At 28.3% G+C, this 128800-nt stretch overlaps 19 protein-coding genes across 19 annotated transcripts; 10 read left to right on the top strand and 9 right to left on the bottom strand.

Moving 5' to 3' along the window:
- Positions 1-4703: 4703 nt before the first annotated feature.
- On the top strand, positions 4704-6074 carry OCT59_023055 (uncharacterized protein; the record flags this gene model as incomplete). The annotated part of the gene is made up of 1 exon (XM_066150525.1): positions 4704-6074. One exon carries the CDS (start codon positions 4704-4706, stop codon positions 6072-6074), a length of 1371 nt encoding a protein of 456 aa, XP_066006548.1.
- Positions 6075-12289: 6215 nt separating this feature from the next.
- On the bottom strand, positions 12290-12892 carry OCT59_023054 (uncharacterized protein; the record flags this gene model as incomplete). The annotated part of the gene is made up of 2 exons (XM_066150524.1): positions 12290-12645; positions 12733-12892. The coding sequence occupies 2 exons, from the start codon at positions 12890-12892 to the stop codon at positions 12290-12292; spliced, it is 516 nt and encodes a 171-aa protein (XP_066006547.1).
- Positions 12893-15784: 2892 nt separating this feature from the next.
- OCT59_023053 (uncharacterized protein) lies at positions 15785-21908 on the bottom strand (the record flags this gene model as incomplete). The annotated part of the gene is made up of 6 exons (XM_025328238.2): positions 15785-15952; positions 16034-20727; positions 20811-21225; positions 21355-21527; positions 21605-21668; positions 21747-21908. 6 exons carry the CDS (start codon positions 21906-21908, stop codon positions 15785-15787), a joined length of 5676 nt encoding a protein of 1891 aa, XP_025167455.2.
- A 484-nt stretch (positions 21909-22392) lies between these two features.
- Positions 22393-24789, bottom strand: OCT59_023052 (uncharacterized protein; the record flags this gene model as incomplete). Its single annotated transcript, XM_025321980.2, has 1 exon — positions 22393-24789. One exon carries the CDS (start codon positions 24787-24789, stop codon positions 22393-22395), a length of 2397 nt encoding a protein of 798 aa, XP_025167456.2.
- Positions 24790-25050: 261 nt separating this feature from the next.
- Positions 25051-31022, top strand: OCT59_023051 (uncharacterized protein; the record flags this gene model as incomplete). Its single annotated transcript, XM_025330857.2, has 13 exons — positions 25051-25130; positions 25220-25266; positions 25612-25790; positions 25862-25917; positions 26002-26149; positions 26220-26264; positions 26352-27974; positions 28050-28317; positions 28394-28931; positions 29013-29400; positions 29486-30296; positions 30389-30738; positions 30818-31022. 13 exons carry the CDS (start codon positions 25051-25053, stop codon positions 30902-30904), a joined length of 4620 nt encoding a protein of 1539 aa, XP_025167457.1. The 3' UTR covers positions 30905-31022.
- Positions 31023-33798: 2776 nt separating this feature from the next.
- Positions 33799-34653, bottom strand: OCT59_023050 (uncharacterized protein; the record flags this gene model as incomplete). The annotated part of the gene is made up of 3 exons (XM_066150522.1): positions 33799-33949; positions 34325-34484; positions 34611-34653. The coding sequence occupies 3 exons, from the start codon at positions 34651-34653 to the stop codon at positions 33799-33801; spliced, it is 354 nt and encodes a 117-aa protein (XP_066006546.1).
- Positions 34654-36037: 1384 nt separating this feature from the next.
- Positions 36038-36526, top strand: OCT59_023049 (uncharacterized protein; the record flags this gene model as incomplete). Its single annotated transcript, XM_066150521.1, has 1 exon — positions 36038-36526. One exon carries the CDS (start codon positions 36038-36040, stop codon positions 36524-36526), a length of 489 nt encoding a protein of 162 aa, XP_066006545.1.
- A 215-nt stretch (positions 36527-36741) lies between these two features.
- OCT59_023048 (uncharacterized protein) lies at positions 36742-37211 on the top strand (the record flags this gene model as incomplete). The annotated part of the gene is made up of 2 exons (XM_066150520.1): positions 36742-36923; positions 37010-37211. 2 exons carry the CDS (start codon positions 36742-36744, stop codon positions 37209-37211), a joined length of 384 nt encoding a protein of 127 aa, XP_066006544.1.
- A 1244-nt stretch (positions 37212-38455) lies between these two features.
- OCT59_023047 (uncharacterized protein) lies at positions 38456-38810 on the bottom strand (the record flags this gene model as incomplete). Its single annotated transcript, XM_066150519.1, has 2 exons — positions 38456-38464; positions 38523-38810. 2 exons carry the CDS (start codon positions 38808-38810, stop codon positions 38456-38458), a joined length of 297 nt encoding a protein of 98 aa, XP_066006543.1.
- Positions 38811-50541: 11731 nt separating this feature from the next.
- Positions 50542-51111, top strand: OCT59_023046 (uncharacterized protein; the record flags this gene model as incomplete). Its single annotated transcript, XM_066150518.1, has 2 exons — positions 50542-50673; positions 50725-51111. 2 exons carry the CDS (start codon positions 50542-50544, stop codon positions 51109-51111), a joined length of 519 nt encoding a protein of 172 aa, XP_066006542.1.
- Positions 51112-55355: 4244 nt separating this feature from the next.
- OCT59_023045 (uncharacterized protein) lies at positions 55356-61050 on the top strand (the record flags this gene model as incomplete). The annotated part of the gene is made up of 22 exons (XM_025321981.2): positions 55356-55397; positions 55480-55649; positions 55729-55844; positions 55921-56018; positions 56089-56266; positions 56329-56458; positions 56525-56633; positions 56713-56903; positions 56975-57271; positions 57355-58185; positions 58261-58603; positions 58682-58777; positions 58854-58921; positions 59001-59199; positions 59266-59330; positions 59414-59528; positions 59607-59753; positions 59845-59961; positions 60030-60101; positions 60169-60340; positions 60408-60554; positions 60628-61050. 22 exons carry the CDS (start codon positions 55356-55358, stop codon positions 60765-60767), a joined length of 3843 nt encoding a protein of 1280 aa, XP_025167458.1. The 3' UTR covers positions 60768-61050.
- On the bottom strand, positions 60983-62010 carry OCT59_023044 (uncharacterized protein). The gene is made up of 2 exons (XM_025321982.2): positions 61363-62010; positions 60983-61289 (listed from the first exon to the last, which is right to left on the bottom strand). The coding sequence occupies exons 1-2, from the start codon at positions 61842-61844 to the stop codon at positions 61163-61165; spliced, it is 609 nt and encodes a 202-aa protein (XP_025167459.2). The 5' UTR covers positions 61845-62010; the 3' UTR covers positions 60983-61162.
- A 5146-nt stretch (positions 62011-67156) lies between these two features.
- Positions 67157-69056, top strand: OCT59_023043 (uncharacterized protein; the record flags this gene model as incomplete). The annotated part of the gene is made up of 7 exons (XM_025328239.2): positions 67157-67172; positions 67392-67514; positions 67587-67781; positions 67845-68038; positions 68099-68269; positions 68346-68585; positions 68799-69056. 7 exons carry the CDS (start codon positions 67157-67159, stop codon positions 69054-69056), a joined length of 1197 nt encoding a protein of 398 aa, XP_025167461.1.
- Positions 69057-84437: 15381 nt separating this feature from the next.
- Positions 84438-84935, bottom strand: OCT59_023042 (uncharacterized protein; the record flags this gene model as incomplete). Its single annotated transcript, XM_066150517.1, has 1 exon — positions 84438-84935. One exon carries the CDS (start codon positions 84933-84935, stop codon positions 84438-84440), a length of 498 nt encoding a protein of 165 aa, XP_066006541.1.
- Positions 84936-92143: 7208 nt separating this feature from the next.
- Positions 92144-93264, bottom strand: OCT59_023041 (uncharacterized protein; the record flags this gene model as incomplete). The annotated part of the gene is made up of 5 exons (XM_066150516.1): positions 92144-92436; positions 92563-92622; positions 92753-92859; positions 92965-93128; positions 93190-93264. 5 exons carry the CDS (start codon positions 93262-93264, stop codon positions 92144-92146), a joined length of 699 nt encoding a protein of 232 aa, XP_066006540.1.
- A 6776-nt stretch (positions 93265-100040) lies between these two features.
- OCT59_023040 (uncharacterized protein) lies at positions 100041-100286 on the top strand (the record flags this gene model as incomplete). The annotated part of the gene is made up of 1 exon (XM_066150515.1): positions 100041-100286. The coding sequence occupies one exon, from the start codon at positions 100041-100043 to the stop codon at positions 100284-100286; it is 246 nt and encodes an 81-aa protein (XP_066006539.1).
- Positions 100287-100762: 476 nt separating this feature from the next.
- On the top strand, positions 100763-101113 carry OCT59_023039 (uncharacterized protein; the record flags this gene model as incomplete). Its single annotated transcript, XM_066150514.1, has 1 exon — positions 100763-101113. The coding sequence occupies one exon, from the start codon at positions 100763-100765 to the stop codon at positions 101111-101113; it is 351 nt and encodes a 116-aa protein (XP_066006538.1).
- A 4688-nt stretch (positions 101114-105801) lies between these two features.
- OCT59_023038 (uncharacterized protein) lies at positions 105802-106071 on the bottom strand (the record flags this gene model as incomplete). Its single annotated transcript, XM_066150513.1, has 2 exons — positions 105802-105834; positions 105901-106071. 2 exons carry the CDS (start codon positions 106069-106071, stop codon positions 105802-105804), a joined length of 204 nt encoding a protein of 67 aa, XP_066006537.1.
- An 18716-nt stretch (positions 106072-124787) lies between these two features.
- On the top strand, positions 124788-126490 carry OCT59_023037 (uncharacterized protein). Its single transcript, XM_025331186.2, has one exon. It carries the CDS (start codon positions 124962-124964, stop codon positions 126390-126392), a length of 1431 nt encoding a protein of 476 aa, XP_025172151.1. The 5' UTR covers positions 124788-124961; the 3' UTR covers positions 126393-126490.
- The last annotated feature ends 2310 nt before the right edge of the window (positions 126491-128800 follow it).

Raw genomic sequence — 128800 nt, 5'->3', positions numbered from 1 at the left:
TCGTACTCTCCTGAATTAACTAAACTTATTGCTATTAACAAGTTTTTAGATCGATTTTTATATCGGCTTACTACTCGTCGTTCTAATCGCCCTACTCAGATTGCGCAAATGATTGCCGCTTTGCCCTCCCATCTTGAAAATCTTGCATCCTTACTCCCTGATTACTCAGTTCCTACTTATTCTACAACCCCTGCATCCGTATTTAAATCATTTTTACGATCACAAAAGAATTTAGTTTCTGCCTTTTTATCTACTAAATTCGCCCATCACCTTACGGACTCAGTGGAATATTATACTGCACTACGTGACGAACACTTTTCGAACTCGCTTGGCACCTTTATAGATTCTGCCTTATCAGTAGAAAAACGCTCGATTGTTCTTGATCGTGTCCTGGTCGTACTGGACTCAACTCCTACTTTATTAACGGATCCTTCGGACATTAAACAAGCTGCTATCTCTCATTTTCAATCAATTGTTTCTCTTCCGTTGGTCCGCTATTCTTCCATCACTTCATTTCCCGCCCGATGGCAACAAGCTTACACTCCTCTTACAAATGTGTCTGCTTCATTATATGATCCTGTTTTGGCGCCTATTTTCCTACAAGAATGGTCTGCTGCGATTTCCTCCATGCCAAATAACAAAGCTTCCGGCCCTTCAAAATTTCTTATGAGATGATTAAACATCTGTCCGGTGAAGCCTTGGATTTCTCTCTTTTACTGGCCAATACCTGCCTTTCCCGCGATGATATTCCTGCTGACTGGCGTGAAGCTGTGGTTTATCCTATTCCTAAACCTCACGATTTTGATGCTCAACTTAAGAACACTCGACCTATTACTCTTCTGGAAACAGTTCGAAAATGTGTAGTTAAGGTCGTCACGAATCGTCTCTCCAACATTCTTGCTGATAATAAAGTTCTCCAAGGTGGTAACTTTGCTGGCTTACCCGGTGGTTCTACTGATGTCCCTATCAAAATGCTTGATGCGATTATCCATCAACATAAACATGACTCTACTGATGATCAGGAACTATGGATCGTTTCTCAAGATATCTCTAAAGCTTTTGATTCTATGGATTTAAATATGCTTAAATTAGCTTTAGATAGGTTACATATCCCTGCACTTTTAGTGCGATTTATTTTAAATCTTTTTACACGACAAAATAATAAGATAATTACTTGTCATGGCGATACAGCTGCTTATAGAGTACGTGTTGGTATCGATCAAGGAGAAATCATTTCCCCTCTTCTTTGGGTTATTTATTTGGATCCCTTACTCACTGTTTTGAATCAAAAAGCACGAGATCCTTTTATTTTAAAATCTTCAGCTCTTTTAAATTATTCTCCACTCGAATTTGAACAACATTCTTTACCAATTTCACATTTAACGTTTATGGATGATTCTACACTTATTGCTTCTTCAAAATCTGGAATAGAAGACCGTCTTTCTATTACTGCTGAATTTTATACTTTAAACAATGTTCAAGCTAATTCAGCCAAATATGTTCTTCTTTCATCCTCTTCCCCTTCTTCGAAGATTATTTTTGATCTTACACCTTCTTTTTTAGTCTCTGATTTGTCTCTTTCCCTTTCCTCCTTATCTTTGCATGCTTCCTTTCGCTTTTTAGGCGTTTGGTTTTCTTTATCCGCCTCTTCTGATTTTGTTCTCAAACAAGCGCGCTCCATGGTTAAAGATATGGCAGCTCTCCTGGGACCGAAGAAATTATTAGCACAACATGTGGCCTATCTCTATAATGCTGTCCTTCTTCCGCGATTGGAATTTCGTCTTCAAACTACCCTTTTCTCTAAAAGTACTATTCAATCAATTGTCAAGCCTCTGTTTTCAGTACTTCGAAGAAAAGCTGGTCTTGCTACGACTACTCCGTTGCCCTTGTTATTTCTCAAACTTCCCTTTTCGATTCAAAATGCTTTCTATCGCTTTCTTTCTTCCCATATCGCATCTTGGCAAAAAATTTTCATTCACCCTGATTTCAAAGATTTTGCTCTTTATGCTATCTCCTATCTTCAAGGATATTTGGGTGCTGAAAGTTGCCCGACTACTATTAACTTAGAACCATGGTCGCAGATCGTTTCTTTGAGAACGCACACTTTGTTTAATTCGTTATTGTTTTCTTCGCGTTTGAACATCACGTGGTCTCTTTCCTTCCGGCCTCCGAGGCATGATCTGCAACCTGCTCTGCCACTCCGATCTATTCTACCTCATTCCATTTTTCAATCGAGTTGGAAACTTTGGAAAAACTTGAATATATTTGTGCTTGCTCAGTTGGTTTCTCCTTGTGGACGTTATCTTATGAATTGGCCTGACCTTCATTATCTTGGCATCGTTGGTCGTAAAGGACGGATCCCTAATTGGTTTACTTTTATCAATAATAATTTTCTCTCTTCTTCTTCTTCTACTTTACTTTTATCTTCATATTTTATTAATTCTTCTTTCACTTTAGCTTTTCCTTGTTTATTAGATCATACTGTTAAAGATTATTCCTTTTATCCTCAATGGGCTATTACTCTTGACTCTGCTACTCAAACTTTATCTGTTGGTCGTGTGTGTATCACTTATAAGAAACAAAACTCGGCTATTATGTCTCATTGGCTTCCTGTATCTACCTCGGCTGATGAACGATCCTATGACCCTTGTCCCGGTTGTGCTCTTAACATTCCCGCCTTATCCATGAAATCTGCCATCAGACAACGCTGTAATAGCGAGAAATGCTTTTTTAATGTAACTCTATCGGATACTGTGGGCTATCCTACCAGAAATGCCAAAGTTTTCGCGGCTTATCTTCCCATTACTCTATCTACTTCATGGAGTTATGCGACTTCCTTGGCTCTTGTTCAATTTTTGAACGCGTCTCCTGCTCTTTCTCCTTTCTTTAAGGATAGAATCGATAAAATTGAAGACACTATTTTGCCACTTTCGGTGCAATCTTTGTACACAGATGATTCGTTCCATCCTGCCAATGATTCTTCGCCTTCTTCTATGACTTCTGCTTGGATTGCTCTTGATGATGATGGACTTGTTCTGGAATCTTCTTCCATGCATCTCCCTTCTTACTTTCCTTCCGCTTTGCGTTCTGAAATTTCTGCTGTTCTATTAGGATTGAATGCCCTTTTCCGTGATTCATCAATCTCTATTTATACTGATTGTAGTCAGTTAATTTCACTATGGACACGGTTTGTTGATGCTCCTTTCTCACCGAAGTTGCTCCGAGAACCTAATCATCTTCTTTGGCTTTCTATTCGACAACTTATCATGGATCGTAATCTTAATGTCGAATTGATTAAAGTCCCTGCTCATGGCGATGATATCTACAATATACAAGCGGATTCTTTGGCAAAAGATGCTCATTCGTCTTCACAACCCACTACTCTACCTTCAACATTTTGTTATGCTCCATGCTTGTTGACTTTTAATTTCTTGCCTATTGACGTGAATATTCGACATTTTCTCCGCTCTATTGCAGATGCTCGTGCTCTTTTATCTTTTTGTTCACTAGCGCGTTTTACTGCTCTTGGTTCTCCTTCACTTTTTGATTGGGCTGGTATATATTTTTGCCTTTCACAAATTAAAGGTTTCGCTTCACATAGGAATGGTCGTCCTGAATTTTGGATCTTCCGCATTAAACTTCTTTTGGATATGTTGCCTACCTTAACTACTCTTCAACAACGCAAACCTTACTTATATTCTCCTGACTGGCTCTGTCCGCAGTGTAATTCTGCTCCTGAAGATTTGAATCATCTTTGGACTTGTCCTTATATTTTACCGGAATTAAATCCTTGTTTAACACACCGGTCTGAAGTCATTAAATTTAGAGATTCTTGTTTATCTTCCTTCCTATCCTTGAAATCTTTGGATATTTCTTTTCAAACCGAATTTTTTGCTTTGGAATGTTGGAACTATGAAGCTCCTTCTTCATCCTGTCTTTGGCTTACTCGAGGATTGTTGCCTGCACATTTAACGGCATTTTTGAATCAACACTTCTCTCTCTCTGTTATATACAAGACTATTTCTCCCTCTTAATGACTTCCAAGTCAAATTATATGGTGAAATTTGGCTATGTCAGAATGTTCTTTTTCATGCAAGGAAGAAATCCGCAGGTGATCTCGGCTGCTTCCAAATTACGTGGCCCTTCTATAACTACCACCTCTACTATTTCTCCTCATCATCACAACTCCTCTTTGGCGACAGTTTCTCAGGATTCCTGGATTTCTTGGATATCCTCTTCTATAATTCGGGGTGGATCATGGATCTCGAACCTGGATTTTCTGCGCCGCTTAACAGTTCAACCTCTTAGGGTCTCTTTCTGGTAACGGACTGGATTTTTGGATGTTGGATAGTTGACTCACACTGGCCTTCGGGTAAAGTTGGGGTATGCGATTCTGTAATAGTTCAGTTTTTCTTTGCTTTAATTTTATTTTAGTTTAGATTTCTTTACTTGTATGAGTCGTGAAGCTACTCTTTTTATTTTTTATTAGTTTATTTTCTTATTTTTGTAATATTGTTCGATTATTTTTCGAAGTCCAAAGTATAAATAAAAGATAAAGTCATAAGACTGTTTGCACAGGAAAAGGATAAAACTAAAAAAAACTCTCTCCCGTTGCCCTCACGACAATTTTTACATAAAAATAAAATAATTTTTTTCAAAGTTTTTTATTAATTTTTCTTTTATTTTTATCCTTCCTCTGGCCTATGGCCTCTTCTCATGACTTCTCAACTTTGAGTTGGGATGAAGTTCTTTCTAAACTTCGCGAAGTTGAGGACCTTTGCGCTAAGTGCGCCCTTAAACAAGAAACTCTTTTTGCTCGTTACAACTCTCTTCCTGACAACTCTTCCGCCAAGTCACGTGCTTACCTCGCTTTTGGCCCCCTTCGCCTACTAGACGACTCTCTTTCTGAACAAAAACGCCTTTTACACTTGCGCTTAGACTCTCTTTCGTCTACTGCGGATTCAAAAAAGGATTTCGCTATCCCCCCTGTTGACGATCATCCATCACATGATGATCCAATGAATGATGATCTACCTCCTCTTCCATTAGCTATTTGGGCTTCTAAACACGAGGCTGATTCTAATATCATCTTAGATTTATGTACCCCTTCTACACGATGCACCAATCGTTTACGCCCTTCACGGCGTACTCCTAAATTTCTTTGTAAACGCGTATCCTCTATGATTTCCCCTGCATCCTTTAAGCGCGCACAGAAAATTAAAACTAAATTGTCTTTTGCGCGTTTGGTTTTATCCCCTTCTACAATACGTTTATTGGTTCCACCTTTACCACGTCCTTCCGAGCCTAAGAATTCTTTTCAAAACAATTTTCCGGATTCCTCTCTTATTACTTCCCAAATTTCAGCTTTAGTAGATACCGCTGATTATGACAATATCGTTCCTCCTCTAGCTTCTCCGGTCCTTTCTTTAAATAGTATTCCTGCGGAAATTTTTCCTGCGACTTCTGCTTCAGCCTTTCCTCATGATCACACACAGTGTTCACCTTACACTTTCACAATACGTACCATCCTGGATGGACGGATACGTCCTACTCGAAATGTTGGCTCTAACCGTTTATATTCTATTCGACGAGGCAACTGTTACTTCCTTTTGGACCCCACTCCTGATTCGGATAATTGTTATTCAATTCATACCAATTCTCCTCTTCTTTCAACTACTGATCCCTTTCAATTTACATCTGATCGTCCTTCTCCTAACTTAAAATTTATTTTATCAAAATTTTTAACCTTTTTCTTTTACCGACAAAACCGTATTCCCTCTCATGCTCGACGTAAATATTTTAATAGATTACGCCAGCTTTTATTAACACAACGTGTTACCTCTCTTGCTCGTTGGTCATCTTCTCATCGTAATAATAGACGTACTCGTACTTTTATTCAATTTCGATATCATCAATCTTGCTTTTACCTTGGCCTTTATTTTGGTTGTCCGTTTTGCAAGACTCCTGCTGCCTATGTTATGTCTCAATTTCGTCATGCTTGTCATATTCATGACAAAAAACTTGTTCACACTCCTCCCCCTCCTTCTTCCCCTCCTTTCAGTTTACCTTGCTGAACCGTGTGTCTAAAAGACATGCTGATGGTTTTTATAAAGACGTAACTTCCCGACGCCTAGGAATTTCCTACCGCAAATCTTATGCTTTTCACCATGTTCTTGAGGACGACAATGGTTCACTTTCTGCACGAACTCTTATCTCATATTCTGCTCACCAATCCATCTCCCACCCTACGAAGAAACAACTTGCCCGTCAAGTACGCCATAAAGACCTTTTATCAGACCGGAGTAAATTTTCACGACATGTTGTTCACCCCGATCTTCTTGACTCTTCTATGTGGATGGCTACTAAGGATCCTGCTATAGTCATTCCTCCTACCTCCTATAATTTGACTATGTCTACTACTGATTACTCAATTGTTCAGAATATACGTAATCTTGTATCCTCGCGTCCTGATGTTTCCTTCTATTTGAAAGAACGTTCACATCAATCTTCAGTTGCATTCATTTCTTCTAAGTTTACGGGTTCTATCCAAAAAGTGATTTTGAATCCCTCTTCTGTAGTTGCAAGTCATTTTATTACTAACAAACCCACCTCTGGTCCTTTTGTTGGTCCAAACTGCCCTGTTATTGATTATCAAGATTTCAAAACTCTTGGCTTTAGTCGTTCCATTATTGATATGGTCCGAAGGATACTCTCGAATAGTGCTTCCATTTATGTACCTTCTCACAATTTCCTCTGGTTATTAATTTCCAAGCACAATACTTCTTCGGTATCAAAGAAGTATCTTCGCGATGCCATCCAATCTGTTATCACCAAATCGGCCTCCTCTTCAACATTTTCACAATTTTGGAACAGTGATACACGGTTTTCTTTCAAACTAGGTCGTGTTAAACCTTGTGATATCTTATCATTATTGGATGTTTGTGCACCTTGGTTTGATTCACATCCTTACCCCTGCTCCTTCTGATTTTCGATCACAATGGGTTTTACCCGCTGATTTTGTTCATCCTACTTTCTTAATGCGCTAATTGCGCTAGTTCCCTTTTAATTAATTACTTTCTTTTACTTTCTTTTAATCATCTTCCCTTTTTCACTTCTTTTATGCTTATTTTAAGCTTTCCTATTTCCCTTCTCTTTATGAATACAAATTTTATCATTCTGTATCGGAAATTTATATACAGCGCTTTAGCGATTGATGAATTTACTTTATTGAATTACAAATTTTTACAACATTTTATGTCAGCCAGAATTTACACATAAAACTTCGGTTAAAGATTAATTCGACTAGCTTGCTAGTGAAAAAGCCCATCTACAAATTCTTTCCCTAATACTACTTCTCCACAACAACACAACTCTTCTTTGGCGTCAGTTTCTCAGGATTCCTGGATTTCTTGGATATCCTCTTCTATAATTCGGGGTGGATCTTGGATCTCGCACTTGGATTTTCTGCGCCGCTTAACAGTTCAACCTCTTAGGATCTCTTTCTGATAACGGACTGGATTTTTGGATGTTGGATAGTTGACTCACACTGGCCTTCGGGTAAAGTTGGGATATGTGATTCTGTAATAGTTCAGTTTTTCTTTGCTTTAATTTTATTTTAGTTTAGATTTCTTTACTTGTATGAGTCGTGAAGCTACTCTTTTTATTTTTTATTAGTTTATTTTCTTATTTTTGTAATATTGTTCGATTACTTTTCGAAGTCCAAAGTATAAATAAAAGATAAAGTCATAAGACTGTTTGCACAGGAAAAGGATAAAACTACTACCATTCGATTCGTCTCAGTGAGACGATTCTAACAAGCTATGATACATCTTTGTACGATTATTAGATGCCAAGTTATTTAATATCTTCTTTATATAACTGTGATTATAAATGGTTCTTTTTAATATAAGATTTTTGAGGATAGGTGTGATAGTGACTATAGATAGATTGTGACTATATAGGATAGATTTTAATAATAAAGTGTTTTGAACATTCAACTGGTGTGACTATATAGTAGAATGTGACTATAACAGGAGTGACTATAGAGGGAGTTGACTGTATTTATGTCATCTTGTTGTATGATAATGTTTAATTTCTGGGCTATAATAATATTATGTAGACTTAGGTTAGACTTTGCTTCTTGATGTCCTAAAAATAATGATCCTGATTCATGTTCAAAAATATTGTCATGTATGGCCAATCGCAACTGTGCAGCCCTACATCTTATCATTATAGATCTAGATGCCAGTTAGCCAGTGAATTACTATTTATTAGATATAAAAAAACAGTAATCTGATTTGCACATATTTGATCTCATAGATTATTAATTTCTAGTATCGATGATATATTGCTGATGTTGGATAACTTCTAGGCAACCCACATATCTGCTTAACTAATTTGATCACTGGAGTAAATAAAAGATTCCATTCATTTTCTAATAATGTCATTAATTGGACTACATATACCACCCTTAGGATAAGAACGTGATTAATCAGATATGCAATATGTTCCACTGTAATGCGTTTTCTTCTAATAGGATTTAAAAATCTTTCAATTATATCCTTGATTCTTTTGATTGATCTTTTCCTTAAATTGGAAGAAGAAAAATAGCATCCTAAATATCGTATCTCTTTATTTGTGACTTGGACCTTTAAGTTATTATGTCTAATAGTGATATATAATTCATTTCTAGGCACTTTAGGATTTATTACCATCAATTCAGATTTTTTCCCATTTATATCTACATCATGGAAATGATAGAATTGTGTGACTATATTAATTGATTCCTGAATTTTATCCCCTGAACTATCCAAATAACTCATATCATCCATATAGGCTATAACTGATACCCTTAATTTATATTGTTGCTATGTTGATCGATTCTAAATATCCAATGGCCACGTGTTTACCATTTCATATCCTTGTTGTTGATTGCACGTTTGTTAAATAGCTACAAGTAAAGGATCGTAAAAAATTCTCTATAGTAGAGATGAAATCACATCATCCTGGTCAATGCCGTCTCCCCCTATGAAGGTTGAACTAGGCCGAATGCTGTTATTATGCTCATTTGTCTATCTTTAAATAATTCTGTAATTCATAAAATAAATTTTTCTGGTATGTCTAGCCTTTTTAGTACATGTTGTAAACTCTCTAGACTAACTAAATCATATGCTTCCATTATATCTTGGGTTACCACTTAGAGTTCTTTTCTATTTTCTCTTGCATCTTCAATTATATTATTCATTAAATGTAACGGTATTGCTATGTCTTCCCCTTAAGACCGCAAAAATTTAATCTGCGTAAAACTTTATTATATGTCAAAATTGTACTTAATTGGTTTATCAATAATTTGGTGACAGATTTTCTGATATTATCTAGCAATGCTATGAGACGCGTGTTGGCCAAAATATAATCAAATTTCTGTGGTTTTAAAATCAGATGAATAAGCGACTGTTTCCACTGGTCTGGCACAACTCCTATTTTCAGGGACAAATTAATGATCTTAAATATAATGAAGCTGGATTTGTCTGAAATGTGTTTAATTATAGCATATCCAATACCTAAAGGACCTGGCGCTGAGTTTGTGTTTACCTGTTCAAGTGTTTGCTGCTATTCTTCTAATGTTATCTCATCCATCAAATTAGCTATACACTCAGTAAATTCACCTTTTTGCTTATATATATTGTTCCAGAAAACGTCTTACTCTATTGATTTGATATTACATTTTTGTAAAATTTCTGCGAAAGTATCTTTTATATGGGTTCTAATTGTATTAGGATCAAACGCTAGTCTAACACTTTCATTTTTGTTGGATATTACTGCTCGATCAATAATAATGTGTTCCTTAACAACATCCTGTGTGGAAAATAGCCACTTAGGAATATCCGAGTATATAATGTTGCATCATTTTTCTATGCTATCTTAGATCTTGCTTAGACGTTGTGCTTGTAAATAATTTTTGTTTACTTTAACTCTTTTTTTAACTACATCTTTAACAATATTAATCTATGTGTAACTAAATAGGCTGTGTGTAGGAATAATAAGTTCCTCATACTTATCTATGAATTTACCGTATTTTTTCCTTTTATAATCATCATTATATTTATTAAATCTGTTCAGCCAATAATCTATCCAATGGGTATCTTTGATGGCAATAAAGTCCTGATCTTTACAGATTTTCCTAATTAAACTTCTCAATTTAGTAGTATGTCGCATAGTTTATCTGCAAATAATAACTTATGTCTTGTATTGTGACTTTCTGGATATTTAACTAATTCGTGGGAAGTTCTATATTCATCGCTATAGATATAACACTCATAATATTATCCCAAATTTTATTAAATCTGCATTTTATTTCTTTTCCATCAGTGTTCTTTTCATCCCCTAAGGGTAATGACATATATTAGCCAATATTTTAGGGGTGTGGGGGAGTAAAAGAAAATCTTAGGTTACACATAATATAAACCATGTGAAATGGTTGTGATTGGTCATAAAATCTTACCTGGGATGGGAAAGTAAACGTTACTATTAAAATAATATTAGCTAATATATGTCATTGCCCTAATTGTATTTCATAATTAAATTCCTCTATTAGTTGTTGGAAGTCCCATGCTTTTATTTTTCTATTAAGTATTTTGGTAAAATTTTCTCATTGCGCATTAGTTATTTTACCAGAACTTGGACATCTCTAAAACAAGTCATAACTGACTTTTAGCCAAAAATACTACTTTTCGCTAAAACTCAAAAAATCGTATTTTATAAATATCTCAGCATCTAGTGATTCAATTTTGAAGAATTTTTTTATTTTGTAGCTCTCATTTAGCTCTACAATTTAAAAAAAGTTCATTAAAATCAGACTACTGGATGCTGAGATATTTACAAAAAATGATTTTTTGAGCTCTCAAAAAATGGGTCAATTTGCTAAAAGTGTGCGACTTTAAACTCATTTTTGTAGATCTTTAGTCAAAAATTTTGCAGTATGCCTCCCAAAGGTAGCAAAAAAACTAGCAACAATCCTAACGGAAGCCCTGTTAAGCTAAAGTTGCTTGTCTAAACCTCTTCAAAATCCTATGATTAGTTTTATCAAAATTTTACTATAGATTTATTATAATTTCGGCAGAGTTTCAGCAGTTTCAGCATTTATAATAAGTTTCGGCAGTTTCGCCTTTCTCCAAAGTTTTGCCAGTTTTTTAATATAACTTTAATATAGTTTCGGCAGAATTTCGCTTTTTGGCAAAACGCCATCTTGCCTAAACCCCTAGGTTTCAGCAAGCAACCTTATGTTAAGCGACAAAAAAAATGGAACAAAACTAAAGATTCTGGTTCTGATGTTTTAAACTCTGACAACGAATAACCCAATGATAAAAATAACCCTTCCAAATACACTCGCACATTCCCAGAAAACCCCATAGAAGAAAACTACGTCACTGACTCTGGAGATAGCAATACCATTCCTTCTTAACAAAATAATACTGATAATTTCTCATCTTTTTCTCTCAAAGACTTTGCTGTGTCAACTGCGCCAGGTTCTGTCGCGTCTGGTGCTGACACGTTTATACATATCCCAAAAGACAAAGAAAACTTCCCCTAGACACGTCTCCTAATAAGGATATTATGGAAACTAATGATACCAATCCGCCTACCATTACTATTCTTAAGCATAATTTTTAGGCCGCTATGGCGTCTAATGCTTCATTGAATTTGTTAAAAAATACCCTACCAATAGAGCAATGATTGATACTGTCAACAATCTCTTTTTGGAAACTTATCACTCCTATACTGGCCATACTCGCATCTCTGATTCTGGTGATCAAAAAAGATTGGTTATCCACTTCAACTCGTCTAAGGAACGCAATGCATGCCTTACCAATCAACATGGTAATCTTGCTGATTTCTAACTTGGATGTACCCCTACTGCCTGCCTATTGAATAATTTTCAAGGTCGTTCACATACCCGAAATCTGGTCGCTCATCTTAAAGAATGGTTTAATATAGGCCAACTACTTAAACAAACTTCAACTAATCACAATAGACAACGCTTCCATTTCCAGTCTAGAGATCATTCTAATTCTTACTAGCATACCCATTCTGCCAATAAACCTGGTCATAATGCTAATTCTCTCCTTCCCAATAATTATCAACCCTCAGGGCAAAATGATTCCACCCAACAAGCTAAATCAAAAGAGTCACTAGACCCATATTTCTCTTTGTACGAATAAGAATTTAGCTACTATAATATATGGGAATATGCGCACTACTGAGTAATAATGTTTCATCCATCTGTTATGGATTACAAGTGCCATTCCTGATCCTTTAGTTTTTGATCATGTTCACTGAAAATTATCGAATAGACTTCTGACTTAATGTCCTGGTTTATAAAATATTCCTGTCGATAGTCTATATTAGTTTCTGATATAGCCATAATATTGATGCCATTTTCTTTAATAAATTCCAATAAATTATGAAGTTTCTGTATAAACGGAATACTAGCAATCCCATCTATATTGTATGCTACAATGTTCAACTCTAAAAACATTGAGTTTTTCGTCTCCTGTTTATTCAAATTCTCTTTAACAAATCTTAGCCTTTGTCTTGCTAAAAATACATTAATACTTTCTTCACTTGTCAATGATTCAACTACTTCTTCTATGTTATCTTGAATCTTTCAAAAATCCCCCTTTTCAAATGTTAGTTCATTTGTTTCTGGGTGTATATTTTCTTTTTCTGCTTTACCACCCGCTTTGTATCTTTTTTGTTGTTGTTGTGACCGTTCATCACTCGTGTGCTGTGTTAAGGACGTGTTATTGTCCTGATTACTCTTGTAAAAATTGTCCAGAGCTTGGCATTTTTCCCTCCCTTCCATTATTACTACGTGTGTAACTTCATTTATCATTTTGTATAACCTTCGCTTTTGTTTTTTACTTAGACTGGCTCAAAGAACTAATATATAAAAATAATAAAAAGTTGATGTTAAAGAATATTAAAAAAAGTTATTTATTATCTGATAAATTAACTGATAAACAAAAAAATAATTAGGTGATATCATCTACATTATTATTCATATCGGCGGATTTGTTCACTTTTGCATAATGCTGAATTTTGAATGATTTTCATAATATCCGTCACCTAAAACCGGTTTGTAATATCATGAAATCACCTGATTAAATATCACTTGACTAAATAATAAGTCGAGTGAAAATCTACATTTGCGAAACTTAAATTATTTAATGTAAAATAGACACAAAAAAATTTATTTCGTTAACAAAAAACCCATTTCTCACCTGCATAATATTTTTAATGTGTATTATTAGAAAGTAAGTATGTTTTAATAAAACAAAAAGTAAAATAAAAATTTATATAGACACAATAGCTATGAATATTTATAAAAGTATTCTAAGACTCATTTAATATTTAAAAAATTTTTTTTTTTTATAATAACTTTCATAAAATTGTCCATTTTTTACATTTTTCAAAACATATTATTAATTTTTATTCATCTTGCTGTAGACAAAATAGGAACTTTTATATTCAAACAAATTGTAAGCATATGTATTATTGATTTTTACACAAAAAAGATTTAGAAGCTATTGTATAAAGTGAGATTTCACAACAGATATTATCAGTATTGCTAAGAATAATATTTATTGTATTTTGGTTTAAAAGAACTATTTATCAAATTTATCAAATTATTGTATTAATAAAACTAAATAAAACTTTTTTTAATGTTCGTCCCAGGTCCTACTGCGCCATATGTAATAATTTGTATAACAAAAGTACCTTAAAATAAACATGTTAATTAAAGGGTGAACAAATCCGCCGATATGTATTATAAATAATAAATTTAATAGATGATATCATCTAAGTGATTTCATTTTAAGTAAAATTAGTTATATAAATCATTAAATAATGTTATTTTAAATTAAGTATACTAAGTATTTTTACTATTCTAATTTAAAGTATTTTGATTTAAATAAAATGAAATTTACTTCTATCTAATACTTTTAAAAATTATAATTAAATAAATAATAAATTTTTCTTTTATTAATAAAATATAATATGAAAATATTAAAACTTTGCATTATTTATTTCTATACTGGTTATTTTTTGGATTTTTTATTTTTAGAAAGAGATCCTTTCACTAGTATTTTGAAAATTCAAGATCTCAAAACAAATCTAAAAATTAACTAAAAAAATATATTGATATTATTGTTTAAAATTATATAATAAAAAATTCAGCTTTAGTAATAATAACATCATCAATTTTGGGATTATATTTGTAAAAAAATAAAATATGATAATGAATTTGCTTTTTCATTAGAATTATTTCCCTTATTGTAAAATAAACCTAAGTTATGAATACTATTTGAAAAAGCTAAATAAATAAGAGTATTAAAACATTATGATATAACTTGAGACTTTGCAATTTTCTTAGTAATACTGATTTTAAATTGATTTTTTATTATAAATCTTAGTTTCTATTGATTTGCTTTTTACAATCTCAATATTAAAAAATAGTTATATTTTTATCTACTCTTATCATCAGCTTTTATTGACTATCATATCAACTTCTTAACAAATTATTTTTTAAACTATACCTTGCTTAATTTTCTAATTAGATATTTTTTTGAATATCTAAAAAAGAAAAGATATCTAAGATAAAATATGCTGATTTAATTAAATTACAGAAGTTCTGCTTTACAATGATTAATCAAAGATAAGTCCTGAATTTGATTTTTAGATTATATCTCAATTTTGGCTTTTTTTTTTTATTTAAGAAAGTATTTATCTCTTTATTTTTTAATTTGACATTAAATGTGCTGGTCAATTGCAGAGTTAGGTATATATCAACAGTTTCTTTAAAAGTATATTTTAATTTTATAACTTTGGTCTTAAGTTCAATATATTTAATAGTATATCTGTTCTATTTGCTTTTACTCTTTTACAACTTGTCCTAAGTTTATATTCTCAGTTTTAACCTTGACATTCTTTGCCTTAAGTTAAACAATACATTTGTTTTAATAAATATTGCATTTTAATAACTTTTATATAGGTTTAATAGTAAATTATAATTTTTTTAAAATGATGAAAATTACCACATATAAGGTTGTCTGCCTAAACCTCTCCAAAATTCTATGATTAGTTTCTCTAAGATTTTACTATAGTTTTATTATAGTTTTGGCAAAGTTTCAGCAGTTTCGGCATTTATAATAAGTTTCGTCAGGTTTCGTCTTTCTCCAGAGTTTTGCCAACTTTTAATAAGACTTTCATATAGTTTCGGCAAAGTTTCGCTATTTCGGCATTTCGCCAACTTGCCAAAATCCCTTAGTTTCTCCAGCAACCTTAACCACATAACATTCTAACTATAGTTAAATACTAAAAGTATATAACTAAAAATTTTATAATTTAGCTCTGATATACAGAATTTTTTTTATGAAGTTAAATGGCATTTTTATACTAAAATATACCAATTATCAATATTCTAGATAAAAAACTGATTAATAATTTAATATCAGAAAAATAAGTTAATAGTTAATAACATTAATCTTAGTAAAATTTATATAAACTTCTGAAATTCTTAAAATTTGAATATATTGGTTTTTAAATTTTTAAGTTACTTTCTTATAAATGTATAGTCATGACCAAAATATTAGTCATGTAATATCCTATAGAAATAAAATTTTTTGCCTATACTTTCCATTTTTTCATGTATATTTAAAGTCAAAATACTGTATATAGATTTTTTACAGTATTATGCATTGTTATATTACAAGTAAATTGTTCAGATTTAAAAACATGACTTACACCATTTACTATAATATTTATATATATAATTTTCATTACATTTATCACAAATCATATTTTGAAAAACTATAATATAATTTTTTGTATTTGGATTCTGAGATATTCCAAATATTTTGGAAATACTATTATTATTAATTGATGATATTTTAACCTGTTAAAATAAATAATAATAAATAAATATATTATTATATTGAAAAAAAAAATCATAAATTAAACTTATAAAATTTTATACCTCATTTAAAAATTCATTTGTAATATTTTGTAAATTATGAAAACATTTTAAAAATACCTTTTCATCTGGTTTTCTTATATAATCTTTACTATTAAAATAATTATAATATAATGGTCCATCCTTCCATATTGCCAAATATTCTGTAATAAAATCACTTTTACTTATTTCTTTAATATTATAAAATTGATTATATGATATCCATTCAAATATACTATCATTATAAAAACTAATTTTTAAATGCATTTCTTCAATTAAATCATCAATTTTTTTATTTCCACTCATTTGTATTTTAATAATATATTTATTTTTTATAGCTTTTTGATACCAATAAAAAGCTTTTTCTATATTCTTTTTTATTCCTTTACTTTTTTCATAAAAATAACCAAGATTATATTGTGCCTTATTATATTCATTTTCTGCTGCTTTTTGATACCAATAAAAGGCTTTTTCTAAATCCTTTTTAACTCCTTTACCTTTTTCATATAAATGACCAAGATTATATTGTGCATATTTATTATTTTTTTTAGCTGCTTTTTGATACCAATAAAAAGATTTTTCAAAATCTTTTTTTATTCCTTCACCTTTTTCATATAAATAACCAAGATTATTTTGTGCTTCAATATGTTCTTTCTCAGCTGCTTTTTGATACCAATAAAAGGCTTTTTCCATATTTTTTTCTGTTCCTTCACCTCTTTTGTATAAATAACCAAGTTTATTTTGTGCTTCAATATATTCTTTTTTAGCTGCTTTTTGATACCAATAAAAGGCTTTATCCATATTTTTTTCTGTTCCTTTACCTTTTTCATATAAATAACCAAGATTATTTTGTGCTTCAATAATACGTTCACTTTCAGCTGCTTTTTGATACCAATAAAAGGCTTTTTCCATATTTTTTTCTGTTCCTATTCCATTTGAATAATAAATTGCAATTTTAAATATGGCATCTAAATGTTCTTTTTTAGCCGCCTTATTATAAAATTTAAATGCTTTACTTTTATTTAATTCAATTCCTATTCCATTTTCATAACATCTACCCAAATTGTAATATGCAATATTATATTGATTATTAGCAGATTTTTTATACCAATAAAATGCTTTAATTAATTTTTTTTCTGTTCCTTTACCATTTTCATATAGCACTCCAAGTTTATTTTGTGCAATATTATGTCCTTTTATAGCAGCTTTCTTATAAAATTCAAATGCTTCTTTATCATTAATTTCAATTCCTATTCCTTTTGAATAAAAATATCCAAGTTTAAATAATGCATCTAAATGGTCATATTCTGCTGCCATTTTATAAAATTCAAATGCACTACTTTTAATACCTTTTTTAAATTCATAACATAAACCTAAATTATAGTACCCATCTTTGTATCCATTTTCTGCAGATTTTTTATACCAATAAATAGCTTGTTTCAAATTTTTTTCTGTACCATCACCATTTTCATATAATATTCCAAGATTATTTTGTGCAATTTTGTGTTCTTTATTTGCAGCTCTTTCATAATATTTAAATGCTTCATTTTTATTAATAACAATTCCTATTCCATTATAATAACAATTTCCAACTTTAAATATTGCTTCTAAAAATTCATTATCAGCTGCTTGTTTGTAAAGTTCAAATGCTTTATCTTTATTCACTTTACCACCTACTCCATACTCATAATATTTACCTAGATTGTAAATTGCTTCCTTATCTCCTTTTTCCACTTCTTTTTTAACATGAAGAAATGAATTTTTGTCATCTTTTTCCACATTCCTACTATATGTATATAATGTATTAAGTATATCTTTTCCATCAATACTTTCTTTTGCTGATCTTTTAATCCAAAAAATTGCCTTATTTAAATCCTTTTCTATTCCAATACCACTTTTATATAATAAACCAAGCTGATTTTGTGCATAAATGTTTCCTTTATTAGCTGCCTTTTCATAAAATTCAAGTACCTTTTTCTTATTAATTTCAGTTCCTATACCATTAATATAACAGTATCCTAACATTACCATTCCATTAACATAATTTTCTTCAGCTTCTTTAAACAATTGTTCAAAATATTTAAAAGCTTTGACATTACTTTTTTCTATTCCCATTCCATTTAAGTAACAAATGCCAGTATAATACTTTGCTAAAAGATTTGCATTTTTATAGTGAATCACGTTTTTATTGTTGGTCGTACTGTAAAGTAAGTCAAATGCTTTTTTATAAACATCACTTGTTTTAATTACAAAACAATAAAAATAACCAAGTAAAAATATATTATTTGAATTATTTTGATTATTTAATAACCAATCAAGCATGTTCTTTAAATTCATATTTTTACCGGTAATATAATTTTCAATCATTACTTGAACTCGTTTGCTTTCATCAAATGTAAAATTTTTCTCATTTAAAAGAAAATCCATTATTTGATCAACGATAATATTGAAATCACTATCATTAACATCATCTCCATTAATATCATCCTCACTAATATCTTCAATAAAGGTTTCTTTTGTTAAAATATTTCCAATTAAATCCAAAGGATATCCATTTTCTTCGTTGTTAATATTATCAATATTTAATTTTTTAAAATTAGATAAGATACAAATATGTAATTCTATTGAAAAATTCTCTAATAAAATATCGCCTTCATGATCAATATCAACATTATTTTCACTCACATTTAAAGCTTCTAAAATTGAATTGGAACGAAAAATGATAGAATTATGTGACCATTTAATGAATTCAATTAGATCTGCAGGCTCATCATTTATCGGTGGATGATACGTGTTAATAGAAATCATGTGTCCTTGAGATAGTTGAAAAGGAGTTTTAATTTCGTAGTAAGATTTATCTGGTTGCAATAAAATCGATTCATTAATACAGATGATTTGAAATTCTCGATTTTTTGAACTAAATACCGATAATTTTAAAGGCTTTCCAACGATTATCCATAAAATACGGCATTCCGTAATTTTAAAATGCTGAGTTTCTGGATTTTTTAGATTACTTATATTTCTTATAATCGCGGTAAATCCGTTAGAATCATAAAATCTAAATTTTACGGAAAATTCTTTTATTCTTTTTGATGTCGAATTATTCGATATTACTGAACCAAAAACTTCATAATTTTGATCTCTCAACGATGAGTGAATATTTATACGTTTATAATGTTCACTATCTTCATCATTTAAATTTTTCAAATCATCTATTCCAGCCATTATAACCTTGTAATCATCCTCAAAAATGATGTCAATTTGTTTTTGTTGTTCCTGTTGAAGCATATCGTACAAATTAACGATATTATCATATTCAATAATCTCCAAATTTTCATGTTCTTGAATAAAATTGGACAATTTATTAATTTCAATATCTTCATTTTGAGTTGATAAATATGGAATTTCAAAATCTCTTAAATGCAATTCTAAAGATTCAATCGTCATTATTTTTGAATATATTTGATCAAACTTTGTAGAAAATTCTGTTGAAATATATTTAAAAGATTTTCCTAATATAATTTTTTGTGGAAATAGATAACCATAATCGTTAAATACATCTTGTAAAATTTTATATGGGTTTATATGCTTAATTGCTTTTTCTATATCTTGTTTAAATCTTTCTGAAAGTGTAACGTGATCCTGAGGTAAAGAAATTTCATATTGCTCATAATTAATTATAAAATGTGAATCATTCTCATAATTTTTCAATTTTTCATCATTCATATTAATTTTACTATGGAATATACTATTAAGTATATGTGAATTTGAGGAAATCTCTGATTTATTTGATTTATTCGTTGACTTCTTAAATTTTAAACAAAAATTATCTTTTGATTCTAAATAAGGATATTTGATTAAATCAACGACGACTTTTTTGGCATTTTCTATTTTGAAATTTTTATTGACTATTAAACCCTGAAAGAGATTGAAATTATTGATCCATTCGGGTAGTTTGACATACATCGAATCTTTTATCCATTCATTAAAATTCAATCTATTTTTATAATTAGCAACTTTGATCACTTTTTCATCAAAATCTTCAAAGTTATCTTCTACAAGTTGTGTAATATCCTTTAATTTAACAACAGAAATGGGATACAAATAAGAAATTACATCAATCATGTTCTCTTGATAAATTCTTTTCATCCAATTGAGCAACTCTTTGGTAGTTGTTATTTCTTTTCCGTCTGAAGTTTCTATTTTAATTTCAAGTTGCATGTTAATATTGCATAATTGATTTTGATTTTTTACGTATTTTGCCGAATTGTATGCCCAGTTTAAATGCATCTTTAAATGATGAATTTGTATTGAAGTTGCCTTATTAAGATCTTTAATAAATAATTGACCACCAACTAAAACTTTTTCCGAAAAAAAATGACCGTAAAATTCATTTAATTTTCCATCCGTATCCTTATAGTTCAAAAACTTATCCGATAAATTTCCTTCAAAAGTGATTTCAGCAAATGGAAAATTAATGCATACATCGTAAGGTTGAAAGGAAGTTTTGAAATCCGTATCAAAAGAATTGATACTAGTATATACTAAAGGTTGTTCATCATATAAACTCATATCTAATTCACCATCATCATCATAAATCGCTTGTTCACTAGGTTTTATGATATAATCATTCAAGAACAATCCATGATTTAACTTTAATTTTTGAATTATTTCTTGATCTGTTAATTCTCTTTTCTCTTCTACGGTGATCTCATCATCTGTGAATGGATAAATATTTTTTAAATATTTTCAACAAGTGCAAATTAAAAAAATTGTAAATTATTTATTTTTAAGACATTACCTATATTATCAATTTTTAGTTGATTTAAAACTTTGAAAACCTCAAAAATATTTGATCTTTGATCAGGATTTTCATCCCAACATTTTTGATAAAGTTGTTGATATTTTATAGGAGTATTTTCAACAGATTCCTCTCTCAAACCGTTAATAATATCATGTCTTAATTGATTAGAAGGTTTTTGAACCTCTGAATAAGGAGGATATTCACTTGATAATTCCCATAAGAGAATACTTAAGCTATAAATATCAGATTTCATATTAAGTTTATAATTTATTGGATCAAAAAGGTATTTTGGATCGGTATATTCAACTACCGTATGCGTTTTTGTCATTGATGAATCCTCAAATAATTGTGCAGAATGTGCAAGGTCTGCGATCTTTAATATACCATCATTAACTAATATGTTATTTGCGTGCTATTAAAATAACAAATGATACATGGTTAATAGTTAATATAATATATTTAATAACGTAATGATAAAATAAAAATAAAATAATAATAATAATAAAATTACATCATAATGATATGATTAAATCTTTCTTACCAGATTTCTATGAACTATATTCTTAGAGTGTAAGCACATCAATCCTTGAGTAACGTCTAACGCCATGTCAATCTTTTTACTCCAATTTAACTTGGCAAATTGATTTTTTAAATAATCTCTCAAATTTCCTTCATTTGCATACTCCAATACCAAAATATCATTCCCAAATGTATCTATTTTGAAATAAATAATAATAAACATTAAAAATTGTGTTGAATATTTTTAAGTAATTAACATATTATAAACAAACCTTTTGTCGTTCCAAGAAGATGATTGATATTTGGATGATTATTCACTTTACAAATTTGCTTTATCTAAATTAAATACAGTATATTGTTACTAACAATTACATAATAAAATTTATATACAATTTAGCAAAATAAATATTTTACCTCTTGAATAAGCTCTTTAGGATTTAAACTTTTTAAAGCAACTCTAATATTATGTTTAGCATAATCCGCTTTACATACGATGCTAATCTCCCCTTTACTAATTTCGATTATGTTTTGAAATTCATCATAATCGAGATCATTTGTATAGTTTGAACTTGTCATTGAAACAGACGTTTTGAAACCGTGTTTTTTTAGACTTAACGGTAAAAGTTTTCGTCACGATGTGCCGAGATGGATAAAAAAAAAAGTATTACTTACGTTGTACATATTTGGTGATACTTTCCTTTGCATTATCTGATGATTTACGTGATAATCATATTGTTTATTTTTTAAAATTGCATGCGTTTGTCACCGGAGTGACGGTGTCACATCACTCTGCATAGTATTCTGCATAGATATTTTTGGGAATTTTTTCGCGGTAGAAACAAATGATTTTGATTTAAATAAATATATTTGGCTACATAGTGTTATCTACAGTACATGGCTTCGAATTTTTTGTGATAAGTCTTTGTGTCTGGGCTTCTCGTTAAATTAACGAAAAAGTAAAAATTACAAATAATAAAAATATAATAATAATAAAAATAATAATTAGTAATAACTACAACTAACAACAACAACAATAATAATAAAATTTTAATACTGTATGTTAAAATTTAGATAAATCAAGATAAAAAAAGTCAAAATTTTCTTTTTGAAATGATGAACTATTCGAACTATTCTTGCAGAAATCGCATTTTTTCCCACATTTACAAGTAACTTCTTCTAATTTAATTTTGCTTGTAGTATATTTTAAAAAAATTGGACTGGAAATATCTTTTGAATATAAATTAAAATATTTTGGACATTTTTGAATTTGTTCACGAAATTCTTGTTTATCCTTACAATAATTAAATTCTGTAACTTGGTTAGAAATATTAGAAATTTTAAGCGTGTGAAATCTAAAAGGTAAATTAACGTACTTATTCTGCTCTAAATTATAAGAAAATGTAAATACTCCAACATTACTATCTTTTTTTGTATAAAAATAATGTCCAATGATATAATTTCTTTGATTTAAATCGTTTAAAACAGGAACTCCAATAAAATGGTCAGATGGTGATCTTTCAAATAGTTTTGTATTAAAATTACTATAATAATCTTCTTTTGTAACTTTCAATTGAATATCGGAATCTAATTCATTATAATTAATAGAATTAAAATCCCTATAATTTCCGACAATCATGTATTCAATTTCTAAGTTACATTCATATAGTTTAGGTCTAGCTTGTTTACGATGGATAATATATTTTGGCTTTTGACCCTGAGCACAAACGATTTGACAATTAAAGAAATCAACTGTTGTATCAAAAAAACCATAATTTTTCTTATCAAAAATTACTGCAAAAATACTAATATCAGATTTCTCATCCCGAATCATCTTTAAAGTATTTTCTGACATCTTTTCCATTTTGAATTCTCCAATAAATGGTTTTTTACCATTGAATGTACAATTACATGTTTCAATACCTGAATAAAGTATTCTTTCTCCAATAACTGAAAATATTTTTTCACGCAAATATTCATATTTTGGAATGTCAGTTAAAAGTTGAAAGATATTAATACAATTGTTATATTCTATGCATTCCCAATCTTGATGCGATTCTTCCGTATGTTGTGAAGTACTATTTTTTGAATCATTTAAAGAAATCCCCATCCCCACTACCGTGGCGTTAATATCTCCCGAATAACCTTTAGATAAGTTTGTTGTTTTTCCATCTCCTTTTTTATAAATTTTTTCGCCCATAATGATCTCTGTTGGAATAACTTGTCCAAAATCTTCAATGATTTCTTTAAGTTTTTTAGAATTTTTTGGATTTATTGTATCTACAGCACTTTTCACTACTTCTATAAAATCTTTAGTTGGTTCCAAAAATTTTCTAAATTCTAAAGTTTTTTTATAATTATAAGTGGTTTCGTCTGATGAATTTGTCTCAATTCCATCACTTTTATTTCCTGCTATCCTAAATGAAATTGGTATAGTACTAACTATACTACTAGGATCTACGTTAAAAGATAAATCTTTTCCCACTGTTTGATCATCTTTACTTTCATTTTTTACATATAGGTATTTTACATTTGGTTCAGAAACATGACAATCTTTCATTACAAATGCTCTCACGTTCACTCTCTTTAAAATCTTATTAATTCCATAATCTAATTTATTTCTTTTATTCAAAATTTTCCATAAATTTTCTTTTAAAATTAGAACATATGAATTCTCTGAATTTTCGTTTTTACTAACAATATCTTTTAATTTGAAATTGTCTTCTTTTTGGAGTGTTATAGTACCTTTCTTTTCATTATGAAATAGTTTTTCATCCATTTTAATTTCACTCACTTCTGTAAGTTTTTCACGAATTTTTGTTAATTTATCATCCAGTCTCAAATCATTAAACAATATTTTATCTTCTGGTGTTAAATGAACCGATACATTCAATTTCTCTTCATTTTGGCTAAAATTAGATGGTTTTGATTTAAGATATATTTCAAATTTATTTTCCTTTGAATCGTTTCTTTTTTTAACAATATCTTTTAAATAGAATTGATATTCAACTTCTTCCAATATTGTAATATCGTTTTCTTTATCTTCAAATAATTTTTCATCCATTTTAATTACACTTTTTTTTGCAACTTCTTTCCGAATTTTTGTTAATTTATCATCAAGTTTTAATTTAAACGAATATGAATTCTCTGATGATAAATGAACAAATACGTCAACTTCATTTTGGATAAGATAAATTTCAAATTGATTTGAACCATCACTTTTTTTAGCAATACCATTTAATTCAAACTGATCTTCTTCTTCTTCCAATATTATAATACCTTTTTTATCTTCAAATAATTTTTCATTCATTTTAAAAGACTTGGAAGACTTGGCAAGTTCTTTCCGAATTTCTTTCAAATTATCATCAAGCCTCAATTTAAATAGATATTTACCCTCTGATGAATAATGAACTAAGACCTTTGATTTTACTTTATTTGGGTTTAATTTAATAGTAGCCATTTCAAATTGATTTTTTTTTTTTGAAGAAAAAAAATTTACGAATCATATTTATTTATTTATTTATTATGTATGTGTTACAATGACATTGAATACATATTGCATATTTTTTTGTATTACATCAATCAGTTCCTTTATACGGACATATGTTTTTTTTATGTAACAGTAAATAACTGTGCCGAATTGGACAAAAAGATCTAATTATAATATATATATATATATATCTTTCTTAAAAAAAAAAAAATTTTTTAATCTTTTTTCTCAATGTCTTTTACCCTTTCAAGATCAAATAAGGAAGAAGTTAAAGTCAATCAAAGATGTTTGGTCGACAAAATTTTGGCTCGGTAGTTTTTAATCTCTTAATTGTTAAAAATAGAAAATAATCCTAATCTTCATAATCCTAATCTTAATTTTTTTTAACTTACATCTATAGTTATTCTAGTGAATTCGTGATATATCGAGAATTATTACAAAATTCCGGTAAATTTAATTGTCATTTTCCAGCAGCGAATATCACGTGACGGTGGCGCAGTAACTATTTTTAGATTTACCTCTGCGTACCCTTCAAAAATGTCACGAAAATTCACGTGACTGTTTTTTGTCACATGCGCCACACCCTTCCTTGTTTCCATTTTCTATAAGTATCTGAGGGACTAGTTTTTTTCGAGTAAGTAAAAACTTATTCGTCACTCCTCATTCGTCACATAGTTAATTTCTTAATTTATTAATGCCGGCCGTTTCGTGACATTTTTGAAGGGTACGCTGGGGTAATCCTATTTTTTATAACGATAACAATAATTTTGTTAAATTTATTTATTTTTAAAGATGACGCTAAATCAACTATGATCAAGATTTATTTTAAAACTAAAGATCCAAACACAAATACAAATATACTACGGGATGAAATTGTAACAATTTTATTCAAAAATGATGGAGACCATTTTAAACCCCAAGATTGGAATAGGATCAAGGAAATCGCTGTAGGAAATCCTGGTGATCAAAAAGTAAGTTAATTTTAAATTAAATTTGATTGATAATTTGTTCGTTAATTTAATAATTAATTATATACTTATAGATAGGAGCTTTTGGCGTCGGTTTTTATTCAGTGTTTTCGGTTTGTGATGAGCCATCGTAAGAACGAACGCTTTAATTTAAATTTTCGTTGTAATCAAATGCATCTGATTTAATAATATTCGATTATCCGATTATTATTAGTGTAATGTCTGGTGGACAAGGAATGAAGTTTGTTTGGGAGAACAATCAATTAACTACGGAACATGGTGAAATTGACAAAGATGGTGAAACCGTCGACGAAGATCAAAAGTGGACAACGTTCACAATGCACTTGAGAAAGCCTGAAAAAGTAAATATTTATTTAATTCCAAATCTACTATTATATTTATATTGTATTACTAAGCTTTTTTTTCAATTAGTTTCCAAATGTTGAAGAATTTACGCGATTCTTTTCTAATTCATTAGTAAGTTTTCCATAAAAATATGAAATAATGATATTATGACATTTTTCATAATTTCTCATTTATATTTATATTTATATATATATATAGGGATTTACGAACAATATTAAAGAAATAATCGTATACTTTAATGATACACAAGTAATAAAATTATCAAGGGAATCGCAAGGTCAAAAATCGATAGATATTAATTCAGAATTTAATACCTATTCTCCAAATAAGACGTTTAAGCTTAAATCATTAGATATTAGAGATATTCGAATGAACGTCGAGAGATTACTGGTCCAAAAAGAAAATTCAGAGCAGCAATCACTAATCAATGATTATCAAATAGAAGATACTTTCATAGTTCTCAAAATTGCTGATGGAAATTTGGAAATCACAGTTGATGAAGAGTTTTCTGAAGAAATGAAACGAATTACCAAAAAGGACCTACCAAAATATACACCTATATACTTGATGTTTACTGAATTTGATGGAGATTATAATAAAAATATTTCTTCAATTTTTAAAAATTTACTTCCATATCCGAAACAAGGTAGATTATACATTGGTTTTCAAACCCAACAAACAATAGGATGTTTCTCAAATTTGTCAGCTCATGTAATTCCCAGTGTAGAACGCGAGTCAATCGATTTAGTAAACAAACCTTTGAAGGAGTTTAATGAGGGAATATTATATTTAGCAGGAGTATTGTGTAGAATTTTATATGAGAATGAAATGAATAAAATAAAAATGGATCTTAATGTCGAAAATATAGAACATCTTGAAAAACGTGCAGCACATGTTCTAGGACATTTCACGTTTAATGAAAGTACGCCAAAAGAATCTGTTGGTATAATCATCGAAAAACAATTTTTTGATTGTTTGAACCAAAATTTGCCGATTCTATCAACACAAGGGATCCTTCCGATATCTGATGTTCGAATTCCTGATCCAAAAACGGAAGCATTCATTAAAAAAGTTCCGATTGTTCCAAAAATTATATTAGAACACTGTGAGCCTTTTTTCAAAAAAGCGAAGGATATGAGACTTATAGAAGTATTATCTTTTCAAGATGTTTTACGTGAATTGAGAAGTCGATCGTTATCTGAAAAAACTGAAATAATTGCACTTTTGAAGTGGTGGATATCTCATAGGTCAGAGAGTAATAATACTAATTCGGATGAATTTACGCAATTTATGCAATCGGCTATCGTTTGCATTAGAGATAAACCTCAAGCCTTGAATACGATTCAATATGCTTTTGGTTCGAGAGAACAGAATTCGCTAAAAATCAACGACAAGAGTTTAATTTTACCAGGTATAGAAATTCCAATTCCTGATGACGTTTTGCCACATAATATTTCCGAAAATTTTGAAAATCCTGAGATGGAAAAATATTTTCAATGGGATGAGTTACCTTTGATTCATTGGGCAAGATTTATTGTTGACCTCCCTGAATTAGAAATTAATCCTACTTTTGCAGAAACGGTTCATATTACTTTAGCAGCGGGTCTACAAAATCTAGATATTTCCGAAAATGATAAGAATATAATTCGTGGGTTATTTATCTGCAAGAAATGCATTCCAACAACATGTGGCATGAAAAACCCTGATGATGCTTATTTACAGGATGTTGATGCATCTAATTTATTCTCTGACCTACCGAAAATCCAATTTCAAAAATTCTTTGATTCCAAAGATTTAATGTTACTTCTCGGTGTTAATAAAGTGAGAAATTAAGAAATTTTTAGTTATATTTGTGACATTGATAAATTCTTATGATTTATTAATTATGATCAATAGGTTATCAAAGTGGATCGTATCATTGATTATGCTTCAAGTGGAGTAAATTATAATCATATGCAACTCGCAAAATATCTTAGTTCAAAATTAAATAATTTCAATAAAAGTGAATGGGATAGATTAAAGGACGCAAAAATATGGCCCAAATATAATTCAAATGATCAACATTTTATCGCGAGGGAATTATTCGTACCGCTAGACTTATATCGTGAATTTCTTTTACCTACTATTGAATGGACAGAAAAATGGGATCTTAACACTGGAGAAGGTAGATATATTGTTTGATTTTTATAATTTATAATTTATTATTCTTTTAAGTATACTTATAAATTTGAATTTTTCAGCAAAGTTCTTAATTAATTTGGGATTACAACAATATCCAACCCTTTCAGAGATTCTCAAGTTGTCTGCACCACCGACTGAAAAGGAAATTCGCAATAAAGCTTTAAAATCTTTTATTGATAATTTTGAGAAATATTCTCATGAGTATGATCCTGCTACAATAGCCATTGAATTCCTACCTTGTTTCAAGCCAGATGTATATGCTAAACCATCGGAATGTTTTATCAATTTTGATTGCGCAAAAATGGGATTTAATGTTATAGAAAGAGTTTATAAAGATCAAGCTGAAAAGCTCGGTGTAAATCAACATCCTGATAATGAAAGGCTCATTAAACAGCTAACTGAGAATAGACCAAAATCTGAAGTTGAAGCAAAAGACATTTTTGAATATTTAGAAACACGGCAGGATACATTTACAAACTCACAGTTGAATCTCTTAAGTGAATCCGAGTTTATTCCCATTCGTAATAAAGAGCAAAATATTATTCATAAAAGTCCATATAACTGTTTCTTTAAGGGACAAAAAGAAGTGGTAAAAATGTATGAATTTATTATTTTATCTATAAAATATTGTCCTATTTAAATATATCCAAAATTAACAAACTTTTTTTTTTGTATCAGTTTTGGCGAATTCTTTTTATTTATAGACTTTGGGAAGAGCGCCAATAAATTTTTACAAAAATGTGGTGTCAAAAATGAACCACCTGCGGTAAAAATCGCCGAGTTGCTAGTGAAATCGTCACGTGAAGTTTGGGAGTCGGTTGGGAGAGATACAGAAAATTATAAATTTATTTTACAAAAACTTGCTGATGATTTTAATAATATAGAAGAAAATCCGGATTTAATTACAAGGATGAAGGCAGAGCCCATTTTATTAGGTGTGTCCGAAGGAAAAAAATATGACTTGGATTCTGTTGAGAATATTTATATAAATGATGACGTAGTGTATCTAGAAATTTATAATGAACTATCGATGATTCCGAAAGGTTACTCCAAATTTCTTTATGAAGTATGTTAATATTTATATTTGATGATAATTTTTTTTAAATTTTTTTTTTTAAAAAAAAAGTATTAATTATTATGTATTAATTTAGTGTTTGGGGTGTAAATCATTGAGTGAATCTATCAAGGAAAAAGTAGAAGTATCAGGAAATACTCAAGAAACAAAAGAATCTCAAGATTTACAAAAAAAATTGGATGAAAGAGCGTATTTATTCTATTGTGATTATCCTAAAAATTTCATTAGAAGAAATGAAGGATGGCTTAAAAAACTCAAAGTAAAAGGGATAGACAAAATTGAAGCGAAATATTTTATGAAAGCCAAAAATAATTACAAAATACGGCCTGTAACTGCATGTATTCTTGAAGATCAAGAAAAGTGTATATTTAATTTTTATATTACATTAAAACCAGATTATCTTGATATTTCAAAATGTTTAGTCATGTATATCTACAAATCACGTAAATCAAGGGAAATTAATTATCTAGCTATGATGTTAAAGGCACCTCTTGAAGATTTAAAGTATTCTAATAATGATGCTAATCAAGAAAATTCACAATGTGGCGTTGATAAAACAGAATATGACCCTCAAATAGATCAGAATTCAACAAATTATGACTCTCAATTAGAAGATTTATTTAAATCATTAAGAACAATGTTTGAGGACTGCGATCATGATTATATTTACCATTGTTTGAAACAACAAGAAGAAGATAAGTTAATCAATGTTGAAAATCATTTGATGGAAGGAAATTACCCAAAGATTAAAATCCCTGTTAATCCTTACGATCCACCAGTTACTATAAAAGTTGGAAAGACCTTCATGAATGTAATTCAAATATCCCAGCCCAGCTTGGGAAGCTATCTGAATGAAAACCAAACGATTTATTGTAAAAACATTAAAGGTATGGATAATAATTTATAATTTATGAATAATTTTAAAATTATGTATCAATTCTAATATATTTTATTAATTTGATCACAAACTATCATTCAGATTATTCACTAAAGTTTGAGAAATTTTTGGATGGTATAGAGTTTCATATTCCAAAAGATATTGATAAATCTGAGATATTTTCAAGACATCAAAATTCATTAAATCATTTTGCCAAAATAATAAAAGACCTTATTGAAGTCTTTGATTGCGCACCAAAATTTATTCGCATTTTTTATGACAAATCCAATTTAATGGCATTCAATCAGGATCGTGCACTATTCTTTAATTTCAAAATTTACCTTGATCTGTACAAAATTGAACCTACAATTGACGCGATGACATATTGGTACATGGTAATTTGTCATGAATTAGCACACAAATTTGTCAATGATCACAATTCTGAACATGAAGTAAGTATATCTTAAAAAAGCGTTTTCATATTATAACTGTATATCATTAATAATTTTCCTTGCTTTTTTTTTCCTTCAGTATCATCTCACATCTCTTGCGACAAAATATATGAAAAATTTACTAAAATTAATGAATAGAAATAAAATAAATTTAGATATGAAGTAGTTTAAGTGTTTTTGAATACATACTGTATATTATTTATATGTGCATAATGAATAATACTGTAAAAATTCAACAAAAAAATTTTTTCTAATTAATTAAAATTCTTTCGATCTTTTTCTTCAAAATCATTGTTTTAAAGTTTTTTTTTCTTTTTTTCAACAAACATGGTTAAGTAAAGATGTGATCGGGTTTCTGATGATATTAGTTTCGAAAATTTCTGCTATGTACCGTTTTCCGTATTTCACATTCAAATTTTCTTCCTTCTTTAAAATCTTCACTCATCGTGACAAGGAGCAAAAAAAGGTTGAATTCCATTTTGATTTTTTGATTTTTTTGTAGGGAAGAAATTTTACAAATGATCACACCACGTGATTTTTGTTTTTTATTATAAATAAATGAGATCTTTACTTTTTTTTTGTATTATTAAGAAGGCTTCTGATTTTACTTAGAGAATCTTTCTTCTTTACTAAGAAATAGAATTAACATTAAAATCAAAATGAAGTTTACTTTATTGTTCTTCCCTCTCTTAATAACTTTTATTACTGTTGTGTCTGTGAAGTATTGTAGTAAACATTTCTGATTGCCCTTATCCTCTAATGTGTCACAGAAAGTGAAACTGTAGCGGCTTTTTGTGTTTTTAATGCATATACTACTTTTAAGTGTGTTAATCTTTTTAACTTAATGTATTGGCATTAGGCTTAATCAAAGTAAACTTGTGAAACTAATATGATGACGCAAATTTTATCTTTCAAGAACATTATTATATAACATTTAAAAAAAAATTTCTGGGCAAATTAGTTCAAAAGCCATTAACTTATTAGTTTGGGCTTTTTTTTCTTTCTTTAATCTTGATTCTTGAGTTTTTTGGCATAATATTCTAAATAATAATTTTTATAAAATAAATTATTATTTTTATAATCAAAGATGATATATTTCAAATAATTTACAGTATATCATTCTATATTATTAAATGTTTAATATTTTTTATTATTAATGCTATTTAAAAATAAACTTAATTGCCGATCCGCCTAAAATCGGCACTGCGTTACTAATAAAATTTGGGGTTAAATTTGCCAATTTTGTGCTAGAACACAAACTTCAAAAAAGGAAAAGGATATCTCATAAATGACATATTGACTATAAAAAAAATCATATGATATACTGAAAAAATACTTGAAAAAAACGAATTTGCAAAAAAAAGTTATACATTCGTATGCAAAATAATGAGTTTACTATGCACGCGTGTCAGATTTACACCTTAAAATATACGAAATTTCAATATTTCATTTTACTATATTGCATTATTTACAATAAAAACCTATAATTTTTAGCTTCTAAAGTTGTTTTTAAAAGCTTTTTTGAAATATTTTTATTATTAAAAACAAGTGAAAGTTGAAGAAAACCAGTTACAGAAATATAATTATAAAATTTTTTGGCAAATATGACTTGTCATAAAATGAAAGAAAATATTGTTTTTATGATATTTCTGTTTGTAAAATGGGTGAAACCTATTTCACGCACGAGATGCAAAAATTGCTTTTTTTTATTATTGTTATTATTCCCGAATTTTATTAGTAACGCAGTGCCATTTTTAGGCAGATCGGCAATTAAAAGCATATTAAAAACTTGAAATACAATTAAAACAATCATCATCAGTTGTAAATGGTTTTTTAAGTACAAATAAAAAGTACTAATTAAAAATATCAAGACTTATAACTGAGGACCGTATGCATTCTATCTCGAACTAGGTTATTGTACTCATTATCAATTTAATAAATTATTTAAACTCTTGATTAACAAATCTGGTATTCCAAAAAATATATTAGTATCTATCAATGAATATTAATTATGGTACTTCCTTAAGAAGTAATGATTCTTTTATTATTGTATTAAGAGATCCAGACATAATTATTCTAAAAAAATACAAAATTGAAAGCAATAATACAATTAGTAAAAAGAGGAAAATTTAGGTTCTTCTAAAAGTAATTTGTATTAGTATTTTATAAGCTGTAAATTCCTGAATATAACCAATAAATATAATGCAATAATATTTAAATCAAAAATACCAATTATCAATATTATTAAAAGTATTTAAGAAAATAACTATGTTCCAATTAGATATTATTAATTCCACGGTTTTTATCAGAGAAGATAATAAAAATTATTATTATAATTATTTAATTTCAATTACAATTATTTATACAGGACCCAGATATTTTTTATAAAACTCATAACTGACTTTTTGCCAAAAAAGGTTCAATTTGATCTTTTTTTTATTTTCAGTTTTTTATAATTATTTTGATATCCAGTAAGGGTGCTGTCAGATATTACCTAATATTTTAGGAGAAGAGGGGTAATTATAGATCTTAGGTTACATATAATATTATATAAAGAATTATATATATAACATATCTTACCTAGGAGGGGATAGTGTTCTGAACAGATCGAATCAGATCGGATTTAAAATGAATCCGATTTGATCCAAATTCAGATTAAAAAAAGTTGAATTCGATCCGATCTGAATTTGGATCAAAAATAATTAGATCTAATCTGATACAAATTTGAAATGAGCTTGATTCAATTCAGTCTGAATCCAATTCAGATAACGAAAACCAATCTGGTCCAAATCTGATCTGAACAGTGATGGCCAATGACCCAAATGACCTTAAATGACTCAAATGACTGGTTACATGTCATTTGGGTCATTTTAACATGATGACCTAGTCATTTATGTAAACCAATCATTTTTTATTTCAGATTTAGCATTTAGATTTGATAATCATTTCCACAATCAATTATTATTGTACAAACAACAGTTTTATTAAACAAAACTATTAATTTTGTAAATATTTTTCATTAAATGAAATTTTATGTACAATTACATTTCAAATATTATTCTAATTAGAATCTAAATTAATCATTGCATTTACAAAAACAGGAGGTTCCAAACTATTATTAAAAATGCTATAAAGATTCCATTTTGCAAGTAGATCATCAGCAGAATGAATAGTACGATCTACAGCTATAAAATTTGGACCCGTTTCATTACTGTCTGAATGATCAATATTTTCCTCTCCAACCATATCTATTCAATTTTGAATTATACATATCTACTGCTCTGTTGAATTGACAGTATCATCATTTTCAAAGTAAGATATTTTTTCTACATGTTGTAGATGAATATAAGGTTGCTTGTCTAAACCTTTTCAAAATCCTACGATTAGTTTCGTCAAAATTTTACTATAGATTTATTATAGTTTCAGCAGAGTTTCGGCAGTTTTGGCATTTATAATAAGTTTCAGCAGTTTCGCTTTTCTCCAAAGTTTCACCAGTTTTTTAATATAACTTTAATATAATTTCAGCAGAATTTCGCTTTTCGGCAAAACGCCATTTTGCCTAAACTCCTAGGTTTCGGCAAGCAACCTTAGATGAGTATCATCTTTATCACTAACTTGAATAATATCGTTGTCATTATATTCTTCAATATCACTATATCCATTTTCTTCACTATCAGAAGTTTTGTAAGGTTGTATAGGAGTTGCAATATGATTTTTTTTATAAAGTTTTTCAGATTTTTCAATTGCTATCTATTTGTTTTTACGTAAAATATCACTCTTCAATTGACTCATTCCTAGTACTTTTTTATGCTTTTAATAAAATTATAATTAATTTATATGAAACAATCAATTAAATTATAGATATTTTTTACATATATTAAGCCGATTTTGACGTTTTGAATGCAAAAATCCCATATTTAACCAGAGCCTTTCTACTGAAGCTAAATTCACACAAATTCCATATAAGTAAAGAGCAAATTGTGATAATTCAGACGTATCTCCTTTTGCTAAATCCCAAAAATCTACTATATTTCCATTAAACTAATTAAATATTTGCATATCAAAAGAATATACTTTACATTGATATGAAAGATATTCTCGTAAAATGCATTGTGGCACTTTATTAAACCAGATTTGATAATAATAATTAACCCATTAGCTAAAATGTGTATAAAAAAGATTCTGTATATTTTTATTAAAAAGTGAAATACAATATTGTGAATGAAAAACTAGAGATTTTGTAAAAGAGGTTGTTCCCACTGATTTCATCAACGCTAAAGACAGGTGATCATATTATTAGAAAAATTTTCATTTGGATAATCAGAAAATACTTTAATTACCCATCCAAAGGCAAGAACAATTTCATAAAGTCATGCTATATCTTTTTGTAATTTATTTAATGCAGTACAAAGTGGTAAAATTAAATTTTGGAGTTTATATAGATTAATCCAAAAATTTGGATCATTAATAATGGCAATTATATCAGGAAAAAGAAATTTTTTTGTAGAATTTGATATATGCCTTTGTCTTTGACTCTTTGTGAACCACTTTACAATATGGAAGGACCTTCAAGACGTTCAGGCACAAATTTTGTAGCTAATATCTAATTAAAAAATAAAAATTAACATTAAATAAATTATTTTAAACTTAATATCAAGAAATTAGAAATGCAAAATTTCTAAAAAATAAATTACCTTAAGTGCTGCTTCTGTTTTTAAAATACTATTAAAGCAAAAATAATAACTATTCTATCGTGTTTACAAGAACTTGTTAAAGCTATTGTTTTACCATATAATGACTTTTGCTCATTTCTCAGTAAACCCATAAAATAAGCTGATGAATGAAACTAACTGACAATTTTAACAGCTTTTGTAGAAGTTTGTTGATAAACACTCAAAATTTCTCTTACAATTAAATTCATTTGATGAGCTATACAAGGTAGAAAAATCTTATTAGAATATTCTACTTGCATGATTCTCCTATTAAAATAAATAAAAATAAATTAAATATAAATAAAAATATTATTTTAAGCTAACGGAAACTCTTTCTTGTACCGTTCACGTCCATTTTTCACATAAGAAATAATATGCTTTTTTCTCGTTAAGTTACTAGAAAAATAGCACTTCAGTATTAAGACAAAAGTGTTCCTTGGTTTAAACAACACACTTTTTATTATCATTCTTATCAGTTCGAACAAGTTCACAAGGGCTTAATAGTCCTTTAAAGACATAAAAGTTTTGTTTTCTTGCAAATTTTTTTAAAAAGAAGGCGTAAATACATTGTACCAATCAGATATAGGATGCCAAATAAAGAAATTTTTGTCGGCTATACTTTTTTCCATCCAGAAAAAGTGAAACGGTATACGGGTGCAGATACGATTTACTCCACCCGAAAAGGAAAGTCTTACATCCTTTTACATGTGGATTCGTTACAGAAAGAAAAAGATACATTGATGATTATTACCAACAATAGACATATAGTAAAGAAATATGATAAGCCGTTTAAGACTAGTTCAGATAGGGCTATTATGAATACTAAATACAGGATTTCAAAATACTTAACAAGTGTATTTTGTGGGTTGCCCATTGATTTAAATGCTAGAAATAAGTATTTTTGTAGAATACGTCAATTATTATTGGATAAACTTATAGCGATAGAAAATAGATTAAAGAAACAAGAAAAGAATAGACAGACTACAACTTATATTAAATTTAGTTATGGTAAACGAACATGGTATTTGGGATTCTATATTCCATGTTCATTTTGTAGTAATGTCGTGCTTATGTAATGTCAAACAATAGAAAAGTATGCCAGAATTGTCGTTCAAAGGTGATAGTAATACCTACACCTTCTATGCAAAATACGTTTAAAAATTATTGTCAAAGTAAACAAATAGTAAGTAAACGCATAGGCGTTACTTATACAAAAAAGGTTTCAATGGATAGTGGCACAGGTAACTATTTAGTTACATACTCGAATTTGGGTATTAACAAACAGTTCAAAATGATGAAAGAACAAGAGAAGTATAAAAAGAGGTTTACAAATAGCCTTAAAAGTCATAAGAATAAATGGAATTACACTAATAATGAATTTGAGTCAAAGCTAGTAGTTTCCAAACATCGATTGAAACGAAGATGTGATATTCTTAAGAAACATTATATATCTAACAAGGAATTGGAGTTTCTGTTTGACCAAGTTACAAGTATATCAGGATACAACATGTTGAAAGAAGATATTTTTATTAACCACTCCTTCAACAGTGAATATTAAGAAAGAAAAAGGAAGCTGCTTTTGAACATGAAGATATTAAGGTAGCAGAACAGTCGTCCAGTGCTGGTAAGAATACTGTGGTTGATAATATTGCCACAAATTTTCAAAAGTTAGAAATTAGAGAACAGGATAACGTGCTTCCCTGGCAAGAAATATTACGTAGAGAAACACTGATTACAAGGCCTGAATTTCATAGGGGTTGAATAGTGTCAGAGATTTAAAAACTCTGACGATATATCGTAATAGAGTTAAAAACAAAAGACTTGTTTATAATTTGTCTTATAAGTATGTTATTGATCAGTGTGAATTAAGGGCTCGTAAGATAAAGAGCGCCTCGTAGTGTTAAGAAGGAATTAATAAGTAATTAGTTATTCTTGTTTTGTTTTTCTATTTTCTTTTGTGGGATGACTAATTATGAAGAAACAAATTATCAAAAGGGAAAAAATGAATAATTATTTTAGGATTTTAAATCATTCCTTATCTGATAATATTTACATAAGGCTATATATTTGGTTAGAAAGAAAAATATATAGACAGTTTGTCTATTGAATTTATTTTTAGTTTCATACCATTCCATATTTGATAATATTTACATATGGCAAATTTTATTTGAAAGAAAAATATATAGACTTCTTTTAGTAGTTTTAACGAATTAATTATATATGTATTTATTATTCTGTATTCGATAGTATGTACATACAGCTTTTTAATAAAGAAAGAATCATACATGCATGTTATTTATGACGTGTAGATGATTAAAAATTTTTTTAGTTAAAATTATACAGGAGTATTCAAGAGATGATATAGATATACAAGAATTAAAAGTTAAAATTAATGAGCTTGGTATGTGGGATATTGGACGCTTATATGATTTTACATTTTTAATGAAGAATCAAGTTAGTTGTCAGTTAATAGAATTATTAAGGTGCTATAAAATAACTGAAGAAAAATTGTTGTATAAGGTACTGAAACAAATAACTGGGAGAGTTTTATTAGAATTCAAAGTGCTTATTTGGGAACCAAGGAACGAGTTACAAATAAAGGAAGAAAAGCGGTGCGGTATTAGCGGTAAAGATAAAAAAGCTAAGTCACATATATAGTAAACGCACTGAAGTGGGTGTTAAAAATGTTGGCTGTAATATGTTAGAAAGTAATTGGAATAAATGGAATGATTTGGCATTCCATCGTGGCAGTCATTGGGCAAATTTTTAGGTAGATCATGACAGTCACCTTTGAATTTGAGGTCGCATCATGGTTTTTAACAATGATGTGATCATTTAGGTGACAGATCGACTTGTTCTTTATGAAAAGTAGTCTTGTTTCATAATGCTTAATTCTTATATGTATTTGTTTATCTTATATTTTGTAAGTTTATATATGTAAGTAAGCGTGTTTATAATAGGACATGATCGCATCTATAATAAAGTATTAAAAAAAAAAAATTATTTTAAGCTAACTGAAAAAAAAATAATTTAATTTTTATAATAAAATTATAAAAAATGCTTAATACATACCATGCAGCAGCATGCTGAATCAGTGACAAAACAGTTGATTTTAATTTTATTTTTTTCAGCCTCTGTCATTATATTTTTAATATAATCAATTACATTTTCAGTTTTTGATCTTTCATCACTGATATCTTTTGCATCCCAAATAAGTGTTTTACCTGTTGATGTTATAAAAATAACACCAAATAAATGTTCCTGTTTTATATTAGTCCATCTATCACACACTACTGTTACTCCAATTTTATCATTTTGCGTACTTTTCGTAATTAATTGCCTCAACGTTTTGTTGCACATAGTAAAATTCGATCACTTATTCTTTTTCTGTTTGGTAATTTCAAAGCTGGTGCAATAAAAGTAAAAACATTCTTTGTTTATTAATTTTTAAAGAAAGTAAAAGACAACCCATTTGAAACTTGCATTTGTAAAAGTAAAGTTTCAAAGTATGGTTTATTCCTCTTTGTTAATGGTCATGATACATAATTTATAATCACAGGTCAAAAAGTGAGAAATCAGGCACCAATCAGTGCCTGATTGGCATTTTTGCTAAATACCGTCACTAATCAGGCAGTTTGCTAACTTTTGATCCAGTGATCAGAAAAGGATAAAATATAGCTCATTGGAATCGTCTCAATATGACGAATCTAATGGTAATAAAATTGCATTTTTAGGATTAATACTTGATAAGAAATTAAGTAAAATATAAAAATAAAAATGTATCATTTATATTTTATTTAATTTTTTATTAACTATTAATTCTAAAGATGCAATTTTACTACCATTAGATTCGTCTTATTGAGACGATTCCAATGAGCTATATTTCATTCTTTTCTGATTACTGGATCAAAAGTTAGCAAACTGCCTGATTGGTGACGGTATTTGGTGAAAATGCCAATCAGTCACCAATCAGTCACCAATCAGATACCTGATTGGTGACCGATTGGTGACTGATTGATGCCTGATTTTTCACTTTTTGACCTGTGAATATGAGATTGAGTGGTAATAGTAGGTTTTGGTAGTTTCACTACATCTTCCTCCTCCTCTTCCTCCTCCTTCTTATCACATTCTGAATCTTAATAATTTATAATGTTAGAATTAAAGAATATTAAAATTAAAGAATATTAAATATTTTTAGCAAAAATTATTAAATTTTCAATACCTGACTTATCAGTTACATTTACATTTTTTTCTCTATTAATTTTCCGTTTTTTAGTTACTTTTTTGGTATCTTCTGGAACACTTCACGCTAAAATTTCATTCCTTTCACTTTCTGACACTTGATTATTAAAATTTTCACATTTTATAAAATGTCCTCAGCAAAGTTTGGCTTTATTTGAAACAAAGCAACTAATTTTCATTGAAGCAACAGAAAATGTATATTCTTTTATACAAAAATTACAAACTGCTTGCTTATTGACTGTTTTCTTTGGTGGATCAATTAATGTAAAAAACTCTCTAAAGTTATGTGATCCTTTACCCATATTTGCAAATTTTGTATTGAAAAAGTATTAACGTGACTTTTGAAAGACATTATATCAAATAAATTTACTTAAAATGAATTTTGTATGAGCTGTTTTTACTATAAAAAGTAAAAATTTCTCGTGTTTAAAATCAAGATTTATCAAAAAGATTATCGCATTGCACAAATTTTATTGGTTTGTATAAATAACTCTCTCAAATGATATTAAATAACATCAAATAACTTCAAATGGCCTCAAATGACAAGGTCATTCAAGGTTATTTGTCATTTGCGAAATAACTTGTTTTGAATAACCTAAATGACAAGGTCATTTGAAGGTTATTTGGAGGTCATTTCAAAATGGTCAAATGACCTGGTCATTTGCCATTACTGAATCTGAATCAAAAGTTAAAAAAATGTTTCGCAACATTTTTTTAAAGATTTATTTAATAAAAAATGTTGTGAAATATTTTTTATTTCAATTTAAATGAAAAAAACTATTGCGAAACAGTTTTTTAATGAATTTAATAAAAACCATTGTGAAACAGTTTATTTAACTAAAAAGAACCATTTCGCAACAGTTTTTTAAATTGTTTTAATATAAACTGTTGCGAAATGGTTTATTTAATTAAAAAGAATCATTTCACAACGGTTTTTTAAAATATTTTAATATAAACTGTTGCAAAACAGTTTATTTAACTAAAAAAACTGTTTTGCGATAATTTTTTAAATTATTTGAATAAAAACTGTTGTGAAATGGTTTATTTAACTAAAAGGGACTGTTGCGAAATAGTTTATTTAACTAAAAAGAACTATTGTAAAATGGTTTATTTAACTAAAAAGAATCATTTTGCAACGGTTTATTTAACTAAAAAGTAAAGATGTGTTCACAATACCCTAATTGCAGATTAATTGCAATTTGCAATATTGCAGAATATTGCAGATTTTGAAGAATAATTATTCACAAATCTGCAATCGCAAATAATCTGCAAATTTACAAATAATCTGCAAATTCGCAAATAATTCAAAATATACACGCTGCCTTAACTAAAGTTTCATGTCAAAAATAAAGAGTTTTGATGTCAAAGTATATCAATACCAAAAAAAGCCAAAATTGTTAAAAATTATGATTGACTGTAGATCATCTTCATATGATCATTTTTTTTTGTAAAATATTCCTACTGAAGTGAAAAAAAAAAATTTCTCACCAGAATACGGAAATATTATTTCCAAAATCCAATTAAAATAATAATAATATATCAGATTATTCAGCTATAATCAATATATTATTTTAATAATTATATATATCATTGTATCAAACTCATTCTATCAAACGTATTATAATATACAATTACGTATCAAAACAATCACGTTATCAAATGTTATTATTTGATCAATTAAATAAATATCAGTTTTTACAGTTTTTAGTACCCCAATTGCTTTCTTTCCTCTTCATTTTAAAAATAAAAAATAAAGTATCAGCTTTTAAAATATTGAATAAATATATTAGAAATGTCAAAAACATCCTGTTCAGTTTTTAATTTAAAAATTTGTGGGAAAAAAGTTTATTTACCTGACGATAATGAAAGCTTAATTTCAACAGCACTTTCTCTTGTTTGGACAAAGACAAATAAAAAAATTGATTCGTGTACTTTTGAGCAAAATAGAGTAAGAATGTCATATAAAAAAAATGAAGGTCGTATATATTTTGATCTGGAGAAATCATTATCAAATTTTACATTTATCGATAATTAGTAACTTTTTATATCTTAAGATAGTATTAAATAAATTTATTATTGCATATAAATAATTTCATTTATATTTTTAAAATATATCTTTAAAATAATATTAAAATCAATACAAAAAAATTTCATTATTGTAAAATCATTGTGAAAATATTTCATAGATATATTTCACTGGTAAAAAAATGGTCTATCCTACACATATCCTACACATATCTTACACATATCGGGTACTTAAAATGTAGAAAATCATACACAAATAATACACATATCAAATACACATATCGGGTACATATATATAGTATACCTATCAGGTACCTGATATATGTATGATATATATATTAGTACCCGATATGTGTATGATATGTGTATTATTTGTGTATGATTTTCTACATTTTAAGTACCCAATATGTGTAAGATATGTGTAAGATAAATCATTTTTTTACCAGTGTTTTTAAGAAAATTGCTAAAGCTTACTAGCGGTGATTGTCACCATACTAGTATTAAAATGCACTTTTGGCCTGAATTAACATTTAATAAAATACTGACTGGTATTACATCATAAATTCATCACTGGTGATCATCACTAGTCACTACTGATAATATTTAGCGATACCCTATTTTGAAATTATATTTATAAATTCTATTAAGTAATTTTATTATTGCAAAGATATTTCATATATAGTATTTCATTTATATTTTTAAAATATATCTGTAAACTCTTTTAGAATAATATTAACAATACAAAATAAATTTATTATTACAAAATTATTGCAAAAATATTTTGTATATAGCATATTAATTATATTTTTAAATTATATTCATAAATCCTTTTAAAACAATTTCAAAATAAATTCAAATCTCATAAAACTATTTCAATATAATAAAAGTATTATAAAATTATTATAAAACTAATTTAAAAAAAGTAGCATTTTTAGTAAAATATAACTTCAAAAATTATTAGATAGTTGTAATATTAGCTGCTCTTCAAGTTTACTTAGAGTGACAAAAGCAATTTTAAATATCATTATTGACTTATTTAACAAAAATTTTTCTTTTATAAAATCCATTTTTGGAAATAATTGACAAAGACGATAAAATCAATCATTTATATTTAAAATCAAAATCGGCATTTATAATCTTCTTCCAAATCCTAATTAAACTTACAGAGTAGGTAAAATTACATCTACAATATAAATTTAAAATCTTTATGTCAAAGAAAAAATCTTTAATGATATTTTTTAAAAATTTTTTGCGTTATAAACCTGGCATACAAAAAAAGGAGTGCTTTTTTTACTACAGATTTTTTGGTATTTATTTTTTGGCATTATTCTTAACAATATTTGAGTATTTTAAATTAAATCTAATCCACCAATATTTTATAAATGTAATTTAATTTTCTATTATATTTTTAGTTCTAAAGTAAATAATTATTGCTAATTTTTTCAAAAGATAATGTAAATGTTTATAACTTCAAAAAATATCAAATGTAGCTTTGAGTCTCAGATTTACTATACAATTTATACAATATAAGTTGAATTTATTTTGAATATATAACATGCATTTTTATCACGTGAATAATTTTTCAGTTTTTTTTGCAATACACTGTATATCAAAAGTAAAACCTTCGAAAAAAATATTTTTTATTAATTTAATATTAATAATGTTTGTATTTCTTTTATTTTAGAATTTTGAGTTTCCATTTAAAAAACTTCAAAGGTAAATACTTTGAAGTTCCTTTTTTTTACTTTCTTTAACTTTTCTTTTATATTTAGATCCTGAGTTGTTGAATTATATATTTTGAGATTACTTGCTTTAAAATTTTTTTTCATTTGTAGGTTTTTGTTATTTGTTGGAATTGAATTAACTAGAATAATGTTTAAACTATTAACAATGTATGAATTTGAAGTAAAGAAGACAACAAAACTTTTTTTTTTTTCTTTTTGATAACTTTTAATATGTATTAAATTTCATGTAATTTTTTTTTTAATTTTGTAAATATTACTTGTTATTAAATATAGTTTAATAAAAAGATTTTAGTTTATAAATAAATTAATTAATGTAGTGTTCAATAATAAATTTTTTTGATATTCTGAAGAATTTTACAGATTTATTTTTAAAATTCTGTGCAGATTTTTTTAACACTTACAAATCTACACAGATTTTATTAAAATTTTTCTCTAATGTATATTGACAGGGTAGCAAATTTGCACAAAAATTTAGATCAGAGATTTTTGCAGATTTTTACCTTAAAAAATTTACTGATGTTACTAACCATTTCTTTTTTTTTTTTTATAGATTCAATGGATTTCCAATGAATAAATGAATTAAGATTTGTAAATATGAATCTTAGTTTTTTTTATTTATTTTTTTTGTAATATTATGAATAGTTCTTATGATTGTTCTTTATTTTTTAGTAGGTATCTAAGTTCAGAAGAACAGAAAAGAATCAAAATTCGCAAGTATATATGAATTTAGTTTTGTTTTTTTTAAAAAAAAATATTATAAACAGTTACTAATAACTGAATCATTCTTTTCTTTTTTTAAATTTAGATGGACTTTCAAATTCTGAAAAGTGGAAAAATCAAGATTTATAAATAAGTACGAACTTTAGTTTATTTTTTTTATTTTTTTAAAAATATTATGAACAGAGGACCCCGGACATCACATATATAACTCATAACTGATCTGCATGAATTTAGCACTTTTTGCTCCTGCTAAAATAGACCTAATTTGCTAAAAATCAAATTATCACATTTTAAATCTATACTAATTTGCTAAAACTCAAAATATGAGTGTAACTTTTTAGCAAATTGGCCTAAATTTCAAAAAAAAATCAAGTTTTTTGTGATTATCTCGGCATCCAGTGGTCCAATTTATGCGAACTTTTTTTTGTTTTGTAGCCCTCATCGAGCTCTACAAATTAAAAAAAAATCCGCATGAATCGGATCACTGGATGCCGAGATAATCGCAAAAAACTGAAAATAAAAAAAATGTTGCGAAACTAATTGGACGGTTTTTGGCCTGCATTATGCTTAATTTTGGCCTGCATTATACTTAATTTTGGCCAAAATATAACCCGGACCCCGAAACTAATATTTTTAAAAATACTAGTGTTCACCTGTTGTCTACGACAACAGTTAATATGTAATTCCGGCCAGAATTAAAAGATCTGCAAAGAATTTCCTTTTTTGTAAATTTGAGCAACACAATTTTTTTAATTTCTCTGAAAAGTAACAGAAGACAAAATTTCCTTTTTTGGAAATTTGCGTAACCGACAATTTCCTTTTATGGAATCCGGTGTAACCCAAAATTTCAGTTTTTCGCCAGAAATAAAATTGCCTTTTTTGGTCTTGTGTAACATTGGTGGCGAATAGGAGTATGGTTACACAATTCAAATGACTTATTTATATGGTTAATCTAAACATAACGCCCACGTGATTGCAGTGTTTTTTAATAGATAGATTATCAATAAAAGTTAAAAAAAAAGGATAAGTTAAATTCAAAAAAAAGTACCAATTTGCTCAAATATAAAATATAACTTTGTAAAATCAATACAATTTGCTAAAACTCATAATTATGACTATTAATTAATTTTCAATCAATTTGCTCTATTTAAAATTATGAGTTTAACCTAATTTTGATTGAATTTGCTAAAACTCAAATGTGAGTTATATATGTGATGTCTGGGGTCCTATGAACAGTTATTAATTACAGTCGCCACTGGATATAACGAACCTGCCATTCCAAGCATTTTGGTTCAGTATATGGTGAATTTGATATATGATATTCATATTATATACCGAACTGTTTGGTATATGAATTTTATCCAATTAAATTATAGCAGCATATACTGTAATATTTAAAGTTCAGATGATTACATGACTTTATACTATAATAGATAACACTATGTTTTATTTAAAATTTATGTGTTCATCAATTTTTTAAGTATTTACCAGCTATTTAAATGAAAATTTTATCTGATACTAGCAGAAATAATTTTTCCGGTAGTCCATTCTTTTATATTACTAATTAAAGTCACGTGATAGTCAGTTTGGTATACTAAATATGTAATTAATATACTTGGACCGGCTAAAATAAATTCAGATGCGATATATAGTAATTTATTATATGATTTCGTTATATCCAGTGCAATTAATTATAAAAAAATCAGTTCTGTAAAACTTGGTTCAATACAACAAGTTTTCAGTACAAACAGGTTCGTTATAACCAGTGGTGACTATACTATTCTTTTATTTTTTTTAGGCTTTGGGTGAACTTCTAACCTTCAGAAAAAGAGAAACTAAAATTTATAAATACATCTTAGTTTATTTTTTATTATTTTTTTTAATATTATAGAATAGTTACTAACTGTTTTTTTCTTTTTTTTAAATTCAGATGGACTTTTAAAGATTAGAAAAAGGAAAACTAAGGTTTGTAAGTATTATTTATAAACTTTAGATTTTTTTTTTAATATTATAAATAATTTCTAACCATTTTTTTTTTTATTTTTTATAGAAAAAAACTAAAGATTTATAAATAGAATCTTAGTTTTTTTTTTTAATAATATAAAATGGTTATTAATTGTTCTTTTTTTAAAAAAAAGTTTTAGATAGATTTCTAAAGAACAATTAAAGATTTATATACAGTCAAATCTTTATATAATGATATGTCAGAACTCATAAGAAAAAATTTAAAAAATATCGTTATATCAAATTATACTGATATTTATTATACTTGTGTCCAAAATTATTTTAGTATTACGGAAATACGTAATTACATAATTCTGAAATTATTAAGTAATTCATTAGAAAAACTCCGTATTCCGTAATTAATTTTGGACTCTGTAATTAATTTCGTATTACGAAAATATTTGGCCAGAATTAGCCTTAATTTTGGCCAATTTATATATATAAACTTTAATAAATAATAACTCGGCACCCAGTAATTCGTTTTGAATGATCTTACTACCATTTGATTCGTCTCGATAAGGCGATTCTAATGGTAGTAAGATCATTTAAATCCAATTACTAGATCGCATTCCAATACCAATAACTTTTAAATATTTATAGTATAATAGCTCCGTCAATTTCAATGCTAGAAAGATGATCTTACCGCCATTAGAATCGTCTCATCATGACGAATCAAATGGTGGTAAATTCATTCAAATCTAATCACTAGATCGTACTTTGACACCAAAATTCATTAAATGTTTATAGTAAATTAACTCCATCAATATCGGTGCTATAGAAATGAAACATATATCATTAGATTCGTCTCGATGAGACGAATCGAATGGTAGTAAGATCATCGAAATCTGATCACTAGATTCCGATATATTCGCAATTTCGCACTATTATGCAAATTTCAGAATTTCAGAATACGTAATTAATTTCGTAATACTTAATTAATTACGTAATTATGTAATTAATTACAATTTCATAATTTCGGATTTGCCAATTGAATTTCGGAAATAACTATAATATTTATATGTCCTCACATATAGGAATGTAAAATTTTATCAGTATATTAATTGCCGATTCACCACTCAGCAATACAAAATGATCAGCAATCTATAATTAATCTCATCGGACATTTCTATATTAAATACTATTGCTTTTGAATGGTGTTTGTACAAGTTTGAAAATGTTTTGTTGCAATATAAATGCCCTAAAAATACATTAAAAAAAGGTGTTACATTACTTAAGTATAGTTTTATAAAACTGGTAAAACTAAAACATTGCCAAAAAAAAAAAAAATTTATTTTATTTTATTTTTTTTTAAACATTATTTTGTTAATCTAAGCAAGAATATACCATATATTATATAATAATACAAAAAAACCTTGTAAAATTTGCAAAATTTGCGAATAATTGGTGTAAAGTTACCTAAAATATGAGCTGGAATGGTGACTTCCTCCAAAGTAAACTCTTTAAATTTTATAGCAAACGAAAAAAATTTTTTTTTTTTGTGACATATTCACGTTTTGCATTATTGATTGGTAAAGTATGGTTACATTAAGCATGACTTATGTAGGACAAAATCGAAGTTGAAATGTGCCAATCAACGTCATTCATATAAGAACTTGTGACGGATCTACTAATCAATTTTGTATCATTGAATAGCAGATTGGCAATTAAGTTTTTAATAATATATCGGTATATTGAATATCGGTATATCGAATTCTGACTATATATGAATATATAAATTATATAATTGTAGAATTGTAGTAGTGTTTGGAATCGAATATATTCGAATATACTCGAGTATTCATTTAAATTTATAAAGTGTATTCGAATAATATTTGAATAAGTTAAATTTCCTTTTATAGTAATGATTTACATAATTTTTAGCCTGAATTATGATTTTAACTCAGTTAAATTTAAGGATTTAATGTCCAATTAGAATTTTAACTATACTATATCTGGCTAAATGAATACTCGAATAACCACTATGCTTATTCGAATACTCAAATATACTCGAGTTATTTGAATAACTGTTACATGATTCCAAACACTAAATTGTAGATTACACAATTTAATTTTAAATTAGTAATATTTATTTTGTAAATTATATAGATATTAATAATAATAATATAATTATAAAGTATTTAAGCATTTAATAAATACATTTATTTAATTATTTTGATAATTGCATCCTAATATTGGTTAATTTAAACCTAAATAATAGTTGAATAATTAGTTCAAATTTAGGATGATTGGCATTCGAAAATATCAACCTCAATTTAACATAGATCTGATCACCATTCGACCTATATTTGATCAGGTTGAATTATTTTATTTAGCTAGTGTATATAAATTAAAAATTTTTTTAAATAAATAAATACAGTCAGACCTCTATGTACCGATATCCTATGTACCAATAATTGCCTGTATCGATAAATTTTCTATGTCCCATTTCACAATTAATAAAAAAATCTCGTTGTACCGATATTATATATGGTTTCACGATGTAACATGTACTGATACTTTTCTTTGCCCCTTTATAATTAATACATAGTAAGATGTACCGATACTTTAGATTACATTGGTATTAATTCGGGTCAATTTAGCTGGAGTTAACATAAAGGTTCCATCCAAATCACATGACATTTTAATATATTAGCTATCCGGAGTTTACATAATGCTGGCAAGAATTGGATTTTGGCCTGCATTATGATTCACTGATGACGGTTATGTACCGATAATTTGATATACCGATAATTTTCCCTAAAACAACAGTATCGGTACATAGAGGTCCGACTGTATAAGTAAATTTATTTTTATTTTAAGTAAATTTACTATATTTTACTTTTCAAATTATAAATTATTAAAATAATCCTAATTCATTTTTATTATTTTAGTTCTAACATTTTGGCACTTACAATTATTTGGTATTTACATAAAAATTTGCATTTCCAGTTGGATGTATCAAATTTTTCTATTGTAAATTAGATATACTTTTTATTAAAATACAAACTTATTCTCATATTATTATAAGTAGAGTTTCTCAAAATTGAATTGAATCAAATATGAAACTAATTTGAATTTGCCGAATTAAATTAAATTCAAATCAAATTCAAATCAAATATCAAATATTTGTTAAATTGACTAATAAAATTAAAGAATTTTCAATCAAATTCAAATTAAATGTCAAATATTAAATCAAATTATAGAACTTTAATTATAAGGTCAATATAGTAAAGTTTTTTTGTTTATCAAATACCAGTCATGTCACAGATTGGCATAAAAACTTTTTTAGGACCCTGAACAATATATATATAGGTCAGATGAAAAATTCAAATTTACTAAAGTCAATAAGCAAGTATTTTTCATGTCTGCTAAGCAAACTTTTATCTAACCCATAAATTTTTTACACTGCTAAGCAACTTATTTTATGACATATATATATTTATATATAATTTTTTTTATAAAATATGTATATAAAAAAAACTAAAAAAACAAAAATTTTTGAAATAATGTATGGATAAAGCTATTATTATTTTTTTGTAATATTACAACTTATAAATGTTTCTTATTAATATTTTGTATATCTGTTCTGTGACTTCAGAGTGTAATTTAGGCACTTTAGTCAAAGGAAACATCCAAAACCTTCTAAGTAAAGTTGTTTAGCAGGTTCGAATCTACTTATATATAAATTTTTATCATGATTGAATAGATATTTATGGATTTATTCATGTTTTTTTGTAATGCCACTAATACGTGGAATTTTTATTTTTAAAATTTACTGTAAAATTTGTCAAAAAAATATTTTTAAAAAATTTTCTAAGTAAAAATGAAATAACTTTTATTGATTATTACAAAAATTATAGTGTAAAATTATAAAAAATCAGAAAACCACTTATTTTTCTCTTCCCACCCACCTGTTGCTTTCATTTTTAATATATATTTTTTAAATGTTACATAAATGCGTATATGATTTATAATTTTAATATTATGCAGATGCGTATTTATTTTATCAAAACACATTACACGATCACGTCTAAAAATGTTTTCTGTATTACGTATACAATTAACTTAATCTTTGTATTAAAAATAGTAAATTTTTTTTACACAAACATGTTTATAATTTTATTTACATATTTTATTAGATTTTTTTAATGTGAAAAATGTAAAATATATATTATATTACCATAAAATCTTGAATTTAAGCACCCCCTTTTTGCAGTCATGTGATAGACAAAATTGGTAATGGTGCTTAATTTTGATTTTACTATTAATTTTTTTAATCAATATACATCAACATACATCTTACCCCTATTTCTTTCAAAAATTCTTCACACGTTTTGACAATATTTTTAGTAAAAATGACACATAAAAAAGTGGGTGTAAGACAATGTACATCATATTCACTTGAAGAAAAATTAATAGTAGTTAAGTATGTCCAAGAAAATGAAAGAAATGCTGCAGCAAAGCATTTTAATTTAGACGTACCTATGGTAGGAAGATGAATAAGACAAAGTTCTAAATGGGAAGAGGAAAATAAAAAGAAAAAACATTCTGAAACTTCAGGAAGAAAAGCCTTTTATCTTAAAGCAGAAAAGATTTTATACAGTTGGATAATAGAACAGCGGAAAAAAGGGTTTGCTATTAATTATATCTCCATAAGATTACAAATGTGTAAAATTCTTAAAGAATCTTCAATTCAAGCATTATATTCAGTGGGAGAGTACGAATTCCAAAGGAATCTTTCTTGGATTAATTCTTTTATAAAACGATTTGGATTGTCATTAAGGAGAAAAACTAAAATTTCTCAAAAATTGCCTGAAGATTTAGAAGAAAAATTAGATGAATTTAGACGATATATTATAAGACTGAAAACACTATATAATTTTGATTTGAATAGTATTTTTAATATGGATGAAACTCCTGTGTGATTTGATATGGCAGGAAATATAACTGTTAATAATAAGGGTGATAAAACAGTGCATATTTATACTACTGGAAATGATAAAAATCATTTTACCGTAGTTCTAACTTGTTCTGCAGGTAAAAAGTTTTATTTTTTTATTTTTTTATATTTACTTTAATTATTTTATATATCAATTAATAAGTTCATTGTATTTATTTATAGATGGAACAAAATATCCACCAATATGTATTTTTAAAGGTAAACAACTTCCAAGAGGTGAAGTTATTCTAAAAGATGTTATTTATTAGTTTTAAGATAAAGGTTGGATGACTTTAGACTTAATGAAGAATTACATTAATTTTTTATTTAAAATTCAAATGTCTGAAAATTTGTCAAAAGAACCTGCTATGATGTTATATGATTCTTTTCGTGATCACTTGGAAGAAAGTGTTAAAGCTAAATTTAAACAACATAATTTTCAATTAGCCGTTATTTCTGGAGAATTAACTAGTGTATATCAACCATTAGACGTATCAATAAACAAACCTTTTAAATTAAAGATAATTTACGAAAAGAATAGCACGAATGGATGTGTAAAGGTGGTTTAAGTGTAACTGAAGGGGGTAACTTAAAAAAAGCAAGGATAAGTGAAGTATGTGGATGGGTCAAATGATCTTGAGATGCCATTTCAGATCAAATTATTTTTAATTCATTTAAAAAATGTTCTATTTCAAATTTATTGGATCAGAGGATAATATGGTCTATGAAGAAATTGATAGATTGATTGTTGAGTATGAAAAAGAAAATTTAGAAGAGTTAGGTGATGATGTTGAAATTGTCTGCAATTAAATAACTAAATAAAAAATTTTCTTACATTCATTTTGATATTGTCAATGAGTTTATTGTCATAGTTTGGTATAATCTCATTACACTCAATTCAAAAAATCCAAAGCTGTTCTTAATACAAAAAAAAATATTAAAAAAAATTCAAACTTAAATTAAACAAAAAACAAGTATCTAATTTACCTTTCAGTCCATTTAAGTTCCAAGAAGTTGGTGCCACTGATGTCCCTAAAAAAGAAGAAAAGAAATGTTAAAGCTTAGAACATTTTTTATTTACATTTCTTAATCTATACCCTTTTCCTTTCTAATTTACCTTAATATTAATTAAGTCTATTCGTCAAAGTTGTCAGGTATTTTCACAATAAGAAAAATTTTTTTTTTTGGACTAACTTAAAGGGAAATTGTAAAAAAGTGTCTTTAAAAAAGGCTAAAATAAATGTTTTTAACTTAAAAAAGGATGAAATAAATTAAAAATGTTTCGTGCTTATATAGTTATTTTATTATTATTTGCAAAAAATTTTATCAATTAACGTTGGTGTATAAAAGAGTTTTGCTATGCCAAAATAATTTTTTTAAAAAATTATTAAAAAAAAATAAAATTTTGATATATTGTATTATGCAATTTTGTACCATAAAATTTATATTTGGGAATGCTTAAATTTAGAAATGTTAGATTTTAGTTTATACAGACATTGCGACAAAAGTGACAGAGATGTTTAAATTTGGTAGGTGCTTAAATTCAAGATTTTACAGTATATATATATTAAAAAATTCTATTCTATTACGCAAATATATATCTGACTATTAATAATTTAATACTCTGCTATGCATAATTATATCTGACTATTTTAAAATTATATTATTAAATAAGCAATAATAAATCTCACATAGGAAAAATTTTTATATGTTGGTTAAACAAACTCAAAACCTACCTTTATATATATTGTTTGGGGTCCTACTTTTTTACTATGAAATTTGTGTAATAGTAAATTTTTACTCCATCTTATATAATAATATATACTGAAATTTTACACATAAATTCAAAATATTTTAAAGTCTTTGTGAGTCAATTTTTATTGAAATTAAATACATATTGAAAAATTTTTATTAAAGATGATTTTTACATTTTATTTAATATATAATGACTTTTAAATTCAAAAAATACTTATTTATTATTTGATTACAGTATGTAATTTATGTTAAATATTCTTTTTATGCTGTTAAAATTAAACTTATACATATAATTTTTGCAATGTTAATATAAACAAACTATATAAAAAACAAAAAATCATGAATCTAATAAAATTTTATTATCAAACTAACCTTTTTCTCACTAAGCATTTCGATTCTTTATAAAAAATTATATGTATTTAAGTATTTAAATAATATTTAATTTTCATACAAACTTGCATCTGAGGTTGAAGCCAAAAAAGTAGGAAAAGTTAGACTAATATAAACTTCTCAAATAAGCGTTATTTTGTTAAATAAAAAGTTAAAATAAGTATGTAAGAATCTGAAAAATAAAAGTTTACTAAGGTCTGTAAAGGCTTTACTTAAGAGAAAACTTTGAAACATTTGTGACTTTATGCTGATAATTTTTGCAATACAGTACAATTTTTTAATTAATGATCAATATGTTATGTGTAAAGATGGTCATCAGTCCTACCAGTCCTACTCAGTTTTAAACTGGTCAGTCCCAGGACTTGTAGGATTGGACCACAGTCTTTCATTTTTCTCTAGTGCAGTAGGACTGGTTCTAAAACTGACTTGATCCTCATATTGGTCTTTGTATATAAATGATTTTTATATTAAATAAAGTTATTAGTAATCTAATGAAAATCTTTATAAAGGAATAAGAAGACTGACCAATTTTGATAATCACAAATCAATAATAAAGGAAATCATTTTCTTTATTTACATGCCTATCGAAAAATCCTATAAATTTATACAATTAATATTCATTTATAAAGCTAATAAAGTAATTGAAAAAAATTATTATTTGTAAATAAAAGAAAAAAAACTGGTCAGTTTTAAAAAGACTGTGGTCCTTGAAAAAACTGATAGTCTTATTGTACGTGTTGCAGAACTGAAAAACTGCAGTCCTACATTAAGACAGACCAGTCCATCTTTTTAAGATGTAGGACCACAAGACTGTGGTCTTTTAGGACTGATGACCATCTTTAGTCATGTGACATGACCACTGAGTATTATTGTATTGACAGAAACTAATAATAAACTTTTTAATTGGGCAGTATTTAAAATAAATTTGTAAAACAGATAAAATTACTTATAAATTATATAATTTTAAAGGTTATAAAAAATTTATATATTTTATTTTAAATAAAAAATTTTTTTGGAAATAATATTAATTTTAAAAGGATGTAAAATCACTTAGATAAAAAATAAATTTTTCATTAAAAATAAATAATTAAATATTTATTTTTTAATTAAAAAATAATTTACTGTTTAATAAAATAGAATAATTTTTTTTACCATAATTTTTTATTATGATAAATGTTAATTTTAGTGAAATGTATCCCAAATCAAATTGTGAAAAATGTAACTTTGGGTTGGTATTTATAGTGCATTGTAGTGAATCTTTTTAAATTGACATCAATTAGTGTTTTCTAATATGAATGTCAGGAAAGTAAAAAGAAAAATAATAAAATTTTAGTATTTTATACAAATCATTTGTGGTTAAAAAACCTATATTAAGATTTTTATATTAGAAATTATTAAAATTATTGATTGGATAAAAACAATTATTTTCTTGTAAGTTTATAATCATATTATTAGATATAAAAAATATAGTTATAGTAATTTCTGCCAATTTTAGATGGATTATTACAAAGCTTAAGCTTATAATTATTTTGTTTTGATTTTTCTTTTTTTTAATTTCGATTATAATAGTTGAGTAATAGTTGGTCAATTAGTAGACTTTATTGAGTATTACCTATAAGATCACGTGAATACTGATTAAATCAGCTTGCTGACGCAAGGAAATTATGTCAGCCAATCCGGAATAAAATATCCGGAAACTGATTGAACTGCGGTTATTGACTTAAAGCTTAAATATCGCGAGTTATCTCCAAAAACTTTTTATTGCCACGCTCTTAACGGAGCTTCAACATAGTTTTACTCTAAATTTTTAATGTAAGTTGTATTATCCTGTTATCAAATAGATACGAGCTGAGCTTTTTATAATGTGAAGTTCTTTTACGTTCTTTTGTTTGTAACTTGTGAGTTTGAGTTAGTGACTATATTTTATCATTATTTGGTTTAACTCTTATTTTGGCCTAAAGAATAAACAACACGTCTTGCATTATTAGGTTATAGAATTTTTTTTAAATAAATGTCTTTGAGAACGTGATCCTAATTTTTTTATTTGAATAATTAAATTATCCGATAGCTTTAAATTCAGCGAGAATGAGCAGCAATTCATATTTGGTAGTCGGGTTACTAGAGAAGGTATAATTCCTGTCTGATTATAACTATCGTTATCTTGATTTACCTAAAATTAATATGTGGGATCACTTAAATACGAAAACAGATGGACTCTAGCGATACCGATTTTCGGTACATGGCTACTAATGATTTAATGAATGAGCTCCAGAAGGATGGGTTTACTTTAGAAGAATCCACTGAAAAGAGAGTAGTTCAAAAAGTAATAAAATTAATGGATGATGCTAATGGAGAAGTGCAGAATTTGGCAGTTAAATGGTAATAATCGATAGCTAAAATTTAAGAATTATGAATCTCTTATAAATATATTCTAATAATTTTTATGATGACTTGTTAGTCTCGCTCCACTTGTTAAAAAAGTTCGTGAGCCACAACTACAAGAAATCGTTGAACAGCTCTGTAGCTATACGACACAACCAGGAAAAGAAGAATTGCGAGATATCGCGGGCATTGGTAATAATAATATATACCCTTTGTTTTTGTTTTATATGATAAAAATCTTAATTTTGATGCCATAAAAAATTATAAGGTTTAAAGACTGTCATTGTTGAAATACCAAGCAATTCCCCTAGTGCTAGCAATGTTGTTGTACGATTAATTCCAAGGCTCCTCACACAACTTGAAGATGTTAGTTATTAGATGATCAAATTGAATTTTTTTTATCTCTTATAACTTATTAATGTTTAATTGAAAATAGCCTAATGCCACATATGAAGTAAAAATGGATACACTTGATATTTTAAGTGAACTCCTTGCTCGGTTTGGACATTCTGTTGCCAATAATCCGCAAGTTCAAAAGAGAATCCAAAATGTTTTAATACCTCTTTTGAGTCATTCAAGACCAGCATTTAGAAAGAGGACCACAATTGCTCTTGGTACATAAACACTTTATTATTTTTTTTTTCATCATACATTTACTAATTATTTTTCGTTTTAGGTAATCTCGTGACTCATACTCCCGACGATTTATTCAATGAATTGGTACAGCAATTACTGGTAGAATTTAGTAGAGCCGGTGATCAACATGATAAATTGAAAACATTAGTTCAATGCGTTGGGACATTAAGGCACGTGATTATAGATCAAAACTCTTAAAATGAAAGAAATAATAAGTTTATTTTACGCGTTTTTAGTCGATCAAGTGCTCCAAGATTAGGGAAACACTTGCCTCAATTCTTACCATTAGTAATTAAAAATGTCGATGCTTGCGACGATGATGAATTACGTGAAAATTGTTTACAGGTTAATCGCTCAATCTTTTCATATAAAAAGAATATCAAATGTATATTTTAAGTAATCAAATACTAAAATTATTCTTTAGGCACTAGAATCATTCGTGCTACGTTGTCCCACAGAAATCACGCCCAATATTAATACTATAATTGAGCTTTGTTTAGTTTATTTGAAATATGATCCTAATTATAATAATGATGCAGAAGAGGATGACGAAGAAATGGACGAAGATGAAGAAATGGCGACAGAAGACGAAGATGAAGATGAAGATGATGAGGGGTGCGTTTGTTTTCAATATAGATGTCACATTTGATAAATTGTATTAAATGTGTTAATTGCAAAATTTACAGAGATTATTCCGATGATGATGATATCTCTTGGAAAGTACGTCGTTCTTCTTCAAAAGTACTTGCAGCCATTATTGGCACTCGACATGAACTTCTTTCTCAATTATACCAAAGTGTTGCCCCAGCTTTGGTAAATCGCTTTAAGGAACGGGAAGAATCTGTGCGCGTTGATGTGCTCCAAACATTTATTGCATTGCTTAGACAAACATTTGTATATGGTGGAGAAGGTTATGCTCCAAGAGATGATGACCATGAACCTAAACGTAGAAGGGCAATTGGTCCTAGCGAATCTCAAGAAAGGTAACTTATTCAGAAATATAAGTTCCCACGCACGTGTTGTTAATTTATTTAATTTACTTTATATTATTTTTATTTTGAAACAGCCCCAAACAAATGCTTCGAAACTTGGTGCCTAAACTTAGCCGAAACCTTTCGAAGCAATTACTTTCAAAGTCAATTGTCACTAAACAAACTGGATTTGTGCTTTTGAGGGAGTTGGTTACAGTGTTGAATGGAGGTCTTGATAATAATCTTAATACTTTCATTCCGGCCATTGAAAATTCTTTATCTACTTCTTCAGATCATTCGAACCATCATTCTAGTACAAATTCTAATTTGAAGATTGAAACTTTGAGTTTTCTCCGGCAGTTGTTTAAAGTTCATCCACCGCAAGTCTTCCATAATCATCTTGCTAGACTGTGCCCTCCAATAATCTCCTCTGTTGAAGATAAATTTTATAAGATCACATCCGAGGCTTTCTTAGTTTGCATTGAATTGGTTAAAGTTATTCGTCCTATTGAATATAATGCGCAAACTAAGACATATAATATACAGCCGTTAAATCCTTCTTTCAGATCATATATTTTGAACATTTATAATGTCACTATTGCACGTCTTTCAACAACTGATGCTGATCAAGAAGTTAAAGAAAGATCCATTATGTGTTTGGGCGTACTTATATCCCAGTGTGGTGACAATTTGAAAGAGGAACTTAAAGTTTGCATGCCAATGCTTTTGGATCGTTTGAGAAATGAAGTTACACGTTTAACGACTGTAAAAGTTTTTACAAGCATTGCTGATAGTACAGTATGTGCCAGCGAAGAAGTAAAGCAAGCTGTGATTGGAGCTATCAACGAAGTTGCAGTGTTACTTAGGAAGAGTCATCGTCAATTAAAAGTCGCCAGTTTAGTATGTTTGGAAGTTTTTGTTCGAAGGTATGTCTTACATAATAATGTTATTTACTACTGTATGAATCATAATAATTTTTAATGTTCTTATATACGTAACAGATATGGCAATTTCTTAGTTCCCGCATGTTATTCGCGTGTACTCGAAGAGCTGACACCCCATATTTCAGATCAAGATCTTCATTTATTACCATTAGCTCTAAATACTGTAGTATCTGTTTTGAGTACTAATCCACAATCACTTGGAGCAGTACACAAAGATATATTACCTTCTGTTTTCAATCTTGTGCAATCAACTCTTGTTCAAGGAGCTGCTTTAGATAGTTTGTTGGTTCTATTTGAAACATTGATAGTAACAAATGAAGCTGATTTTAATAAATTACTACAAGGATTGCTTCAACCTGCTTTGACTTCGGATCAAGGTCAATTGACCCTTTCAAAACAGGTACCTTTTCTATATTAATATGCAATCGACGATATTTTTATATTTTCTTAATAATTCTTATCTTTCTTGAAAATTTAGGCTTTTTCAACAATTGCACAGTGTATTGCTGTACTTTGTGTATCATCTCAGAAAAATTGTTCTCCTACTGTTGTTGACTTTTCAAAGAAAATAGCGGTTCGTAAAGAATTCCAATTTTATAGGTTGATTTAATATATCTAAATTTTACAATTTAAAAAATTTTTCACAATAGGACCCAAAACAAAGCGATTCCGTAAAGTATTTATCTTTATTAGCCCTAGGCGAAATTGGACGTAAAGTGTAAGTGGATTTCATGAAATTTACTTAATTTACTTAATTTTTGTGAATACATTGGTAAAATTACGGTTGGTTTATATAGGGATTTAAGCAAGCATTCCAACTTGCATGTTATTATTTTGTCTCTGTTTTCAGCAATTTCTGAGGACATAAAATCGGCGGCTGCATTTGCACTTGGTAATGTAAGTGCTGGTAACGTTGGCAAGTATTTGCCAATTGTTATCAATGAGATCAGGGAGGATCCGAAGAAACGATATTTATTATTACATGGGCTTAAAGAGGTAAATAAAATTTTTGGGATTATTGGTAAACATAAATGATATAATAGTTTATTGAGTTTTTTTTAGATTATTTCTCGTTATTCAAATGAAGAAGGTGTCAAAGCACTTGGTCCTTTTGCCGATGACATCTGGTATGTAAATTTATCTCTTCATAAATTTTATAATAGCTACTTATTTGTAATAATATTTATGATTGTTGTGTTATGTTATTTAGGAATATTTTGTTTGATAGCGGCGAAAATATTGAGGAAGGAACTCGAAGTGTTGTTGCTGAATGTCTTGGCAAATTAACATTGGCAAATCCCAATAAGTTTTTGCCAGAACTTCAAGTAAATATCTATTTACTTTTTAGTATATATTATATTTTATTTATGTTAATGTTAACTATTTAATAATGCTTTTTTTAGAAACGTCTTCGATCTACGTCTGCTCAAACTCGTGGGACAGTCGTTACAGCTATCAAATTTACATTTATAAATCAAGGACAGGCATATGATGAGTTATTACGACCTTTAATTGTTGATTTCTTGTCATTAATACAGGATAATGATTTGGTTGGTTTATGATTTTTCATTTAGATAATTTATATTTAATCCGAACAATAATTTGTTTACTTATTTATTTATTTTGATCTTTATTATATAGAATGTACGAAGGCTTTCGTTGTCAACATTAAACTCAGCTGCTCATAACAAACCATATTTGATTCGTGATGTCTTGGATCAATTATTGCCTTTATTATATGAAGAAACCCTTATCAAGGTATTCTATCTATCTGTTTAATAATTTATATGAATCAATAGATTTCATGTTTTGTTGAAATTTTCTAGGAACATCTTATTCATATGGTTGAAATGGGTCCATTTAAACACAAAGTAGATGATGGTCTTGATATCCGAAAGGTACTTATTTGATTATATATATAATATTTGATAAAATTTTCTTAACACATTTTTTTTCAATTTATAGTCCGCATATGAATGTATGTATACTTTACTTGAAACGTGTCTCGATAAGCTTGAAATATATAGCTTCCTCACACGTGTTATCGACGGATTATCGGACCAGCATGATATTGCTATTCTTTCACATACAATGTTAATTCGATTAGCACGGGTTGCGCCAACAGCTGTTACACAAAGTAAGTGTTTTGAATTATTCAGTATTATAAATATTGATATTTACTTAGAATTCAAATTACGTCTTAGGACTTGATGAAGCGGTTGAACCACTCAAGGGGACTCTTACATATAGAATGAAGGATAATGCCGTTAAATCGGAAATTGATAAAAACAATGAATTATGCCGTTCTGCCGTAAGAGTTGTAGTAACTCTGGCTAAATTGGCTGAACATGGTATGTTGGAAGAAATTTACAAGTTTTTCGTTTATAACACTATTGTTTATTTTTTATTTATATTTATTTATAGGTGGAAGCACACCCAAATTCGATGCTTTTGTTAGAGATACTAAAGTCGGACAGTGGAGTGAACAATATAATATCTATCAAGCTGAATTGGAAAATAAGGAATTTGGTGTAGGACACGGAGATACCATGGATCTCTCATAAGTACTTATTTCGAAGAATATTAATAAAATTTTGATAATAAGATGGAGAAACTAGAAAATTATAATATATCATTTAGTTTTAAAAAATGAACAATTTGAATATTTGTATTTATTACTGAATAAATATAAAGCTAAATGAATATATTATATTTATAAAAAATTAATCCAGGTATTTAAAAAAAAAAACTATTAGTTGAGATAAATAAATTTGTTATTAAGAAATAAACTGCTGGTTCAGCAAAACAAGCTCAATTTATTTTTAATAAATACTCTCTTACTTTACTAACAAACTATCAGTCTGGAGAAATAACATGAAAGTGGATTGATTATACATTAGTATTACTAATAAATGATTTACTATAAAAGACCCATATCATTGAATATTAATTAAGTACATTAAAATAGATTATATATAAAAGGCATTAAAACAAATTGATTATTTTGATAATAGACTTGAAATAAAAAATAAAAAATAAGAATAAAAAATAAATAAATATTAAGAAGGACGAAGCCTTTAAGGGACCTTAAAATTGTTGATATAATTTAGTAAAGAAGTAGACAGAGAATATAGGAAGTGTACAAAACTTAAGATTTACCAGATGGTAAACTTCTCATACTTCTCATTCAAAACTTTCTCAATCAGCTCTATCCCTGCCTCTACCGTTTGCTCCTTAATCTCTTCTCGTGAACCAAAAAACTGATAAGATTTATTGATTAATCTTTCCTGAATAGCCAAACTAATATAAACCAAACCCACCGGCTTATTTTCTAGTGCCTGAGGTCCGGCATTACCAGTAAAACTAATTGCTAAATCTACTTTTAGCAATTGCTGAGTATTCTGTGCCATCTCCCGGGCACATTGCTCGCTAACTGCTCCATATTTTTCAAGAGTTATTGGAGAAACTTTTGCTATTATCTTCTTGGCTTCATTACAATAGACTATCAAGCCACCTTTCAATATTTGACTTGCCCCAGGAATGTGGGTAAGGGTAGAAGCAAATAAACCACCGGTAAGACTTTCGCAAGTAGCGAGGCTTAGATTATTTTCGGTGAGTAAATTAACTAAGGATTTCTTCATTTAGTCAGTCTTTTGCCAGTCGAGAAGAATCAATTGGATTCGCTTCAATCGCAATCCTTTAAAGATAGTTAACTCGAGACAATGAATTTAAACTATTCCCCTTCCCCACTTCCTCTTTTAAACTCCAATAAAACTCTGTTTTTTCTTAGTTTGGCCATTCCGAGTGGTAGTAAAAGAAAGTATGATTTAGTTTTTCTTTAAGGCTTTTTTGGTGTAGTCTTAGTCAATCATAACATCACCCCAGAAGATCCTGTCTAAAATCAGAAATTTATTATGATATAATACAGTTAGGCCGCTATGGTAGTGAGTAGTGACAGAAATTAGATAATAATTGAAACTTATTGGTTAAAAAAAATCGTACCATTAGTACATTCTTAAATACAAACAAACATTAGGACCAAAATTTCAGGAAAGAGAATTTTATACTTTTCATAATATTTTATTACTACCTGAAGCAGTAAAAATGTTTACACTTGTTATTATAGCCTCAACTAATATAAAGTTCTGTATAAATAGTAAGAAAACTGTACCATTAATAAACAACAAAAATTTTTCAAGTACATGTTATTTTCTATTATATTACATTGAAATAAAATATTATTTATTATATATCAAATGATAAAAAGAAATCAATATTTCTTGCACTTTATACTTTTGATCATAAAACTACTCATATAACCCTATAAAAATAAATATACCAATAAGTAATACTAAATTTAAATTTGTAATTACATCTGATACAGAAATAAATATCAGTATATCAAAATTATAATAATTAAAAACTGAATTAATATAGAGGGTGATTAAAATTATCCGGCCACTTTAAAAATAAAAAATTTTTATATAAAAATATGAAAAAAAAATAAAAATTTAAAATCAATGTTTTTATTTATGATTTAATTTATTAAATTATGTAAAAATTAATAATTAATTCTATTGCCATTTGTGGCAATAACTGCCTCAATTCTCTTAGGCATACTATTAACCAATTTTTTATAATATTCCAGAGGAATATCTTTTCACGCATCTTTAATATATTTTTCAAGCACTTTAATATTAGATGGTGGTGGTGTACAACGGCAAACTATCATTTTCATCTTTGCCCAAAGGTTCTCAATTGGATTGAGATCAGGACTTTGGGCAGGCCAATCAAGCACCACAATTCCAACATTTTTGCGTGCAGCTGTAGCAACCTTTGAATGATGTGGTGAGGCATTATCTTCTTGGAAAATCCCATTACCTTGTGGAAAATGTCTTTGTAAAGTAAATACAACATAATCCTTAATGGTTATAGTGTGTATTTAACCAGTAACTAAACCATTTAATGGAACAATTGGTCCAAGTCCATTCCAGAAAAAACACCCCCAAAACATTTTGCTAGAACTATCATCAGTAAATTTTTTAGGACGCGGATCCTTAGGGATTCCTTAAATTGTTATAGAATCCTTAAGGATCTGGCAATTTATAGAATCCTTAAAAATCCTTAGACGAATTATAAAGATCCCTAAGGATTCTATAAATTGCCGGATCCTTAAGGATTCCTAAAAATAAAATCTTCAAGGAATCCCTAATTTTAAATTTTTAAGAATTTATTTATAATAATTAAACAACTGAAAAACAAATTTACAAATAAAGTTTTTATATTAATTAAAATAATTTTTTTTTTATTATTTATTAACAAATAACTACTAAAAAATAAATTTATTGACAAAAAATTCGTTTTCAAAATCAAATCTCTTCACTACATGTGCTAAACCTACAATAGAATTAAAAGGAATTACATCATATTTATTTACAAATTTCATATGAGGACATTCATACTTGATAGGATGCCGTTTGGAATAATAATCATACCAATGTACTAGTACGATAGGTAAGATAGGATGGTTTGGAAGAAATGAAATTTCTGCTAACATTAATACCTGCAATATAAATTATTTCATTAATTAATAATACAAAAAAATAAATAAAATAATATGTAGATTTATATAAATTTACTTTGCCATAACATATTCCATCATCAGTCAAGTAATCTGCATCTTCCATCGCAATTGCAACGTCCAATTTCAAATCTTGAACTGTGCCACCATGAAACTTGCTAGTTGCATATATAATTTCGTTATTTCGATAAAATCCCAGTAGCATAGATTTTCAAATAAATATCTTCACTTTCAGATACATTAGATTTTTCGTCTAAATAATGGTCTAAGCAATTAATTAAATGATTCATTCCTTGAATGCAGTCTCTACAATCTTTTCGTATTCGAAGTTTTATCTGAAGAGATTGTAATTCACTAATCGGCAATTCCCAAAGTAATGACTTCATAATTTCTAATTTTGATTTAAAGATTTTTTTTGGAATAGATATAATTGTTTGCCGGCGAATCTAAAGATTAAAAAATAAAATAATATTAGTATTTTAATTAATAAAATAAATTAAAATTATAAAATAAAGTAATTTTACCGTTTTAAACATTTGATCTAAAATATTTTTTTTATTTGTCATTCTATACGGGTTTTTTACCCAGTTTTTGTGTAATGTCTCGTAAGTTTTGGTAGTTAGCCCATTTATTGCACCATAACGTTGAATAGTATGAATTGTGTGATATCTCCACATATGAAGTTTTGGTAATTGAAGGCTGCTAGGAGAAAATCGTTTAAATAATTTTACAAAAGCTCGTGTCCAGTCAATTATCTCATTCTTTAATAAAAATTTCATTGAATTAATTAAAATATAGAGTTTATATTATATGGTATAAATTGTAATTACCTCAAAAATTCTCAAATCATCTTCATCACTGAATTGTTCCTTTCTTGACGTTATATACATCTTAACAAATTTAATATAACAATCAATAAGCGTCATGTATGGAATAAAAGAAATTGAAGCTGCATTTTTATCATCAACTGTATAGAGTTCATCAATTACGAATATAATAATTTTCATTACATCTCGCATTTCAGCTCCTGTAAATTTTACTCCGCGCTGATATCCTTTTGATAATATTTTTAAACCATTAAACGGTGTGATATTAGCTAATCTATTATCCATTTTAGTGAGAATTTTATTGCCACATTGCTGCATAATCATATCTCTTGTAAAATTAAGCATATATGGAAATAGTCCAATTTCCTGAAGATGCATACGATCCATGGCTACTGCATCATAAATATTTGTCATTCTAGTATTAAATAAAATAAATGCTTAATTAAATAGTAATTACAATAAAATATGATTTACAATATACCTGAAATTCCAAAAAAAATTTTCGTGGTCATGAATGGAAAGATTCTGCAGCATTTCATAGAAATTACAGCCTCACGCATATTTTCATGTGTTCGTAAAATTATTGAATTCTGTTCAATATGCATATTATTCAGTTGATCGCCAGGCGTAAGACATTTATAGCAAGGATATTTTGCACGATATGACTTGTAAGTACAACAAATATTTTGTGCTTCCAACATATCTGCAAGTATAGTAGACAAATAAGGAGTAAAATGTTCAACGGTTCCATTTATTGCTAAATAAATACTATCATTTTGAAGAAGGGGTTCCAATAAAATTTTTAAAGCACATTGTTCTAATTTCCGTTGCATTTGTCTAAATTCTTTCGATTCTCTTAATTTATTATTTCGAGTAGTTAAATGTGGAAGAAATTCAATTAAGACTTTAGCGTCAGGAAAATTTCGACGCCAGTTCGGAATATTGCCTAAAGTTAAAAAAATAGGATATTCCGATTGTTTTCCTAAAGAATCAAGTGTTGTCCCATCAGTATATATCATAACGGCCAGAATCTTGCTAAATGGATTTTGTCTTTCACGCCACCAGTTTGCAGTATTCTGTTCAGAATAAACACACACTAAAATTCCGTTCTTAAATACAAATCAGTATTAGTTAATGGGAATAATGAAGAATCAGAAAATCAAAATGGTATACAACTTTACTTACTTTGTTAGATTCCCATTGTTCATTATAATCAAAAAGAAAATCTTTACTTAAATCAGTATTTGATACAAGACTTTTGATTGCATCAAAAATTGGCTGATACTGAAATTTGTAGATTTTTCCTTCAAATTCACACAAATTTTTGTTTTAATATTAAAATTTTTAATATCCATTTGATCCATATACATTCTACTTTTTCGTGTAGAACTAGGAAGAGTTTCAGTACAACTTTTTCAAATTATACGCAACATAGAGTCAGCAGCTGCATCCGAAAGATGGTATTGTGTTACAGCTGTCATGAATTCCCTATATGTTTCACTTGGCCATAAAGACTGTTTTGGTTCAGTTTTACTATTTAAGATCTCATATGCATTTGATAGTCCCACGCCATAAGAACCTTTATTAGATCCCGAAGAATTTTCAGAACAATTGCTTTTACTGTCTTTCAGCCAGATGAATTCATCGATCTCAACTTCATTATATTTCTCACCTCCATTATCATCAATATTGTCACCATTCTTAACTTCATTTTCATCATAATATTCATGTTCATCAGCAGCACCATCTTCATCTTCGTCAGCATCATAATATTCATATTCATCAGCAGCACCATCCTCATCTTCGTCAGCATTATCATCATCTTCATCAGCAGCACCATCTTCATCTTTGTCAGCATCATTATCATCTTCGTCTTCGCCAGCATCAACATCTTCATCTTCATTAGCATAATTATCATCCTTAGCATAATTACAATTATATTCATTAGTATTATTTTCACCGGTTATATAGTCATCTATTTCGTTATGTTCAAATACTTGTTTGATCTTGATTTATTTGAATAGATTTAAAGTTAGGAATTAGTCTAGTAAAAAATGACGAATAGATATACAAAGAATTACCTCATTAACCATTCTATTGTTAATACTTGAATCTTGTGAAAAATTACCAAATCCTTCAATATCATTCCAGATATCATTATTAAGAACTGTTGGTAATGATATAGACGTAAAATCCAGTTGCCATTGATCTTGAATCCAATTCAACGTGTACGAATGTTTGAAATATGGATGATTCTTATTATAGTGTTGTGCTATATCAGTTCTTCGTGAGAAATATCTTTTACAAAGGGTACAATTATACATTTTTAATTACAAAAAATGTAATCACAGAATGAAATTTTAATAAGCCACTTTGGATTATTAAATCATACATATTCTGATCTTACGTCATTTAATCAGTAAAATTATATAATTTCAAACATTATATCATTTAACTATTTTCTTTTCCACGACCTATTACTTGAACTATTATCAAAGTTTTCAAACGAATTCATTGTATCCAAGAATAATTACGGAATTTTATTATGGCCGAAGTAAAAGGTAAATAATAATATAAGCGAACTTTTTCAAAAAGTTGTTTTAATTTATTTTTTTAACACGTTTCTTTATAATTATTTAATGTTTCTTAATTTATTTTTTTAACGCGTTTCTTTATAATTATTTAGCATTTTTTAATTTATTTTTTTAACGTGTTTCTTTAAATTATTTGGCATTTTTTAATTTATTTTATTAATAACGCATTTCTTTATAATTATTTAGCGTCTAATCGAAGAGTTTTAAGAAGCAAAAACCTTCAAGAATCTTCTATTGCAATTGATTCTGAAGCAGTAGAAACTGTAGTAAGTGAAGCAGATAAAATTGCAGCAAGGTTAGCTGCTAGGGGTAAGTTGACTGAACTTTACATATCGATACTATTGTTAAACATAATTATATTAAAAAATTTTGATTATGTAGTTAAAACTACAAAAACTCCAAAACGACAGAAAAAAAATAAAAAGAAAAATCCTGTTCCGGAACAAGTTAATAATGAAAAAATCTCAGAAACACACGATAAACCAGATGATTCCAATGATATCACTGATGAAGCTGCACTTGCAACTTTTGACAATACTTCTTCAAGTACAACTGTTTCACGATCAATAGATACCGGTATGGAAAATAAAATCTGTGTAGTTTATTATTATTTATTAATATTTTTTTCTTTTATAATAGATTCATTTACAGTATTTAACCAACAGATTATTAGTGGTGTAAAACGGGTATTAGAGCAAAACAAGGAAATATATAAAGCAATTCATGAAAATAAAGCTGCGCAAGAATCATTCCGAAAAGAAATTTGTGAAAAAATAGGAAATCTTTCAGAAAAAATTGAGCAATTAATTACTCCTGATGATTCTTATTGGAAGGTAAATTCTAATATTATATTCATGTAAAAATCGTTATTACTACTAATTCACTGTCTTTAGAATTTGGCATCAAGAATATGTAAAACACAACTTCCTCTTCTTGGCCTTCATCCTGATGAATTAGAATTCAAAAAATGTTTTGAAGTAATTCTTGAGCAAGAGAAACCGGGATATATTAAACAGCATGGATCTCAATGGGTCCATTTTTATACAGGACGTATTGGTCCTTTGGTAATTACTCCAATTATGTTTATTTGTTAATAATAATTTAATTATTATTAACATATTTATTTCAATATTTCAATAGTGCCGTGAAGTAATCAAAAGTCACCGGTGTGACAAGACAAAAGATGTCCGGGCTGCAATGTTTGATATATTTGGTGAACAGAATTTATCCCGTATCAATACTTCTGCAAAAGCCGATGATATCCAAGCATTTAAAAACTCCAATAAAATAAAAGAAGCATTCAAATGCTTATTTGAGACGGATGATGACAATATTCTTCCATATATTGAAGCGATCAAGAAAAAAGCATGGAAAAAAAAAGTACTACCAAAAGAGATACGGCTTTTACTTTAGCTGTCTGTGAAATTATGTTAAATCCAAGACATCCAAAAATTTCTGTTGGTGATGATGCTCTTCGCAACCATTTTAATATGTATTGGGTTAGTATTTAATACGTCTTATTGTATATTATTTTTATTTATTTTTATTTATTTACAGTATAATTATTAATCATAGTATTTTAAATTTTTATAGGATTGTATTTGTAATTCGGCAGAAATAACTGCAGATACAACCAAACCAATTAGACAAGTAGAATTCGGTAAAGATTATGTTAGTTCTGAAGATTCAGATTCTCTCAGTGATTCTTTTGAAGAAGATTTAGATAATAGGTTAAAAGAACATCAAAAGAGATATTACGAGAACGATAGTGATACTGAAAATCAAAGTCAAAAACATCAACAGATGGATAATGATGTTCCTTTTACTCTTTCTGTCAATCAAAAAGAATAATTTTAAATTACATTAGGGATTAATTTTTATTTTTTATATGCTTTATTTTATTTAAATTAAATTGTTAAATATGCTATTTAAATGTTATAATTAATTAATAAATAATAAATAAAACGATTGATAAATATACTATATAGATATTACAATTATACAATTAATTGTTAAATTCGTAAATTCGTAATAAATAATTAAAAAAATAATCCTTAAGGATTCCTTAATACTAAATTATGATCCTTAAGGATTCCATAGAATTTTTTGAAATAAGGAATCCTCGCTGGTGGGGACGGATCCCTAGGGATCCTTACTAATTATGAGATTTTTGGAATCCCTAGGGATCCGCATCCCAAAAAAATTACTGATGATGCTTTACAGTAACTGAAATACAGTCAGGATTTAATTCTTCCCCAGATTCACGCCATACCTTTCCCTGACGTCCTTGTTGAAACTGTGTAAAAGTGCTTTCATCAGTAAGGTTGCTTGCCGAAACCTAGGGGTTTAGGCAAGATGGCGTTTCGCCGAAAAGTGAAATTCTGCCGAAACTATATTAAAGTTATATTAAAAAACTGGTAAAACTTTGGAGAAAGGCAAAACTGCCAAAACTTATTATAAATGCCGAAACTACTGAAACTCTACCGAAACTATAATAAATTTATAGTAAAATTTTGACGAAACTAATCGTAGGATTTTGAAGAGGTTTAGACAAGCAACCTTATTCATCAGAAAAAAGCACACGTTTCCATTTTCTTGCACTCCAATTTTCATGCACATGGGCCCATTCTGGCCATTCAAGACGAGCCTAATAATATACTTTTTTTGAGTAATTGCAGGTTTTTTTACGAGGTACTCGCAAGCTGTTAAGCCCAACTTTCTTAAGGTTACGGCGTATAGTAATAGCAGAAACAAGTTGTTCTGTACGTGCTGTCCATACTGTAGCAAGCTTTTTCGTGTAAAGTCGATGGTTTTCACCATTTTCTTGAACAAATTCTTTAAGCTCTTGCTGAGCTGGTAAATTAAGAAGGGGTGGACAACCAGTTTGTTTTTTTGGTGTTAAGGAATGTGTTTCATAAAAGCGCTTAAGTATATCATTAACAGTTGTTTTCTCACATCCCAACTGTTTAGCAATTGTACGACTTGATTGTCCACAATTATGCCCATAAACAATTGCGCCACGCATTTTTGGGGTAAGTGGCTTCATATTTTTAGAAAAATATGAAGTTAAGGGGTATGTTTATCATGATTATAAATACAAAATAATGTATTGATTACATCATATTATTACGTCATGATCAGCATAAATTTGCCAAAACAAAGTGGCCAGATAATTTTGATCGCCCTCTGTAAGTATAGATATAATAAAACTATTTATTGCTAATATTTTTTACTTACTTTTATAAAGATTTTTACTAAAAACATTCAAATTTAGTAATTTTACTAATAATTTTTTTTTGTTAATTGGTTTAAAAAGAAAAAAATTAAAATAATGTAATATTTTTTTTTTATATATATTTGAATAAAATTTTCAAAATTTTTATTTATAAATTTTACTTTATAATTTTAGTAACTTTTATTATAATAAATAGAATAAGAAGTTTACTATTTACCACTACTGGTAATTAACATTGGTATTATATAATAATATATATCATATAATTTTAAAATTTCTTAATACACAAAATGAAATTTTTACTATTATTATTATAATTTATAAAATTGCTATAAATCACCAGCAGTGATTATCATGAATTTTGGCTAGAATTAAGTTATTTACATAAAAATTTCCTTTTTAGAATCTTGTATAATGCATTTCTCTATTTTTGATAAGAAATAAAATTGCCTTTTTTGGTTTATATAATGTTATTCAGATGCTAAAAAAGTAATTTTTATATCAATTACTTAATTTTACCTAAAATTTAAAAAATCATAATCATATAATACCAGTAATGACCACTATTGATAATAAATAGTAAATTTCTAATAAAAAATATTTTTTAATCTTAATTTAATATATATTAAATTACTATAAATAATAATAAAACTATATTAAAATTATAATAATAGATATATTAAAAAATTTATATAATTATTGAATTTAAATAATATTAAAACATTTTGTCAATAGTTTAAATAGTTCTAATAAAGGTTGAGTTTAGTACACAATTTTAATTTCATCTATACTACTAGTAATATAAAAAGATTTTTTTTGCATTTAATAGTATGTATTCTAAAATGCATATTGGCAGATTTAGTTACTTATTCAAATATGTTTATTTTAGTACATAAAGTATTACAAAAATCATTATTATAGCGAAGTATTAGTTTAAAAAGCATGTGTAATTAAACAAAATTTATTTTAGCCAAAATTATGTTAATTCTTGCCAAAATTAAGTAATTTTGTCAATTAAATTAGTAAAATTAGGACATGCATTTTTGAATCAGAAAATATAGATCTACCCAACTTTCTCCGCATCTATTCAATTTCATTAGAGAATCAAATTTTGTTGAATTTATCCTCATCTAACTGGTCATTTATAACAAGTCAAATCCTTTAAAGTTTCGTCTGCATAATTTTATATCTAATAATCCTTAAGATTTGTATTTATAATTTTTATTTATTTTGAGAAATGCGAAATGAAGTTACAAAAACATGTTACAGACAAAAATCTCATATGTTGGTAAACGAAATTATTGAAGTTTCAAAATCTAGGTAAAGTTCAAAAAAAAAAAATTAAAATTTTGGAACATAAAAAAGTATTATTTATTTTTAATGACTTAATTAATTAAATTCTTATCGCTAATAACAGTTTCTAGAGCAAAAGTATAAATAAATTAAACAAATACTTTCACAAACACAAAGAAATTAATTGACCATTAAAATTCCCATCTTACCCAAAGAATACAGTCAACTCCCTCTATAGTCACTCCCGTTATAGTCACATTCTACTATATAGTCACACCAGTTGAATGTTCAAAACACTTTATTATTAAAATCTATCCTATATAGTCACAATCTATCTATAGTCACTATCACACCTATCCTCAAAAATCTTATATTAAAAAGAACCGTTTATAATCACAGTTATATAAAGAATATATTAAATAACTTGGCATCTAATAATCGTACAAAGATTTATCATAGCTTGTTAGAATCGTCTCACTGAGACGAATCGAATGGTGGTAGTTTTATCCTTTTCCGATCACTGGCTGACGAGTTATTCAACAAAATGTTAAACATCGGCATTATGATATTTCTTGATTTACGTTTACTGCGCCATTTAACATTTTGCTAGATTTCTCGGTACCTAGTGATTGTAAAAAGACGATTTATAGCTCGTTGGAATCGCCTCATTGAGACGAATCGAATGGTGGTAAGCTCATCTCTCTGTGATCAATATTGACGGAGTTATTACTTAAAAACCATTTAATATTTTTTAATTTCGGAAATTGATCTAGTGATTGGATTTCGATGTATCTTATACCATTAGATTCGTCTCATCAAGACGAATCGAATGGTAGTAAGATCGTCGTTCTAGGATCAATATTGGCAGAGTTATTACACAAAAACCATTAATATTTTTTTAATTTCGGAAATTAATCTAGTGATTGGATTTCGACGTATTTTATACCATTAGAACCGTCTCATCAAGACGAATCGAATGGCGGTAAGATCATCTCTCTACGATTAATATTGGCGAAGTTACGATACAATAAAGTTTTAAGTATAATTCTGGCTAAAATTATGTTAATTTTGGCCGGAATTATGATATACAAATATAAGAAATTTTTTATATAGTCACATCTCTTTATAATCACCAAATATGGAGGATCATCGCAACTCTTTCCTGAATTTTTGAAAATACTAATAAAAATTATTTTTGAAATTTTCGTTCGAAAATTTCTAAGTGCTCGTTCAACATACTAATATTTCCACAGTTGCTTTCCTCTTTACCGAGCCTTTATACTACGACTACACCTCCAGCTCCTTCTGTTATTAACCCGGATATTCCGCCGCCACCGCGTCCTATTACTTCTACTCCCTCTGGAGACCGACCTTTGTCTCCCACGACTACCGCTGGCGCGCCTAATAAACGTTCACGTATTGTCACCGACGACGTTGGCGAATGCTCGATATAACTTCGCCCTCTCGCTCGCTCCCACCCTTACTTCTTCTATTCCTTCTGGTCTTCCTGTCAACAAATAAAGTCCAAGTGATTACCTCACCTCTTTCTACTACTACTCCTGTTGAAACTGTTGACGCTTCTATCCCATGCCCTCTCTAACGCAATGGTAAAGGCAAAGCTGTCGTCTTTGATGTCCCAGAACGACGACCATCCCCTGATGGTAATGCCGCCGCTATAAAATCCACTCCATCTCGTTATTATGCTGCGGCATATTTACGCGACGCGCCTGACGCGTTCAAAGCTAAATTCACCACCAATCGCTCCATGTGTGACGAAGTGGATTGTTCACTCTCCCGTTACTCTTCTTACGGCGCTCGTGATACGTTGCGAAGGATCAGGCGATAACAAAAAGATCCTTGTCTTCTTTAATGATCAGCATGATTATACCGATTGTGTCAGTTCACCACGTGCAGATCTCCTCAATTTAGCCTTTATTCATTATTCCCCTGCAGATGCTAAACTCAATGACGAAGCGAAGTCTTTGTTTGTTACTGATATCCCACTTTTCCTTACCGAGACTCAAGTCCGTCAGGCCTTTTCCCGATATGGCACTGTAATCAAGTGCAAACTTACTCCTCGAAAACATTACTACAATGGACATATCCAGTTTTCCTCCGCGGATGCAGTTACCCAATTTAATGATATCTGGGCGATCATTTGCCTTGGTAATTCTTTACGTGTCTGCCCGGCATCTTTCTCAAAAACCCAACGCGACAGCCGTAGAGAACATGTCGCCATCCTTGCTGGCATCCCAAAGAATATTAAAGAAGCTGATCTGTTGGAAATTGCTACTCAAGTTAACGCTAAAGCCCTTAACGTTCCTCTATCTATCAGCTCCTACAAGCCTAAACCCTATGTATATTTGAACTTCTCCTCGTTTGAATCTCTTGAAGTTGCTAAAGAAATGACCGTGGCTTTCCGCGGCAAAGGTTTAACTTGGCACCCTCCTAATGAAGCTCACACTTTATGTCATGTCTGTGGACGTTCGGGTTGCTCTCCTTCTGTATGTAGCCCTCGCCCCCACGAAAAGTGGACGATCGCCTTAACAAACTTTACTCGCTTCAATGCTGGCCCTAAGACGTGGCCATCAGGATTCACGACAATCACGTGACAATTCTAATTCCCGTTCAAGATCGCGTTCCAATTCTCGATCTCGCAATAATAATTCCTCTTCATCCCGCTCTAACAACAGCAATAATAAGTCTAACACTTCTCGTCCCAATACTCCTCGAAGTAGTAACCGGACTAACAATAATAATATTAATCCCAGGAACAATGGAAATTCTTCCGGACCTACTCAATCTCCACACAGACCTCATCCTATTATTTCTACAACACCTACTTCTTCGTCTGACAATCCTGCCCCTACGCTTGCTCAACATATTATTGATGAACTAAAGGCGCAGATTAAAGAGATCGCTAACACCCTCCATACTCTCGAGGAAACTGTCTCTTGGATGAATGATACTATCACGTCCCATGAATATAGGCTATCTGAGCTCGAATCAATCGATAATTACGATAACCCGGTGACTCTGATTTGTATCCGCCTCGTGATGATCATGAAAATCAAAATTATTCTTATGATAATGGTGGATGGGATGATGCTCCAACCCATGACACGAATTCTGGTTTCAATCTTCCTCCCCATACTTCCTCTTCTCTTATGGACGTTTCTCCTGATGCTTCCTTCTCAGCTTTGGATCCTAGCTCCATCCTATCAAAACGACATGTCCCCTTACCTGTTTCCCGACCTACTAATATCACCCCCGACGCTAACACTTCCCGTTTGCAATCAGAAATTTTTAATGTTACTACTACACAAAAGAATCTTTCTGCCCAACTTGGTTCGATTATGGAAAAATTGGACTCCTTCTCTCCTTCAAAACCCTCCCCTTCTAATGATTGAACACCAACTTGTATCGGATGTCTCACAGGGATTTCACCCCCCTGATAGTGCGATACCTAATTTTAATAGTCCTAATAATTCCCCTCCTCCTCCTTTTTCTTCCCCTCTTATTAACTTTGGACAAATCAATATTAATGGATTATGTTCCCCTGTACGACAATTGCATTTGTTAAATTATTTCCTTCATTCTTCTTTTGGCGTTTTATCTTTAAATGATACTCGTCTTACTTCTTCTAGTGCTAAATTTATTTATCAAAATGAACATTCCCAATATAATTTTAAATCTTATTGGGCTCCTTCTTCTAATTCGACAGCATGATGGTGTTGGTCTTTTACTTCGCCATCCTTTACACAAACACTGTTCAGAAGATTGATCCCTGGAAAGGTCGTCTTTTAAAATTAGATCTTTTTTTTCATCAGACAAAAATTTCTATTATTTCTGTTTATATTCCTCCTTATCATTCTATTCATTATAAAGAACGTGATGCTATTCTTGTTCAACTTAATTTATGGCTTGATAAAGCCTGTTCCAATAACTATCACGTAGTTATCCTTGGTGATTTTAATGCAGATGAAATTTCACATTCACATCTTCCTCAACATCATTTGAAAATTTTACGATCACTCTCTTCTCGATATTTTACGGATCACCAATCCCATATTTCCTCAATTTCAGGTCCTAGTCCTACCTTTTATCATCAAAATGGTTCTTCAAGACTTGATTATATCTGGTCATCCCCTGGATTTCCTGCTCCCGGTCTTTTCTCTCAAGTTGCAACTTGTCCTAAGCTGAATGATAATCAATTTACTGATCATCGTGTACTTATAACGGCTTTTGATTTTAGCTCATGTTTCGCTATTTTATCCAAAGCTCGATTAAAGCAAAAAAGCGAACAACGCACCATCTTTCTTTACAAAAATTTGAAAGATGACACTTGGGACAAATTTTCCAATGAAGTAAACTCACGTCTTGAGTTATACTTGACCACACACCACCCTTCAGTTTCTTCACTTTCAGCTCTTTCATTGGACAAACTTTGGCACGCTCTTAAACGTTCTATTCTTGGTGGTGCCATTGATTCTCTACCATTCCAACATGTATCCAATACTCATCACCATAAATACCCTCCTGAACTTACCATGCTTATCGCTGTCAACAAATTCTTGGATAGATTATTGTTTAAATTGACCACATCTAGGCCTGGTCGTCCTGCTCAAATTTTACAAATGATTAATTCTTTACCAACCCAATTAATCCTCCTTAAGTCTCTTTTAACAGATTATACTATACCTTCTTATAGTACAACACCGCTTCCTACTTTTGTCAAATTTTTACGTTCACAAAAAGCTTTGGTCTCAGCTTATCTTTCCACACAATTTCATCAGCATCGTGTAGATTCCATTGAATATTATACTGCTCTTAGAGATGAACATTTCTCACGTCCAGGCATTCTTTTATTCTTCCGGCCCTGCTCGGTGGAACGTCGTTCATCGTCCTTGATAGAGTTTTAGTTGTTATTGACTCCAAACCCACATTACTTACTGATCCTTCAGATATCAAACAAGCTGCTATTAAACACTTCCAATCGGTTGTCGCTCCTCCTTTGGTCCAGTATTCTTCTACGGATTCATTTCCTCCACGATGGCAACGAGCTTATACTCCTCTTCCAGATATTGATTCGTCCTTATATAACTCGGTTATGTCTCCTATTCTGGCCGATGAATGGAAAAATACTCTCAATTCTATGCCTAATAATAAAGCCTCTGGTCCTTCCAAGATATCTTATGAGATGCTCAAACATTTAACTGGAGAAACTTTCAATTTGTCCCTTGTATTAGCCAATGCTTGTCTCATTCATGGAGATATTCCTGCCGATTGGCATGAAGCGCTTGTTTATCCCATTCCAAAGCCTCATGAATTTGACGCCCAATTGAAGAATACGCGACCTATCACTCTATTGGAAACAGTACAAAAATGTGTGGTTAAGGTCGTTACAACTCGACTATCAAAAATCCTAGCCGACAATCAAGTGCTCCAAGGTGGTAATTTTGCTGGATTACCAGGCGGCTCCACCGACATTCCTATTAAGATGCTTGATGCTATTATTCATCAACGACGCTTTGATAAAAGCGATGACCAAGAACTATGGGTTGTTTCTCAGGACATTTCTAAGGCCTTTGATTCAATTGATTTGAACATGCTTAGATTGGCTTTAATCCGTCTGCATATTCCGTCTTTATTGATCAAATTTATCATTAACCTTTTTACAAGGCGTAATAATAAAATTATTACACATCATGGTGATACTTCTGGATATAGAGTTAGAATTGGTATTGACCAAGGTGAAATCATCTCTCCACTATTATGGGTTATATATTTGGATCCATTACTTACCACACTTAATCGAGAAGCTTGTGATCCCTTTATTTTGAAATCTTCTGCATTATTGGATTATTCTCCAATTGAATATGAACAACATAATCTTCCTGTTTCACATATTACATTTATGGATGACTCTACTTTGATTGCTTCATCTAAACAAGGAATTGAAGATCGCCTTTCCATCACTGCTGAATTTTACACTTTAAATAATACTCAAGCAAATTCAGCAAAATATATCCTTCTTTCTTCTGAACAATTTTCTCAAACTATTGTATTTGATCTATTCCCATCTTCTTTAAATACGATTCATACCCTTACTTTAAAGGCGTTAGCCTTATCTACATCTTTTCGGTTTTTAGGTGTTTGGTTTAACCTTTCGGCTTCTTCTCGTTTCGTTCATAACCAAACTGTTTACTATGGTCAAAGATATGGCCGCTCTACTCAGTCCTAAAAAACTTTTAGCACAACATATAGCTTATCTTTATAACGTTGTTCTACTTCCGAGGCTAGAATTTTGCCTACAAACCACATTATTTGCAGAATCCACCATTAATCGCATGGTTTCTCCAATGCTTTCTCTTATTCGTCAGAAGGCTGGTTTGGCCTCAGTCACTCCTCTTTCCGCACTCTTCACACTGTTGCCTTTCTCTATTCAACAAGCGTTTGGTCAATTTCTATCATCTCATGTGGCTTCATGGCAGAAAATTTTTTCTCACCCTTCATATAAGCTCTTTGCTAATTATATGATTACTTATCTCCAAGGTTTTTTGGACTGTGATGTCTGCCCTTCTACTATTGACCTGGAACCATGGTCCCACACCTTTTCTTTGCGAACACATTCTTTATTTAATTCTTTATTGTTCTCTTCTCGTTTAAATATCACGTGGTCTTTACTGTTCCGACCTCTGAGGAAAGATTTACGTCCGGCGATTCCACTCTGGTCTATTTTACCAAAAGATTTGTTTACTTCCATGAAAAATGTTCGGATAAATTTCTGCACTCATTTTCTTGCTCAATTGATTACACCGTGTGGCTCTCGACTTCTCTCATGGAAAGATTTACATTTTCTTAAACGAGTATCGAACAAAGGATCTGTGCCTGCTTGGTTTAATTATTTGTTCAATCTTATTGTTATTCCTAATTCACCTTCCTTTTTTATTTTACAACAATTTAGAATTCCTAGTTCTCATACCGTAGCTTCTATTTCTTTTATAGATATTAGTCAAAATTATTGGTTTAACCCTCAATGGGCTATTTCTTTTAATCGCAATACTAACTCTTTCCTCGTTGGCCGTGTGATTACTACCTATCCTGCTCCACGTAATGAAGCTCTTATTTCACATTGGATTGCGTCATCGGTTGATGATTTACTTTCTGAATTTACTGCATGCCAAGGTTGTACCTCTGCTATTCCGCGATCCTCTACCTCTAAGACTTTGATTAAACGATGTTCCTCTGAAGGATGTTTCTCTTATGTTCCGTTATCAAGTTTGATCCGTTATCCTACGAAACCTCGTACTTATATACATGCGGATACTCGTTCGGTTTCACTTTCTGCCTCGTTAGGCTATGCCAAATCTCTTTTACTATTTCATCTTTTGCTCCGGTTCGCTTACCTCCTACGAATGAACTAGTGCTTAGGATTTCTGATATCCAACTTCCTTCTTCGGTGTTTACCCTTTATATTGATGGTTCCTTCCTTTCTCCTCCTAGTCATCCGGCATCCTCGATGGCTTATGCATGGACTGCTATAGATCCTGATGGATTTATTTTGGAATCCCATTATAATATCATCTCTTCCATTTTTCCTTCTGCTTTACGTTCAGAAGTTTTTGCTTTATTGCACGGATTAGACTCCCTTCCTCGGAATTCAAAAATTACTGTCGCCACTGATTGTGCTCAATTACTTTCTTTATGGTTTTTGTACTTTACAGAAACTTACCATTTTTAATTAATATAGAATCGATATCGTTAAGTTTATCTTAACGGTATCATTTCGATATCATTTTGATATCATTTCAATATCGATTCAATATTGATATGATATCGAAATAAAGTATTATCACTTTAATATCATTTCGATATTAAATCAATATCAAAATGATATCAAAATGATAATTAAAATGATATCGAAATGACATCTTTAAATTAAACTTAAAGATGTTGTTTCGATATCATTTCTATTATCATTTCGATATCATTTCGATATTGATTTAATATCGAAATGATATCAAAGTGATAATACTTTATTTCGATATCGTATCGATATTGAATCGATATTGAAATGATATCAAAATGATATCAAAATGATATTACTTGAAAACTTAAAGTTTCTGTAAAGTATGTGAATGCTCCTTTTATTCCCAGAATGCTTAAAGAATCCAACCACCCTTTGTGGTCCTCCATACGCACTATTATGTTGCAAAAGAATCTGGATGTTACCTTGATCAAGGTTCCTGCTCATGCTGACGACCCTTTGAATAATCATGTGGATACATTAGCCAAAGCCGCTCATACTGACTCACATCTTTCTTCTTGTCCACCATCGGAATTGATGGCTCCTTGCATTTTACAATTTAATTCCTTATCTGTGGATATGAATATCCGGAAATTTATTAGAGATATTTTTGACGCCAAAAGTCTTTTAACTCTTGCTGTATTACCAAGATTTAATTCTTATTCTTCAACTTCTGATATTGATTGGGCTTGCACCAAATTTTGTCTCAATAACAATAAGCATTTTGTCTCTCATCGGAATGGCCGTTCCGAGTTTTGTGGTTTCCGTATCAAGCTACTTTTAGATATGCTTCCAACGCTTACAACTCTTCAGAGACGAAAACCTCATCTTTATAATCCGGATTGGCTTTGTCCTCAATGTAACTCTTCTCCTGAGACTTTAGACCACTTGTGGACTTGTCCTTACATTTTACCGGAATTTAGCCCTTTACAAACTTTTAAAACATTACTATTGGCTCTTCGGACTACTTATCTTGATAATTTCCTTTCCGCATCATCTTTAATACCTGTACCGGACTCTTTTGCTGCTGAATTTACGGCTCTTAATTGTTGGGATTGTGACCCTCCTTCAATTTCCTGCCTGCGACTCACAAGAGGACTTATACCGATATCTTTGACTGAATTTCTTGGAAATTATTTTTCTTCACCTACCATATGGTCTATCTTAGATACACCTTTGCACGACTTTCATTTTGACCTTTATGTTCAAATCTGGTTGTGCCGATCCATTTTCTTTCATCATTGGGAATTAGCTCAAGGCATTACAAAAAAAATGAAATCGTCAGCTCTTGGGCCTTCTTCTATTCTTCAACCTTCCTCTAACATTCCTCTTGACTCTTCGACACCTTCCTTGGCGACAGCTTCCTTGGATTCCTGGGTTTCTTGGGTTTTCTCTTCTATAATCCGTGGGGGATCTTGGATTTCGCATTTGGATTTTTGGCGCCGCTTAACAGTTCAGCCTCTACTTAGGATTTCTTTTTGGTAATGGATTGGATCTTAGGACATGCTGGATAGTTGACTCACACTGGCCTTCGGGTAAAGATGGGGTATGCGTTTCTGTAATAGTTTAGTTTTTCTTTACTTAATTTTATTTTGTTTAGATTTCTTTACTTGTATGAATCGTGAAGCTAGTTCTTTTTATTTTTTATGTTTATTTTCTATATTTAATATTTGTAATATTGTTCGATTTGTTTATTGTACTTTTCATTTAAATTTAATAATAAAAGATAAAGTCATAAGACTGTTTGCTCATAATCACCAAATATGGACTGTCCCAAATGTGTGACTATAAAGAGAGTTGACTGTATTGAATTCATCAATAACTTTAACAGTTAACGTAAATCAACATAAATCTTTATCAAATTAAAACAAATGATAATTACGATATTTTACCTTTAATTATGATTAAAATGTGCAAATTTATTTGATAGCTCCCATAATAATTTCTCTCAATAATGCATCTATAATGAAAAAATACTACATAAATAAATTGCTACAGTCAACTCTCTTTATAGTCACACATTTGGGACAGTTCATAATTGGTGATTATAAAAAGATGTGACTATATAAAAAATTTCTTATATTTGTATATCATAATTCCGGCCAAAAATTAATATAATTTTAGCCAGAATTATACTTAAAACTTTATTGTATCGTAACCTCGCCAATATTAATCGTAGAGAGATGATCTTACCGCCATTCGATTCGTCTTGATGAGACGGTTCTAATGGTATAAAATACGTCGAAATCAAATCACTAGATTAATTTCCAAAATTAAAAAAATACTAATGGTTTTTGTGTAATAACTCTGCCAAAATTGATCCTAGAAAGACGATCTTACTACCATTCGATTCGTCTTGATGAGACGAATCTAATGGTATAAAATACATCGAAATTCAATCACTAGATCAATTTCCGAAATTAAAAAATATTAAATGGTTTTTAAGTAATAACTCCGTCAATATTAATCACAGAGAAATGAGCTTGTCACCATTCGATTCGTCTCGATGAGGCGATTCCAACGAGCTATAAATCGTCTTTTTTTACAATCACTAGGTACCGAGAAATCTAGCAAAATGTTAAATGGCGCAGTAAACGTAAATCAAGAAATATTATAATGCCGATGTTTAACATTTTGTTGAATAACTCGTCAGCCAGTGATCAGAAAAGGATAAAACTAGGGTTGGTCACCCTATCTCGGTGGTTAGTCACTGAGACCCTCATTAAGCCTGAGTATGGTGAGGTCGCAGGTTCGATTCCCATGACTACGGAAATAAAAAGAATTTTACTGCGGACGCTACAACCAATAGCGTGAAGGTACAGGGATTAGTGTAGTTGGAGTGCATCATGGTGAATTAGTGTGTACGGTTAGGCCGCACATTTCAACTAAGGGTCATGGTGTCCTTCTAACGTTCCCTATGAGGCCATTGGTATGTGCGCAGTCCTGTCTTTGAGGTCACTACTATACCTTGGGGGGGAGACTTCCTGTTCAGGTGGTCTTCTCGCGATATGCTGGGGTCGAGTAATGGCTGGATGGTCGTCCTAGATGGTAAAGCTGAGGGTGCAATGTCTTAGTGGTAGTTTGACCTTCTGTTAGGTCTTAGACCAACCAAGGTGTTTGTGCACAGAACAGGTAGCATGGTTATGGGGTTCGATTCCCCACTTCTTGGGTCAAGTTGGTGATCCTGGTGGTTGATACCCACCATAAGCAGGGGTGATCCTGGACAGAAGCTTGCTACTTCCTGTCCGAGTGGTCACTACAAAGTATACCACTTGGGATAAACAACTGTACTATCGGTGCTAGGTAATCGCGGGCTGTAGTGGCCTTTGAGTGAGACTTAGTATCTAAAATGGTGGTATGGAAGGGTACTAGATGGTTGATGTTACCTGTCGAAAGTCCTCCATGAAAGTAAATGCTCTCTAAAGGTCGTTAAATAAATTGAGTATCAGTATCATGCAATGGATATAGGATGAGTAGGCGGTGTGTACCTAGCTTCAGATCGCATTTATAATGGCCCGATGGAGGATGTTTCTATAGTGGTGCTGTTACTGAGAATTAAGTACTCGGTATAATGGTTGCCCATTGAAGATGATAGGACACAGACCCGAGATTAGTCTCATAAGAGGCAATGGGTGGTCTGGCCGTAAACATTAGCAAAAGAAAAGGATAAAACTCGGATGCTACAACCAATAGCGTGAAGGTACAGGGATTAGTGTAGTTGGACTGCATCATGGTGAATTAGTGTGTACGGTTAGGCCGCACATTTCAACTAAGGGTCAGGTCACAAGGTCCTTCTAATGTTCCCTATGGAAGCCATTGGTATGTGCGCAGTCCTGTCCTTAAGGTCACTACTATACCTTGGGGGGACTTTCTGTTCAGGTAGTCACTCCACGATACCACTTGGGGTCAGTAATGGCTAGATGGTCGTCCTAGATGGTAAAGCTGAGGGTGCAATGTCTTAGTGGTAGTTTGACCTTCTGTTAGGTCTTAGACCAACCAAGGTGTTCATGCACAGAACAGGTAGCATGGCAGGGCTCGATTCCCCACTTTCTTCTGCCCTCTGCTGCGATCCCCTGGAGGTGATACCCACCATAAAGGGCGATCCTGGACAGAAGCCTGCTACTTCCTGTTTGAGTGGTCACTACAAAGTATACCACTTGGGGTAAACAACTGTACTATCGGTGCTAGGTAATCGCGGGCTGTAGTGGCCTTGTTTTGGTGAGACTTAGTACCTAAAATGGTGGTATGAAAGTGCTTAGATGGTTGATGTTACCTGTCGAAAGTCCTCATGAAAGTAGATGCTCTCTAAAGGTCGTTAAATAAATTGAGTATCAGTATCATGCAATGGGTATAGGATGAGTAGGCGGCATGTACGCAACCCCAGAATCGCCTATAATGGCCCGATGGGGGATATCTATAGTGGTGCTGTTACCTGAGGAATTAAGTACTCGGTATAATGGTTGCCCATTGAAGATGATAGGACACAGACCCGAGATTAGTCTCATAAGAGGCAATGGGTGGTCTGGCTGTAAACATTAGCAAAGAAAAGGATAAAACTACCACCATTCGATTCGTCTCAGTGAGACGATTCTAACAAGCTATGATACATCTTTGTACGATTATTAGATGCCAAGTTATTTAATATATTCTTTATATAACTGTGATTATAAACGGTTCTTTTTAATATAAGATTTTTGAGGATAAGTATGATAGTGACTATAGATAGATTGTGACTATATAGGATAAATTTTAATAATAAAGTGTTTTGAACATTCAACTGGTGTGACTATATAGTAGAATGTGACTATAACGGAAGTGACTATAAAGGGAGTTGACTGTATACCAAATTATCAAATATACTTCTAATTAATAAACCAAACCTATTCTTTAACCTTTAGAAAATATTAACTTTTTTTGGTTTTGAAATAGAAATTTCAACATTATCAAATAGATAAAAAAGAGCCCTATTTTTATATTTAAAAATCTCTATTATTGCCAATTTTTTTTTACTACCTCCATCTTTAAGTGTCTGTCGAAAAAAATTTGTAACTTGTTGGTGATTTTTCTTTTCAACTGAAGCACAAGAAAATGCCTTAACACTCCATCGATTATATTTTTCCATAAACTCAGCCATATGATAAACAAGAACATATATATATAGAGTGATTGCACTCAATTTATACAATCCTTTTTCAATACGTGTTGAATTTGGTATTGCTCTATCTGAAGTTAAAAATAATTCTAACCAGTCTTCATTATAATCCTTTGATTTAAGATTAAGATAAAGTTGGTAAAACATATTCCATAATTCCCAAATTTTTCTTGCTTTTGAAGATAGCAATATTCGATTTAAATTAAAATTTTTTAAAACATTTAACTTGTCATCTCCCATTAACAGTCAGTGTGCATGTCCTAAGGTTGCTTGCCGAAACCTGTTTGGCCTAATGCCGAAAGGTGAAACCTCTTATATAGTGCCGAAACGCCGAAACGCCGAAACTGCGAAACCTGTCAAAATTGCGAAACTGCCGAAACATGCCGAAACCTCTATAATAGGTTTCTCCGTAGTTTCGGCATAGTTGATCATAAGATTTGCATATAGTTACGCCAAGTTACACCAATTAATAATATAATTTAGATGATCAAATAATCTACAGATAAAAGATTAAACTTCAATATTTTACCGTCGTCTTAAGTTCTTCTAAGCTTTATCTAGTGTTAGAATTTTCATTTCTAACTCCCATATTAATATTATGATATTACACGTTTTTACAGTTTTTTTTTAAGGGGCTTATATTCATTAAAGGAAAATGCGTAACATGCATTTAATAAACCCAATTCCGTCATCTCCTTTAACACTGAACTAAAGTTTCTTTTACTTTCTTCCGTTTTCTTAATAATAATATTAATAATAAACTGTTTCAAATGACTGATCACATAGAAGATTCACCCATTAAAATGAAAAATAGAGGAGGTCGGCCACCTAATAGCATTTGGGAAGATATTAATAAAGGAGAAGCTGTTGGTTCTAGCTAAATTTGCCGCCTCCTGCAAGTACTGTAAGAATACATGGTCACGCGGTGAAGTTTCAAAGCTCGAAGAGCATCTTTCAAACCATTGTCCAGATGCGCCAGCAGCAGTTGTTAGAAGGTATATGACTAAAGTAATGGAACGGCAAGATAAGTCCAAGTCATCCAAAAAAGAAAATACTCTGAAGGTCAAAGTAACACACTGATTACCATGATTCAACAGAGCTTAACGAACAAAGATGTACACGAATTAATCGTGCATTAGTTAAATTTTTTATTGCGTGCGGAATTGCGTTTAGAGTAGTGGAACATCCCTTTTTCATCAATTTTATAAAAGAGCTTAATGCCGGGTACAATACACCAACAAGGGAAGTATTAGTAAATCAACTACTTGAACGTGAATTAGCTCAAGTGAACTTCAAAGTTAATTCTGAGCTTGAAAAGGAAACGAATTTAACGTTAGGTTTGTTAAATTAAATAGGCTATCATACGTCATTTTTATTTAATCTTACTTACTATATAATATTAATTTATAATTTAGCCTTTGATGGTTGGACGTCTGGTACACATCGTTCAATTTGGAACTTCATTGTAATGACTCCGTCGCGTAAAGAATATCTTTATCAACTTTCTGATTTGTCTGAAAATTCGCACACTGCAGAATATCTAGTTACGGTAATTGAAAAGGTTATAGAAGGTATTGGAGAAGATCGAATATGTGCTGTAGTTTCCGATAATGCGGCCAATGTTCGTAATGCACGAAAAATTATACATGAGAATCATCCAAAGATTGAGAATGTGCGATGCGTTGCACATTCTATCAATTTAATTGCATGCGACATCGTCGAGGAGAAGTTTGGGGAACGTTTATTAAAACGTGTTAATATTTTGACAACCTTTTTTAGAAGTTCTCATCAGGCTAATGCAAAACTTGCTCAAATAATTAAAGAAAAAGGAATTAGTGGAGGAGGATTAAAATTATATTGCAAGACACGCTGGACTACTGCTAGTGAATCCGTAAATTCAGTAATAAATTTGGAATCAGCACTAGAAGAAATGGCCAGGCGATCACGATAAAGTGCTAACAAATGATAAAATAAAACCGATTATTCAATCGAGAAATTTTTTTTCAAATTTACGAGTTCTTGGATTTGTTCTGGATCCTCTAAGAAAAGCGGTACTTTCATTAGAATCGAGAAGAGCTACACTTGCAGATTGTTTCCGAGCTTGGCAAGACTTGCAGCTACATTAAAAAAGTTACCCAAATCATTAAATCCTGCATTCCGAAGTCATTGTATCAAAGTAATAAATGAAAGATTTGATGAATTCGATGATGATAAGTATATTACTTGTTTTTTTATGGATCCCAGATTTAGAAACGCGCCACTTAAAAAATGCGCCCTCATGAGAATTATCAAATGTGCAGCTTCAATCGGGAAAAATTTAGGTTTCGACCGTTACGAAGCTGAAACTTTATGCGATCAAATACAGAAATATATTAATGAGCAAGAGCCATTTGACCTAGATATCGGTTTTGCTAAAGATAATCCCGTGAATTGGTGGAAATATATTAATACCGAACCAGAACCAGATGTCCTGCCAAGAATTGCAAGTTATCTATTTGCAATATGTCCTAACTCAGCAACTTGCGAACGTGGATTTTCGACTTTAGGATGGCTATTTCATAAACGTCGCTTAAATCTTAATGTGGATAAACTAGAATCCATGTGCAAATTAATTTTGTATTGGAAATCCAATTCAAAAACTGAACTTGGATTTTATGGAATTGATCAAAAAAAGAATACTCGTCTTAGTGATGATGAGATCAATATACGTATTGCAGAAGCTTTTGCAGAAGATGACGATGAGGAATATAATGAGGAGCAAGCTTCTACTCAGAGATTAACTACAAGCGGCGAAACAATACCCGAAGACAATTGCCGTGTAGTAATCGAAAGTCTATGGATTGATCAATTTGTTAATTTATCGCATGATTCAATTACTAGTGAAATCGGCGATATTCCAAGAGATATATTGGATGATTCAGATGAAAATAATGCGGAAGATGATGAAGTTGATGATAGTGGTAATAACAAGAGACCCGGAGAAGGTGACTATGATTATGATATAGATGATGTATTAGGTATGGATGACGGTGATAATAATGACGATAATTATGATGATAATGAGGAATAATAATAATGAGAAATAATTACAATAGTTAATCCAATGAGAATTAATTCTAATATCATGTGATTTAAATAATGATACTATTTAGGAAATAAATGATGTAATTATGCAGGGCAAAATATTCGCGATCAAAGTCCAGTTAACATATAATTATGCAGGCAATGCAGGCAATTGTAATTTTATATTATATTTTAAAACATTGCAATTTAATTAAGGAATAAGGATAAGCATATTATATTTTAAAAATAGTGCAATTTAATTAAGGAATAAGGATAAGCATATTATATTTTAAAAATAGTGCAATTTAATTAAGGAATAAGGATAAGCATATTATATTAGAATCAATAAGTTTTAAGGACTTCGTTAATTAAATTTATTACATTAGATCAATAAATTTTAAGAACTGCGTTACAAAAAAAAATTTAGAACTGCGTTAATTAAATTTATTACATTAGAATCAAAACTGTGTTTATTTTGTTACAAATACTTTAATTATGTAGAATGTTATTATGTTCATCAGTTCATGTTTTAAACATTATAACGAATTTTAAAATTATTATAAATATTATGAAATTTGAATTTTTTTTTCGCAATTCAAAACCAAATTGTATTTTAATTTTCAAATTGTATTTAATTTTCAAATTTCAAGTTACGAAAAAATCATAAAAATAAAAAATGGCAGCATTAGTACCTTTTGTCCCACCGCCACCACCAGTATTCCAATGGACGATTAACGCAGCTAGGCAATTAATCGCGGAGCGGAGAAACTTACATCAGCAATTCGAAAGAATTGCAAACCGTCATCATGTAAATGCATGGACAATAATAGCAAATAGGGTGTTCGTTGCAACGGGATTTGCAGCGACACCCAGGCAATGCCAAACAAAATGGAATGCCCTCAAACGAGGTTATGAAAACCTCAGTAGGATAATAAATAATAATGATGACGACATTCCTATTATAAGCCCAAATAGTTTCGATAGAGCGTGTTTTGCTGATATGAACGATGAATTCTGGTTACAAACCGGTAATTATTATTAATTATTATTTTAAATTAATTTTATTTAGGCAATTCATTCAATTCATTAATATTTTTATTGGATTTTAGATCTGTTTAGACGAGAGTATCGACGGCAGCATGCTGCGCATGATCGACGTCGATATGAATATAGATTGCGAAGGGAAAGAAGAAGGTCGCGATCTAGGTCTCGATCAAGAAGTAGATCAAGAAGTAGAGATAGAAGACGAGATAGAAGTAGAGATAGAAGACGAGATAGAAGTAGAGATAGAAGACGGGACAGAAGTAGAGATAGAAGAAGAGGTAGAAGCAGGTCCCCACATAGAAGATAAAGATATTATTAAATTTTAATTTTTATTATATTTTTAATCGTGTATTTTATTAGTTTAATATTAAATATTATAAAATAAATATTTACATACAAAAAATCATATTGTCTTTAATCTTTATTCTTATAAATTGTTTAAATGCCGAAACTCTAATTAAATCATATAGAAAGTATTGCCGAAACGCCGAAACAGTTTCGGCAAGTTACGGCAGTTTCGCGATTTTGATAGGTTTCGCAGTTTCGGCATTTCTTGATGATTTCGCGAAACTAGTTTCGGCAGTTTCGCGTACGCCATTCTGCCGAAACCCTCTAGTTTCGGCAAGCAACCTTAGCATGTCCCCTGATTAGGTTGTATAACATTTTTAATTAAGAGATCTGCATGCTGCATATCATAGTAAAAAATCTAAAAACATATAGAAAACCGCAAAATTCAACAACTTTCCATTCATTTGTAACAGAATATTACATCATATCATGTGATATAAAGTGATTAGGTTTATTATTTGAGGTATGTTAATATTGTTCGCGTTTATTTTGACATAAATTGTTTCCTCTTTAAAAGAATCTTAACGTCAAAGTTTGCTTAAATTTCAATTTATTGATTTGAAGACTTATGAAATTACTTTTGAAGAAAAACTATTTTATGTTATAATAGTTAAAAAATATTTTTAGAAGAAACTGAAGAAGATTTTGATACGAACTTTCTAAGTTAGAAATATTTAAATTTAATGAAAAAATTATATTAACGCACAAAATGCACTTGAACAAGAAGTTGTAGATTATTCAAGTGATGAAAATAAAGAAGAATTTGGTAAATATAAAAACCAAGAAGTTCCTTCACTTTTATTAACGGCTGTTGAAGATGTAAATGAACTTGCATATATTGTAGACTTAATCCACCCATGAATACAAATTTTTTATCATGTATTTTATTTAATTATTTAGATAATAAATTGCAAATTTATGGTTAAACTAGACTAAAATTCAAAAAAAAAAGAAGTAACAATTGACTTTTTAAATTATTGTTGAGTCAATATCATTAGCATCAAATTCAAATGCAGAAAATTCTAATCAAATTATTTTTATTAAACTAACAGGTACCCTTTAAGGCTTTAACCAGTGTGCGTACCAATATACTTGATATCACAAGTAATAATTATAAATAAAGATGACTTGCCAACAAAAAGTCAAGACAAGCTCGTTGTGAAACTAAATCTAAAGAAAAAAGGCTTTTAGAATCATTGGTGACTTGTTCTAAATATTTAAATAATTAATAAATAACAAGTATAGGCATTAGAAAATGAATGATAAAAATCAAATTTTATTAATAAATATCTCGTCATAGATATAATAAAACAATAATTATGAATAATTTTATATTTAATTGTTATACTACTTTAAATAAATTTAATTTTTAATAGAAGGAGTCTTCAAAGTTTCATTATATAAAAACATAATAGCATTTTTCGCTAAAAAGTCCTATTGTATGTAGTTTTTTAAAATAGTTACGCCAAAAAGATTGCTAAAAACAAAGTTTGTTGGGTACTTTTTTTTTTAATTTAAAAGTTGGTAGGAAAAGAATCTTGGGTTTTAGTGTCAAAAATAAGTAAATTTACTGATAGAATAAAATTTCACAGAAAAGTAGAATGGGTCAAACTTTTACTTATTTTGATAGAAGAATTACTATTGAAAAAATTATATTAAGAGTGAAAACTGATTATATTGTGGCTTAGAACGAAAGTCTTCAGTGAGATATCTTAGACAAATGTTACACAAGAATTTTTAATATGATCGGCAATGTAAAATGGACATGCACACTGACTGTTAAAGACATATGATTATATGTATTAAACCCAGTTTCTTTCCAAAATTGAAAATGTACACTAATGCGACTCATTTCCTGCATAATTTCATTAAGGCATACATAAAGTTGCCTGCCGAAATTAGGGAGTTTCAGCATGTCGAAATTGTCGAAACTATTTTGACATTTCAACATTGGCTCTCTGATTTGTCAAAATGCTGAAATAGTTTCGACATGTCAAAATTGTCGAAACCTAAAAATATTATATTTCATATAATAACTCGGCATTCAATGATCGTAAAAAGATGCACTATAGCTCGTTAGAATTGTCTCATAACGACGAGTCAAATGGTGGTTAGATCGTCTTTCTACAATTACTGGATGCCGAGATATTAAGTGAAATGTCAAAAATCAGCATTTTGTATTTTGCGATACTGCACTGTTTGATGTTTCACTTAATAACTCGGCATCCAATGATCGTAGAAAGATGCACCATAGCTCGTTGGAATAGTCTCATAACGACGAGTCGAATGGTGGCTAAATAATCTTTTTATGATCACTGGATGTCGAGATAATAGGCGAAACGTCAAACGACGCAGTATCGCAAAATACAAAATGCTGATTTTTGACGTTTCATTAAATATCTCGGCATCCAGTAATCGTAGAAAAACGATCTAACCACCATTCTACTCGTCGTTATGAGACGATTCTAACGAGCTATGGTATATCTTTCTACGATCATTGGATGCCAAGTTATTAAGTGAAACATCAAATGGTGCAGTATTGCAAAATACAAAATGCCAGTTTTTGACGTTTCGCTCAATATCTCGGCATCCAGTAATCGTAGAAAGACGATCTAACCACCATTCGACTCGTCGTTATGAGACGATTCCAACGAGCTATGGTGCATTTTTCTACGATCATTGGATGCCGAGTTATTACGTGAAACATAATATTTTTAGGTTTCGATAATTTTGACATGTCAAAACTATTTCAGCATTTCGGCATTTTGACAGGTATTAGTTTCGACATTTTGACAATGGCTTGTAGAGTTTCGGCAGGCAACTTTAGGCATACATCATCAAATTGATCGCATTCTTTTAGTTTTGCCAAAAGTAAGTTCCAAAAATGATTCCATATTCGAAGCATAATATGAAGTTTATCTGGAATCTAATTTTCTAGTGGAATCATATAGAAAAGGGGTTTTTTGGTATGTTTAGAATATTTGTTAGTTTTTTCAATCTTTTTGCTTATTTTCCAATTTTTTTTGATTATGATTACTTTGGTCATGTTTGGAAATTTGACACCAGGAACAGAAAAAATTTGAATTTGGTGAATTGAATCCAAGGTAAATAGATAAAAATTTCCAATTTGAGCTAAAATAAAATTCAAATTTCCAAATAATTTCATTAATTTTAAGGCCATAATTTTTAAGATCATCCAATTCTTGGATGAAAGGCGTTATTATAACTTCAAAAAGTTCATACTTTTCTACACCAGGAAAAAGAATAACTGTGTAATGACCATCCCCTGAAATACGTAAATGAATTATTGGATCATTTGTATTCAATATTCCATTAAGTATGTGAATTGGTACAATATATGATAAAATATCTTATACACTGCGATATCCATCATTTTTGATATTATGGATACCTTCAATTACTTCTGGATCAAAAATATCTGAATTTTCAGCAAAAATTAATTCATCTTGCACTGAAATAGTTGGAATATTAATAATAGTATGGAATTTTTCTATTTATATTTTTTGTTATTTTATGTTTTTGATCTGAAACTGCCTATTCACGTTTCAAGTTAGATTTTATTGCAGCTAAAGCTCAGTAACCTTCACGAGTAATATAATTTTTATTAATTACTTTTACCATTAAAGTGAGCTTTTCTTCATTCTCTTTATCATGTCTTGCTTTATAATTGATTTGAAAATCCATACTACTAACATTATACGAAACTTTTTTAAGAACAACTTGATTTTCACCATAAAACTTAACTCCTTCATCTTGAATATGTTGTTTCAATTGATATCCAAATTTTTGTTACCTTTTGAGTATTGTTGATTTGCTACAAAATTCAATTGATTTTAATAATCTTAATTTTCTTAATGGAAGACAACAGTTCTCTCTAGCTTTTCTTAATGTTTTCAAGTAGATTCCAAAAATATGCATTCCTAATATTAATGTTTTTTCGTTATTTGGAAATAGCTTCTAAAAAGATTTTAAATTTTAGAAGTCTGAATAACAACAACAAAATTTAATAGAACATTACTTTTATAATTGCATTTGCTGCTGCTGTTAAAGATGTATTTGAATGAACCTCTTCTGAGAAATTCACACCATACATAATTTTAAAAAAAGGTTTGTTTTCTATGTAATTAATGAAACACTTTATGGTTCATTTATTCTTACCACGACTCCAGGTAGTTTTAATACAATAGCAGTCTAGAATTTTGTATTTATTTTTTACTTGGGTATAAGCTAAAACTGGAGGCTGAGGATATAGACCTTCTTGTATAACTGTATAATAATAGCTTCAATTTCTATCAGTATATAATATGTTATTTGCATTTGGGTACTATTCAGTATTTTTTTTAGAAACTTTTTTACAAATTTTTTTAGTTTTTGATTTTAGCATTATTTCAACAATAATTGTAAAAATATATAAGGATATTTGAAAATAAAATATATAAGTTAGGACCCCAGATATCTAATATAAAGGTCATAATGAACTTTTGGCCAAAAACACCACTTTTTGCTGAAACTCAAAAAATTGTTTTTTATAAATATCTCAGCATCTAGTGATTCAATTTTAATGAACTTTCTTTATTTTGTAGCCCTCATTTAGCTCTACAATTTAAAAAAAAGTTCATAAAAATTGGATCACTAAATACTGAGATATTTACAAAAAACGATTTTTTGAGCCCCTGAAAAATGGGCCAATCTGCCAAAAGTATAACTTATGACCTGTTTTGGAGATATCCAGGGTCCTTATAAGTTGATAAAAATAAAATTACGAAAAGCCTCTCCTCACTGGTCAAAATAGTCCAAATCGGCTAAAATTCAGCCAGCCAATTTTAGGCTGATTTATGGTCTAATGCTAGTCGAACTTTAGCTGATTTTTTGGCTTGAAATTTTGGCCAAAATTCAGTTAACATTCAGAACAATTTCAGATAGCAAATTTTAGTGAATAGTTTTTCAAATGTTACTTAATTTATATTGCAAATTTGTACTAAACTTATTTACTAATATTCAGCTACAACTCATTTTATTTGATATTCGCAATAAAATCACAACTTTATTTATAAATGCATATTACAAATAAGTATTGCTAATTTACAATTCCACAATCACATAATTCATGTATTCGTATATATTTACGAATCTTGATCTTTTGGAAACCCACTGAAACTATAAAAAAAAAGAACGGTTAGTAATCGTTTCATAATATTAAAAAAAAAGCAAAAAAACCCAAGATTCTACTTATGAATCTTTGGTTTTTTCTGTTTATCGGAACCCACCTGAGACACCAAACCTATAAAAAAGAAGAAAAAAAAGCAGTTATTAATAACCGTTCATAATAATATTAAAAAAAAATAAAAAATAAACCAAGATTCATACTTACGAATTTTGGTTCCACTTTTTCTAAAGATCCTGAAACCTACAAAAAAAAAGAACGGTTATTAGTAAACCATTTGTAGTAATAAAAAATAAAAATAAAAAATAAAAAAAAAACCAAAATTCGTATTTACTTATGAATCTTGGTTTTCCGTTGTTCTTTGAAAGCCCATTGAACCTAAAAAAATAAAATAAGAATGGTTATCAGTAACTGTTTGTTAATATTATAAAAAAAAATAAAAATAAAACCAAGATTTGTACTTACAAATCTTAGTTTTTTCCATTTTTCAGAAGACACTGACCTAAAAAAAAGAAAAAGAACGGTTAGAAACTGTTTGTAATAATAAACAAAAATAAAAAAATAAAGATTTATACTGAATCTTTAGTTTTTTCCGTTCCTTAGAAAAATGGAAATCCATCTAAACCTATAAAAAAAAATCAAGGGAACGGTTAATAACCATTCCATAACATTAAAAAAAAAGATTCATAAGTATAATACTTACGAATCTTAAAGGTTCTCCTTTTTTTATTCTTCAGAAGTCCACCAGAACCTATAAAAAAAGAAAAGAACGTTTATTAGTAACCGTTCATTAATAAAATTAAAAAAAAAAATTATAAAGTAAAGATTTGTACTTACGAATCTTTATCTTTGAATATTCATTTTTCAGAAGTCCACCCGAATCTAAAAATAAAGATAAGAACGGTTATTAGTAACTGTTCATTAATAACATTAAAAAAAAGAAAAAAAAGTAAAGATTCATATTTACGAATCTTTATCTTTGGGTTTTCATTCGTCAGAAGCCCACCGCACCTAAAAAATAAAGAAAAGAACGGTTATTAGTAACCATTCATTAATAACATGAAAAAAAAGAAAAAAAAGTAAAGATTCGTATTTACGAATTTTTATCTTTGGATTTTTGTTCATCAGAAGCCCACCCAAATCTAAAAAATAAAGAAAGGAACAGTTAATAAGTAACTGTTCTAAAATGATAAAAAAAAACAAAAAAAATTATAAAGATTCATACTTAGCGAATCTTTACCTTTGGATTTTTATTTTTCTAAGCCCACCCTAATCTAAAAAATAAATAAAAGAATGGTTATTAGTAATGTTCGTAATAAAAGAAAAACAAAAAAAATTATAAAGATTCGTATTTACGAATCTTTATCTTTGGGTTTTCGTTCTTCAGAAGTCCACCTGAACCTAAAAAATAAAGAAAAGAACGGTTATTAATAACCGTTCATAATAAAGAAAAATAAAAAAAAAATTATAAAGATTCATACTTACGAATCTTTATCTTTGGATTTTCATTCGTCGAAAGCCCACTGTACCTAAAAAATAAAGAAAAGAATGGTTATTAGTAACCGTTTATTAATAAAATTAAAAAAAAGAAAAAAAAGTATAGATTCATACTTACGAATCTTTATCTTTAGGTTTTCGTTCTTCAGAAGCCCACCCGAACCTAAAAAATAAAAAAAGAAACAGTTATTAGTAACTGTTCATAATAAAGAAAAAACAAAAAAAAATTATAAAGATTCGTATTTACGAATCTTTATCTTTGGGTTTTCGTTCGTCGGAAGCCTACCGCACCTAAAAAATAAAGAAAGGAACGGTTATTAGTAACTGTTCATTAATAAAATTAAAAAAAAAAAGAAAAAAGTAAAGATTCGTACATACGAATCTTTATCTTTGGGTTTTCATTCTTCAGAAGTCACCTGAACAGCCGAACCTAAAAAAAAAAGAAAAAAGAACTGTTCATATTAAAACAAAAATAAAATAAACTCCAAAGTATTTGTACTTACGAATCTTTGAAGTTTCTGTACTTCAGAAACCCACCTGAATGGCTGAACCTAAAAAAAAAAAAGAAAAAAAAACGGTTAGTAACTATTCGTATTAAAAAAAATAAAATAAACTCCAAAGAATTCGTATTTACGAATCTTTGGAGTTTACGTCTTCAAAAGCCCACCCAAAAGCTGAACCTATAAAAAAAAAGTAAAAAAAATGAAAGGGGAAAGGGAAGGAAGAAAAAGGGAAGGAAGGAAAAGGAGAATGAAGGAAGGAAAAGGGAAAGAAGGGAAAATAGGAAAGGGAACGAAGGAAAGAAAAGGGAGGGGAAGAAAAAAATTAAAAAAAGTTTAAAAAAGAATGTATAAGATGATCCTTTTTTAAACTTTTAATACGTGTAATGCGTAATGCATAACGTTTGATTAAATAATTCATATATGTCAAAATTTGGCCGAAATGTGTGACAGATCAGCCGATTTATCACATGACCGAAAGTTTTTATTTTGACCAGTGCCTCTGTAAACAGTTAGAGGCCAATTAATACCTATAAGGGAGAGCCATTACTACTCCCTCTATCTGACAAAAAGATAGTACAATTATAAAAATAATGATTAGATTTATATTATTACAACTATTTCAATATAATTTCATAACAATTTCATATTAAGATATATAAACTATTGCAATAGTATTGCAATACAATTTCATAATAATTTCAATTTATAATTATATTATTAATAATAAATCAATTACAAACATTATTGCAACATAATGTTTAAATTGTTTTGAAATTATAGTTTGTAATACTTTTATTAGCCCTTGTGATATAATCTTTGTAATTAATTGCGAAGTATATAAAAACAATTTCAACCATTACAAAATAAGTTCAGTATTACAAAAGTATAATAAGAATATTATAAAAGTATTTCAAAAAAATAGCCATTTTTAATAAAGTATGTTGTGCTTTTTTCTGTCCTTTCCCTATTAAATATTAATTTATTGAGACGAAAAGTTAGTGCTAAATCAAATTCGTAATAGCAATAGATGGCATTAAAATTGGCTTTGCTGACTCTTTAAGATAATTTTTGTAAAATCACTGTGAGAGATTACTTCTGATAAATTAGGACTGGGAAAACTTATAATAAAGATCACCAGAAAATAGTAAAATGATGATTTTGCCTAAATTAATAAAAATTTTTCTTAAGTAATTAAACTAAAAATCTAACAAATCATACAGAAATGTCTGAAAAATAAAATAAATCATAAATTATTAAATTTTCTGAAAAAAATTTTATAATAATGCGAACCACTTTTTAAAAAATTTACTAATTATGCAAACCACCTTTTTGTATTACACAGAATATATAAAAATCTAAATTGAGTGTATAAATCATGCATTTAACTCTAAACTTAAACAGATAAGTTTAATCTACACATTTTGGTTTCATTAAAAATTGTATATATAAAAAATTCAATGGATTTTACTAGTGTGCCGGGTATTACAGTGACCTCCATTATAAGTTTTCCCAGTTCTGATAAATTGCTATCAATTTCCATTACTTTAGTTGACACTTCATATATATTAAAAAGCTAATAATTTTTCTTCTTTACTCATATTTTTTCAACTGAGTTATTCAAACTGTTTGATACCATTATTTTATCATTTTGAACATCACTCTTTATGGACTGAAGATGCATTGCAACTAGAGCTCTGAATTTGATCTGACGGGTTGACCTGACCCATTGACCTGACATATTTTGGTCAAAAGACATTTCAGCATTTTATATATATAAAAAATGCCAAACTGACCTGAATCAGACGTTTTTTCATTGAAAATAATTACAAAAATATCTTTTTTTATTAAAAATGTTGTGTTTAATTAAAAAAAATAAAAAAAATTTTTTTATTAAAAAACGTCAAACCTGATGTTTTTTATTAATAAAAAAAACAAAAAAAATCGTTTCTTTAATTAAAAAACGTCAAACCTGACATTTTTTATCAAAAGAAATAAAAAAATCATTTCTTTAATTAAGAAAAAACTCTTCCCTGTACCGTTCACGTCCATTTTTCACATAAGAAATAATACGCTTTTTTCTCGTTAATTTACTAGAAAATTAGCAATTCAGTATTAAGATAAAAGTGTTCCTTGTCTCAACCAACATACTTTTTATTATCACTCTTTTCAGTTTGCAAAGGTTCATAAGGGCTTACTAGTCCTTTGTAGAAAAAAATTTGTGGTTTTCTTGCGAAGTTTTCTTCACAAGAAGGCGTAAATACAGTGCACCAATTAGATACAAGATGCTGAATAAAGAAATTTTAGTCGGTTATACTTTTTTCCATCCAAAAAAAGTGAAACAGTACACGGGGCAGATACAATCTACTCTACTTGAAAAGGAAAGTCCTACATCCTTTTATATGTTGTGCCTCAGATCGATTCTTGCCTCAGATTGAAGCTCACGCACCTCAAATTGAGATTGTCATCTGACGTACCTCAATTGCTAATATAAATGAGCTATAATTAAACATCAAATTTTCCAATTTTAATATATTTTTAAGTACTAAGTAAACTTATTTATCATTATTTTAAGTATACAATCCTATAATTTCAGATTAATTGGAATCATACTTATTAAATATTTTCATTTGAAAAATGACTCAAAATTTAATGATTTTTCAGATAAAACACAAATATAAACTTCAATATAAATCGGATTTACATAAAAATTTCGGGAAACATGTAACTCATTATGGCGCACAAGTTTGTTTATGTTACAAAAAGTGGTTTAATTAATGAGAAAAAAAGTTTACTTATAACAGACTTTATTGAATGATTCAAATGAGGTGCGTCAGGTGACAATCTCAATGTGAGGTGCGTGAGCTTCAATCTGAGGCAAGAATCGATCTGAGGCACAACATATATGTGGATTCGTTACAGAAAGAGAAAGATACATTGATGATTATTAACAATAATAGACAGATAGTGAAGAAATATGATAAGCCGTTTAAGATTAGTTCTGATAGAGCTATTATGAATACTAAATACAGGATTTCAAAATACTTGACAAGTGTACTTTGTGGGTTGCTTATTGATTTAAATGCTAGAAATAAGTATTTTTATAAAATACGTCAATTATTATTAGATAAACTTGTAGCGATAGAAAATAGATTAAAAAAACAAGAAAAGAATAGATAGACTACAACTTATATTAAATTTAGTTATGGTAAACGAACATGGTATTTGGAGTTCTATATTTCATGTTCATTTTGTAGTAATGTCTGTGCTTATGTAATGTCAAACAATAGGAAAGTATGTCAAAATTGTCATTCAAAGGTGATAGTAACACTTACACCTTCCACGCCAAATACACTTAAAAATTATTGTCAAAGTAAACAAATAGTAAGTAAACGCATAGGCGTTGCTTATACAAAAAAGGTTTCAATGGATAGTGGTACAGGTAACTATTTAGTTACATACTCGAATTTGGGTATTAATAAACAGTTCAAAACAATAAAAGAACAAGAGAAGTATAAAAAGAGGTTTATGAATAGCCTCAAAAATAATAAGAATAAATGGAATTACACTAATAATGGATTTAAGTTAAAGCCAATAGTTTCCAAACATCGATTGAAATGAAGATGTGATATTCTTAAGAAACATTATATATTAAACAAGGAATTAGAGTTTCTGTTAGACCAAGTTACAAGTAGATTAAGATACAACATGTTGAAAGAAGATATTTTTATTAACCATTCTTTCAACAGTGAATATTTTCTCAAATTAAGAAAGAAAAAAGAAGCTGCTTTTGAACATGAAGATATTAAGGTAGCAGAACAGTCATCCAGTGCTGGTAAGAATACTGTGGTTGATAATATTGCCACAAATTTTCAAAAGTTAGATATTAGAGAACAGGATAACGTACTTCCCTGGCAAGAAATATTACGTAGAAACACGATTGCATTCGCCTGAATTTTATAGGGGGTTGAATAGTGTTAGAGATGTTAAAACTCTGTCAATATATCGTAATGGAATTAGAAACAAAAGACTTGTTTATAACTTGTCTTATAAGTATGTTATTGATCAATGTGAAATAAGAGCTCGTAAGATAAAGAGCGCCTCGTGGTGTTAAGAAGGTATGAATAAGTAATTAGTTATTCTTGTTTTATTTTTCTATTTTCTTTTGTGGGATGGCTAATTACAAAGAAACAAATTATCAAAAGAAAAAAAATGAATAATTATTTTTGGATTTTAAATCATTTCTTATCTGATAATATTTACATAAGGCTATTTGGTTAGAAAGAAAAATATATAGACTTCTTTTAGTAGTTTTAACGAATTAATTATATACTCGCTTCATCATTCTATATTAGATAGTATGTACATACAGCTTTTTTAATAAAGAAAGATAAATACACCGTTACGTTATTTATAACGTGTAGAGCATTATGTGGGATATTGGATGTTTATATGATTTTACATTTTTAATGACGAATCAAGTCAGTTGTCAGTTAATAGAATTATTAAGGTGCTATAAAATAATTGAAGAAAAATTGTTGTATAAGGTACTGAAACAAATAACTGGGAGAGTTTTATTAGAATTCAAAGTGCTTATTTGGGAACCAAGGAACGAGTTACAAATAAAGGAAGAAAAGCAGTGCGGTATTAGCAGTAAAGATAAAAAAGCTAAGTCACATAGTAATCGCACTGAAGTGGGTGTTAAAAATGTTGGCTGTAAGATGTTAGAAAGTAATTGGAATAAATGGAATGATTCAGCATTCCATCGAGGCGGTCATTGAGCAAATTTTAGGTAGATCATGACAGTCACCTTTGAATTTGAAGTCACATCACTGGCGAACAACGACGCGATCGTTTATAGCGACAGGTCGACTTGTTCTTTTTAAAAAGTAGTCTTGTTTCATAATGCTTAATTCTTATATATATTTGTTTATCTTATATTTTGTAAATTTATATATGTAAGTAAGCGTGATTATAATAGGACATGATTGCATCTATAATAAAGTTTTTAAAAAAAAAAAAAATCATTTTTTTAATTAAAAAATGTTGAACCTGATATTTTTTATTAAAAGAAACAAAAAAAGTCATTTCTTTAATTAAAAAATGTTGAACCTTACGTTTTTTATTAAAAGAAATAAAAAAAATCGTTTCTTTAATTAAAAAACGTTGAACCTGACATTTTTTATTAAAAGAAACAAAAAAAATTGTTTTCTTTAATTAAAAAATGTCAAACCTGACATTTTTTATTAAAAGAAATAAAAAAAATTGTTTTTTTAATTAAAAAAATGTTGAACCTGCCGTTTTTTATTAAAAGAAATAAAAAAATATTTCTTTAATAAAAAATGTCAGGTTTAACATTTTTTCATTAAAAAAAAACAAAAAAAAAGTTTTTTTAATTAAAAAATGTTAGGTTTGACATTTTTTCATTAAAAAAAACAAAAAAAAATGTTTCTTTAATTAAAAAACATCAAGTTCAACGTTTTTTCATTAAAAGAAACAAAAAAAATGTTTTTTTATTAAAAAATGTCAAACCTGACATTTTTTATTAAAAGAAATAAAAGAAACAAAAAAAAATCGTTTTTTTAATTAAAAAACGTCAAACCTGACGTTTTTTCATTTAAAAAAATAAAAAAAAGTTTCTTTAATTTAAAAATGTCAGGTCTGGCATTTTTCATTAGAAGAAACAAAAAAAATACATTTTGGTGCCACATACTTTTCCATAAAATAATTGTAAAAAAAAAAACGTTCAGCATTTTTTCTTATAATTTGATATATAAAAAATGCTAAAACGTTTTTTTGACCTAAAATATATCGGGTTAACAGATCAGATCGGGTATCTGAACTGACCTGTGATATTCAAGTTGGGTCATAACTTGCCTTAGGTCAAGTCAAGTCAATTATCTGATCTAATCTGATCCATTTGGAGCTCTAATTGCAACAACTAATGTGAAAAGTATGACCACATTGGAATATCGTATATGAATTTATAATTCTCATTTTGCAAACCAAACAAGGTTTAGCTCTTTGAAAAGGTTTAGAAAAAAGATGGGAAACTACTCTATAACCCAAACACATTAGAAGTAATGTGATCAATTTCTGAAATGCCATTAAGGTGGAAAAAAAATCTATGATAGCCTATTTATAATTACGATGCTATGGTAAGGGTTGAATTGATAAGTTGGGTAAGAACTAAGAAAATATAGTAGTATATCATATTATATAATAATCATGAAGATTCTTCTTACTTGCAACCAATAGAAGCAGGATCTATCGATTAATCATATTCGTCGTATGTAATACACTTTTCGCTTATCATTTTATATAGTATAATTAAAGTTCGTACTTGAGCTGGCAGGGGCGAGCACGCATCCAAGCTTAACCAGCTCGAAAAAAAATTCTGACCTGAGCCAGAATGAGCCGAGCCATAAAAAATTTTGGCTCGAACTAAAGTGAACTAAGCCAAGCCATTAAAAATCTGGCTCGCCTAAGCTGAAGCGAAGCTTTATCTTCAGAAAAACGTTTCGCAACGTTTTTTATTAAAACATTGAAAAAAAATGTTGCGAAACATTTTTTTTTAAATATATTATTAAGAAAAACATTTTCACAACATTTTTTAATTAAAACATCGAAAAAAATGTTGCAAAACATTTTTTTTAATATAATATTTGAAAAAAACGTTTTCACAACGTTTTTAATTAAAACATCGAAAAAAATGTTGCGAAACATTTTTTTTTAACATAATACTTTGAAAAAAATGTTTTCGCAACGTTTTTATTAAAACATTGAAAAAAAACGTTGCAAAACGTTTTTTTAAATATAATACTTTGAAAAAACGTTTTTGCAACGTTTTTTATTAAAATATTGAAAAAAATGTTACGAAATGTTTTTTTCTTAAATATATTATTACGAAAAAATGTTTCACGCTGGTTTTTAATTAAAACATTAAAAAAAAATGTTGCGAAACATTTTTTTAATATAATACTTTGAAAAAAACATTTCACAACATTTTCATTAAAATATCAAAAAAAACGTTGCGAAACATTTTTTTAAATATATTATTAATAAAAAATGTTTTCGCAACATTTTTTTATTAAAAATATCAAAAAAAATGTTGCGAAATGTTTTTTTTAAATATAATATTTTGAAAAAACGTTTTCGCAATGTTTTTTATTAAAATATTGAAAAAAAACATTGCAAAACGTTTTTTCTTAAATATATTATTACAAAAAAACGTTTCGCACCGTTTTTTATTAGAATATCGAAAAAAATGTTGCAAAACGTTTTTTTAATATATTATAATACAAAAATGTTTCGCAACGTTTTTTGTATGATAACTTACAAGTCAGCTCAAGCCTTTTGAGCTGAGCTTATTCGGCAGGCTTTTTGAGCCAAGCCTATTACCAGCTCAATTTCTTTTTCGAGCTGGCTCACAGCCACTGAGCCAATTTAATCATGACTCAGTTTAGCTCAGCTTGAAAAGCTCGAGCCAGCTCATGAGCCGGCTCGGCTCATGCGAAGCTTTAGGTATAATAAATAAGCAATTAGTAAAAAAATAATTTTCTCTTTTTATTTATGATCGGTTATTATTACATCATAGGGGAATATGTGTAAAAAAAATACATGTGAAAATAAATTGTGAGTTTTACTATAACTTGTAATATATGCTATATCATATAATAACTGTGAAGACTTTTCTCACTTCTAGCCAATAGAAATATGGGATCTACCTGCAATATATGATACGGGTTTAGAAAAAAGAAACAACCTGATGAAAGACTCAGCAAAAATTTTACCGAATATCTTCTGCGCATTTCAGGTAATCAGATTTAGGAATACCACAATCTCTAAAAATATCCACTTATGTATAAAATTCATCACCATATAGTGGGACGTAAAGCTGATGAAACAAACTCTCATGAAATTAGAATCAACACTACGGTGCAGAACCTCTATAATAGGAACTTAAAAAAATTTAAATAAAATTTGATTCTATGATTGAATTTTAATTTTATAAAAAGAATTAAACTCTATTTGTTAAAAGGAATTTATTTAAAAAATAAAAAAAAAGTCTCGATTTTTTAGATTATGTAAGCATCACGTGATACATATATTAGCCAATCAGAAATTAGGATTTTATTAATTATATGATATAAAAATTTATATAATATATTTGTTTATTGTATTTCATTATAAACTGATGATTGATGAATCAGGTACATGATAATGAGATTTATATTTTATTATATGCATTTTTTGATTAAATTAAAGTAAAATTACTTAATTTTTGAATTCTTTTGTTTATAAATTTATCATCTGAACTGTCTTTTAAATATCATTATTTATAACATTAAATTAACCTATACTTAAATAATTTTGTTTATTAATTTTTTTTTTTTGCAATATTAGAACTTTTTTTTCTTCTTAGCATATTGAAAAAAAAATCTGAAGTAAAATAATAATTAATATTACATTAAATGTGGCTAAAAAAGATCTGTAATGCAAAAATTAGACTAGTCTCAATTTTAACTAAATTTTGTCAGTATATTTAAATTACAGATTTTTAAACAGCTAAAACTTAGCCAAAATTTAATTTAGAAAAAAAATAACCGATAATTTTTAAAGCTAATGATCATATCTATAAAAATTATCGGTTAAATTTTTTACTTTAATATAAAAAATTTTTTTTTTAGAAATTTATAATCAATCAATTGTTACTATACATAAGTAGTTGAGTATAGAGGTTCTGCACTAAACTATCGCTGAACAAATCAGCAAGATCAGAACTAAAAATTAATAATGATCTTACCACAAAAATTGCTAACTATGTAACGGAAGTACAAAATATCATCTTCATAATTAATAATATGTCTGGAAAATATAACAAAGTCAAATAGGTTTACCATAATAATTTTACTTAAATTGCAACTGATTTTGAATCAATCAGTAGAATTATTACATCACTTCAGAGCGAAATGAAACATAGTATGGGACAGTCTTAAAATGCTTGAGATATGGAAAATAGACAACATTGAGTAAACGTAGGCAATGGCATCTTTCAAGATCTAACCTCACCATCATTATTATTAACGGATTACACTAAAATAATATATAGAACTTTCCGCAAATAATATTCCAATTCTTACAAAAGAAATTGAGGTATTTATTAGCAATGTTCAAGTTAAGCTTTTCAGCTCCCACTACCGCCAACACTATCCCAATAATGATTGGAATAATGATAAATAATATGTTTTGAAACTTATTAAACAATCTTTCTGTTATTACTATTATTAATATGATCACAATTTAGATTATATAATTGGTAAAGGATAATATCTTGTTTAGGCTTGTAATTGTCCCAGCATTTAATAAAATCTTGATCACTGTCTTGTCTTTAAAAATGGCTTTATACATTAAAACCAATGACAGAATGTAAATTAATTACAGTATAAACAAGATTGAGATAATGTCGCTAACGAAATAAATTAATTAAGCGACGCCACCACTATCATTTATAATAAATCTCAGTAAAAAGTTTAAAGGCAAATGTACATTATCTAAGCAAACATACCGGTTTTTTCTTTTCTTCTGCAATTGCATACAAAATATCGCTTCTTAACTGATCATTAGTGATAGTAATATACCTAGCTCTTTGGACTCTACTCAAACCGTTATAGATTGTGAGAACTTGGGGATCAGTAGGGATACCATTGGCATCAAAAGTATAAATAGTTGCTTCCATTTTTTACAGGATATTTTTTGATAATAGATCTGTAGAAATACTTTTAAGAAATAAAATTTTCTATTTTATATGATAAATATAACATCAACCTGACGTATATATTACATAATCATGATTCAGCTGATAGGTGTCTGATATTATACTGCGCATTTCAGGTGATCAGTCCACATATCCGGTCTAAGCCACAATTGTGAACTTGATTTTATTGCTTGAAGTATTGCAGGTAAGATAATATTTCAACTTATTCTGGAAATACAATTTCGCTAATTTAGGATTATAAGGGAATTAATTCCCATTTTTGCAATACCACGAGCTATGTAATTCATAATTCCCATTTTTGCAATACCACGAGCTATGTAATCCATAATTCCCATGTTTTCCATTGCAAATAGGGTATGGTGAGCTCCATGGCTGAAGTGATGCAAAATTCTATATATATCACGTGACATTTATATATCTAAATATAAATGTAAATAATTTAATTATTTTTATATAATTATTATAATGCAATTATCTTGACTTCTAGTGATCCAATTTTAATAAACTTTTTTTAATTTATAGCTCTTATGTAGCTCTACAAATCTAGCTTTACAAAACAAAAAAAAGTTTGTTCAAATTGAATCACTAGAAGCTAAGATATTTGTATTTACATTATAATAATTATTATAATGCAATTATCTTGACTTCTAGTGATCCAATTTTAATAAACTTTTTTTAATTTATAGCACTCATTTAGTTCTATAAATCTAGCTTTACAAAACAAAAAAAGTTTGTTCAAATTGAATAACTAGAAGCTAAGATATTTATATAATACTAATTAGATTATTTCTATTTGTACACTAGTGTGCGAAACACGGATCACGTGATTAATGTAAATCACGTGACAATACAAAAACGCGATTTAAACCTGACAAATAAATTAATAAAGAGAAAACTTAACCTAGACCGGGGGGTTTAGGGTTTTTTCTTATCCTGACTCGTGTCCAGACACTTATCTTGAGACTTATGACAGCCGATCATTATCAGCCTCATTTGTTTATTTACCACCATTTTTTTTTTCACACGAAATAAACGCTACGCTCACTCTCTCTCTTACCTGCTCTTTCATTTGGTTTTTTTCTTCATATTATTTTTTTCTACACAAATTATTTTTCTTTTTTTTTATAATAAATATTTTTTTATTACCATTATTTTCATAATAGTGTTTATTAGAACAATAAAAAATTTTTTTTATCAAAAATTTTAAATCTAATAAATACAAAGTGTTCTTTCTCTAATAATTACGCTTTAACACTTGCAATAGGTAAGTTTATTCTGGTTTCTTTGAGTTTTGGATTAAATTATTACGGTATGTATTGTTTGAAACTTTTTTCAACTAAAGTTTGTGATTTTACTAACATGTACGTGCTTTTTGTAGATTTTCATGGTATAATTTTAGCATTCTGATTAAATTAATTGGCTTTGGTTGGTATGTTGAAAATAAAATTGTTTGAATACTCGTATTTACAAAATTTCAATGGAAATTTGTGAAATATTTTCACTTTAATAAGTAATAATGGTATTTTTTTTAATACAAGATTATTTTGTAAGGAGAGAATAAATAATAATATAATAGATAATTCTTTATCCAGTTGTCAAATATTTGATAAACACTTCTAATATTTGGTTTAGTTTAATTTTTTGTCATAAAATATTCCAAGAAAAATGCTCATACTTCGTATCTCGTTGTGAAATATTGCTTTAATAAAAAAATTAATTTAAAAATCTCGAAAAATTTCTATAAATGTTATGCGCGTATTAGCGTATAAGTATTATAAAAAAATTTATGAAAATTTCTAAGATAAAAATGTTACGCGCGTATTTATAATGTATATATTATAAAAAAAAATTTATGCTGATAAAAATGTTACGCGCGTATTAATGTATATATTATAAAAAAATTTATGAAAATTTTTCTAAGATGAATGTTATGGTTGTTACGCGTGTATACAGTAACATCGTGAAAAATTTTCTAAGATAAATGTTATGCAAAAATAAGTCTTGTCCAATGGATTTCAGTGGCTGATTAAACCAATCATATTTAAGAAGGGTCTAGGATAAGAAGCCTGAACCCCGGGGTCTAGAATAAGAAACCTGAACCGGGGGTCTAGGATAAGGACGCTCATTAATAAAATCATCAAAAAATTATAACTCCGATGAAAATCTAAAGAACTTTAAAATACTTAAAATACTTTGAAATTTAACGAACTTTAACGAACTCTAATGAACACTTTTATAAGTTCAACTTTAGGATATTTAACATATCTAAAATAGCAGTAGAATAAGGTTCTATTTATTTGGAGTTAAATCCTAACGAACCTATTGATATAATGATTCTAACAACCTATTTTAATAACGCCTAACGTCCTAACGATCCTAACAAAAATAGTAAAAATGACAAAATTAACAAACGTTATCACAACAAACACAACAAACTAACAAACTCAATGAATAATGTACCTTAAGACACTGAAGGGCAAGTTGTAATATAATGTCCGTACTGTTTGCATCTTTCACATCTACACCCTTTGCTGCTACCCTCTACATTTTCTGCATTTTCATCATTATAAACATTGATCTGTAAGCTATTTCTTAATACATGTTTATTCTTAATGAGGGATTTTTCAACATTCGACTGCAACCTTTTTGGTGAACGCCCTTTACGTTTGGTAATATTTGGATTCTTGGCGTAGGTAATATAATCTTCATTTGTTCGCTGATTTTCATCAATTTTTGTTTGTACTTTATAAAAAAATGTTTTAAACATATCAGACAGCTCTCAGTACATATCAGCTTTAATAGCCGAATCAATAACTTTTTTTGATAATCCAAACAATTCAGCATATATAACTTTATTTGGTTATGCTGTTAAACGGGAATTACATAACATAGATCAAATGGAAAATAGATGTTTGAATGTACCATTAGTGATAGGAAGATTTTCTTCTGAATTGATTGTGGAACATAATGTAATGGCCGACATTTGTTGTAAAAGAGTCTCTTGTTCAATATTAGGCTAAAGGTACCAGTGAGGTGATATAAGAGTTATATGATAGGTGGCCGATTGAGAATAAGTTGCAACACGAAAAAAATGGTGACATATCACTAGTCAAAATTGATGCTATCAGGTACATATCAGGTACCTATATATTAGTGACTAATCAGATACATATTGGACATTTATTACATATCGGGTATCCGATATGTAACATATTAAATATGCCCAAAAATCAGATTCCCTATCTAAACGATTAGTCACTGATATGTAACACTGAATCAATCTTACACATATCGGGTACCGATATGCAAAATATTTATTTATTGTATTTGTATTATATAATCCAAAGAGGTATATTAAAATTATTACTAAAAAAAGTATTTTAATATTAAAGATAATTGTTTATTCATATAAAACCCCTTATTTTCAATTTTTTTTTTATTTTTTCTGATATCACAAATAACTGACAAAAATATTAAAAATATACATATTTTATTTTAAAATTAATTGAATTGAATGTTCAAATTAATCTTACATACAACTTTATTTTAATCAATTCGTATAAATGCCAATTGATAAGAATAACCTAATAAAAGTATTTAATCATAATATTTAATTATTTTTATGTTTTTTTGCCCCCCTTTTTTTGCTTTTTTTGTTTTTTTTATTTTTTATTTTTTTATTTTCATATTCATTGTTATGATATTTGTCACTTTCTTCATCTTGATCAGTATTATAATCATATATTGGAATTTCATTTGTTGAATGATTAAATCTTTTAAGAGCCTCATCGGTCAGACACCAATTTGGTGTATCCACTGGAAGCATACTTGTTATTGTTTTACATCTTTGAACTCTTTTAATTTTTAGAATTCGAGGTTTTTTCCTCAGTTTTTTAACGGTCGGATCAATCTGATCATGTAATAAATGCTGAAATTTTAATAAATAATTACTATTAATAAATAAAATAAATAAAATAATCATAAATATATAGTACATACTGCAGAAGAACACCACCATGTTTCATATATATGAATTGACATTGTCTTTTCTTTAACAGCAGATTCTTCACCAATTATATCATTTTTTTCATCAGAATCAGTTTTCTCTCACTCCTTTGAATGATAACCAGATTCTTTAAGAATTCATACAAGCTCTTTCTCTGGGTATCTACGAATGTATTTATCATTATTTTCTATTAAATAGTTTGCTGCTTGAGCTCTTCTTTTTTTTTTCTAATAATAATAAATAATTATAAAATTAAATAAAATTAACTAAATTCCCACTTCATATTAATAAAATGGTTACTAACGTCCATAGTTCTTGAATTCTTCTTTAATCTCCTCCTATCCATTTTCACTTTGTCGTCTCCTTGCTTTTTTATATTGCTTACACAATGGCGTGAACGCCAATGTCTATGTAACATCTTTAAGATATTACTGTTTGAAACATTATACTTTTTGTTGACTAACTTATAAAGCGGTGGAAGTAATTTTGTAATGATAGTTTCTTTCTGCTCAAGCCATGTACATTCACTATCAATCTTATATATATTCTTTAATTCAGAATCTACTCAGATAAAAACTTCTTTCTATAAATAATAAATAAACGTAAATATTTGGGAAAATTCAATGATAAATAATAAAAAAATACTTACTTTAATTGTTCGATACATATTTTGATTCAAATGAATAGCATTGTCTGACAAGGACGAAGATGAATAGGTAGAAGATGATGAGGAAGATGAGGAGCTAGATTCTTGATCACTATCCATCATTGCCTACTTTGATTACTTTAATTGAGAAGAGGAATTTGTGAAAAAAAATTTGTGAGCAAATTTATAGATTTCGAAGTTGTTGAGATTTGATTATGCGAATGAGTAATACGGGATACGCAAACTTGATTTTGAAGAACTGCATACGAATCTGATCTAAAAAAATAACTAAATGTTTATTTTATTTAACCAAAAATGCGAAACTGATTTTGAAATAGGAATTAAATGTGAAACCAATCTTAATCTTAAGGAAGAATTGAATGTGTATCTGATCCTAAAGAAAGGTTGAACACGAAATTGAAGAATTGAACGTGAACTTGTTCCTGATCCTAAAAAAGTGATTGAAGAACCTGATTTTGGAAAAATTGAATTGATAATTTTTTTGAAAATTTTTTAATAAGCGTACTTCATTTAAGTAATTATAACCTTAATTTTCTTAGCTATTTCATAAAATACAAAATGAATAATAAAAAAAGTAAAATTGAAACCTTTAACTCCGTGTCTGATTTAATAAAACACAAAAAAAGTAAAATTGAAACCTCTACCTCTGTTTCTGATTTAGTAAAACTCAGGAAAAGTAAAATTGAAACTTCTGCCTCCGTGTCTAATTTAATAAAATCCAAAAAAACTAAAATTGAAATCTCTACCTCTGTATCTGATTTAATAAGTAACTTTAATATAGTTTCGGCAGAATTTCGCTTTTCGGCGAAATGCCATCTTGCCTAAACCCCTAGGTTTTGGCAAGCAACTTTAACCGAAACTTACTTTACAGAAACTTACCATTTTTAATTAATATAGAATCGATATCGTTAAGTTTATCTTAACGGTATCATTTCGATATCATTTTGATATCATTTCAATATCGATTCAATATCGATATGATATCGAAATAAAGTATTATCACTTTAATATCATTTCGATATTAAATCAATATCAAAATGATATCAAAATGATAATTAAAATGATATCGAAATGACATCTTTAAATTAAACTTAAAGATGTTGTTTCGATATCATTTCTATTATCATTTCGATATCATTTCGATATTGATTTAATATCGAAATGATATCAAAGTGATAATACTTTATTTCGATATCGTATCGATATTGAATCGATATTGAAATGATATCAAAATGATATCAAAATGATATCACTTGAAAACTTAAAGTTTCTGTAAAGTATAAAAAAATAAATAAATAAAAACGGTTAATAAAAAAAATAAAATAAAAAAACTAAGTTCGTAATAACTATGAACCTTAGTTCTTTAAACCTAGGAGCTGTCTCTAAGAAAAAAAAAGAAAAAAAAACATTAATAAATGTTCTTAAACGAAATTAATAAAAAAACTAAACCTCCACTTACTTTTCATTCCAGACGTCCATTTCAAAATCTGGAAAGTTCACTAGTGATGTATTTATTATTACAATTTAAATTAAAAAATATTGTCAAAAATGTTGTCAAAAATATAACAGATATTATTTAGTTTATCTTGATTTAGAATATACAATAAAAAAAATAAAAAAAATGTTAGTAATTGAATAATTGGTAAATCAGATCAACAAGTTACATGATTTGTATGACTGACATTAATAAGGTTGCTTGCCGAAACCTGTTTGGCCTAATGCCAAAAGGTGAAACCTCTTATATAGTGCTGAAACGCTGAAACGCCGAAACTGCGAAACCTATTAAAATTGTGAAACTGCTGAAACATGCCGAAACCTCAATAATAGGTTTTTCCGTAGTTTCGGCATAGTTGATCATAAGATTTGCATATAGTTACGCTAAGTTACACCAATTAATAATATAATTTAGATGATCAAATAATCTACAGATAAAAGATTAAACTTCAATATTTTACCGTCGTCTTAATTCTTTTAAGTTTTATCTAGTGTTAAAATTTTCATTTCTAACTCCCATATTAATATTATGATATTACACGTTTTTGCAGTTTTTTTTAAGGGGCTTATATTCATTAAAGGAAAATGCGTAACATGCATTTAATAAACCCAATTCCATCATTTCCTTTAACACTGAACTAAAGTTTCTTTTACTTTCTTCTGTTTTCTTAATAATAAAATTAATAATAAACTGTTTCAAATGACTGATCACATAGAAGATTTACCTATTAAAAAGAAAAATAGAGGAGGTCGGCCACCTAATAGCATTTGGGAAGATATTAATAAAGGAGAAGCTGTTGGTTCTGGCAAATTTGCCGCCTTCTGCAAGTACTGTAAGAATACATGGTCACGCAGTGAAATTTTAAAGCTCGAAGAGCATCTTTCAAACCATTGTCCAGATGCGCTAGCAGCAGTTGTTAGAAGGTATATGACTAAAGTAATGGAACGGCAAGATAAGTCCAAGTTATCTAAAAAAAGAAAATACTCTGAAGGTCAAAGTAACATGGATGATTATCATGATTCAACAGAGCTTAACGAACAAAGATGTACACGAATTAATCGTGCATTAGTTAAATTTTTTATTGCGTGCGGAATTGCGTTTAGAGTAATGGAACATCCCTTTTTTATCAATTTTATAAAAGAGCTTAATGCCGGATATAATACACCAACAAGGGAAGTATTAGTAAATCAACTACTTGAACGTGAATTAGCTCAAGTGAACTTCAAAGTTAATTCTGAGCTTGAAAAGGAAACGAATTTAACGTTAGGTTTGTTAAATTAAATAGGCTATCATACGTGATTTTTATTTAATCTTACTTACTATATAATATTAATTTATAATTTAGCCTTTGATGGTTGGACGTCTGGTACACATCGTTCAATTTGGAACTTCATTGTAATGATTCTGTCGCGTAAAGAATATCTTTATCAACTTTCTGATTTGTCTGAAAATTCGCACACTGCAGAATATTTAGTTACGGTAATTGAAAAGGTTATAGAAGGTATTGGAGAAGATCGAATATGTGCAGTAGTTTCTGATAATGCGGCCAATGTTCATAATGCACGAAAAATTATACATGAGAATCATCCAAAGATTGAGAATGTGCGATGCATTGCACATTCTATCAATTTAATTGCATGCGACATCGTCAAGGAGAAGTTTGGGAAACGTTTATTAAAATGTGTTAATATTTTGACAACCTTTTTTAGAAGTTCTCATCAGGCTAATGCAAAACTTGCTCAAATAATTAAAGAAAAAGGAATTAGTGGAGGAGGATTAAAATTATATTGCAAGACACGCTGGACTACTGCTAGTGAATCCGTAAATTCAGTAATAAATTTGGAATCAGCACTAGAAGAAATGGCCAGCGATTACGATAAAGTGCTAACAAATGATAAAATAAAACCGATTATTCAATCGAGAAATTTTTTCAAATTTATGAGTTCTTGGATTTATTCTGGATCTTCTAAAAAAAACGGTACTTTCATTAGAATCGAGAAGAGCTACACTTGCAGATTGTTTCCTGAGCTTGGTAAGACTTGCAGCTACATTAAAAAAGTTACCCAAATCATTAAATCCTGCATTCCGAAGTCATTGTATCAAAGTAATAAATGAAAGATTTGATGAGTTCGATGATGATAAGTATATTACTTGTTTTTTTATGGATCCTAGATTTAGAAACGTGCCACTTAAAAAATGCGCCCTCATGAGAATTATCAAATGTGCAGCTTCAATCGGGAAAAATTTAGGTTTTGACCGTTACGAAGCTGAAACTTTATGTGATCAAATACAGAAATATATTAATGAGCAAGAGCCATTTGACCTAGATATCGGTTTTGCTAAAGATAATCCCATGAATTGGTGGAAATATATTAATACCGAACCAGAACCAGATGTCCTGCCAAGAATTGCAAGTTATCTATTTGCAATATGTCCTAACTCAGCAATTTGCGAACGTGGATTTTCGACTTTAGGATGGCTATTTCATAAACGTCACTTAAATCTTAATGTGGATAAACTAGAATCCATGTGCAAATTAATTTTGTATTGGAAATCCAATTCAAAAACTGAACTTGGATTTTATGGAATTGATCAAAAAAAGAATACTCGTCTTAGTGATGATGAGATAAATATACGTATTGCAGAAGCTTTTGCAGAAGATGACGATGAGGAATATAATGAGGAGCAAGCTTCTACTCAGAGATTAACTACAAGCGGCGAAACAATATTTGAAGACAATTGCCGTGTAGTAATCGAAAGTCTATGGATTGATCAATTTGTTAATTTATCACATGATTCAATTACTAGTGAAATCGGCGATATTCCAAGAGATATATTGGATGATTCAGATGAAAATAATGCGGAAGATGATGAAGTTGATGATAGTGGTAATAACAAGAGACCTGGAGAAGGTGACTATGATTATGATATAGATGATGTATTAGGTATGGATGACGGTAATAATAATGACGATAATTATGATGATAATGAGGAATGATAATAATGAGAAATAATTACAATAGTTAATCCAATGAGAATTAATTCTAATATCATGTGATTTAAATAATGATACTATTTAGGAAATAAATGATGTAATTATGCAGGCAAAATATTCGCGATCAAAGTCCAGTTAACATATAATTATGCAGGAATTGTAATTTTATATTATATTTTAAACATTGTAATTTAATTAAGGAATAAGGATAAGCATATTATATTTTAAAAATAGTGCAATTTAATTAAGGAATAAGGATAAACAATTATATTAGAATCAATAAGTTTTAAGGACTTTGTTAATTAAATTTATTACATTAGATCAATAAATTTTAAGAACTGCGTTACAAAAAAAAATTTAGACTGCGTTAATTAAATTTATTACATTAGAATCAAAACTGTATTTATTTTGTTACAAATACTTTAATTATGTAAAATGTTATTATGTTCATCAGTTCATATTTTAAACATTATAAGTTATAACAAATTTTAAAATTAGTATAAATATTATGAAATTTGAAGTATATAGGATTTTTTTTTTCGCAATTCAAAACCAAATTGTATTTTAATTTTCGTTACGAAAAAATCATAAAAATAAAAAATGGCAACATTAGTACCTTTTGTTCCACCGCCACCACCAGTATTCCAATGGACGATTAACGCTGCTAGGTAATTAATCGCGGAGCGAAGAAATTTGCACTAGCAATTCGAAAGAATTGCAAACCGTCATCATGTAAATGCATGGACAATAATAGCAAATAGGGTGTTCGTTGCAATGGGATTTGCAGCGACACCCAGGCAGTGCTATACAAAATGGAATGCCCTCAAACGAGGTTATGAAAACCTCAGTAGGATAATAAATAATAATGATGACGACATTCCTATTATAAGCCCAAATAGTTTTGATAGAGCGTGTTTTGCTGATATGAACGATGAATTCTGGTTACAAACTGGTAATTATTATTAATTATTATTTTAAATTAATTTTATTTAGGCAATTCATTCAATTCATTAATATTTTTATTGGATTTTAGATCTGTTTAGACGAGAGTATCGACGGCAGCATGCTGTGCATGATCGACGTCGATATGAATATAGATTGCGAAGGGAAAGAAGAAGGTTGCGATCTAGGTCTCGATCAAGAAGTAGATCAAGAAGTAGAGATAGAAGACGAGATAGAAGTAGAGATAGAAGACGAGATAGAAGTAGAGATAGAAGAAGAGGTAGAAGCAGGTCCATACATAGAAGATAGAGATATTAAATTTTAATTTTTATTATATTTTTAATCGTATATTTTATTAGTTTAATATTAAATATTATAAAATAAATATTTACATACAAAAAATCATATTGTCTTTATTTTTATAAATTGTTTAAATGCTGAAACTCTAATTAAATCATATAGAAAGTATTGCCGAAACGCCGAAACAGTTTCGGCAAGTTACGGCAGTTTCGCAATTTTGATAGGTTTCGCAGTTTTGGCATTTCTTGATGATTTCGTGAAACTAGTTTTGGCAGTTTCGCATACGCCATTCTGCTGAAACCCTCTAGTTTCGGTAAGCAACCTTAGTTGCAACAAATAATAGCATGAACAACCTTCATCATAGTGATAAAAGTGCTCGCAGTCCTGAAAACAACAGCGTCATGTATCGGATTTCTGCCTGTGGATGTAATAGCCTTAATGAGAATTATATTCAATTGGATAATATCCTATTTGAAAAACAATTTTATGAATATATTGATATTCAGCCATATCTTCCAAATGATGTCGTAAAGCGATATCGATTTATAAAAGATTTGCAGCTCATGTTTCCAATAGGTGTATATAGGTTAGTATTTGCATATTAAATATAAACCATGTTTTTTCAATAAAATAATAATAAATAATTATTTTTAGATACCATCAAGGCAATTATTTAGGAACTATTAACTATGTATGGAGAATTCCGAAGATTGAGGTTTTTGATGATGAGCATGAAACTTTGAAAGCATGTATGCTGACTAGGATTCACGAAGAATTACCTCACTATTTTACACGGCAGATGCGAAAGAATGTGCTAAATAAGGCAATAATAATACAATAACGATTGATATTAAATTAATGATTTATATTTTTAATCATTATTATAATTTTTAGTATTCTTACATTAAAAAAGTTTCACTGGCAATATTATGAATGCTTTATTTTGATTTCACTGGTGATGCTTCTGTAACTTCAAATGCCATCTCTCGTGATGTAGAAGAGAGATTACGATTAATGCTAACTTTAGCAGATTCTAATATTATATTTGATTTGCGAACAAATAATGGATTTAATGGGACAAAATTTAATGTGTTTTGGAATGAGTTGGAAGCTTACTTTAATGAGCAGGTATAAAAGTTTGCACTTACTTTTTATAATTTATTTTTAATTATAAATTATTAACTTATTTATTCACTTTAAAGAATTTGCTTTCAGTAGATGAACGGCGTCATGAAACTGTTTTATATATGTTATTGGCTATATCTGTTTGTGATCTTCGTGAAATTATAATTGAAAGGCTGAGTATAATCCATAATAATACCCTTTCTTCTGATATTTACATTCCATCTGAAGAGTAGATCCGCCTTCAGTTTTGCCCTACAAATGCTACTACAACACGATCAATATATAATACTGGTCGATTTAATGTAAAATTTAAAGTGCAAAGTCAGTTGCTTCAGAAAAATAGTGATGATGCCCATTATTGTGCTGCACTTTTCCGATACCTTAGAGAATTCTGCATTCAATACCATCAATGGACTTGTTTAATATCTGCAGATGATAAACATAAAATTCCTATTGGAGAAGATGTTGCAGTTTCTACAGGAGTACGAAATCGGCGTTCTATGGTTGCTCAAGACAACATTTTGGCTGCTGCAGATCATGATTTCACTAAGCTTTCTTTAACACCATCTGTCACATTTTTTATTTCAATTCCTAATGATATTTCTGGATCATTTTATGATGGACAGGTGTTTGTATCTTACAAAGATACAATTTTTGAACCAAGCAGTGCTATTCGACACTTAGCTGAATTTTTAAATGCACTTAATATCCAGTTTGAACATCAAATATTTCCTCCAATCTTATGTCTTTATACTGATGGAGGTCCTGATCATCGGTGTACCTATGGTTCAGTGCAAATTGCTTTGATTTGTCTATTTTTCGTGGAAATTTTGATTTTCTTGTTGCAGTTCGTACAGCTCCTAATCATAGCTGGACAAATCCTGCAGAGAGAGTTATGAGTACATTAAATTTAGGTCTTCAAGGTGTTGCACTCAAGCGTGATCAAATGAGCTCTGAATCTGAAACTTTGTTTGATATGGTAAATACGTTAGATGACATACGGAAAAAAGCTCAAAAATATAGTGATTTAGAGTTTGAGTTAAAAGAAAGTATAGCAGGTGTTCAGAATTTATTAAAAAGTAGAACAGAACGACTTTTATTTAAAAGTAAAAAACTTAAGTGTCACACTCCAGCGACTGAAGAAGAAATTGCTGAATTGTTTGAGGTAAGATTTACTTACTTTTTTATTTATTTTTTTTTTGCTTTCATACAAATGTTTTTACTTTTTGTGCAGTTTATTTTCAATATAGATTCAACTTTGAAAATTAAAGAAACTACACAAGCACAAATACATAGTCATCCTGCATTAGTTGAGTTTATAAAAACTCATTGTCGTGTACGTGCCTATAGCTTCATCAACATTTTTTTTTGATGTTTAACTCTCATACTTTTATCTATTAATAATCTTTTTTAAGATAAAAAAATGTAACAATCCCGCCTGTTTATACTGTAAACCAATCCGCCTTCCATTAAATGAATTTCATAACTTGAGTTTTCTTCTGGATCCAATTCCTTCACAGGGTAATCAACTGTATTTTGTTTATTTAATATCAATTGGATAATAATGATTTTTTTAAAAATAAAATAAAATAAAATATAATTAGATAATACAGACCATTATGCAACTTTTCAAAATGTTTATGGAACTGAAACTACCGAAGAGTATAGGCCTACATACATGCAATCACAAGTAAATGCAGAGCCTATCCCAAAGTCTATTCTGGTTGTGGCAAAAATCCGTGGTTATATCAATTGTAAAGATTGTGGTAAACGTTGCTGTGTGTATAGTGATAAATCCTTGACTTGTAAGGAACAAGAAGATTATCAACAAGCAATGGATTTATATTCATATTCTTGCGGTGCACCAATTTTTCCTGACGATCATTATTTGAAAGAAGTAGTATTTGTGCGTACCCGAATCAGTTGTGACTCACCAATTGAAATACTGTATTATTCAAGCCGCAGATCAGGCAATTATATAATCTGTTATTACTGCGGAGAAAGAGAAGATTTGGTAACTTCTTCTCAGTCTTTGAAAGAACGTTTTAAGCAAATTTATCCTTTATGTGAAGGATGTCAGGAAAATGGAAAAGAATTTTATACTAAAGGAGAAATTAAAACTAATGGATGTGCTTCTAAACGTCGTAAGCATGGGTAAATGGTTTATAAATAAATATGTAAATATTGATTAGTTGTAATAAATATGGTATCAAAAATGGAAATGATCAATAGATTTATGAAATGGATTTTCGTTTATAAATAAAATTGTAAATTTTAATCATTTTTAAATATAAATTATATAAAAAATTTTTATATATATGTATTATTTTTATCCCCCCTCCTAATTGGTTAGCCTAAGTTATGTTAAACAAACAATTGAGTTGGTCCGGCCTTATTGCAATTATATATAAGTAATTATGATTTTAAAAAATATATAATTTGTTAATTTAAATTGTTTTTAACAAAATCAATTAGTGCAATTATGATTTTAAAAAATATATAATTTACTAATTTAATTTGTTTTTAATAAAATCAATTAATGCAATTATGATTTTTAAAAAATATAATTCATTAATTTAAATTGTTTTTAACAAAATCAATTAGTGCAATTATGATTTTAAAAAATATATAATTTACTAATTTAATTTGTTTTTAATAAAATCAATTAATGCAATTATGATTTTTAAAAAATATAATTCATTAATTTAAATTGTTTTTAACAAAATCAATTAGTGCAATTATGATTTTAAAAAATATATAATTTACTAATTTAATTTGTTTTTAACAAAATTAATTAATGCAATTATGATTTTTAAAAAATATAATTCATTAATTTAATTTGTTTTAACAAAATTAATTAGTGCAATTATGATTTAAAAAAATATAATTCATTAATTTAATTTGTTTTTAGCAAAATCAGTTTTCATTTTATCAGTGTATTTATGATTTTAAAAAATATATAATTCATTAATTTAATTTGTTTTTAACAAAATCAATTAATGCAATTATGATTTTAAAAGATATATAATTCACTAATTTAATTTGTTTTTAACAAAAACAATTAGTGCAATTATAATTTAAATTGTTAATTTAATTTGTTTTTAACAAAATCAATTAATGCAATTATGATTTATTCATTAATTTGACTGTTTTTACTTTATCATGCATTGCAATTATAATTAATTATGATTTTAGAAAATATATAATTTGTTAATTTAATTTGTTTTTAACAAAATCAATTAATGCAATTATGATTTTTAAAAAATATAATTAATTTGTTTTTAACAAAATCAATTAGTGCAATTATAATTTAAAAATATATAATTCATTAATTTGACTGTTTTTACTTTATCATTGCAATTAATGCAATTATAATTTTTAAAAAATATAATTCATTAATTTAATTTGTTTTTAACAAAATCAATTAGTGCAATTATGATTTTAAAAGATATATAATTCACTAATTTAATTTATTTTTAACAAAAACAATTAGTGCAATTATAATTTAATTTGTTAATTTAATTTGCTTTTAACAAAATCAATTAGTGCAATTATGATTTTAAAAAATATAATTCATTAATTTAATTTGTTTTTAACAAAATCAATTAGTGCAATTATGATTTAAAAAATATATAATTTATTAATTTAACTGTTTTTACTTTATCATTACAATTATATATAATTAATTATGATTTTAAAAAATATATAATTTGTTAATTTAAATTGTTTTTAACAAAATCAATTAGTGCAATTATAATTTTAAAAATATATAATTCACTAATTTAAATTGTTTTTAACAAAATCAATTAATGCAATTATGATTTTTAAAAAATATAATTCATTAATTTAAATTGTTTTAACAAAATAAATTAGTGCAATTATGATTTTAAAAAATATATAATTTGTTAATTTAAATTGTTTTTAACAAAATCAATTAGGTGCAATTATGATTTTAAAAATATATAATTCACTAATTTAATTTGTTTTTAATAAAATCAATTAATGCAATTATGATTTTAAAAAATATAATTCATTAATTTAAATTGTTTTTAACAAAATCAATTAGTGCAATTATGATTTAAAAATATATAATTCATTAATTTGATTTATTTTTAACAAAATCAGTGTTATCATTGCAATTATAATTTAAAGTTTTTACTTTATTAATACAATAATTTATTATATAATGTATTTAATTTATTTTTAACAAAATCAGGATATAATTAATTGCTATATCAATTCTTTTTTAAATATAAGGAATTTTTATGATTTTTTATCTTTTTTAATATTATATTAACTAAAAAGTAACCATTTTTTAATAGTACATAATATTAAAATTTTTTTTTTTTATTTATAAAATTAATTACTTTATTGTTTACATAAATATCAAAGAAATCATAAAAGATTCCATTTAAAGATTTATTATTATAAAGCTTTTTAAAGAATATTTCTTTTTGGATACCATAATCTTATCTGTTTATCATAAAAGTATATAATATTAAAAATTCGCTCAAATGACAAGAGAAAATCATTACCAAATAAAAAATAAACAAAAAATTTCGTTTTAATATTTCTTTTTTGTATTAATAAAAGAAATTAATATAATAGGTAGTTACACTTAAATAGTGTAATAATTATTTTAAACAATATCAAAAAAAAAGAAGAAATAGGATTATATTTAGGATTAGAAAAAGGTGTTGTAATTATTATTTAAAATTATTAAAATAAAGAAGTACGTTATTTAATAAAAAGTTAAATTTCAAATAAACAAAAAACCGTTTATAGATAAAATTTTCTTTTTTAATTACAAAATTACAAGGAGATAAAAAGGAAATCCTTTTTTTTTGAAATTTATATATGTAAATCAAATAAAAAGAGATTTATTATTATGTATATATATAATTGGTTCATAAAATATTATAAATTATAAATAAAAATGTGACATGTAGTAAAATATTTAAAAACTCGGTATTTATGGGGAAATTATGTAGATCCTTATTAAAAGGAAAAAAAAGAAGCAAGCGTGCGTGATAATCAATAATTATAATCAATCAATCAAGTAATATAATCAATCGCAAAAAAAAATAATCACATGCTTACATTAGTAATTTAAAATGAGCGGGCGGGTAGGTTTACGAAAAAGATAACCTAGAGTGTGGGTTACACATAAAGTTAATAATGAAGATATATTAAGAAGATAACAAAAGTAAAACTTGGATGTGATGTAGTAGTAACATCGATTATTCAATGCAGGGATAATACTCTATATCTTTTTTTACACAAAAGTTCTTGGTAATAATAATATTTTATAAAATAAATGGATTTTCATAATACATGAGCTTTTTTTCTTTTGATACGCTAAAGGGATAAAAAAAAAAATAAGGTAATGTAACACTTTCCTTTATTAGAATGAAAATCATTCATATTAATTAAAATTCTTTTTTGTAAGGATTCGGCTATAGGTTATTTCAGATTCACACAAATTTCGACTTTACATTCCACAATTAAGAATTTTAAAGTTTTAATAGAAGATTCCTTAAACATAATAGGTTGAAATAAAATTGCGCGCGAAGAAAGATAATTGTTATTTCTTGGAAACACGTATACGTATGACAACATTTGTGATTTAATAAAAGGTTAAATGAAAAAAAAAAATAAAATAAAATAATTTATAATCTTTAAAAGGATTTAATGTTGTTGTGTGTCATATGTAAATATAGAATTAGAATATGAATTCAGGAACTATTGTAAATATAATAATAATAATTAGATTGATTATGAAATTGTGAAATATCAACAGTTGATGGGCGTGGAATGTGGAATGTAAAAAGAAAAAGAAAATATAAAAAAAAAAAGAGACAAAATAATAATAGAAAGCTCCTACAAATATGACTAACATGTTTATCGGGCGGAATATTAAGCGGAATGAAGGGAAAGGGGTAATGACGATTGTGCAGGCTGCGCGTATTTTTAGCATGAATATCTTAAAAAAAAAATCCTGTTAGAAAAGCCAATATTGATTCTATTCTATTGTATAATCGATTAGATGAAACTATTAAAGACATTAAAAAAAACTTATGACATGGTTTGGTATCAAGGGGAATTATTTACTATTATAATAATATAAAACCTTCGCCCCATTTAATCATCATCCACTAATTTGTAACTCTCACATTTTTTTCACTGGTGGCTGTTTACACTTATTCCCATTTGGCCCCAATTCAATCAAACAAACAACAATCACAAAAAAAAAAAATGAAAATTTTTTTTTTTATTTTTTTCCTTTCAACTAAAAAAACTTTGTCTTTTACACTAAAAAAGTAATTAGCTAAAATCATCAAACAGGAATTTTTTTTTTTTTTATTAAAAACTATTTTAAAATTTATAAGGTTTTTTTGTTTACTTTTTACAGTCATAATATAAATATAATTATAATCTACATCATCGTATCATCGTAATCACTTGTATAATCAGTAAATTATTATATCATTATATAAAATAAGCTTTTATTTTTTTTTATTTTTTTTTATATGCACATGTTAGTATTTATAATAAGCCTCCGAGTATAATATATATACGGAAAAAGCAAATTTATTTATTTTATTTAATTACTATATAATAATTATAGTTTATTTAATAATAAATTATAACTTGTTCATTTTCAGTCATTTCATTCAAAAACAAATCTATCCCAAAAAAAGCTTTTATATACATTACTTTAAAAAAAAGTTTTATTTTATTTTTATTATATTTACTTATTTATTTTATATACATATATATAATAAATATATATGTATCTATTATACTTACTTACTTATATACATACATATATATGTACATATATATATATACACAAAAAAAATTTTTTTTTTATAATATAAATAATATACAATTTAACAATTGTTTTTTTTTATTAAATTGTACTTATATAATTATACTGAAGTCCGGATTTTTTTTTTTCTGTACCATCCCCACAATTATAAAATAAAATAATAGAATAAGAGATCACGAATTGAAAACAATTGAAAAAAAAATTTATAAACCGCCAAAATTTTCTTTTTAATTTTTCTTCTTCACATTTGACAAAAAAAAAAAAAAATTTTTTTTTCTTCATTTAGAAGAGACACGCGATTTATATATATATATATCAAAAAAATCTATATATATAAGAGCTTTATATTTTTTTCTGACATATAAAAATTTTAGCTAAAAAAATTTGTTTTCTTTTCATAATAAACTTTTTTTCTAATAATATCTATATCAATTTTTCTTTTTTTTCTTACAAAAAAAAACACGTAAAAAATCAAAAATTCTCGTAAAGATGTATTTAACTACTACTCTTGCTTCATTACCTGCCGCTACTACAAATTATTCTTCGCTTCAAACTATAAATTTACAAAGGAAACCTTTACCTCCTTTACCGATTTCACATCAAAGACAACAGGTACAACAAACTCAATATATACAACGAAGAGATCAACAACAACCTGAACATACTAGAGTAAAGTCGAACGTTCAATATTATTCTGAACAATCATCGTCAAATAATAATAATAATAATAATTATAATAATAATAATCATAATAACAAGATATCAAAAAATTCATCAATAATATCTCATGAGGTTTCATTACTGGAACAAGTTCCCGTTGAACGTGCTTCTGAATTCGCCGCTCATATGACTTGTTTCTTATGGTTTGGTGATTATTTGATGGATACTCATACCCCTACTTCAATAATAGCTCCTCCACCACCCCCAGGTGGGAATGGTCATAGGAGATATGCTGAATTTAAACCAAGGGACGCGTTTAAAAAGTTTTGTAAAGATGTAATTTCTGCTACTCAAGTTTCACATTCTGTGATTCTTTTATCTTTATTATATATTCATCGTATGAAGATAAATAATCCTACTATAAAAGGTCAAAATGGTTCGGAGTATAGAACTTTTACTGTTGCTCTTATGTTGGCAAATAAATTTTTGGATGATAATACTTATACCAACAAAACTTGGTCTGAAGTTACAAATATTCCTGTATCTGAAATTAATACTATGGAAATGGAATTTTTAAGTTCTTTGGATTATGAATTATATGTTTCTGAACGTCAATATTTTGAATGGGTGAAAAAGATGGATTCTTTTGTTGCTTTGGGTGATCATGATGAAAGTAATAATAATACTTCTGATTTAGTTATGAATGTTTCTCAACAAAATACTCAATATTCATCTCAACCATCTTACTTACCTCAACAACAACAATCATCATCACAACAACAACAACAGCAGCAACAATCAAGTCAACAATCAAATCAATCAAATCAACGTCAATTTTTAGTTCCTGTACAATCAATGTCAACTGGTTTCAAAAGATCTGCGGAACAAGCTTTTGTTGATGGTATGATGATATCTCCACCAAAGAGACCAAATGTATACCCTGTATATTCGAATGTTTCAAATTCACAACAACAATTAGTTGTTCAAACATCACAGGCTCAATATACTCAAATAGCATATCCAACTCCTCCACAAAGTACTGGAGCATCACAAGTTGCTTATTATAATCTTTCATCACAACAATCATCAAATTATGGAGTTCGTCCATCATATTCCGTTAGAACTACTACAAGTCAAACTCAATATACTTATCCAATTAGTAGTGTATATTACACTGCAAAGCGAAATCTTTTAAGTGCGAGATCAGGACCATCAGGATTCCCAATTAGTAGTTTGTCATTTCAAACTACTGTAGTATAAAAATTGGTATATAATCATCCAAAGGTTTAAATTTTTTTTTTTTTTTCAAAAATAATAATAAAAAAAAGAACTATTTGTAAAGGCGTTTATTTGATGGCGCAAAATATAATTTTTTTTTTCCAGCTTTTTCTTCTTTGTACAGTTTTTTTTTAGACATTTTTTTTTATACATTTTTTTCCCCCTTTTGCATTGTATTGTAATTTTAGCATGTTTCCCCCTTTCTTTAGTTTTTTTCTTTTTTTTTCTTTAAAACAAGCAACAAATTTCACATATACATATATATATATATATATACAACATAAATTTCAAAAAATTAGATAGTAATTTAGTTTGGCATAAAAAAAAAAAATATATTAAAAAAAATTGGCCAAATCAAAATTAAATCAAATTTTTCAGTATTTTTCGGCTTTAGATTTTTTTTTTTTTCCATCATTATCATCTCTCTAAGATTTTTTTACAAAAAAATTCCGTTTATCCTCTCAAAAAACCTAAAGCAAAAGAGAATTTTTAAGATTTAATAAATAATATCAAAAAATTTTTTATCAAAGAAAAAAAAATTATAAGTTTATTGTAAATTTGTTGTAAAATTTGTAAAATTTTTTTTAAAAAAAAAAATAAAGACGCGCGACGCGTTTTTTTTTTCATTAAAAAAATATATTTATTATCTAATAATTTTAAAATAACGAAGTGTTTAAAATGTGTAACAATCGGGTGTAACACGTGATTTATTGAATTTTTTTTTTTTTTTACAAAAAAGTGCAATCAAAGTGAACATCAAACTAAAAGATAGAAAAGTACGAACCATTATTATTTTAGGTTAGACGATTGAGATGGTTAGACAGGTTAGACAAGTTAGACAAGTTAGACAAGGTTAGAGACAAGGTTAGACAAGGTTTGACAAAAAAAAAAATCATAAATAATATATATATATATATATATATATGAAACTTTCAAAAAAAAATTCTTTTAAAGATAAAATTGGAAAATACGTAACATGTAAGATTATAAATTAAAATTTATTTATATATATCATCTATGAGTTAATCATAAAAAGATGATACACACACATAAACACCACACATTTAAACGCTGATGATACACACACAAAAAAAAACACACGAATATGTGAATATGTTGAATAATGCGTTACGTGTAAGTATCATATTGTTATTATTATTACTTATTAATAATATTTAATCAATTCCGTCAAATTCTATCAAAAAAGTTTCTTTATAATTTGATATAATTGATATAATTGTAGTAATAATCAATTTTCTGTATAATTGTATAAAAAATGAGATGATTTTTTTTTATTTAAATTTTTTTTTTGAAAGAAAAAAAAATCAGGTTTTTTTTTTTTTTTTTTTTTGACAAAGAAAAAAAAAACGCCCTACAAACTACAATATTTTATTTTTATTAAAAATAGATTTATTTTAAAAAATCCATTTATAGATCTTTTTTTTTTTTTTTTTGTTGTTGACACGTAAAATAAAACTTTAATGTTTGAAATCTCTAAAATCAAAAAAAAAAAAGTAATTTTTTTTATATTTCACGTGAAGATGTATAAAAATGTAAATGTGACGCAACATTTAATTGGCGTAGTAACATAAGTAACATATAGTAACATATAAACATTATAGTAACATAATAAACATTATAGTAACATAATAAACATATAGTAACATTAGTAACTACATAATTTACATAATTACAAAAAAAAAAAAAGCTTTTTTAGCTTTTTTTTAAACCGAAAATAATCACCTCGTGATACATTGAACCTAATTAGGGTTATCCTAAGAAAAAAAATGGCGGGCAGATGACGGTCGGTATCCTAAATTAACCGTTCAATAAAAAATAATAAATGATATAAATCGGAAAGGTCCATTCAAATGAATGGACTAATGAAAGAAGTTTTTAATTAGCCAAGAAGTACATGTTTATGACGTATAACCAATCATATAACTAAAATAATAACAACGCCTATTGAAATTTATTTATAATATTTATGATATCAAGTTTATTTTTTTTTTTAAACCAAGGAATTTTTTTATTTGGGGCTACTAATTAATATGACTAAAATGATGGATTTCTTTTTTTCTTTTAACCGTAAAATCCGTTAAAATCAAAAATAACAATCATATAATCAAATAATCAAAATAGTAAACAATTTACTCTTTTCTTATTTTCCCTTATGAAAATAAAAAGACTTTATTTAAAACAATACAAAGAAAACATAAAAAGCCTTCCTCCACAAAAAAAGATGTAAACATTAAAAAATAACGGATCAGATTTCAATCGAAAATGGGTTACAAATTAGACAACATTTTTCTATTTTTCCTATTGTTTTAAAGTTTCGGTCTACTTACCATTTTATTATTTTTCAAGTAATGCCTGATTTCCGCAGTAAT

The sequence above is a fragment of the Rhizophagus irregularis genome, chromosome 32 (genome assembly GCF_026210795.1).
Source record: "Rhizophagus irregularis chromosome 32, complete sequence".
Lineage (NCBI taxonomy): Eukaryota > Fungi > Glomeromycota > Glomeromycetes > Glomerales > Glomeraceae > Rhizophagus > Rhizophagus irregularis.
Note: the sequence above shows the minus strand (reverse complement) of the source record. Positions and strands in the feature narration are given on the sequence as shown.

What these genes read in the sequence shown, in the direction of transcription:
- OCT59_023044 (XM_025321982.2), bottom strand. Translation starts at nt 61,844, where the DNA reads ATGAAGAAATCCTTAGTTAATTTACTCACCGAAAATAATCTAAGCCTC. An exon ending in TATGAGAAGTTTACCATCTG is followed by an intron (nt 61,290 to 61,362) that starts GTAAATCTTAAG and finishes AACAATTTTAAG; the next exon opens with GTCCCTTAAAGGCTTCGTCC.
- OCT59_023037 (XM_025331186.2), top strand. Translation starts at nt 124,962, where the DNA reads ATGTATTTAACTACTACTCTTGCTTCATTACCTGCCGCTACTACAAAT.